General features: G+C 53.0%; 1 protein-coding gene across 2 annotated transcripts; it reads right to left on the bottom strand.

Moving 5' to 3' along the window:
- Window positions 1–1046: 1046 nt before the first annotated feature.
- Window positions 1047–92587, bottom strand: ZMAT4 (zinc finger matrin-type 4). 2 transcript variants are annotated; one of them, XR_015705953.1, is made up of 8 exons: window positions 92309–92587; window positions 64817–64918; window positions 50060–50149; window positions 41996–42152; window positions 33338–33565; window positions 23549–23645; window positions 14350–15383; window positions 1047–4183 (listed from the first exon to the last, which is right to left on the bottom strand). XR_015705953.1 is itself a non-coding variant. In XM_009468840.2 (7 exons), exons 2-7 carry the CDS (start codon window positions 64916–64918, stop codon window positions 15368–15370), a joined length of 690 nt encoding a protein of 229 aa, XP_009467115.1. In that variant the 5' UTR covers window positions 84002–84136; the 3' UTR covers window positions 14936–15367. The 2 variants fall into 2 exon arrangements, 1 of the variants encoding a protein (XP_009467115.1); XM_009468840.2 differs by lacking the exons at window positions 1047–4183; window positions 92309–92587 and adding an exon at window positions 84002–84136 and having other exon boundaries at window positions 14936–15383.
- Between the last annotated feature and the right edge of the window lie 32900 nt (window positions 92588–125487).

The following is a 125487-nucleotide window of genomic DNA, read 5'->3' on the forward strand; positions in this document are numbered from 1 at the left end:
AGGAACAACAGGTACTCGCTAGGGTCGATGCTGCAGGAGTTGGTGAGCTGGCCAGACCATCGCGCTGCGCAAACCAGCGGCGTGGTCCTGGCACTGACGGTGCCCCGCGGCAGTGCCTCAGTAAGGCAGCCCACGCGGGAAGCACCCGGAGTAATCTAGTCACGGTTTTCATCTTCTAGCCCTCCAAACGACTGCTGGGTTCATTAAAATGGTGCCAGGGACCCTGTGACAAGGCCTGAATGTTTAATTCCCAGCAGGGTGTGCATGTCCAAATGAAGATGCTGTTGGCAGGAACGGGTTGTACTGGAGTCTGGGCTGGGTGTCCCCTATTAGTGGGTGAACCGGGGCTGAAAGATTAATGTGCTTTTCCAAATTCCTTTTCTTTTGGCCTGTGTTAGCATTGCATTGTTCAGAGGGAACAGCGCGGTTTTGTTTTGCTGTTCTGGCAGGAGGCGAGGAGCATTCAGAGAGTGGGCATCAATGCAAAACCGAACCGAGCGTGGGGGCGGCCAGGGAAGGGGTCTCAGCTGGTGAACGGACATGGAGCGGGTGGATGAAACCGTCTGGGCCAGTGAGGGGGGTGCCAGCCCCTGTTAGCACTGGTCCTTCCCCTGCCACCACCCACCACGCCTCCTGTCCTGGGCACTGCTCCCTGCGCGGAGCCCCCAGCCCTGCGCGGGGAACGCTGTGCGACATCGCCCGGAGCACGAGGGGTCCCCTCGGGTGTGACGGCACCCGACCGTACGCGGGACGCACCGTTCCTCTGCCAGATCTAAATCCCACGGGCAGGGCTCTTCTCCACTCTCCCATCGGGTGTTCCCTGCAGAGCTGGGAGGGATGCAGGTGATGCAAGTGGAGGTCCCATTTTAAGTGCGGAGGAAACGTCAGAGGCATGCGGGAGGGAGAGGGCAAGGCTGGTGGCTGTGTGAGCCCACCGGGCATCCCACCGCCCCGGAGCACCCCCGAGGCGAACGACGTTGGAGTGGCGGAAAAAAGGTGCAACGGAGATAAATCCTCAAAAAAAAAAAAAAAATCCAACGACATAGCACATTTCAAATGATTTATTTTTAACATTCCTTTTGAAGTACATGGCTGTGATTGTGCTCACTTTAGAAATGGTACATACACAAATATCCTGTTCTCAGAACAGAAATTACCGGGTTGGGCATTCTCACGTACAAAACGCACGACACTGAATGGCAACAGAGAGGATTGCACAAAAAACCCCTAAACCCAAACCACGACGTGTGCAATTCACATCTGTTGAGTGACAGGTCCGATCTTTTGTCCAATGCAAAACAATAAATTTATTTCAAATGCTGTGAAATTAGGTGATGGTCACAACACTATTTAAAGCTCCTAAATTTGAAGTGATACGTGAGGTTTATAATACTTAATTTTATGGGTGCTTACTACCTTTTTCCTCCAAACTAATTTGTTGCCCCAATTGTGTTAAACTGAAGCTGATTTTTTTTCCAGTCTGCATCTGCCTTGAAGCTTGTTGTTTCTATTTCAGACCCAAAGAAGAATCTGTGTGCCCTAAAGCTTGTCCGTTTTCTAACTATATTGGCTACTCTAATAAAAAAGCAGTACGTTTCACTACGAACTTTAATTAGCCTGTATCCTTAGAGCATCACTACAACACTGCTACTGAATTACACAGAACTGATAATGACGGTGAAAGTCAACAGGAACTCTGACAGGCATCGCTATTGCTATGATTATAGCTAGAAAGAAATTTTAAGTAGAAGCCTGTGTCCCAAAGGCAGCTGCACGTCCGCCCAGCCAGCGCGGACCCTCCTCGCCGCGTCGCAGGGACGGGCTGACGTCGGGCCGTGGCAAGGCTGGCGCTGGGTTTATTTCTGTGCTCTGCGGCAGAGGCCATTTGCTCTGCAGCTGGCACGGGGCATTGCTAGCCGGTTACCAGTGGAGCTAGCGCGAGAGCGCGGACAGATCTGACCTGGAGCTAGGAAGAGGCAGCTGGGTCTTTGGAAGCATCCCTGCCACAGAAGTGCAGGCAGCGTTTTTAATTAGCAGGAGGAGCAGCCTTGCTGCATAGCATCCTATTCCCAAGCCGAGCGCAGTGCCACAGGCATGAATAATCACCAGCTGGTGCCTTTGCCGCCGCTGGCTGTCAGCACCCCGCGCCCGGCCGAGCCCCGGGGTGCAGCGGCAGCACGCTGGGTGCCAGGCGGGTGGGGAGCGGGGGCTGCCCCCTCCCCACGGCAGGGCTGCCTGCGGGGACCCGGCCCCCTCCTGCCGATACCCAGCCCTTGCGTAGCCCAGGCTCTGCAGGCTTTGCATACGAGTCCCAGAAAGAAACACCCAGCATCTGTTGCTGTTATTATTTCACTTCTGCTGCGCTCACCACATCACATTTGATTATATCCCTGCCCTTCTCCACGAGCGGTACCGAAAACGCCTGGGGCAGTTCCTGCAGCCAAAGTCAAGTGTGAAATAACAGGGATCCTGTGGGCAACGTCTTTGGATCAAGCAGCATTTTATTAGCGTACTGTCCTCCTAAACGAGCCAAAAGAAACCACCACCCCCCAACAGAGAAGCCAGCAGGGCTTCCTCAACGCAGTCCCAGCCCTGCGGGGCTGCAGCCTGGTTGAGGTTGGAAGGGGCCTCTGGAGTCATCTTGTCCAAGCCCTGCTCAAGCAGGGCCGCCTGGGGCCGGCTGCCCAGGCGGCTTCGGAATATCTCCAAGGATGGAGACTCCCCCACCTCCCTGGGCAGCCTGTGTTATTGCTGAGCATGGTTTTTGTGGTGGGAGCGACGGCTCTTCTCTGAGACTAGGCTGGGACGCCTTCATTCACCAGCATCCTTCAAAAGAGAAGTATTATACAAGTGCGAAATATTACTCGTCGTTACTGTCCCGCAGGGCGTTCACAGCGCATGCAGATGTGCTGGGGAAGGGCTCTGGGCCCGTGCCCTGTCCCTGCCCTGGGGACCGGCGGTGGCTCTGAGTCAGCTCAGCATCTCGCCAGTGAGCACGGAGAGGCGCACGGGCCGGCCAGACCTCAAAAACATCAGCGGGGTCCTACCCAAGAGGTGCTGGGGAAAGGCTGACGCCGGGGCCTCTGGAGAAGGAAATAAACAGGCTTTTGGTCACAGCAGCAGAAAGCCTGAGATTTCGCCGCCTTGTTTTCAGAGCTTGTAGGCACTTACTGTTAAGTGGCCAGAGGTGTAATGTTCCAGACAACTTTCAAAATAAAGATGAGTTTTCCCAAAGTGCTGGTTCATGCTGGTAAAGCAGGGCTTGTCTGCATTTCTCATGCAAATGATTTAATAGCTTGGCTTCAGGAGCTTCCCAGGTCACACCCGTGCGTGCTGGGCTGTATCACAGACTTTGCTGATTTATACTGCCCTGCTTATCAACTCTGCTTCCCTGCCCACTGAGTAAAATCACTAGAAAAGAGCGTGCCATCTCGCCTTTTAGCTCTGTTCTGTAAGGTTTTAGCTCAGTGGTGATCTTGGTTTCCTCTCCAAGTTGCTTTGCTTTAGCTCTTGCCAGCCAAGAAAGCATACTTGTCCTCCCTTTTACTTTGCCTTTTCCTACGGGACTCGGTGGAGTAACATACCACGCACCACCGCCTCATTCCTCAGAGCTAACGCAAAACACGACAGTCGCTCAGCGCCTTTCGGTCTCGTTCCAGAGGATGGATCCTGAAGTCAGCGCGGCACCAGCGCACGTCCAGACCTCAGGGCTTTATGCAGGACCGCGGAGCGAGCACCAGCTGGCTGTACATGACGTAAGCAATCGCAGCCTAATGCAACGGACCTCCACCAGCGGGACTCCCTCCCGTCACCAGTCTGGGCAGGAGCCCCTGGGCTCGGGCTACAGAAGCCGTTTGGCCGCGCCAAGCTCCAACCGGGATCTGGATGCAATTTTGCAGAACATTGGCCCTTCCCTTTGCCCGAGTCAAGGCAAAAACGAACCTGAGAGTTTGGGGCAGGGGTGGAGGGTGGGAATTGTTGGTGGGTTTTTGTAGAATTAGCATTGCCTTTTTACTGAGATTCATTGTAATGCATCACCGCACTGATGAACTAAAAATCTGCATTTGGAAGTGACTCATATGGCGGGGGGGAAGCAATCGAGACAGCACTCCTGGTGATTTAAAGATGCATGATCTAAGCTGGACTCAGGCCAGGCCGCTCTAAAGGTCCACGCTGCTCCAACCTGCAGAAGAGCAGAAGGCATAGGCTTGAGCAGTCTGTGCCTCACGCCGCTTTCAAGGGCAGGCTGAAGGAAGAAGCCACAGTGGTACCTATTAAAACAAGAGCCTCCTCCTGGCAGCCTAAACCAAATTGCCCGGTGGCACAAGCGTCTCAAGTCTCCGTGCTCTGCAAGGCCAAACAGAAAGGACTCATCCTTGCAGAGTCCGTCTGGGGGCCCCACTCATCCCTGGTGCTGCACCATCATATTCCTGGCACTGGCAAAGTTGCTTTTTCATTATTGAACACTGTGCACCTGCTAGATTCCGCGTTCCCTAACAAAGATAATAATTTCCTCATTAGGAGAAGCTATTGAATCAATAGCAGAGAGCGTGAGTGAATTGAGGTCATTTGTCTGTTAAGACCAGCACTAGTCTCATTAAAAAGTATGTGCAAGTTGGGCTTTACAGACGATGCTCTTCTGAACTGGCTTTTCACTATGTCTTCCTTTCTGGATGGAAAGGCTTGTTCTGATCTATTCTGAATGCTGGTTATCTCCAGGCCTTTGAAAATCCCCCTCCAAGCCCACGGTGTTCATCTCACCTCACAGAGCGGCATGTTTCCACCACAGCCCACCTGCACACAGCCTGGAGAGGGTGGTGGGACGGGCATTTTGCTCCAGCAAAAGGAGCAGCCCCATCCCAGAAGAGCACAGGGCACAGCCAGGACAGACAGACAGCATGGGGTCTGTCGTACTCCGGCACCACGAGATGCTGCCGGGCCAGGCTTTGCAGATGTGGCGGGGCTGCTCTACCTCCCCGCTGCCTTGCGTGGTGAGGGTCCCGCTTCCAGCACCCACGAAGGCACAGAGTGGGAACCCAGCTGGAGAGCGAAGTCCCCGTCAGACTCGGACCCAAGGCAACCCTCCACCAGTAACCGTGCCGCACGATGCCACGCAGCCTCCTCCCCTGCGAGGGCAAGGGCCCGCCACCGGCGCTAACTGGGAAGGATGCTTCCCGAGCCAGGCGAGGCAGGTCGTGGCTCTGATGCCTCTCTCAGATGCCACTGAGGGCTGAGAGCTGTCACATCCTATGAAAAATAAATTAAGGTTAGCCTGGATATTTGTTGCTTTGGGCTGACAAGGTGCAAAACAGCTTTTTTCTATTTTCACCATAGCATTATTGCTATTATTACAGGCTGTAGCGATGCAGTAAGAGGCAAGCTGCCGAACTGCCACATTTTTTGATTCGAGCAATTTCTTAACACATGAACTTGTAGGAGGCTTTATGCTTTGGAGACTATAGCTCTCATTTCCAGGAGTGAGAAAAATCACAAAATATGGGCCTAACTAAATGCCTAAAGGAGTGTTTAAAATATAGTTAGATTGTCTGATGAAATAAAGGCTTTCCACAAGAATTCAGTATGTACTCACAAAGAGCCAGTGTTGTCATATGCTAAATTTGAACTCATTCAGTTATTTACATTTACTATGATAACAACTATGATTACATAAATGGATTGAAGCTCTGGAGTGAAACATCCATCCCACGCCTTTGCTTGGTCTCATTCCTCCAGCCACTTTCTTTACAGCAAATGCTCACGGGGTTTTTTTCTGCCTCGTACTGTTCCTTTTGTCCCGCGCAGTCTGAGTGGGCGGCTGCAGAAGCTGCAGACTGATTTCAGATCAGCAGCCGCGTTTCTTTTCTTCTGGAGCCGGCGTGATTGAAAACCCCTAATTCTGCGCTGCCTCCCTGCTCACAGATCGCTGAGAGGTTCCTCTTTCAAAATATTGTCACTCAATATTTATGTAGCGTTTACACGAGCGGTGCCTATTCTGGTCTCCAGTCATGCGCCTGCTGCTGTCATTTTGCACAGCAAACGGGGATGCTCCGGAGAGGACTGACAGTGGCTTTCCCCGTCTTTGCTCTCCTCCCTCCGGAGCAATAGGAGGTAGGAGCAGGGGGACCTTCTTTCCTGCTGCAGGAGCTTGGTGCTCCCCCCGTGCTCCTCATCAGGCTCAGAAGGGGCAGCTTTGCTGGCAGAGGAGAATGGAGAAAAAAAGTACATATATCCCCCGGTTCTCCCTTCCAAACGCCCTTTAGTGTCTGTGTCCTTTGGTCCCAGACTAGGAGAGCACGCTTAAAATTTAGTGATGCTAAACCTGAACTTGGCTTGAAGCTGCTCCTGTCTCCCCGGCAGCACTCAGCCCGCTCCCACCACCCGCACTCGCTGGCCCACAGGGTTTGCTTTTCCTCCAGCCCCCCGACCGCAATTAGTGGAGTCAGGCCGCTGGGGATGTGCTTTTTCCTCTGGATTATTTTTTTCCCCATTTCTTTAGTTTCTCTTTTCATCTCTCCCCGCTCAGTCTTGGCTTTTTGCCTCCAGGCCATTTTCCTGCTGAGCCAGGGGAAGGTGGAGCGCAAAACCAGAGCACAGAAAATCACCTCCCAAAGCTGAAAGCGGGGAGAGCCCCGGGAACTGGCTGCGCTAAGGTCTGGGCATCTGAAACAGCAGGGAAGAGTCAAGGAAGGGGATAGGAAAAGCGGAGAGAAAACAAGATAAACAACCTCCTTGTGCTGTGATCTGTGATCTGCAGAAAAGCCATGGGGATGATTTGGGATTAAGCCCTGACAGCAGGGGATGCGAGCTGGAAGCCCCCGGAGCTCAGCTCCCAAGTCACACGTCAGAACATTCCCTTTCCTCAGCCCGAGGACCTGGGACAAGAGCATTGCTGCTTCTGTCGGCTGCCAAAGCGAAGGTGTGGAAAACGCTGCCAGCACGAGGAATCGGTTCTCGGGGCTTGTTCTGAGCCATTCCACGAGCCCTGGCTTGCCGCGCTCCTCCCTGCAGGCAGCGCTCCGCGGTGCCGGGCTCCAGCCACCGCCCCGCTGTCCTGGGCACTGCCGCTGCTGTACGGACCGGCCGACCGTGAGAGACGGCTCCGCTGCCGCGTCCCAGCCAACGGCACCGGGCTGATGAAGCCAACGCCTACGGCAGCTGTGAAATGCCGAAACCTGGAGAGCGAGCAGTGCCGTTGGTCACTACTGGCATTTTAATCATTCTGCTGGGGTCAGCTGCAATGAACGCGCTCCCAGACTGTGTCAACCTTTGGCCATTTTACAAGTCAAAAACACCCAGTGAAAATGTGACGTTTAGCCTAGCTTGGAGCTGTCACAACAGGCACAAAATCCTGTCGTACTCTCCTGTTAAATGATCCTTGTTCTAAGGAAAAAAAAAAAGATTAATGAATGCATCCATATGAGCTATTAAGAGAAAAATAAAGGCAGAGAGAAAGAAAGATAGAGGCAGAGAATAGTAGATCCTAAAACATGTGTTTTCTGCAATTTCATTCTTTATACAATAGATGCAGTTTCTTTCTTTCCTCAGACTGGAAGGATAGGCTTGACAACCATCTCATCAATAGCAGCGTACAATAACATCTCCTTGCTATTAATATGCAAATTGAAATGCACACACTGATTAAAAACATATTAGACAAAGGCTATTGTCAAAGACCCACAAGCACGCCACGAGGCTCGATTAGCGAGCCGTGGCCCACGGAGGGGATGCTGCTTAAACTGCTCCCTTCCAAGCACCGGCATGGCAAACCAGCCCACGCCATCGAGGTGAGCGAGTTCTTCCCACCACCGCTGCACCAGCATAAGCAAAGCCTCCAGGAAAGGATCTGCAAATCGTCCTCCTGTCCGGGCTTCTTACAGAGACTGATAAAAATTCACCCAGCTCTGCACTGGAGCTCAGGTCCTGCTGGCAGGACCTGCTGCAGCCACCAGCCCCGCTCTGCTGGCGACGACGCCAGCCCCGCTGCGCAGCTGGGTACCCGCAGCTCCCTCCTCGTCTTTCCTGGGGAGCCCCATGGCTCTTGCATCTCCCAGCAGTGGGTCGAGCGAGGGCTGGGGGACAGACGGAGCTGAATGCAGCCCCAGGACCAACGGGCTGGGGATGCTCGGAGGCGGGGTGCAGGTGAGGCTGGCCAGGGCCATTAAGGACCCTGATGCAGCTGGGGCCCTCACAAGCATGTTGTACTGATGACATTAAGCACACTCCTTCACAAGACTGTGCGTGAAAACGGACAAGACCATCATGGAGAGATGTCCAGGATAACTGTTCAGCGTCAGCTGCTCATGTTCCGCCCCGGGCCCTTAGCAAACCCCAATCTGCAGCCCCTCTGTTGAAGGGTATGAATTCAGGTCCTGGCCAGAGTACAAGCCAGCTGCACTCGGAGATGATTTTTCATAGTACTGGCAGGATGATGAGATGCACAAAGGTGCTGGGAAAACGAGGATATGATATAGAGGAGGAATTTTACAGAGTTTGCTTTAGATCTCCTGTGACTTAGGGTACAAGTAATACGTAAGAAAGTGGTATAAAAGTGCAATACGTTGCTCTGGCTTGAGGAGTTCTGCAGCCATCACCTGACCCAGCTCCTTAAAGGCAGCAGAACACACTTAGCAAAGATAGACATCACGGGGTCAACAGGACCAGCTCCATCATCCCTAGTCTGACCCTGGAAACAGAAATTAGACTAGAAAATTTATCCTAAAGTCTTGCAGTCGAGCTCAGTGCAGTAATTTAAGTGGGGAACACTTTGCAATGTTAATGGTTATTTGCTTTCTCTCTCTTGAGATCCTGAATGTTTAGTCACCAAATCGGGTCCTCCCTGTCTCACAGATCTGGAACAGATCTGGAGGGCGCCCAGTACCCCCTCACTGGTGGGAGAGGACTTCCAGCGGGTCACACGCTTGAGGAGTTGAGATGAATCCAGACAAGTGCAGAAAGCTGCTAGCACAGCCAGAAGGAGGAATACAGACTTCCACGTAATTTGAAGATTACAGAAGGTGGTTTTAAAGGTCAGGACTTGCTAATTAAGTTGATGCAATAGGAACTTAACAAAGAAAGTACCACTTGCGTGCTAGGAGCGTTCTTCTCCCGTGATTAACTTCTTTGCGTTAAGTAGCGTGTCTCGGGGCAGGGCCGCTTTACACAGTTGCCATAGAGCGATATTGCCTCAGCACAAGCAGGCAGTTAAAAACCATGTATTGTTTGTGCTCTATTATGTCTGAGCATAAAACACTACAGAAAGTTAGCGTCTCGCCTCCCGAAACATAACCTGACGTATTTGCACCAGAGCCCGAAGAACTGTATTGGTATGTGCTACAAAACTCGCATGAAACATGTCTTAGAGTTTTGCTGTTAATAATCACACTTCAGCCGCCTCCCAGTGCCAGTGGCATTCCAGTTAGCACTGCTCCTTAGAAGTGTGTGTGTGGCAAGACACAACCAGACTGACACTTAATTATTGAGATTTACTTTCTTTACAGAATGTCTCGCACAGAATTTTAAGCCAGGAAAACATTTCGCCAGAACAGACAAAATTAACTTCTGTAATGTATAGGTGTTCTGCATGTTTTTTTCTTTTTTAATGAAGGAAATATATGCAAATGTTTTCACCCTTCAATTTAAAGTAACCGTGGGGGATGCAGTGGTTGCACCGCATCCATTTTCAAAGATCTCTACTATCTGTACACAGATAGTTAAGCCCGGGCTGGTGTACCAGCCGCAACACCAGAGAAGAGCCTGCAATCTGGAGGCATTTCTGCAGGGATCACTGACTTCCCACTAGGAGATTTGTCCTTTTATGCCTTGCTTTGAAGGCCTAATGAACTTAGGAAAAACAGGAGATTAGAAGGATTTAAGGGACCAAAGCCTGATCGACTGGACCAGGACAATATTGGCAACAAATGCAAATGTCGCGCTGCTCGTTACTCCCGTTTGAGACGGGGCCGAGCCGGGGGACGTGACGGGGCATCTCGCTCTCGCTTCGCGTGCCTCTCGCTCACCGGGGCCGGGCGGCATGGGACACGGCCATCTCCTCCGCAGCGCCGACCCTCCTGCTCTTGCGGACGTACAGCTTTGCACCACCTCTGCAGCGCCACGGGACAAACCGTCTGAAAGCTGCCAGAGCGGCATAAAACCCTAGATTTTCTAAATTAGAGGCAGGTTCTCTGTCTTTGGTCGTTCTCTTAGACCAAGCAAGCCAGCAGCTCCAGGCCGAGCCGGGGAGCCAGGGGAGAAGGGCAGACTTGTGCGGGCTGGGTATCGGAGGCTGAGTTCAGCCCAGCTCGCTGCAGCAGCACCAGAGCTGTCGACACACCTGCCTAGGGAAAGAAATTGTGTTTGTGCTGTAATTAATTTGCTGCAATTAGCTTGTAGTGATTACTCGAACACACAAGTTAGAAGATTTTTTTTTTCACCCCTGCAGCACCCTGGGTGCAGCCTGGGGGAAGGCGCAAAGGCTGCAGGAAGGGAGGATTTGGGGGAAGGAGGCTCAAAAAAGCCGGGCTGCGCAGGCATGAATGATGTGCCCTATTTCCGTAAATCATTCTCTCTGCAAAGAGGCAGTTTAGCTTCAGAAACACTGGCGTCTTATGTTATTACCCAAAACACAATAAATGAAACAGCCCCACAGCTATGAAACCTAAGGAGATGCTTACTCATCTGTGAACAACCCCGTCTCCTCCACACATGAAAGGCATCGATGCAAGAGCACAAATTAATCATATAAAGCTTCTTCAGTATCTTTTACTGTCCCCAGAGAGCAAACAAGTAGATTCTGCAGTGGATCTGACCCTTCCCTTCGCAAGAGCAAAGGCCCAAGCACACGAGGCAGCCCAGCCGGGGCCGAGGCTCCCGAGGAGCAGAGCTCCAGCCAGCAGAGCCTCCGGCAGGCGGAAAAGCAAAAGATCTCTCTTCCAACTCGGTTCCTTCTCTGTTGAGATCCCCTTAGCGAGAAGGAGGAGAAGAGAAGCTGCTGGCTGGTGTGCTGCAAAGCCCAGACCTGGAGCACGGCGCAGGGGATAACTCCATTTTGCAGGCACCTCCCCTCTGCCATCAGCTTTCCAACGGGAGAAAGCTGTAGGCGCAGGAGCCTCTGAACGCTCCTGCAATGTAGTATGCATAAAAGCAACGCAAATATTGCATATGCAAAGAGAGGCACACAAGCTACCCCACCTGTATATAAAGTAGTTTTTAAACCCATAACATGAAATCAGCAAGAGTCAGCGAAGAGGCGAGAGCACTGAAGGGACAAGGTTTTGTGACGAGCTCCGGGGGTTCCCAGCTATATAAGGGAGCAAGGCGAGGGGAAAAATCACGTCCAGACAGACTGTATGCTAGAAGCACTCGTAACTTACTTAATTTGTCCCTTTTGTAAGCAGATGATAATCTTCAAGTATGTAACAGCATACCGTACGTTCACCCGAAACAAGCGGCAGCACCGGTCCGAGTCTGTGCCCGCTGCTCTCACGGGTTGCGTGGCCCAAGCCTGGCGAGCAGCCCCCGGCCACCGCCAGCCACCACGCACGAGAGTGGGCAGAGCCTCAAAACCACGAAATGCTAACTCTCCCTCTTGCCCTACACCACTTAGGCTAAACTAAACTAAGCACAAACAAAAGGCAGGATAGACCTTCAAAGCAGATACTAGAGAGAGTTAAGCACATTTTAAAATTCAGTGTGAATTTTGTGTCTGTTTTATGTCTCCTACCTGCCGCAGCCAACCCAAACGAGTTAGGGACTTTGCCCCGCGCTGTCTGTACCCCATCACCACACCGGAGGGTATCCGTACTCGTTTCACCAAACACGAAGATGACCAATAGGATCGCTCCGTGCTGTCAAGCCAATTCGCCCAGCTGTTATACAGATGTAGCCCGTCCCTTTGATTGCATGCCAAATGAAGATAAAGCACTGAACGTTGCCTATTACGTATTTCTGCCAACAGATTTCATATGTGATGGCAAAAAAAGAAAACCCAAACCCAAATCCCAGGAGTCTCATTTCTTCTTAGACTAGAAGGGGTCTATTCAAGTCTTCACTGCTGGCAGGCAACATAACATGGGCTTCCATGGAGCAGCATTTATTATTGATCTTCCTTCTTATTTAGGAGAATTATTTCTCTTCTCTCCTGAAGATTTGGAAAGAGTCTTCTAAAATAAATCTGTTCAGTTTGGGCTTTTAATTGCCTTTGCAAGGTAAAAGCAGCATTTCCACTAACAAAAAGAGGTTTGTTTTCATTAAAAGGGTGACCCTAGCAGCGAGGTAGCGAGGGGTTTCAGAGTCCCAGATGAGACGGGAATTAAGAAGGCAGTTACTCAATATTACCACTGTGAAGGAAAGCCAGAGCAGCTTGCCGTGGCACTGCTCCCTGGGGCCTGCGTCACCGAGCTGCAGCAGGAACGCCCCGCAGCGGCCTGCAGCCCGCGCTCCGCGCCAGCCGGCCACGGAAGATGAACTTCTTCCCACGGTAGGGAAAGATATGAAAAACAGGACCCTGTCAGCAGCAGATTAAGACTATTTTTCTTCCTCTGGCATCCCAAGGTCCTCTCCACGAAAAGCCTGCTCCTGCTTCATCCCACGGGCTCATTTACAAGTAGAATTGCTTGTAGTGACCGAGTCCTGCAGGTACCAGCACCGGCTTCAGGACAATTACTTCTTAGCATGTGCTGCCTTGTGACTTAATGACTTTAAATATTGCCTTTCCTCAAAATACAGTTCAGCATAGGTTTACAGTGAAGCTGCCTTGATTGCAAATGCACATCTGCCGCTCAAGGCTGCTCTGCTGTACAAACCCTTTGGGTGTTGCTTCCCTCAAAGCGGGATAGATCAAGGTTACTGAGCAGCACCTACAGCATCCTCTGCTACAGAGCTCGCTATCTTATGGGCTACCATATTATAAATATCCAATAATAGTAATAATTCTATGAATATATAAAATGACATTTGCATCACAACTGCAGTTTTCCAAGTGACGTGCCCAAACATCTCTCATCTGAAACATACAGCGCTACTCAACACCAAAATGCAGAGCAATACACTTTGCTTTGCTATGGTTTATTAGGGTGCAGAGAAGCGGACGGAGGACACAGATTAATCATCTATGTACGATTTGTTCACTTGGCAGAAAATTCACAAACCTGCAGGCCACGGGGGAGAGCTGTGGATTAAATTAAAAGTTTCCCTGATGCAGAGCCAGGAGCAGCAGGTCGCTGCTCTTCCTTGAGATGCTGGAGAAGTGGATTTGCACCTTGCTGGGATTCCTGGGAAATGAACTGATGGATCCGTACACATCACTGCTCGCTTCCAAAGACACAAGAGAGCCTCTAGCCGAGTGTGCGCAGAAAGAAAATGTCAAAGCCCGTTATTTCAGAGATGCAGAAGCAGGGAAATGGCCACAGCCTCAGAAGAACTGTGCTGCTACACATACATAAAACAAACAGATTGCTCTTTAAGAAGGGTGCTTCATCTCTAGCAGCATTCACAAGACGGGTTCTCTGCATGCAAAGTGCACTCACCGAGTTTGTGCAGCAGGGCACAGCGAGGTTTGTTTTGCATTGCTCGTTGTACCTGCGGGAAACTGGATCGTGTTTATTGCAGCTCTTTGCATTGCAGCGGGTTAGGTAAGAAACCCGGTCTCTTTGTGCTGACTGCAGGAGAAAAACTAAAATCCTCGTGAGCTCCCTCTTTCCAGTGGATAGAGCTATTTTTGTTTCCGCTCCCCTCAAAGCCAGGGAGGAATAAACACCTTCCCTACAGACGGGCACCAAACTGCTGCAGACTGGGACCCCGCTGGGGTCTGCACAAACAGCGTTCCTCTTAGTTAAGGCTGGTTTTCGGTCAATTTTTTCTCCCTGCAAATCCTTTTAGTTTTTTCCCTCCCTGTGAGCAAGGACCCCCCGAGCCGCAGTCCCTGCCACAGGACCCCTGGCTGCGGAGCCGTCGGACGGGGTCCTGCATGGGTGCTGGGACCCCGGCGGGAGGGGCTGCCAGGGACACCCAGCACCTGGAGGGTCTCTAACACACCCAGCGCCCAACGCTCCCTGCAGACCCGACCCTGCTGAGCGCTTTGCCTCTCACAGTGCAAACACGGCTGCGACACACAGGGTTTTCTGATGCAGGGAAAGCCTTCGGGTCCAAACCCTCTGCCCACGCCGCAGGGAAATGCCAGAGCTCGGCAGGAGACCCACAGCTCAGCAGCGCCGGGCTCTGGCGGTGAGCGGCTGGGGAGGCAGCACGGTGCCGGCCAGTGCCTCGGTGGAGGTCTGCCGTTGGCGCGGTGCCCAGAGTGCCGGACCCTCCATCCCCGGCTGCGGAGGATTTCTGCCCTAATGCAAAACTCACCAGTGCGGCAGCGCTGGTAATGCGGGCGTCGAGCCCAGACGCTGGCGAGGATCGCCCTGCCGCAGCCATGGCTCCCAGCCTAGCGCTTGCGGCACGGCAAGAGCAGCTCCGGGGACGCGCAACGGTCGGCCTCGGTGTCCTGAAACCAGCCTCTGCACGCCGCCTCTCCACCGTCCCCATCGCCGGTCCCCAATGCCTCTCCCCATGGGCGTGCAGGTAACGCGCTCGCAGCCGGTGCTACCTGTGCGGGACGGCCCGGCAAGCTCAGCTGCTGGCGCCGGTGCAGTCCCGCCGTCCGTCCTGCAGCTCTGCCGGCGGGCTGCCTGCTCCCGGGAACCGCAGGCGGGCAGAGCAACATCTGGCTTCGGGTTTGCATCAGCAAAGTCGATAAAGCGAACGGCTTCCATCTAGCCCGTAGGAATCCTACTGGCAGGAAAAGGATTTTACACTTTCATTTTAGTTTTCTTTGCTCAGTGAACCATTTGCTTCTCTGAAGACAAAGAGGAAAGGAAAAAAGTCATCCGTTATACAATCCCCATGATTCATTTTTTGCTGCTCTTTATGTGTTGACACAAACCATGCTGGAGAAGGTGAAGAAAGCATGTTTATTTCTGCTTGAAGCCTGATTACATCACTATCATGGATAATGTGATAGAATGATTTTATACTCTTGGGAGAAATCTAAGAATAAATATGAAAAAGTAAAATATTTTGTTTCCACTGTCTCTGAAGATGAGTGATGATTAAGTGCTGTATTTACAGGATAGTTATCATACTCTAGACTCTGTGCTGAATAAATATTATCTTGAAAGGGTAAAAAAATCCATTGAAATATTTTAACTCACCACAAAATTAAAAAAAAAAAAAAATCCATGTGTTTGTCCAAAGCGAAGGTTAGTTACATGTTAATTATCGAATCCACACAGGATCATTGTCCCAGAAAGCATCCTCTCCTTGCTGACCGGTTCTCCCCGCAGAAGAAGCCGCGGTGCTTTTCCTCGTCTCGACTGACGACCTACTACTGGTTCTTCAGGCTGCAAGACAGAAAGAAAGCAGAAGTCACTCTCCGCCGGCCGCTCCTGCTTCAGAGCTGGTCCCTCTGCTCCTCCTGAGCTCTGCCCGCGCGCCCGGGTTCCAGCCCTGCCCAGGCAGCCGCCGGAGCCCCTCGCTCCCCGCGGACGGCACCCGCTCCCCGCCGCCGCCTCCTGTCGCGGCCGAAGCTCCGGAGAGCTCCAGCGCTGAAAGCAGATCCCAGGCGAGCCAGCACGGCGGCAAACCTGCAAATTTTCTCGTAATGACCAAAGAAATCGTTTATGTGAGCAATGAGGAAACGTTCGTTCTAAAAAATACACAAACTCTTTCTCCCCAAAACATACTTGCAATTTTAAGGGTAGGTTTGTATTATACGAAAGAAAACCGATGTAACAATTTTAAAAAAATTGTACTTTCTTTAGGTCTTCAATTTAAATTTGTTTAAGAGCCTAGCAAACCCTGCAAAACTTGCCTTGTTTTCAACCCAAAGCACTTTTGGCTGATGAGGGATTTCTCATTCAGCCAGCACTGGTGATCTCAGGTTTATGCTTTGAGAAATCAGTCCAATGTTTATGCTTTACATTAAAATAATTAATCCGTACACCCAACACCACGCAACAAAGTTGCACCAGCCATGCTAGGGCTTTCAAATTATGGTCAAAACAGAAGATATCAGAGATATCTTTATTTTCCCTTACGTTAAAAGAGAAGGGAGACAATTTAATCCTATAATGAGAGAGAGTATTACATGCTCTCTCTTCATAGGCAGTATAATTATTCAGCTGCTCTCTGGAACTGAAATAATGACAAATTAAAATACCTTTCAATTCCATCTACCTTTTATAACTATTCATCTTCTGGAGTTATTATCACTCTAAAGGCTTCTTTATATTTTAGGCATCAGCCACTATATGTTACAGAAAGCACAGGGAAATTGCTGCTGCTACCAATAAAAGTTGCAGTCATCAAGGTAAGAACAAAATCATTTGGCTTTGTGGTAAAGTATATGGTACAACTCAAGGATTTAATATAATTCCCTGAAATTTATGGGAAATCTTATCTCAAAGAGTGCATTCGTTCTGGGTGAGGATGCACAGGAGGAGCTCAACCTCCAAGCACTGGGGACGGAGGCTGGAAAAGCCCAGGGGAAAGAGAAATAACTTTTTGCATAAAATCCAACCCAAATGAGGTCAGGCCAGGAACTGCCAAAGCCTTCCTCTAGTCCTGTCTGCTGCTTGCTAAACCTCCAAAGCCCGCAGAGCAGGGGCAGCCACACACGGCGCCCGGGGAGGACAGACAGACGCCCAGCGAGCGCCCGGGACCTGCCTGCGCCGCTCCTGCTGCGCGCCCCTTTGCTATGGCAGATCCCGCAACCAGGAACGTGCTTCAGCCACGACGGGCTGTAAATATTTGTTTACGCTTTCTTAAATAGATTGAAAAAAATATGGAAATGCAATCGTGGGGAAGGGCGACATTTCCCCAGGCACGAGATTTACAATATTTTGATGAGCTCCCATTTCTGAATAGCCAAGCAGCTTATGTTAATAAATACTCTCTTCCAATTAGACATCTGTGTTCTCAATCAGAAAAAAAAACCAAAAACCCCTCATAGGCACCAAGCCTGCTGTCATTTGCTCCCCGGCAGGCCGTTAATCATCTGGGCTTTCACGGGGTGCAACCCAATGACCAGGAAGATCTTCAGAGCAGCCTTCCAAACTAGAAGCGACCATCCTCCACCCCCAGGCGCTCCTTTGGCCGATACCGCACCCCGTAGGCACCTTTAGACTCCTACAGAATCAATTTTACCCCAACGATAGCTGCAGGGTTGGGTCCCCTCTCTGCAAAAATCCTAACATTAATCAGAAAGCATGAGTTTGAAAGGGAAACCTTGACGTGTATTAGCATCTATGAATGTGTAAATGAGTGGTTATAAAACCCCAGAATACGTTTGCGAGCTCTAGATGTGGCAGAGAGGTCTGGCTGATCAAAGAGACAAAATAAAGGCGAGAAGATAAAATTCTCCTTTATGGAAGTGGGAATCATTATCCTCATATAGTCAGACTCTTAATTACTAGGGCTGGATCTCAGCCTCCGATCGCTGACAGCCAGACCGGCGGAGGATAGCTCACAGCTCTCGCTATCCGGCACATTATTACAGCGTTTGATATATTTGCAGCCGGCCCAGAGGTGGCACTTACATCAAATGTGGGTCTGGGCTCTGGTGCTCTGCCAACAGCATCTTTGGTCCTTTCATCCGCAAGCCCCTGAGGAGCTACTTCAGGCCTGGACCCGGGCCCTCCGGTGCATCCTTCCCCAGCAGCGATTTTCTCCTGGACACGGCGATGAACGCAGCACCCTGTCCCCAGTCCCACTGCCCGCGCGGGCTGATTAAAGGAGGGAAGCGCTTTTTGCAAAGCCCTCAGTTAATATTCCACACCAGCATTTCTTTGACCCAGAATCTGATTCTCCTCTGGCTTCTTTCGCAGCTTCCCCGGACTTTAATTCTCTGTTATTTGTTGCAAATCACTTTTAGCAGTGATTCTTCATCTTTCCAGTTTACACAAACCAGAAGAGAGGGAAGTTTTGTTTCTTTCAGCCTTCGGTAAGCAGTAAGGACCAAGGCTGGCATGTGATCCTCTCCCAATATTTCAGAGAGAACGTGCCCTCATTCCTGCAGCTCCTCGCGAGCCGGTGTTTCGGCTGCCACCGGTCCCCATAGAAACGGAGTTGCTGGTGCTGACCGCGGTCCAGCCGAAGCGGGCGCCAGCACCGCCGCCTGCCTCGCGCCTTGCCCGTCATCCTGCTGCTCTTCTGCTCGTTGCGGGGAGGAGGAAGGCAGAAGGGGAGATTAAAAAAAAACCCCACTTCTGGAAAGCAAGTCAAACAATGACTCAATCATCTCTACACAGTTCATAAATCCCTAATTAAAGGTTTAGTGCTCCTCCCCGCTGCAGATGTTCCAGAGTCCAGCCACATTTCAAAACCCGCTTCTGTGCCGGCGTGCGTGCACGCAGCCGCCAGCGTTGCTTATCCGAGCCCCGAACTGGAGCTCTTGCTTTCCTAAGACGTTTAAAAAGCAGCCCTTGCACAGCTGCTCCGTGTGAACGCACGTTCCCGTCAGAGCTACGATGAACACTGCCTGACCCCTGCCGCAAACAGCCTGGATGCCGGACTTGCGATGCCTTGAAGGAAATATTCTCCCCTCTCTGACTCTCGCCCCAATTCCTGACTTTACAACAGGATAAAGAAAGGATGCATTTTTCCTTTATTTTCAAATATACAGCTTAAAGTGCCTGCACCCTGCAGAAAAAACTGGGAGCTAGTAGATATTATCTTGCTTTGCATATTCATGGGCCAGAGGGATAAGGACTAGCTCAGTATTAGCTACCTCCTCCTGCATCTTTTATTCAACACCAAAATACCAGGCAAGACACTTTCAGCTTCCCCCCCCCCATTTTGCCCACCTTCTGGTCAAACAAAGTCAGTCGGAAGCGTTGCGGGGAGCCCCTGAAGCTCCTGTAAATACCCAGCTACGCGCTCCCCACCAGGCACCCCCAAAGGAGGAACGGGTCGGCGGCAGGGTACGCAGCCTTCGGCTCCTGCCGTGCTAACGGAGCTCCAGCACCACCAGCGCCCGCGCTGAGAAGCGGCGGAGGTCCAAATAACGTGGCCTGCTAAGCAGTAGTTCAAGGGCTGCTATACAGCGGGTTATTTAAAGCAACTCCAGCAGTGGCTCGGTTGTGTGTTGCTCTCTGGAGAGCTCTCAAGAACTATAATAAATATCCACAACTTGACTCATTCCTCATAAAAGTTCTCCTCTCCTAAAGCAGCTTTTCCGAAGACTGATCTGCCCGGTATTTTTTGGGTGCTATCAGCTTCCAGCCTGCAATCACCTTCCCTGCTAACCTGTCCCAGAGCAAAATCCCTTTCCTTTACAAACTGCTCCCCCTTTCTTTTTTTTTTTTTTTTAATTATATGAAGCATGACAGCTACATAAAATGTTTTGTTGCCTTGGCAACTGCAATCCACTGGCTTCAGACTGAGTTATAGGGAAGAGAACAGTCTTGACACTAACCAGCAATAATGAGAACAGCAAAAACCAGCAGGCAAAACACTAGCCAAGGGCTGCAGGAGGGCTGCAGGAGGGACGGGTTCCTCCCCTCGCAGCCCACCCCACAGCACCTTGCTTCACCCCGTACTCGAGAGCCGAGCCGCTGCGATGGCCCAGCCTCGCTCCGGGACAAAGCAGCGCTGGAAACTCGGCAGAAGTACCGGGTCCGGATTTCCAAATTGGCTTTCTTTGTATAGAAGAGGTAATCGCTTGTGGAAAGCTACAAAAATATAGATGCAGCCCTGTCAAAATCTGTTGTGTTTCTACTGCCCTGCACATCCCTTTGCCTTGGAAGCAGGGCTGAGCTGAGGGCACGTGTACCTTCAGTCACTCGTACGATAGTCAAGCCACGGTGTAGAATAACTTCTCACAATGCATTCATTTACAGCAATAGAAATGAAGATTTCTTCATCTTTGCACTATAGACAATTTCCGTAGTCAGGAACATGAGCTGTACAAACTGTTTTACCTTCTATTATCACAAGCGCACAAGCTGTGCAGCCGGCTCTGGACAAACACCGCGTACAAGGTCATCTCCGTGTACGCGGCAAAGAACCACAGTCGTGAGCCATCGTCGTCCCCCGACTCATTCTGGGGCTGTATCTCTGGGTCCGGCCACATTTAGCGGCGCACATGGCTGCTACAGACCCCTTCGACTGGGGGGGATAACTGATTCGGGATAAAAGACATGGGTAACTCATTCCCTCAGTCCCATATAGAGGACAAGGAAGCTGCAAACCCAGCTTTAAACAAGGAGAGTAAAATCTGGTTACATACTAATTAGAGGGTGGGAAGAGCTTTTGTTGTGCACAAACCCAAGCTGCCAATCTATTGTCTCCCATGCTTCTGCGCTTTCCTATAGGCGCCGGAGAGATCTCTGCTGCGCTCGGATGCTTAGCCTCAAAGAAAATTGTATAAGAATGAACAATGGATGGAGGAAATAGAATAATCGGAGCAATTTCCCATAGAAATTGGGCAGACGAATGTTTCTAATTGGCATTCCATTATTACATTTGTAACATACTTTCTTTTGAATTTATTACTTTCTTTCCTCTTGTACTGAATGCCCGTGAAAATCTCTCGGGACCAGATTTAAGCCATTATGAATAAATGATAAGAAACTAAATTTAGAAAGACTGATAAGAATATTAATTTGCAAAAGAGGAAGGTCCTTAAAAAAAAAAAGCAGGAGTCCTGCAGGCTTCTGCACCACCCTGGTGTTCCCGGCACAGGCTGCCTCGATCCGCGCCGAGATGAAGGGGAAATGGGCCTTCCTATCGATAATTGACGTGTTTTAGAGCTCCGGAAAGCTCTAGGAACGCCTGCGAGTGCCACTGAGCCTTGACGCTAACACAGTGCAATGCTGTTTGGGCTGCTGGCGTCCCAGTGAGACGGGCTGGGACCCCGGGAGCCTCTGCAAACCAAGCGCAGCCCTCCCCGCACCGCCTGCTCCTTCCCCACCGCCCCGTGTCTTCAGGACAGTGTTTGTATATGTGTGCCCTGCTGCTTTATCATCACCCCCCCGGTTCCCTGGCGTTTCTGCTCTGGAGGAGTCGCTCTCGAGAGTGAGCAACGGCGGGAGGTTCTGCCGAACAGCAGCAATCCCCCCCCGGAATGGGGATTCCTCCATTTCCCCATCCTACAGCCTGGCCTCCAGCCATGCACACTCAGTCGGGGAGCTGGGGGTCTTCTCCCCAATGGGCAGCAATACAGGGATGTGAATTATTGTCTCAGCTCTTGCCGATTCTTTACCCAGGTATTCCCTTCAATCCCGAGCTCTGCAGTGCATGCGATCCCTGTTAGGCTCCTGCTCCAGCTACAGAAAGAGATGAAGCAGAAAGATGCTTAGTCTTTTTGTCAGAGTATGTCAGAAGAAAACATTTGGGAAAGCAAGAGATGCAGAAGGAATTCTCTGTCTGCAGAATCACCTAAGTGCGGAGATGACACTCTGCTAATCGCAGGTGACGGAAAAACAAAAGCAGAAGGTGTGGGTATGAACCAGAGGATGCGAGGCACTCTCCCGACACTGCAAAGAAGTAGCGCATCTTTTCTGCACATCTCTATTTCCCGTCCATAAGGCTGCTCTGATTTGAAATGAACTCTTTATCCTTTGCAATAATACCAGCAGCAACAAAAGCAATAATACAAACTCAGAAGGACTGGCAGGGGAAGGAAAAATTACAACTCTGTGCCCGGGCAGCACACCACAGCTGCTCTCATTCCAGGTTTCTGACGGGAAGAGCTCTCAGCAATATTTTCCAGCAGTGGAAGTTTGTTGCACCGGGTAGGGGCATGGACCCCATCCGCACTGTCCTGCACGCTGCGCACCTAACACGGAGAGCGGGGATGCCCCGTCAGTTAGATGAAAAAGAGAGAGAGAGAGATGGAGGCAGTAAAGGACTCCCTGAAGGTCCCAGATTGCTCGTGGTACAGCCCAAAACCACGTCTCGCTTGCCTGATGCCAGCCCTCTTCTCCACCAGCCCTCTAAACTGGAGGTGTGTTGGATCACCACGGCCACTCCGCAACCGTCCACTTCACCCATCCTTTGCACGCAGGGGGAGGGAGGACACCACCTCATTAGGAAGCCTCACACCATCAGTTCCTTCTGCTAATTGAGATCTGGAACATGACTACACGCTCAGGCCCAGGAAGGGTAGCATTTGGAAGACATTCAAATGCTCCATGAATAAATAGAATAGAGCTAATGTGAATAATACCGTGAATCTTTGAAGGTCTGACATCAGCTGGGGAAGATCTGCACTTATCCTTTGGTAGCTTAAGCAAAATTAGACATTAGTACTTACTGCTGGTTCTGATCATCCTGCCTCCTCTGTCAGACTGCCCGTAAAGCTACCTGAAGTATTTCAGTAACTAATGACACCTTTTATATCCCTCTTCCAATCTGGGCAGTCCTGAGTCCTTCAGCCAGAAGCAGTTCCCAAAGCTCACATCTAAGTGTATTAAGAGAGATTAGTTCATTCATCTACTCTCTGGTACCATGTATCTTTATCACTTCATTTTAATAATTTGTACTAATTGACAGAGCAGACTCCCTCCAAGTCTCAGAGTTGGGTAATACAGAATTGCTCTAAATCACAGCATAAACATTTTCACTTGGAAACACCTAATCCCATTACACTCCCAGCGTCTCTTCGGAGGTTTAACACATGAAAGAAGCCGCAAACTCGGTCTCATTAAGCACGAATGCTTGTGGCATCAGGACCAGACATCGTTAACGTCTTGGGTCACTGCTGCCCACTCCTTCTTTATCTGTCCCAAACCAGCAGGCACCGCTCAGTCTGAGGAGAGGACGGGCAGATGTTGGGGTTCCCCGCCATCCTCTGCCATGGTTCAGTGGGGAGGGACAGCAAACCTATAACCCGGCTGACGACACAGGGAGGAGATGTGCAAAGCTGTAAGGTACTTTGTGCTGCGAACGCATACGGCGCTGTCGCGAGTAAGGAGTGCTCCTGCCCAAAAGCCGACAACCTAAGAAGGACAAGCTGAGGCCGAGGGGCGTCCCTGAGGACGTGCAGAACGACAGCCATGTCTCGAGGTTTCCTGAGAAGGGGGGCTAGAGGAGGGGCCTGCGGGAGAGAAGGAAGATGTTCAGGAAAGCAGGACATCCCCTTAACACGCTTCACCTCTCCAGGCAGGAGCCCCTGTCCCCGGGACATCAGCAGGCTCACGACTCCCCGGCCCCAGCCGAGCCTGCAGGATTATCCAGGCAAAACCCAGGAAACCAGGACAAACGTCCAGCAGCGAGACGCAGCAGGCTGCGCGGAAAGCGGGATGAGCTGACAGCAGGATTCCGCCGGGGCATGCTGTGACTGGCAGGAAGCTCAGAGCAAACAGCCCGCTCCGCTTCGGTGGGACGCCGGGAAGCCCATCTGGGCTGTCTCAAGCCGGAGCTGCCTCCGATATCTGTGTTTGCAAAACACCCAAAGCTCCTCAGATGACAGGGTTATCGGAGTGTAAAGCATTATAATATATATATTCATCTAGGCAGACACAGACAGACAGGAGGCCACCGGGAAAAGCACAAAGATACCCACTTGGTCTGATGTTTGGAGCCCTTCAGGTGCGCGTGGTACTGCTCTATCGAGTTCAGGGTGACGTTGCAGATGTTGCACGTGTAGCTGCGCTTCAGGCCTGCGAAGAAAACCCAGAGTCATCAGTTGTGCAGCGCCCTCAGCGCCCTTCGCTGTAGGCTGAGGGCAAGCTCAGGGCTGCAGCGGAAGGAAAAACCCCTTCGTGCCTGGGCTACAGACTGTTCAGAATCAAAATGGCAGCTGGAAAGCACAAATGAGTGAAAATGCCTGAAGAAAGGGGGGGGGGAAAAGAGGAAAAAAAAAAAAAAAAGCATTAGCCCTTGCCCCCAAGCAAACTTCTAATTAATTAGAAGGTACTCAGATCTCAAATTCCATTTCCAGTTTCCTAGACATTTCTCTTTACAGTAACCCATCTATTTACTTTTCCAGGCCAGGTATCCAAGCATTAGTGAAGCCTAAAGGAATATTTTTAAGAGGCACAGAGCGAGCAGAACCAAGCAGGGTTCAAAGGCAAATCCCTCCGGGAGCCCACGGTCCCCGCAGTTCGTCAACACTGGCATCCCTCTCCCGCGGCTTTCTACAAAGCATCACTGCACTCCGACTAACGAGCACACGAGGCCCTGTTTATTCCTCTGTTTTTTTGGTAGCGAGCACAATTCAGGGCATTTCTGTGTTAGCGTATTTAAGGAGCCAGATCCCTTAGGGACCTTCTTTTTTTTCTCCGGAGGGATCAACTCTGATTTATCCACCGAAGTGGACGGCCTTTGCTGAACACCACCGCTGATCTCCGAGAGCCAGTGACTCGGCAGCCTTCGTCTGAAGGTCAAAGCTGGAAGCCTGGGGCGGGTACCAGGTGCCCATCCAAAAGGTGGAAGCCAGGAGCTCATTCGCCCGACGGATTTACTCTTGGCCACAATACCTGCCTGCAGCCCCTGACCGCAAAGCAGCCCTCGCTTTGCTAATTTTAGCCCTTCCCGGATACAATAACAAACAACTATTTATAAAGCTGTTGCTCTTGCTGCTGGCCAACTGAGTACCACTGAACTAGAAATAACGTCTCAGTGGGCTCACAGCAGAGATGTTATTAGCAACTTTTGTTGTTGGTTTTGTTTTGGGGGGGGTTGGGGGCTTTTGTTTGTTTTTTTTTTTCCTTACCTTCTAATCAATCTCTTAGCTGCCTCTGCTACTTTCCACTTCATTGGCTATTTGATTGCCACAGTTAACAGGTGATTTTCCAAGTAAATCTACTGCGTTTTATTTTATTGCTCTGTAAATTGCAGAGAAGGTGACCCTAAGTGCAGCAGTGCAGCTGGCTGGGCAAGTCGATGCGAGAGCAGACAGCGCAGGCAACTGCGCCGGACTCCGGAGAAGCGCACAGGTCGTACGCGCGCAAGGTTTAGCTCCTGCTAGCAAAAAGGAGATGCGTGGTGCCAGCGGCGCTCAACCAAACCACACAGACACCCCCAGAGCAACAGAAGTGGGGACTACGGCCCGTCCCGCTCTCTGGGAGACGAAAAGGCAAAAGCTGCACCCTCGGAAGGGGCGGCCGGCCCGTGGGAAAGACCCCGCGCCCCGCGCGGAGCAGCACCCGCGGCTCCCTGCGCAGGAAAAGCGCGTGGGTTAAGCGGCCTTTCTCTCCTAATTCACTGCTCTGCCTCTGGGCACAGATTGCAGGGAAGAAAAAAAAACCACCAGGCAATTAAGCAGAGTCATGCACATCTCAAACAGATGCTGCAAAGCGATTTATAAGCAAAGTCGCAGAAACAGTCTCCCGGCGCATTCAGTGGAAAACATCTGAGCTGAAGAACGAAACCCAACCAAATCTGCCTGGGCTCTGCCCGTTCAGCTGAGATCAAAGCGCACATCTCCGGGACATCCACTGCAGACACGACGTTCACTCACCCCAGGAGCGTGCATGCACAGAACGTGAAGAGGCGACTGTGGGATTATAATGGCAGGCGCTGCCGACAAGAGGACGATAATAAGAGAAGAGCCACCTTTGTATGCAACTCAGAAATGTCTCCAAACTGTATTCCACTGACTCATGTAAGGTAAAAAAAGCACGAGACAGGAGATGATTTATGGATATAATAAAAATTGCTCATTTAAAAATTGTAATAGCTTTTACATTGCTACCAAAGTTCAGTTTTTTACTGGAGATTGATACTCGGGCTGGGACAGTTATTACGGCTTTTCTTCCGATACCATCCTTTCCACTCCGTGTTATTTCAGACCTTGTCATACAGTGAATTGCCCTGGGTGGGTCTCGGGGAAGGGGGAGGAAGGTCAGGGTTAAAGGAGCCGTCCAGGGTTACGGATGCAATCTCTGCGCCGCGCAGCCTGAGAAGAACAGTCGCCTGAGGTGCCCAGAGAGATACCAGAAAGGCTATTCTTGACACTATTTATTGTACCAAATCGGAAAATTATTTCTTTGTCGTTTAACAGTTTAACATCTCAGAATTATAACGTAATGACTTAAGGCTGAGAGTATTTTCAGTTCTCAGCAGGACAAGGAAATCAAGACTTTGCCGCCTCTGAAAAGCTGAAAATCTAAAAATAGGAACCCAGCAGACAGGCAGCAATCAGAATGGGAGGTGAAGGAGAAAAGGCCTTTTCCCAAGACAGTGTGCTGCCCGGTGGCTGCTGCAAATGCCTGGTATTATTTTTGATTCGTGTCAGTTTAGATTTCCTGGGAAAACACAGGGCTTGGTCCATTTCGGAGGCATCTATTCTTAGTGCCCTGGCGCAGCCCTCCCTCCCTCCGGAGGGGATATTAGCCTGCTTGGCACATGAGAGACCGAGTAATTATTTACACACTAATGTTCTAGTTTGCCCTTCTAGACGGGTTTTCACCCAAAACGTTCCTCAATGACTTTTGCAATCACAGAAGAACACGATGCTGCCGGGGAAGTTCCTCCACACCTGCAAAAGCCGATTTTTTTTTTTTTTTTAATTTCTTTCTCCTTCCAGAAGGAAGTGACCTGGGCCAAGAGACAGCCGCTAGCTGGGTTCAACATCTATTATTTTGTGGGAGAAATGAGAAGCCTTTCTTACAAACTCCGACAACAACGAAACCAGTTCCTTGCCCTTCTGCATCACGGGATGTTTCCAGTCCCTGGGCCGGGGCAGCGTCCCGGCCGCTGGCGTGCCCTCAGCAGGACCCTCGCCGGGCCCGGAGGACCGGGGTGGCATCACAGCCCCGAGGGGTGAAAACCCAGACCCCAAACCGCCCGCCCTGGCAGCAGTCGCTGGCGGCAGCCCGGGGCGGAGGAGCAGCCTGCCCCGTGCCGCGGCGTCACCCCGACGGCACAGGGTAAGGGAAGGGCTGCGTCGCCCCGCGGCACCCATGCGCTTTGCGAGCACGGAGGGCAGGAAAACAACGCACTTTCTGGTTTCTACAAATGGGGCAAACCCGGCACCAAGGACAGGGAGGGTCCAAACCCAAGCGCGGCAGAGTCCCCGGGACAGGACGGGGCTCTCTTCTCCCTGCAGCGTAACTACAATTTAACTCCATTCTTCTTCTGCCTTGGGGAAAGAGTACAGCCATTTCAGAGCAGATTTACAGAAACAGTCACTTCTCTGCCTCATCTAACATGTTTGCACCGAAAAGCCAGAGTGCAGCTGAACATACATTAAACGCCTGCTTCCCTTCTGGACGTCCCTGAGAGGGACGGCAACCTGAGGGCTCTTACTCCTGGTACGTAGGGCAAAACCTGACGTGAATTAAGCATATAAATGCAGACTAAGTGTTTCCAGACCCTGATTCTGTTGTCTTCCTTACTATGCTGAGTGCCAGAGAGTGGTTTCTTCTCTCCTCCTCCCTTTTGTATTTTAACATCCCGATAGCTCCCTCGGCATCACGGACTGCATTAGCATCACTGACATTACCCGTACCTTGGCACTACAGTAAACCACTGATGCTAAAGTAATTTCTGTCCTGTCCTCCTAGAAAAAAGGGAATTGCAAATTTTAGAGTCTCTGTGGTCGGGTTTCTGCTTTGCACTGATTCACTTCCATGAAGATCTGAGCCGAGCGTTTCTAGCTTAATTGAAGGGCTCGGCTTAATAACACCAGAGTTGTGGAATTCGTACCATGGGCCGCTGTGCTCTTGAGGAACAGTTTTAATGTACCATGTAATAGTCTCTTTTGAGTTTCCACAGCATTATTTCTTTGCAGAAATTGTTAAAACAATTCATTTAGAACAAGTAATGTACAGTATTCTCAAATTCGATCAGTTTATGCCTACCGTAATTAACTGCATAGGCTATATACTCACCGTTCCCCAGCTGTATCTACAGACTCCCAAAAAATCTCTTTTCCTTTCTTGAACTTCAGACGCTAGCTACACGAACAGTCCCACTTTTCTCAAACACCTCATGCATCGCTCACTTAGGAATTTGGTCCAACATAAAGTTCAACATCTTCTTTAAAAAAATGTTTCAAAAATGTTCAGATGAGCACTTGAAAAAAGCAAGCAAGCAATAACACAGAAGTATTTAAATAGTCACCTATATTTTTGTGCGTCATGATGCGGCATGGAACAAAACTCAAATTGCAAATACGCTTACAGATGCTCTCCTAACTGAATTTATTCTTGATACAGATGGTTTTATAGTCGAACCCTCTCTCCATAGCTGGCAGCTCCTGTTTCCTTTATTGAGCCAGGAGGAGTCAGAAATCACGTACATTCGTGCCACAATGCAGGGAAAAGGACGGAAAAGGCAGCGCGCGGCGGACACGGAGGGCGCGTTGGCACCTCGCCGCAGACTGAGCCCTCGGACCACGCCGTGACCGCCGCATGGCAGAGATCGGGACTGGGGAAGTAAGAAACTGGTAATACTTTAAATTAAGGTAATAAGGTTCCAATGCTCAGCAGCTGATTTAACAGCATACATTAACAGCAGCCTTATTGAATCTTAATTACTTGTGTAGGTGGAAACGCCATCAGCGATTACAGTTCCTAACTGGGGACGCTGATTTTTTTCCACCAGCATGTTAAGGCTGCTCATGACGATGAACAAGGGGGAATCCTGTCCCTCCTCCCCGCGTCCGGCACGGGAGGACTTGATGCTGCTCCGCTGCAGGGGCTCTTCCCGCTGCCTGGAAAACATGGCTGCAGAACAGGCCGGTCCTGTGAACTCATGCTCAGCAGAATCACACATCTGCTAGTGCACACGGGTACGTTTTAGGTGGACGGAAACGTTGTCGGGGCTGGACCGGCCAGTCGGGAAGACACCAGAAGCCGCACCGCACTCCCCAATGCCGCGCTGCCCCGGGGCGGCCACGCTCCCGCTCGCCTCGTGCCCGGGATCGCCGTTCCTGCGGCGGGACAATGGCTTGCAGGACCTCGCAGCTGAAATCCGGCATCCTGAGACCAACTTGTATGGGAAAAGTCTGGAGTGTGACGTGACCTCCACCAAAACAACAAGACACGGAGAAAGGAAACTAGCCTCAGATCAACTGCAGGCTGAAAGCACAGGCAACAATCACCTCCAGAATATCAAAATTAACAGTATCTGATCTCACTGGAGCTTACCAAAGCTGCCAACTTGGCTGAAACTGGGGTTTCATAAAATGCACCCCACCAAAGCGTGTTGGAGCCGAGTGTTAGCTCAGCGGGCAATGGGAAGGTGGTCCCAGCCAGAGCAGCCTGCGTTAGGAAACGCTGGGCTCTGTGTTCGCATCTACTTTTGCGGCCTCACGACACATCAGCATTCCCTACCCTGCATCATGACATGCACTCATGTAAAATTGAATGTGCTCCTATAGCCATTAAATAAAATATTAACAACTCAAGTCATTAATGTCATTCTGCATAAAATGCATTAAAACACATTCCAGGGGAGTGCTTGTTAAATCGCCTTTTACTAACCAAGAGTGACAGCACAGAATGAAAAGTATTTATAAGGCATACAAAGAAATTATGAGCTGAGAAGGAAAGTGAAACTCAGCTCTTTGCCTGATTTTTTCAAGATAGCGTCTGCAACTATGACAATTTACCTGAAAATACAAAGGCTTCGGGTGACAACATCCCTGTGCAGCCGTCCCGATTCTGCTTTACTGCAGAGGCTGCTGTATTTTATTTTAGGGATTCACAGTGTCATCCCCTTCAGAGGCACCAGTTTTCCTGCTCACCAGGGACCAAGTGCCCTGGGAAGAAGACCCACGTTCCTGCGGTTTACAGGATCCCATCTAACCAGCTCCAGGTACACAAGGCTGGCCCTGAATCTGTCTCCATCGCTACGTAAAAGCCAAGTTTTGCTGGCAGGCATCAAAGAGAGCCCAAGGTGCCTCGGTAAGTCGTTTGTTGTCACGCAAAAGGCACTGAAGCGCAGGTTATGAAGGCTGACGAGATGAAGGAGGGTCTGCCTGTACGTGAAGTCTTCTGCTCATGTTGTTCATTCAAAGGTGTACATATAGGAAAGGAAAGGACATACCGAACCCACTTAACGAAGCCCAGACTTTCAAACACTGCACCAGCCTTCAAAGAGAGAGCATTTTGCTGTGGGGTTTTGGCTCAGCACCAGCAATAAGCAGAGTCCATGATTAATTAAATCCCCCATGAACGAGACCTGCCAGGCTCTGTTGCGAGGCCTTTGCCCCCGCAGAGCCCACCTGCGTTAGAGGAGGAAGGACAGAGAGCTCGGCGATGGATAATGCCAGGCGTGAAGTAAAACTGGTGAAATGTGACCTGATGGAGCAAAAACGCAATTCGCTCTCTGCCTGGCGCAGGCTGTGGGAAGGCGAGAGCTGCCAGACGGAGCCGCGCCGGTGCCTCCGACGGAGCAGCTTCTGCTCCGTGTTGCTGAACAGGCGCAAGCTGTTGGGGGAAGAGCCCAGGATGCAGGGTTTGGTACCATACCCACCGGTTTTTGTCTTTTTACGATCTGCTCCAGGATGGGCTGGGGCACAGCGGCAGCTAGAGGAGGCAGCTCCGCAGGAAGAAAACTCTTCATTTCTCCCTCTTTCGGGGTATGTCCATGCACTCTCCCAAGGAGTAAGAGCAGAGGGCTTTCCCGACCAGCCCTCGGAGCAGGGAGTCCTGGACTGGTTGTGCTGGCAAGGCTGGAAAGCCGCACGAAGCCGCTTGGAGAGACGGGGCTGGACTCTGCCCAGAGCAGCGGTGGGCACTGCCGAATAACCCCCAAAGTGCCCTCCGCTCGGCCAAAGCATGGGGACCGTGTGGCCGTGCACCCGCATGCAGTGCGGCTTTAATTCAGTACAGACTAGAGAAACGGTGCTGTTAGTGAAACGGTGCTGCTAGCGAGGTTTCTTTTTCCTTTCCCCCCCACCCCCCCATCTTTCTCATTTCTGAGAAGAAAATAAGACTTCAAAATTGCAGGATGAGCACTTGGCAAGAAGAATCAATGCTTTTGTTTCCTATAAATATCAGTTGTCCAAAAATATATCTCTATTCTTATTTCTCCAAATACGCATTCATATTTATCAATAAATATTTTATTATAGCCATTATCAAAACATCAAAGGCTGCTGGAATGCTTTACTTCAGCCGACATTGCTTGTTCCAGGCTCACACAATGCATCAAATGTTCATCTCCCACAGTAGTCAAAATAGAATTAATATTTAAGTTGCGACGGAAGAAGCCACCAGGGGTGGGAAGGAAAGGAGTTTGCATTCTAGGAGTACCGAGGCAGCCAAACAAGCGGGGAGCGAGGAGAGCGTGCGGCTGTGATCCCCACCGCGCGCTGCCCAACGCCAAACCCGCCGGACGTCGAAAGCAACGGTCAGGCAAGGCTTCGGACAGAAGTCCGAACCTGGGACAGACCGCCCCTGGGTATCTCTGAACTGCCACTGTCATCGCTTCTCTTGAATTCAGATATGACTTTGTCTGCCAAGGGAAGGCTGTTTTCTCGGACAGAAGGCAGAGCTCATTCTGTGCTGGCTGTTGCGGAGATCTGCCTTCTGCATCTGTAGAGATCTTCTCTAGCCTCACAGCTAAAGGCATACAGCAGAGCTTATCACACCCCCTAGTTAAGAAAAACTGTGAAAAAGAGGATTTCCCAGCCGCACCGCTACTCCGGCAGCAGAGGCAAGCTTTGCGGGACACCACCAGCAGGCTCAAGGACACCCTCCTTGGCTCGCCGCGGCTGGCTGCGCAGCTTGGCGGCACCAGAAAGCACTGGACACCCGTGAACTGCAGGCTCCAAAACGACAGCCCGGCAGGGACCAAAGCTGGCTTCCCCCCGTACCGGGGGACGCGTACGGCCACCGCACAGCTCCGCCGTCCCCCTCTCCTGCTATCCACGGGCACTGGCAGGACCACGCTAGATTCAGCTGCAAATCCCAGCCACGCACAGAGCCACCGCAAAGTTAAAAACCAACACGGGCTGCTGAGCACATAACGCCCTCCAATTTCAACTCTCCTAGGCACAAGCTAAATGTATAAAACACTTCACAATTGATTTATTTACAGTTAATGACATCCTCAGCCACTCTTGAGCTTGGCACAGTGCAAAGCACTAAGCACTTCCATGTTATTGTCCCAGGTTTTATTTCCCTGCATATTTTCAACAGCGGGCAGTGACTCAGCCCCATGAATCATTTATGGCATTGTGAGTCACACTAGGTAGCACACGAAGGATCTGGATAACCATTACAAGGTTTATCCGAGATCAAGAAATGCACAATATGCTGCATAGTCATTAGTATTTAAAGGAAAGTTATTTCATTTAGCAAGGGGGAAAAAAAAAAAAAAGGTATTTTAAAATGTTAATGCAATGTCTTGCTGGCAAACCAGACGCGTAGTTTTGAAAATCAAACCTGCACTTTTTCCTCAGCCTACTTCAGTCAAACACTTTGTGTGCACAGAGGATTATAATCAAGACCACAGAGAAAACTTTCAACAGGAGGCTCGTACCTCTCCTCCTGCAATTCCACCTCTCCATTAAAAAGGCGCTTTGCTCAGAATTCAGTCTTAGCCGCATCCTCGGCCGGTAAAAATTAGCACATCTCCATCAACAGGCACAGCGTGATGGAGCCGGTCCCGCATCAGCGCCAGGCGGCGGGGAGGGATGGGATGGACCGTGAGGGACCGGGGACGCTCGGGGGCTCTGGCAGCCATGGCCACCGGCCAGGCTGGGGCTGCGGTGGCGGCTCCACCCAAGGGGGCTCCCAGAGGGGTCCAAGGCCCAAATCCGGGCAACCTCAGGGCGCAGCCCCCGCAGGGACCCCGTGGGTGCCAGAGCCCCTCCCGGCGGGGCCGGGATAGACGGATGGATGGACAGACAGGCGGATGATGGCTGCTCTCCCTTCAGCGGGAACACAGACAACTTGTGTTTTCTGCTCTTTGCTGCTGCTGACCCAGGGCCGTTGCAGTGTTTTATAAGCACTAATTAAATCTCAAAAGACAGCTAACGCCCTGCTCTCCAGCAGGGAGATGCAGGGAGTGCTCTGCCTCCAGCAACAAACAGCCCCGTCCCCATTTCCCGGCAGGGCTGAGCGCTCGAACATCGTCTCCTCTCTCAGCTCCCAGTCCCCATTTGCTGGAGGACAGAAGCGTGTGCTAATGGAAGGGACTATTTTAGGAAGAGGCAAAAGAAACACCTAGGAAACAACTTTTAAAGGATGCTGCTAAAACTGCAGACTGTCATCTTAGAGGAGGGGATTTTTTTTACGGGAACGGGAACCTCATAAAGCAGTAAGAGCACCACAGGCTCCGCTGCACCACTTGACCAGAGGACCAGTGACCGCGGCAGGTGAGGGCGGTGTCGCTGCGGCCACTGGATCCCACGGGGAGCCGGTCCTTGCTCTCCGCGTACCGGTGCTCTCACCTCTCAGCTCTCCCAGGTCCAGGGTCTTCCCCAGCTGCTCCAGGAGGTCAGCCCTGGCTGCGTTCTTCTTGTGCTTTTTGCCATCATAGTGCTGCTGTGCCATCATGGGGTTGTTGAACCAGGCTGCGCAGAGCTGGCAGTATCTGTCCGAGTCTCTCCGCTGATGCGGTGACGGTACCACCGGGGGACTATCCGTGTGCGGCTGCTTTAGGGAGCTCAGAGCGGTTTCTGTAAAAAGGAAACGTTCAGACATGAGCTTTTCCAGGCTAGCGTTGCTGTCTGAATAACAGCGGACCCCGAGGCAGAGCCCACATTAGACATGGGGAATAATTAGTAGCAGTTACAGGGTCCCACTGGATATTTTGGATGGTACTGCTTGGAAATCTACCATTTCTCATAAAAAAAGCAGCACGAAAGGACAGCACAGGATTATTCCTCAACTAGCTGCATTTCACTAGCTGGGAAAGGAGGATGCTCTCATTGCAGTTACACCTCTTACCACTGTTGTGACTAAACCCGCTAAACTTATCCTGCTTAAATTGCTACCTCCAGGAAAAATCGCCAGTGGAGAATAAACAAAACATGCAAAGCCATCTACTTCTCAAGATAGAGAGACAGATTTATCGTTATCTCTGGATTCTTATTTTTCAATTTATTTGCTCTCGGAAAGAACAGGGAAAGCTGTAGTCACTGCAAATTGTCACGGATGGAAAAAAAAACATTCAATAATCAGTCCCCTCATTCAAATACCTTCACATTGCGAAGGGACAGGTACCAGCAACCCACGACCTTAATTTAATCCCATTTCCCTTCAGATTCACCAAGAGGCCATCTGGGAACACAGACATGATCCCCAAATAATTTCAAAGAAAAATGGGTGATTGGTCTTGACATAATGGAGCTGCACCTTGTTTGCCAGAGTTTTCCTACTTTGTACAACATAAGTCACAAAGCTGTGGAAAAACAGTTTAAAGTTCAGATAACATCGGGATACAAAAATATACAATGACGAGCACTTAGTTATCACACCTCATTCAAAAATTCCCTTTATGTGGTTTTCCTTTTCTTTTCTTATCCAGATGAAATGCCTGCTATCTAAATAATTAACAAACCACTCTCTCTGTGACACAAGAATAGGCAGATTTTAAGGTGCTGAAGAGGAGCTCGATCGCTCTCCTTTGATCAAGAGGCCCTGCGCTATTCCAGCTGAGCCCTGACGAGAGCACGGGCTGGCAAGTGACGGACCCACCTCGGCATCCGATACTGGGAACGGCAGCAGTGAGCAAACAGGGAGATATTTAGACGTCTGATTACAACTGAAGCCCACCGGGATTGACTCCACGGCTCAAGAAAATTAATATCATTATAAATCTTCTGCTGACCTGCTCGGGAAGGGATGCCTATTAACTTTCCTCAAGGAAATTGTATCTTACATATAACGTTACTTACAACCTTATCAATTTCCAGGCGTTTATAAGCTTCTATTGTTTTGGATGACAACTGCCAAGGTATCGGAGTTTCACAGCCTGGCCGGCTGGTTGAGGCACCATCACCCTCCTCGCCAGGCCGCCGCTGGAGGCACGCCTGGGGAAGGGTTTCCTCGCTCCTGCTGCTGCCGCCAGCGCTCTGCGCAGCGCCAGCGAAACGAGCTCTTGCGGGGATTAGTTAATAAAGCCATTACACAATGGGCTCCCGCGGAAGATATTTCTTCTCCTCGTTCTGCTGCCTCGCGAACCGCCCGCTCATTTGGATTCATTTTACCCCGCTAGAGGATTCCACTGCCTAATCTCTGCCCGCCTTCCATTTAACTAGCCTAGTTAGAAACCAAGCACGATGCCGACAAAGAAAACCTCCTTGCTTTGCGCTGGGCCCCTGATGCCCCTTGTAGCGCGCCGGGGCCGGGGGCCGCGCTGGGACACGTCCCGGCTCTGCCGAGGCAGCCGAGCTCAGCAGCTGCTGTGCCGCCTCCCGAAAAACTGCTCCTGGCAGGGCTGGCGGGCAGCAGGCAGGGCTCAGGGAGGACCCGGCTCTATTTTGCTCCTAAAAATAACATCTTCTCTAACACCTATGGTTCCAGTACGAGACATGCACCCCCAGCCCCTCCGAGACGCCTGCAACATAAACAAAAGCACAAGTACACCAAGGAGCAGAGCCAGGGCCAACACATGGTGGTTAAGAAGAAAATTAGGAAATAACAACACTGCCTGTCCAAACTGAGATTATGCACATTTCGCATGTGCTTGATGCCTGAAAATCAAGCGTAGCTTGCCTATTCCTCACGTATTTTTGCGACTACCCGCAGGCGCTCCCCAAGGAGCCTCCCTGCAGGAAAGAGCGGGTGCCAAGAGCTGCCCCGCGCGGCGACCGGCACAGCCCGGCGATGCCGCGGGACCCAGCCCTCTGCCGCTCCCCGGGGCCAGGGCTGAGCAGCTCCAGAGCACGGGCGAGATGTTTGGGCATCTGGACCAGTATAAATAACCAGTTATTATGGCAGCCCGGGAGCTCTGTGATATATTTGACTTGCTGCTCTCCAGGCCCCAGGCTATGAAGTTAAATCTATCAGATCTTTTGGTCAGCTTTCTCCTTGTTTATATGTTATCTGCTGCCAGAGGGGAACCAGGGAGGCTGAAGTTCACAGAGCTGGTGGTGTCCGTGGGAGTTATATCTCCTGCTCACTAAAGAAATACGACTGAAGCATCCTCTGCTGCTCAGCCATCAGCCGGGCCGGCGGCCCCGGGGCTGCGCGTCCGAGCCCCTCTCGATGAGGCTGGGGGGCTTGTGCTCGTCCAAACGCGGTGCAGGAGGGAGGCTGTCGGTGGGACTGGCACTCCTGCTTCGGGGGGTGGCACCGCAGCCCCCCCGTGCCCACCCCAGCCCCGCTCCGAGCCCACCGCAACACCTGGCTCCCCCCGACCCCGTGGGCTGCAGGCACCCTGCACAGAGCCAGCGCCGGACCCTCGGCCCACGTCGCACGGGTGCTCCCCCATGGCAGGGATTTCCTCTTAGCACACGCAACACAAAATATTTTCTTGTAAAGCCGCATTCCTCAGGTTCCTTTCACAGCTACCACCCGTCCTAAGGCGTGCTGAACCCAGCCTGGCACTTAATGAAAACATCCCGTGTCTTCCCAATCCTCCTGAAGAAAAATAGATGAAAGTTGACTTCTCCACAAATGTGGGTTTATCATTTTGATATGCACTACAGAAATACTACAGAACAGAAAATATCATCATTCCCTGAGCAGCAACATGAAAATTAATAATAAACACTCACAAAACGTCAAATGTTAAAAATGTTTCTCCATCTAAAACACAAACATAAAAGCTGCTACTTTGACTATTTCAAGTATTTCAAAATGCTAAATAGCTCATGACAGTCTGCCTTACGTTCCCTTTTGCTGTGGGAGGGAAGTGAGAAAGTCTTACTTTGCTGCAAGAAGCAAAATATAAAGTTAGAAACACTTTAGCACTCTGGCAATGAACTAATGTTTGACTTATTTCTTGCGTGCAAAGCTTTTTATTCATAGCTGTATTTAAATGGCACCCAACTTTTTATCATCGCCACTCTCCAGGAACTGAGCACGAGAAAGTGAGCCACGACAACGGGGCACTGGAGAAATGCCGTTTTCTTCAGGAGACAAACCTGGACTCGGGCAGACTCCAGCTGCCGCTGGACGGATCCTCGCACCCCAACCTGAAAGCCATTTACTCTGTCTCCTTCAGCGCATCTGAAATGCAAACCCCACGCTAGGAACTAGAGAACAAAAAGGTAAAAAAGCCACGGTAACTTTTCCCACTGGCAAAATCACGCCCTTATTCCTCAGCCCGAACGCAGGGAACCCCGGTGCCGGCATCGCCCCTCCCGGGAGCTGGCGCCCACCGGCCCAGCAGCTCCCGCAGCCGTGGCCCTCGGCGGCACTGCCGGCGCCGAAGGGCTGGTCTCCACCTTCCAGAAACGATGCCTGCGGGTACCCGCGCTTCGATCAGTGAAGGCAGCAGCTATTCCCCCCCAGTCCTTTGTTTTATAACTCCTGCTGAGGACTGGATGCAACCTGACAGAAGATGTGGGCAATGACTAGAGAAATTCATCAGCAACAGCAGTGACATAAAGCCTCTGAGGGCTACAACCTTGTACAGCAGGAGCAGCAGAAAAGATCACAAATATTTCGCTGTAATGATGAGACATCGCTTTCCTATTGTGAAAAACCCGACTGTTACGGCACTTCTCCCTCTCCTGTAAGCACCAGCAGAGAAATGAGAGATCCGTATTTCATTAAGACGATGAAATTGAAAGGGAAGGTGTAACTCCATAAGGGAACTGAGAATAGATGTAATTTTCTATGGGACTGGCGAGACAGAAAACCCAGAATATCAAGCAGCGGTCTGTTGGGAGGCAGAACGCAGTCACCAGCGCATCCCCGTGCATCTGCAAAATGGATCCGAGCCCTCCCGAAGGCAGGTGATGGATGCTGCAGCTTAAGGTGACCAGAAAGCGTGCCTGGATTATCTGGTAGGAATGGGGGGGAACAGAACCGTCAGGGCACAGAGCAGGGTGTAGGTTAACGTCTTGCACCACTTCATGCGGAGCACAGGTTGCTCAGAGTTCAGGACGGATGTAACCGCCACGGTGACGAGGGGGAATTCTGTTCTTTACTGACTCAGCGGAGCTGAGATAAACATCTTACCTTGCGGCATGAAACTCATCGGGAAGCCCCCGAGCTGCTCGCAGGTGTGATATTAAGCAGTGCCCTGCCACTACGCTGCGTGCAGGGAAGAACGCTCGGCACTGGGGCACGCGTTGGATGCCAGCAGCAGAGGAGGCACCTGCAGAAACCTTCCCCTCTGCCGCTTTCTGGCTGGAAAGGGATGCGAGTCCAGGGTGAAGGCTCGGTATTTGGAGAGGAGCTGCTCTGCAGAGGTGAAGCCTCAGGGAATTTCTGGCCACCGGCAGTGGCTCCAGGTCCCACGGCAGCCTTGCAGCACAGCGCGTTTCAGAGCCGATGCCTCCGGGAACCATGACCAGGAGCAGAATTCCAGTCGCAGACATTTTTCAAATTTTTGCCTTCACTGAGAGTATTACATATTTTTCGATGCATTTCTTTTTTTACTGGAAAACGCTGCTCTTCAAACAGCTGAAGAATTCTTCCTAAATTTCCCCTGCAGTTTCAACTTCTTAGTCTTCGTTTTGTCCCCTAAATTCATTTTGTTACCGTGCGATTTAAAGAGATGCTATGCTCCAGAGGCACCCGCACACCTGTGTGAACGAAATGACTCCTGCCAAGACAGCTGCGCAAAGAATTTCACAAACTCTTTCCTCCCTTTACACACAGACCCACTAATTAAGCAAATGGTCAACACAGAACTTCACAACAATTTCGGGGAGCAAAATAAATTCTTGGGCAAGGCTGAAAATCAGACATTGCAATCTGGAGGCTATTACCTATTTTCCTTGCCTGTGGCCACTAAAATACCTTTTCAGATTAACTGTATATGTTTAATCTCAGCCACAATAAGAGCACTTGGGGAATTCTGAAAGCATTTTAAGCTTTTTTTTTTTTTTTAATTAAAAGATTAGGAGAGTTCAAATATTTGTACAGAGTCTTTCGCACTTTTTTTTTGATCACACACGAAAGGTAAAAAAAATACATCACTCTTAAGAGCTTAGGCAAACACCAAGTAGTACATTCAACGCATTTAACCCTCTGAAGGATTACTGTGTTATGATCAGAATAGCAGCTTGACCTCTTTTAAAGGTACCAACCAATTGTACTGCGGCCGTGAGCTCGTGGCCCCCGAACCGCCAGCACCCGCTCCGCAGTCACTGGGCTCAGCTCCCCCGTCCCCAGGACAGCAGAAGGGGTTGGATCCCTCGGCAGCGACACATTGCTGATTATCAATACTTCTTAACTGCTGCAAGGTAGAAGCTTACGTCTGAGTAGATTAAGCCTATATTAAATGTTATTTATCTCCTTTAAGAAAACCAAAGGGAAAACAAACCATGACTCATCCCACCACAAGGCGATGCAGAAGGCGCCATGTCCCTGTCCCACAGCTCCAGGGCTCTGGGACCGAGCGTGCCCAATGGCCATGCAATTACAGGGAACCATCGCAAGGAGCAGCTCCGCCACCAGCACTTCCAACCTCCATCGCAGGGGTCTCAAAGCTGACGCTGAAACGTTCATAGGCCTTCTGGCAATCAGGGCTTTATGGATGACATACAAGAGCCTCTGGAGTGCCCTTCCATGGAGCTGGGGAAGAAAAACGGCTGGATAATCTCAGTGATGAATTCCTATGGAAAACAGCAGAGCCACCACTCAAATCCTGCACAGCCACCTGCCGCACCGCAGCCAGGCCACGCTGTTGTCACAGACACGCGTGAAGCCTCCCGGTGTGAAGCCCTCCCAGGATGGCAGCTTCTGAAGCTCTGTCTGAGAGACCAAAGGCTCCCCGGTGCCAGCCATGACGGACTGGGAGAAAAATCCTGGGTGACTCCATAGGAAGCCCAGAAAAATGCTGCGTCCAAAGGGCACGTTTCTGAGAACTACTGGTGAGCAAGGAGGTGCTTATTAACGTATTCCTGCAGCTCAGCTTCATCAGATCAAGTGTCTGGAAGAGTTGATGAGTCCTTGAGTTACTCTTTCCTAGTGATTACAGCTGAAGAGCCCATTACTCTCGGAGCACGCGGTGCACACCTCACTTCAAGCCTCTGCGAGGCTGATCCAGATGATTAAAAAATTAGACAGAAACACAATGCAAAGCTCTTGGAAAGCCCTAGCACAGATCCCACGGTACGTCAGCCTTGGCACCGCTTCAGAGAGGTCTCTAACAAAGGAGAGGGTACAACTGCTTCTCATCTACCTATTGCCAGTCCACGCACATCTCCGATTGCATTAACAGAAATGTTGGTTCACCGGAGTCCGAGATCTCCACCGGCACCTGCTGTGCCGAGATCAATTCCCTCCTGCCATCGATTGAGAACCACTGCCCACCGTTTGTCCGTCTGCCTTCACGTGGCTCCGGCTCCGCAGACAGACCCTGAGCTCCCACCTGCTGCCTCTGACCTGCCCAAACAGCACCAGACCCGCAGGGTCCTGCCCAGGGCAACGGTCCTGGAGGTGAAAACACCGACTCCTTCCCCGCTGGCGGGTGAATCCCAATCATCGACGTACGTGGGAATCGGTCCACGCACTATTCCCTGAAGTCCATCACCCCTGTGATGCTCAGAAACTCACCTGGCTTTGACCAGAAACACGAGGTTTTGAGGTAGGTCCTTTGGTGCTGGAGAATAAATCGCTAGAAGGCTGCACCTGAGGGATGGGGTTCTGAGTGCTAACGCAAGCACTGGACAATTAAATACCATAAGCGAGTACACTACTTCTCTCGGTGCCCTTGTAATTATTTGCCAGCTGCAGGGAAGAGCCTGAGGAGTCCTCAAGCGAGCCAGCTGCAAATTATCACGTTAGTTCACGTTAGATCCGTCCCGCTGGCTCGCTGCGGGGACGGGCAGGAGCTGTACCCGCGGGATTCACAGCCCGTACCCAAAGCACCGGGCTGCTTCCAGACGCACCTCGGTGACTCGGGAACTCTGCCGCACCTTCGCTTAACCAGCCTTCTGGGAGCGCGCTCATTAGTTAAAATGAGTAAGCCACCATCTAAAGCGATTCCCCGTGCTCCCTCAAGGGCGGTAACATTTCCCAAGCCAATCCTGGTAAAGGACAAGTGATATTCTATGGAGTGGCATCTACAGTCTGTAAAGTTAAAAAAGCAACAAAACCGCACGCAGCGAGCCAACCCCCCCTTATTTAATCACATCTAGGATTTATGCACATCATGTTAGGCAGGAGGTAAAATGCACAGCTAAATTTACGTTCTGTTCTGACAGAAGTGCTGCTGGTAGTAATACTGAAATACATCTGTCTGCAGGACCACAGCCCCGTTATCCTGTCTGCTTAGCACGGAGAATATTTTGCTCGAGTATCCTCTGGCCCGAGGAGCACGGAGGAAGTTTTGTTTCACAGTTTATTAGCGGTTTGCAGGGACTTTATGGTTAAGCAAACAATAAGATGGTTAAATTATCCAATTCCAACATTTGACTTTTTAAATGTGAAAGTTAATAGGCTTGCATTATCGGAATCACCGTGGAGGCAAGCATGAATACCCATCTGGGCAAAAATCAAAAGACAATCAATCCAACAGTTTGCAAAGACTAGATTTCCCTCTAAGGTAAAAGCAAATGATATTCTGTTGTGTACAGTAACACGAAAGGTTTATTAAACATATTAGCTGAGCTGTCGAATAACTTCTGATAATTAAAGTGAGGCTTGGCTATCGGTGCCCAGAGGAGAGACTGTCTTCCACCGAACAAAACATTTCAGAAGCATGGAGCCAGAGATAGGACTCTCGTACAAAGGCCAGCCCTGGCTGATAAACCACTGACACGTGTGAACAAAGCAGGCAATAATGAGCATCAGCAATTTTTAAAGGTTGTTATGACAGCAACACAAATGAATAGCTGCTTCTGCCGGCCTTCATCACTCAGCTATCCATTTTCTGCCGTGAAGGCACCGAGCCGGCGCCTCGGCCGTGCCGCCTCGGCACAGCGAGCCCGCTCCACCCCGCGCCGGACCCTCCTGCTCCGGCTCGCTGGCTCTGGACCTACCTGTGGCCTTTAATGCTGGTTGTTCACCTAGCAACAGTTTTAACCTTTTGGCATGGATTTTCCCTTGGTAATGCGATTCGGCCACCACTGCCGAGGTAAAGGACATGTTACATAGTGTGCAGCATTTGTTCTTATCCACTGAGTCACCATCACTGCCCTGGGTGGAGACAAAAACACAGACAAAAAAAAGAGGTGTATAAGCCCACCAAGCACAGTCACGGAGAAAGAAGAGAGGGGAATCCAAGTTGTTACGCCAAGGCCAAGGTATCCAAGGGGCTTCCCTTCCTGGTCTCCCCCAGACTCACTCCTGCCCGGTCCCAGCCCTGCTCGGCCTGGGGATGCCTCCGACCTCCCAGCACCTCCGCTTTCACTCGCACACTGGGAGCTCATCCCATTGCTTCGTGTTCCCCATGGCCGAGAGGCTCATCCTTCACATCCACCAGCCTGCCTTTCTTTAGTCTTTATTCCTATTCCCTGACTGAGGGAGTCACACAAATCTGGGGCTTTCCCTGCCATCAGACACCGGCGCTTCGTCCTGCCACACTTCTGTAAGAGACCCCAAAGCAGCGGCGGGGGACGAGGAGCAGCCCTCTCTGCAGGTGGGAGAAGCGAATGAACCAGTGGGACTCACGGGGGTCCCCAAGAAGGATCGCACGCCAGCCCCAGACGCCTCCTGCCTTTGCTCTGCCATTCTCGAGCCCTTGGAGGAGACGCCTTTATCCCCCGCCTCGTGCAGAGACCAAGATGGAGGGGGGAGATCGGCCGGAGGAGCGGGGAGCCCCGGCTGCGCCCCCTCTGCAGCCTGGGCGCCTGCTCCCGCGGGCAGGAGCTCGGCGAGGCGCCTGGCTGTCCCGCGCTGCCCAGCTGCTGGCCCTCGCGGAGGAACCCGGCTCAGACCTCGCGGCGATAACCTCCTACCCGCTGCTGCCCAGAGAACCCTGAAGGCAAGGGCAGCCTCATGGCACACACTAAAGACAGGAATAACCGCTTGCTGCAGGGTTTGCATAAAAGGAAAAAAAGAGCAAAACACGTAAAGAACACATCTATGTTCTGCTGCTTTCCTAGAGGTGGATTTTGAGCTCTTGAACACTGCCAGATGAAGAAGGGCAATCATAAAAAGTCCAAGACGCTTTGCAGACAATGGCAAAAAACACATCCTAGAAACCAACGCTGCCCGAGCCAAACTCGGAGCTGTGGCCCGCGGCCCTGTTTGAGGATCTGCGCCACGCGGCACCTTGGTGCACAGGCGATACTCCCTTGTGAGATCCTAGGCGGCAGCTAACAGGTGACTGGAAATTTTAAGAAGTTATGAACGTCACCATTCAGTATTTCAGCATCAGCAAGAGGCTCTCGTGGCTGCAGTGATACAAGTAGGGGCCGTTCTTCGCAGTTACTAATCGCTGCATCTTTATTTTTACAAGTAAATCCCAATTTAATGAGAATATTGTCTCCAACCTTCATCATGGTTATTGTTGTAGGAATAAAAGCCAGCGTGCCTCTGCCCAGCTGTGTAGCTGAGCTTAGACCTTCTACTCTAAGCAAACCCCATGAGGAGGAGCGGTTGCAGCCGAAGGCTGCCTGTTCCCACGCTGCGGCAGGAGCCGCGTTGCTGCCCACGGCACCGTACATCCTGGATCCCGCAGCAGCTCCGGCACTGCCCCGTGTCTCACCCGGGCACCCCCGTGTCTCACCCCGAGGGGGCACCGAGCATCCCGGCATTACCCCCCGACGCCTCCCAGCACCTGGGCTGGAGGCACCACTGCTTCCCGGGCGCAGACACGTCCGCCGGGATTTCTCCCCGCTCCGACGGGGTGTTCGGCCCCTGCGCTGGGGGAAGCGGAGGCACGGAGGCATCCCTGCGCGGCAGGGAGGAGCTGAGCAGCCAGGGAGGCTTTGGGAGAAGAGCTCACAAACAGCCCCTGGGCTGAACGGCTGTCAGCAAAACATGACTGCTGCTGCCGGCAAGTGTTTACAAACGGCTTCCACAGATACAGGGGTAAGCGTACAAACAACAAGCAAGCAGGGGAAAAAGCACGCTTGCACCATTAGTCACAATTAATTATTCTAATCTGTTCCACAAAGGAAATGAGAATCACATTTAGGGCCATACATACATGGCCTCGCTTTTCCAAAGGTCTCAGTATGTCGTGTTGGCCCCTGAGCACAATTTATCAATGATCTCTTTTGAAGATACTCCTCTGTGCAGAGCAAGACCTTTCCAAAGCCGGGAGATGACCTGCTGCGTGCAGGTAGTTAGCATCCCGGTCCATTCCCTGGACAAGATGGTCAGATCTGGCCCCTGTGCCAGGGTGAAACTCCCTCTGGTGACAAGCCATCTGGAGACGGTCGTGCACTTTTTCTTTTTTTTTAAAGCAAGTATTCCAACTGCTGGTATACAGTCAAAACAGAAAATAGTCTGCTTTAGAAGCTGCAATCTTCATTTCACAACAACTTCACAACAAGCTGCAAACGCATTCTGCAATTCATCCCCGTGCAAAGGTTCGGGCGCTCGCGGGGGCAGAGGAGCGGTCTCGCACTGGCTGCCCCCGCGGGACCGCGTCCCCGCGCACCCAAAGCACGTCGCACGGCTGGAAACCACGGCGCTGCTGCAGGGACAGCAGAGGCCAAGGGAAAGTCAGATGCAGTCCAAAAGCCAGGTCCCCTTTTGCAAACGTCACGCTTACGTTCACCCACAGAACGAAGGGCCCGGCTCTTCAACTCCCCCACGTACATGGGTGAAACAGCTCCAGCCGAGCACCCACGCCTGCTGCCCTTCCACCGAAGCCCAGCCTGAGCCCAGGCTAACACTTGGGAGAGCGAACCGACCACACAGTCAACGCCCAACCCGCTATTTAAGGTCATTTTCTCTCCCAAAATAAGCACAATCGGGAAGAAAAGGACCCATTGTCATCCCTTTTTTCTGTTGTTGTTAACTATAAATCAACTTAAACCTTAGGGAGAAATCTCAAGAGGTGAGAAGTACTGTTCTGAGTGTAATTTGCACTTCTTTTAAATACGTTTCTCTCAAGATATTTTATGTCTTCAAAGGGAAATCACTTGAAAGTTAAGAGCAGAGTCAAAAATTCCCGGACTCTATTGATCATCAGCGGTGGTAACATATAAAGAGCCTCCAACAGAGCTCATTTGAAAAGCTGATACACTTCGGTGTTTACGCACCAGGGTCTCTTCCTCTGCCCTGTCTGCTCCTCAGTGACATTTTTTCCTTCCAACCTACTTTCACAGATAGACTGCAGTTAAAAAAAGAACTTTAAAAAATGTAAACCCCCTCAAACATCCCTCGGACACTTCATTTAGAGCCCAAGGTCCCATTTACACTGATCCACGGTTCGCTGCGCAGCTTATCCGAGTTCACCCAAGCCTCTGGGCGAGCGCCTCGGAGCCTGGATGGGCATTTGGCCACCAGACTGGCACTCGCCTGCAGGAGAGGGGTGTCCCCAATTTTCTGGTCAGTCTGAGAGTCCCAGCCTCTGCACAAACCACAACAGACCTTCGCTCTGTAACGGCCAGCCGTTTTCCATACACTAAATGCTGCTTGTTGCTAGCGGGATGCCGATGTTGGGGCTCAAGTGGTCTTAAGCGTTTACCCAAGCCTGTAGCGTTCGTCAGCAGAATTGCCCCCCTTCCCTCCTCCGCCACCCGAAGTCCTGCAGCGAGCCGCCGTCCAGCCCTGAAGGGTAATTATGCCTTCTCCTTTGTCAGCGGCTGTTTTACCTGTAACCAGATGGGCTGGGGGAACCCGAGCCGGGTGTCTTTTGTCACCCGTTGAATGGCACCGCGTTGACAGGATTGTGCAGCCAGCTGGTAAAATAACATCGCTTCTCTATCAGGCTGCCCGGGGGAGATGGCTGGGTGAGCCCAGCCTGAGCCAGGGCACAGGGCTCGGTCAACCCCCAGCCTGCTCGGGGCAGGCCCCCGCTCTCCAGGGATGCTCTGCACCCACGTGTGCACTCACCCATCTCCAGGGATGCTCTGCACCTACGTGTGCACTCATCCCTCTCCAGGGATGCTCTGCACCCACGTGTGCACTCATCCCTCTCCAGGGATGCTCTGCACCTACGTGTGCACTCACCCATCTCCAGGGATGCTCTGCACCTACGTGTGCACTCACCCATCTCCAGGGATGCTCTGCACCTACACGTGCACTCATCCATCTCCAGGGATGCTCTGCACCCACATGTGCACTCATCCTTCTCTCCTCACCACTTCTCTTGCTCCCGCGCCCAGCTCAGTCAAAAGAGGCAGTAACATCTCAATTTAGTTTCCATAAAACCCACACAAGCAACTCTCTAACCCTATGCTGCATAAAGCCAGACAATGTGCAAGGAATATTTCTACCATCTGTTTTTGCAGTCTCCTCCAGACGATCCCTTCTCGCTAACCTTTGCGGAGATGCAGCGCTGACAGGAGCAAACGGCCTCGCGTAACCTGAAGCACAACAAAGACACCGCGGCCTCAGAGAGAAAGCATCCGTTTCCCAACGCTGACATCGCTCATCTTCCCCCACTCCATAGCCGTGCCGAGCCAGCCTAATTCATACGGCTGCTTCTTGTAATATTATACACTTCTAAGCAAATCTCGTACATCCAACAGAATTAACTTCAGTTATTCAGATGCCTGTTAACAAGCTGCTAAAAGGCGTAATCCTCACACAGGGCCAGGCAGTTGCGGTCCTTTGCTGGATGTTCCTTAAGCAATCCTCAGGAAAAGTAAGGATTTTTATCCCACAGATACAAATCTGCTGTCTTCATTTCCTGGGTTTTACTAAGAAGAAAAGATTATACAAACCCTTGAAATATAGCAATATAAACCACAGCACTCAAGGCACTGCAAAGGATCTTTTAAATTTGAGTTAATTTTCTGCGTGTGAAGAAGGTGTTGCTGCTGAAGAGCTATTTTCCGTAACGCTCTGTGTGAAGTTTAGACCACTTCCATTTTGGAGCCTGTTTTTCTTGTGGTAGAAGCAAAGAGCCAGTATCAGTTTATGGCTATCTAAATCTGAAACGCTCGTTAATTCTCGGAGGATCCTAGGACCTATACGTTCTCCGAAGAAAAGCCAGCCCAAAGTTAAGGAAGGGGGGTGCTTGCCAAGGGCAGCATGCATCCCACGGTCCCGCTCTGGCAGGGACAGAGCCACGGGCAGCTCAGCAAGGACAGGGGCGACTCCTCGGCCGGAGACCCCGGCTCCCACCGCTCAGCTGCGGCTCGGTGGGTATTTAAAACTGTCGGAGAATAAATTCAGCCTTCCACTGAAACCGCTACCTGACCTTTTGGTTGAAAACCTCTGATCAGGTACAAAACACACAGTAAGAACGTTGGCTCTAAACCCAGACATTTCATCTTAGTTTCAGTGTAATCGCTGAAGGTTTAAGTTATAGCATGCGGTAAATTTTGCACCAGAAGTTATAAAAACTGTGATTTCCTTGCTGATTGGGAACTGAAGCCAAGCCTCCCAAGGCAGCCGCCGGCACCATTTGTGCCTCGGAGAGGCACCGCTCTTGGCTTACCCGGCTCCAGCGCCTCCTGGCAGGACACGCGTTACCCTCAGCAACAAAATCTAATACCCTGCTATCTTCCCCCAAGCAATTTCTCCTTGCTATTATGACCCCTTTCTTTTTTAAGGAAGATGATGCTGGTTAAAGCAATTTACTATCTTATAGGACACAAATAGGGCTAGAAAGAATTTGAAGGCTTTTCTCCCGTCCCCAAAATGCGTTTCATAGCAGATCAGAACTTTTCATCACGTCTGTCCTGATCATCAGTCGGGGTCCTATTTTTTAAAGGTAGTGAGAAAAGGCTGATTAAAACTGATTCACCAATCCTGGGACCTGAGGATACGACTCCTCATTTCAGAGGGGCCCTGACACAGGCAGCAACCTCCTCTGACTGCTTTCAGCTGAAATGTTAAGCAGAAATTTAAAATGAAAGGTCAACGATCCCTCAGTACACCAAAGGCATGAGGTTGTTCCCCTCCTCCACAAAAAAATTAAACCAATAATGAACAGCCCAACAACTAAGTCGTTAATCCAGCGCAAGACTAATTGTATAAGCCTCGTACTTCTTACTAGGAAAGGATAATGGGTGTTTGGGGAATGCAGAATATTTTTATAGTCCTGAAACAACAGCAAATACTACCCTTCGCCTCACTGAAAGGTCAGGTAGCAAATGCTCTCTCCAAGCCTATTGCACCGAGTACCTACAACCGCGGCAGCTTCTCCTCCCTCGTGCCAGATGGAAGACAGAGAAGGTGTTCAGTTTTGTGGTCGAAAGCATACAAACCAAATGGCATGCAGTCATGTAACAGCGCAGTTTTTGATGAAAAAAAGGCTAATATTCCCTTTTTAGTTGCAGATGCTTCCAGACAGAAATTTAATTGCTTTTCACGGATTGTTTTTAATATTCGTCAAAGTTGGTGTGCCACGGATTGCCTAACGCCGCTGCACCCCTGCACTGGGCCGTGCAGCGGCACAGGCTGCAGCACGGCAATGGGTAGCATGCAGCATTAGAGATGTCCTAAATATTTCTGTTCTCTTTCAATGCAAAGGTTTGGCTAATATCTGATCAGCAACAGGCCTACTTTGAGCTGTAAATGTTGGCAGATTTTCCCTGTTATCATTTTATAACATAAATAATTTTAGAATTTAGGTCTTGCGTAGCCTATCATCCACCTTCTGCATAAGGAGCTGTTAGTTCATCCCCCACTAAGGGCTGCCCCGGCACAATCAAGCACCAGCAACCACAGAACTACATTCCTTCTCACTGTTGCCATTCCCAAAAGAAATGGGAAGTCGTTCAGCCTTGACTTATTGGAGGTCTCTTTGGTTCTCTCTCCACCATATCCTTACCCTAAGGAGTACGTGCAGCTATGTGGTTTCTTGTTGGATGCAATGAAGCTCATCAGAGGACCGCGTTCCAAGTCTCTATGTGCATGTCCGCTGTACCTTTCACATTCTGTAATTAACAACTCAATAAAAATACTATAAGATTCTGTTGTTAAGGGGTAGCTTGCATCTGCAATTACCCTGTGTGCAACATAAAAGTTCCACTAAAATTTTAATTACTGTGTGAAGGAGCTTTCAGATTCCTTTGGCAAAACTTGCATGCTTCTCCCTTTAATTAGAAGATACCGCACTAAATATTGATAGCATTAATCCACAGCCACACTCCCATAGATCTGAAATGGTTTGGATGCTGTCTGCTGGGAACCTCATCAACAGCTCTCACGCTGGCCCCAGAACATGGGAAAGAGCTGAATGAATAATTCACTGTGAATCAGTCCCTTATAAATTTAGTCTCCTTTTATTGCCTGACAAATGCCTGTGAGCTGGTCCAATTTCCTCAGGTTTGTTTGTTTATTTGAATGCAATTGAAGAACCCGATTGCAATTTCTTAAAACTGCAGACTGACCACAAAACTTTGCGAGGAGCCTTTCAGATCCAGCACTCCGTTTTCATCAACTCTCTGAAAAAATGGGGTTGGAAGAGCCCTCCGGAGGTGACTCTGCTCACTGGTGACCTCTCCGCTCACCCCGGGGGCTCTCAGGGGTTCCAGCCACGATGTGGCGATGCCACCGCAGGCAGGAGGGCACGGCACCGCCGCGCCGGGCGTAGCCAACAGCTCCGTACGCGGCACCGCCACGCCGGGCGTAGCCAACAGCTCCGTACGCGGCACCCTCGCGATTACCCCGGCCGCCCGCGGGCACAAGCCTCCTGCGGCCATTGCCCTGCCTCACCTGCGCGCAGGAGCTCGCCAGCAAAACCCTGGCTATTGCACTTAAACTGAATAAACGCTGGATATTTGCTCTCAGCATATTTTTTCCCGATGAAAGAACATTCGAATAACTAAAAATGCAATTACTGTTGCTGAAACACATAATATTTCTTGTATAGCTTATTGAAAATTATTCCCAGTTACTTAGCATTTCAGCTAATCTAAATGTTACCTCTGGGTACCTGGTCATCTGTGGCTGGAACAGAAAAAATGTTGTAGCCCAGAGTCAATGATTCACAGAGCAGCTGAGTAAACAGGGACTTAAATTATACCCACGTTTTCTGACCGGAGCTTTTTAGCTGGACAGCCTCCATCTATGGGATGAAGCATATAATAGAGACGAACTTTGCTGGCATGTTTCCGACTCTGGAAAGAAAAAACAAAAAAGAAAAGAAAATGCAAGAAATGAAGTTACAAAAAGCAAGAGGCTCTGTTACTGTGCATACAACACCAATCTGCAATAAGACTTCACATCCCCTTGACATACGTGTCCAACACGGGAGGAGAAAAGGGGGAAGGACCCAGGGGAGGAACATCTGCGTTTCACAGAGGCTTTACAGAGCTGTCCACCGAGCCGCAATGAACTGTGGAATGACTGTGACACCTGCCATTAGCAGGAGAAACGGGCCACCCTCCTCGCTCCGCGCCGAGTCCTGCTGCCTGCAGCCCCTTGCAGATACAGCGGGAATAAAGGCGGCGAGACAAGAGCAACATTTGCTATCAGACTGTTTCCATAGCGGGAGAGCTTGGAAACATCAGGGTTATTTAGCTTCAGGCGGAGACAAGATGGCATTGGGAGGGATCAGATGCACACACACAAACTGAAATCCACAGCTCCTACACTTACAGGAGAATAAAATACGTAAGGGGTATAAAACCTCACTCTCTAGGAAATAAGCCAACTGATACCTGCCAAAGGTTTGAAAGAAATTTCTCCCACGGGTAAATTATCCGGTAATTGTGTGTTATGGAATCTAACGCTTTCCTCGTACACAGCTGGCGCTGGCCCTGCAGAGAGGGGATAAGAACTACGTGGATGCTGAGCCTGAGCCCCTCCTCCTCTCCCAAGCATTTCCAAGGGGAGTCGAAGAGTAAAACCCCCCAGGCGGCCAGGAAAACGGGAGGGTTTGCGCTCCGGGTTAAGCAGTGCCAGCAGAGGAAAGCCCAGGCTTGACCTGACGTTGGCTGCTGCAGAAAGCAGCCCCAGGAGCCCAGGCACCGCTGCGAGGTCCTTCTGCTTTCCCGAGTCCTGCCTGGCAGAGTCCTCGCCCTCCACCACCACAGAGGACAGATGCAGAGCGCGCTTTCCAGCATCGGCAGTGGCCACCGGTCCCCAAACCCGCTCTGCTCCTTCACACCAAGCTCCAGTAAGCAGCCAGAGGGCTGGCTTCCCGCGGCAAAGCAGACCCGGTACTTCTGGTGCTTTCTCCCAAGAAAGGCACCGAGTGGGCACGTACTTTTCAAACGTTATTTATACCGCAGGAAAGTTTTCAGGGAACCTGTATTTTTGTAGAGGAATCGGGGAGAGCTGAGAGATGCCTGGAGGAGACCCTTCCCACGTGGGACACAGCGGGCAGCAAGGGCAGGTTTCGTGCCTTCGGGTACCACCGGAGCTTACCAGCAGGGGAGGATGAGGAGAGACAGGGAGATGTCCTGGTCATGCCAGCATCAACAGACAAAGCAATCCTTGTGATTTGCAAAACGTAAAGGAAGATTTAAAAGCTTCTACAGCAGGAGCACAGACATAAACCTCCAAAACCCTCCCTTACAGTCAGCTCTTGTCTTTCAGTAGATGTAAGGGGGGGGAAAGACTGCAACGACGGACTACCTGCACCCAGAGCCCAGGCATGCACGGCAGCTATTATTATGCAAATGTTGTCTCTGAATCTCCATTTCTGATTGCCTCATAGAACAACGGCACCGTAATATTATAATTTCAGATCCCAGATTTGCAATTTTAAAATATTAAATTAGCATGTTCTGGAACATTCTTTTTCCTGTGGTGGGAACTCGGAGCTACATTTGCAGAGAGCTATATTTGTATGCATAAATGTGACTATGCAATAATTTTTTTTAATAGAGCAAATCAGTCAGGGTAAACAATGTCAAATATCTTTCCCTAACTCGTCTTCCTGCACGCATTTAGAAAATGTGACCTGCTGTAGTCAGAGCTAAGCGCAGGAAACCCCAAAAGCTCCAGCTCTCAGCAATTAGCAGTCCAGACAGCGATGGCGTCATTAAGAAATGACAAGATAAACGCTTGAAGCGCAAAGGACAGATGTGCGAAGTCAGCCTCGGAGTCTGGCGGCGCTCCTACTTCTCTGCCTGAAGGCTGCTCGGCTGGTTTCACCTCGGGGAGGTTTGCACGCCCTGGGCAGGGCACAGGGGGACAGGCGACCGCTGGCCCCTTCGCACAGGGCAGGGGACAGGACAAGCCACTGCGGTCCCTCTTTGGATGGAGGAGAGCCAAGCGCACCATAAAGGTGACGTGGCCACAGCTTTTCAGCTGAATTCCTTCCCCGAATTTACACCCCTGGGAGCAGCCAGCCAGCCTCGAGTCATCCCACAGTCACGAGGCTCTTCCCTCGGGTGAGTTAATCCAGCATGTCATGATGCTTACTCGCACACAAGCATAGCCTGCTGAATTTAAAGGTTGAAAAGTTAGTGGGTTTTTTGGTGTTTTTTTGTAAGATGAAAAGGCGAGATTTTAACAGTAGTCATTTTTAGTGTTCCTTTCCGTGGCACTCAGCTGTGCCATAAATGATGTCCAAATGTCAGCATTAAAAGGCAGCGAAGCTTCAACCTCCTGTAAAACACCTCTCACCTTTACTTATGCGCTTGTTTGCATTTGTGAAAGCTAAGGTAAAAGAAATAACTTATGTTTGGCAAAATTTAAAACTACATGGCTCCTTATGCAGCCTTATTATCCTACGGTTATAAAAGCGGAGCTTAAAATCATCCCTGGCCTTTGCAAGTATGCAGTGAGCATCTCATTCCCTCTCAGGGAGCGGAGGTAGCACAGCCCATTTGTCACCCATTTTATCTCTGGTATTTTCTACATTTACATGTGTATTTATCATCCTAACACCAAGGCAGGAGCAAAGTGATTATTCTTAGCGTGCTGCTTGCAAACAGCCCTGCGGGTTATCTTTTCCCCTCCACAAAGCAACTTGAAATCTGCAGCTCCGAGGCGCGAGAAGGGCAAGTGCCAGGGAGGGGGTGGCACAGCCCCCATCGGCAGCACCGCCGCCGCCACGCAGGAGGGACTCGCCGCGCTCCTGAGCGCCAGCCGGGCTCCGCCATCCTGTTCCGAGCCCCTGCGTGTTTGAAGGAGCTCTGGAGGACACAGCACCAGGAGGACGTCTGAGAACAGCGGGGACAACGGCAACGAGCGCTGCCAGGGCATCGCTGCCTCCCCGCCGGCCGCCCAGCCCTCCGGCCCCAGGCAGAGACCCGCCGGCAGGTCCCTGCAGGACAGCTCGCGGCAGGGGCTGGCTTGGCCAGCTGAGCATCTGCTAGCCACCGCCATCCAAGTTATTACAGATACACGGGGGAAAAGGGGCCAAAGGAAGAAATACGTACAGGAGTCGGGAAGCCAGGATAAAGTGGGCTCAGAGCACATCCAGCGCCCATTTTGATCCATCTCACCGCACGTACAAGCCTTAGAAAAAGACAAAACCTTGACACATCTGTAAATCCATGGCCTGGAACAAGAACGCTGCCTTTGGAGATACCTGCCTGTTCGTCAGTAGCCACCACAACTTTACCTTAGGGTGCACAAAGAGAGTATCTTTGTGCGCGTGAATATTTCTTTTGTAGCTTTACAAAGTGTTACGCCAAAGGCATTTTCACTTAAATTCTCTGTCTCTAGGGTCTGCAAACAACTCCTTGAGAAGGCAAGAGTCTAACTTAATACTACATGCTTTAAAAACAACCCTCTCTATGCAGGGAGGGGGGTGCAGCTTAGAAAGAGCCTGTTTTCACATAGCAACTGCAGGCTTCTGCATTGCAAGCTCATGTGCTATTGTAAGAAGGCTCATCAATAAAAGTAAATAAATGGATCATTTCTGTCTATATCAAATCTACTTTAATACAGAGGACTGTGGCAGAGGCAGCAGAGTTCTGGCAATTCAACCCTAAAACATAAAAGGGCAAAGCAGAGCTAAATTGTGCTATGAAATGCAGTTTGATTTCGCATAAATCAAGTTTTGCAGCACACTTACGCCCAGAGCGAGCAGCAGTGCGGCGAGAGCAGACAATTACGGCTCTGTGGGAGCGGCGGCAGCTGGCAGGACCCCGGGAGCCAGGGCCGAGCTGGCCTCAGATGCAGCAGCCCTGCTCGCCCTGGCTCATGGAGGGTTCGCTCGCTGCCATCACAACTTCACAGCTTCTCTGCAAATGTACCAACAGCAGCACTGTCCCTGGGGAGGGCTGAGACACGTCTCCCTTTCCAAGGCCAGAAATCCCCGCTGGAGGCTTTAGCCCGGGCTTTGCCGGGCTGCACGGAGACTGAGATCCCTCCTTCCCACGATCTGCCCAGAGGATGCGGGGAGCCCTCCCGTCAGCAGCCTGCAGCGGCCCCAGGATCTGCTCCCACTTTGCACCGCTGATTTAAGCTGACCTGACAGGCTAAAACATTTCACCATCTTGTGAGGGACTTCTTCCCGTACCCCCAGCCACCTCGCCAGGTTCAAATCAACCGTTCCTGCTGCTCTCCTCACGCCGCGCTTGCATCTGATCTAATTTCTCTATTCCCCATAGCTCACTTTATCATCTGCTTGTTCGCTCCTCTGCTGGCAGCATCAGGTTTTCGGTCGGTCTGCCTTTCCTCTCTTGCCCTCCCTCCTCTGTGCCCTGTTCTCCAGCCGAAGACCAGAGCCCCACGGCACCGGGGCACACACGGCCGTGCCGAGCGCCGGCAGGGACACCCAGCTGGGAGATGAAGAAAGGAGCCGTAATGGCAGCCCGAATGGCTGTGGCTTCCCCTAGTTCGTAATAAATTCTTTTTCAGAAGCCTGTTGGTTGGATTTTAATCCTTTTAGTGTGTACTGTGTTGATTTTTTGGTATGCTGGCAGTTTCTTAATTAAATTGCCATGAAACATGCAGTCATATGATTACACCAACTTTATTATCTGTATTGGCCCTACTTGTAATCTCATCAAAAGAGAGAAAGTTATTTCGGCCAGACCCAGTTCTCTAAACCTCACGCAGAATACCAATTCCATCGTCCCCCTGGAGCTACCTACTCCAGTCCCTCTCCGGGGCCTGCTTCGCTCAGGAGCCGTGCCGAGCTGGGGGGGCCCCGCTCCCCGCGGTCGTCCCCCGGTGCTGCCGTGCCTGGCTCCGCGCTCGCCCTTCTCCTAGAAACTTCCTCCACTTTCCAAGTCCCGTGCCGGATCAGCAGTGACGACGCAGAGCGCCCGGCCAGCTCTATTCAAGCACTCGCTTGCAAATTACTGGACCCGCTGACTCAAAAAACCAACGTGCTAGATTTCATCATTGCTGCCTAACAAACTTCCAAATTTCTACTGGAAGAGAACCAATTTATTCCTCATTCTGTGATATAACAACATCCTCTGCTTTTTTTTAAATAGAGGACAGAAGTATTTTCAGCAAACGCCTTCCCTTTTCTGCCTCTTCTACCCACATGACCAGCAAACACTATTGTCAAGATCCCCGTTGTTCACCACAGAGACAAACTCCCGTCTGTTATTCCAGACGCTGCTGGGTGCCAATGTCCTTTTTCTCCCTTTGTAATTTTTGCAAAGCCTCATTTATAATTTATGGTCATTTCTATCCACTTCCCCTTTTTCCTCCTTGACTTAATTTTTTAAAAAGCGCCTACTCATGCTTTGACTTTCTGGGCACACAGATACATGTCCGGAATTCCCAATTGCACGCAGCTGAATTTTCACCCCATGAAACTGGCTTCTTCAAAGCAACAGGTAGACATATTACCAGTTTGGACATTGATTTGCTTACACGTAAAGGCAATTACTGATGATCTATTCAACTACTAGCTCATTTCATTTTCTCTGAATCTGTGATCATTTCTCTCCGCTCGCCAAGCCGACCCTGAACGTGGATCCCCTCCCCAGGGACACCGACAGCCTCCTGAGATGGGTGCCCAAGGCTGGGAGCAGTTCACAGGCCCCAGCAGCTTCTCCCAAATCTCGATGACTGCAATTTTAAGAATACAAAAACAAGACTACAGAAGCTCCCAGTAAAACGAATAGCAGCGACCTGCTGCAGCCAAAGGCAGCGACTCGCAGGGGGCGAGGGGGCTGCCGTGTCTGCCGCTCTGCCATCGCACGGGGTCAAAGCGTCCAGTCCAAGCCTGACAACTTTCATTATAATCAACATTGTCGTTGCTTCACTCACCTTCCTAAGAGAAAACTCTCACCCGCTAGATCCGCCTTTCCAGCGTGAGCTGGGAGCCCCTGTGGCCGCATGAAATGCCGTTCCTCCAGGAGAGCTCAGAAAGGCCCCTTCCCGTCCTGCTGCGCTCGGAGCGTTAACGCTGCACAGAGGCGGAGGGGGCTGACGCCGCCAGCCCAGGAGGCCCCCCGAGACAAGGGTTTCTAACTGCACTTGTTCAATGGAAAAGAAAATGCCACCTTTGGTTTTTTCCCCTTGGTGCAGTCCCCATCGCACAGGCAGACCAGGTGGATGGCGCTGGTACCCTGCATGGGTGGGTACCGCGGGTACCGACAGGGTATCGCCCATGGCTGGAGCATCGCCCCGGGACCCAGCCCTGCCCTCTCACGGCTGCCTGATCCAGACGGATCCAGGCTCAGCTCTGCAGCTCCCTGCATGATAAATACCTGCAGACCTCCAGAACAGCAAGGCATGAATTTTGTGTCTCAGGAGTCACCGTTTCAGCTTATCTGATCTTTAATTTTACAGCTTCCTATATTGATTTTGACTGTAGTCAAAGTATCTCTTGTCCTACGCGCCGCAGCGTACCCTGCAGAGAGGAAAATAACTCTTTACGGCCTGTTGCCGGAGCAGCGTGGCACCAGCAGCAGGGCTCAGCACCCGGCTCGCAGGCTGCCGGTGCCCCGCAGACCTGCCTCCCAGCGCCCGGGATCTCCCGGGATCGCCCGCAGGCTTCTGGTCCTCCCCAAAGGCACTCAAAGTCCCTTCTCACTTCACGTCCTCACATTTCTTCTGCAGATGGATATTACACCTAAGCTAATGCAACCATGAATTTACTTTTCCATTGGTTTTTAGGGTTTTTTTCCAGGCGGTGCGCCTCCCTGTGAACAAGCCAAGGGAAAAGGGATGCAGGGAATGGAGCGAACCTCCGAAACGTGCTTCGCTCAGCAAGCTAAACCCTTGCTGTTTGCCTGCAGCTACTCGTGTCAAGCAGCTGCAGCTGAGGTTTCTCAGCTCAGGCCACTCCGCCGTTGGGTACTGATGCTCGAGGTGCGGATGAATTTCAGTGCTGGTACAGAACTCTCATCCTGCCATCAGGTGGGAAGCAGAAGAGTTAACACAACCACACCGTCTCCTCCCCGCACAAGCCGCCCGGCACCGCGCTCTGCAGAGCGGCACGCACCGGCAGCGCCGCCGTTGTTCCCGTTCTATCTTTACGTGTCGGAAACAAATCATTTTTAAAGCGCATCAGTGCGAGTCACTCCTGAGAGCCCGCTCAGCCCAGCGCGGCGCGGGGGCGCGTTTTGTCACAACACACGACGATAACTAAAGACTCTGCTTTCAAACACCTGGAACCCAAATCCAAACGCGGGTTGCGAGTTTAAAATATTAAAGAAAAGCAAGGGTGAATACCCGGAACAAACAGGTGCCCTCCCGTGCATCGGGAGCAGAAAGGGGCTGCCGCGGGGAAGCGAGAGCTGCAGGGACTTCTCCTGGGGACGGCTTGGCCAGGGCGCGCCTGGCTTGGGTAACAGCAACGTTTCACGGCTTTTGTTCCGCGTAAGCTTAATGTGACATCCCTCGTGCCTCTCCATTACTGCTGGCCTCAGGGTCTCGTTCCTGGTGGATTTTACCACTGCTCTGGAAGTACCTTTGAACTTCAGCTATTTTTAGCCAGCAACGAGACTCTGCACCTTGGAGGGGAGCTGTACGAGCGGGCTTCGTCTGCTCTGCTGTTGCTGCTATTTAGCAATAGATGTTGATGCTGGGAGTGCATTAAAAATAATGTTTAGCCATTAATGTTGACAACAGCGTAGTAACACGGAACCTTGTGAAGTGCCATTTAATCTACCTTGGTTTCCTGAAGCGCACTGCGATCCAGCAGCTAACCCTGCCCTGGTGGGTACGTACTTACTGCACGCAGAAAAGGGAAGAGGAGGCACGAACACCTCGCCAGAAAACACTGACATCCACGGATCTCTTTCCTATACGATGTGTGGCCATGCTTACTGCAGCACGTTTTAACTGCCGTTGTCAGACGGCGCTACACGGACTGGGTACCACGGCAATCTGCAGAAGGTCTGCATGGGCACGTACAAAAACCAGAACAGTACCTTCAGCATCTTTGCAACCAAGCCACAGAAAAGCTTTCTTTAGCCTGATTTTTTTTTTTTCTCCGCAAGACAAGGTTCTCCTACCAGCACAATCTGCAGAATGACAGTAATGGCTGAGCAGCCTCTAAAAACTATATAGCACGCGTACACCACGGCAGAGCAGATTTGCAGCAGTTCTGGGGAAGGACGTAGGAACAGCAGATAGGACGTCCCCTCCTCCTCCATCCTCTGAAGTATTTACAGGTTTCTCTCAATAAAGCAAGCCAACACTTGGCAGGTAAGCAGCGGCAGAACATACGAGAGAGGGCATTGCTAGCCAACGTTAGCATTCCCTTCAATAATAGACGACCAACATCAGCGGACTCCCTGGCGCACGAGAGCCCCGCACAGCCCTTACGTCCAGCTGAAGCGCGGCCTTTCCACTCCTCCGTCCTGGGAACGCCTGCAGCACCTCGCGCGGGGAGCTGGCACCAGACACGGAGCATTCCGGCTCCTTGTGTTCCAGCACAGCATTTATTTTGTTCAATAGAGTACGTGCTCTGCCACCGCATTAATATTTCAGACACAGGATTGCCTTTCTGAGCACACGCATCTTGATCCTTAAGGCACGAATGTGCCAGTAGTAAACAATGTTTTTTATTCCTTCAGACAAGCCATCATTTTATGCAGTTTCCCAGAGAAGGACGGCCCAACTGGAAGCAGATTAACCCGAGCACCGCTCCAGCCCCGCGCAGACAAGGAGTATTGATGAGGCTGTCGATACCGCTCGCCCGCCTCGCTCCGGAGACAGGGTGAGAAATTCCAGAGAGCACTTGGCTCCGGAGACGAGCCAAAGGGCACGGCGCTTTATTTGTTCTCCCCAGTTCCCTCCGCATTTAAATTTTAATACACTTTGCCTCTGCCCTCCCCCAGCCTCTCAGGCTCCACCACAAGCATTTAAGCATCATTCCTTCATCTCACAAGGTGAGCCAACATTCGCACGACGCCTTCCCGGGCTTCTCTTCCTACAGACCCGGCGTATTTCTTCAATCTAAAATGAAAAAGCAAAGTACCATCTGAACACCTGAAGCAATAAAGATTACAATGGCAAAAAGTGTTATAGCAGCTTAAGAAGCAAATGTGGTGATGAATATGCAGCTCAGGGTGGAATCTGAGAGCAACTTTGCATATTTGGTAACTTTCCTGCAGGATTTTCAAGGAGAAACTTGAAAATAAATGGTAACATCTTCCTAATGGCTGTGAACGCTTCTATATAGAGATGAGGACTTGGAGCTAACTAAAAAAGCTTAGCTTTTTAAATTTATGGAGCAGCTCACCAAGGGGACTGATACAACCTCTCTCAAAGACAGAGCTGGAAGGAACTGTTAAATGACGGACGATCTAGAGAGTATCCAGCGGCAAAGAGGCTTCCCGCTCCAGAGGAAGGTGAGATGCAGAAATACAGAAACACTCCTCTCTGGGGCCCAGGCTTTCAATGGCATTGCAGCAAGCAGAGTACGTTCTATATTTCTTCTCCTCCTGTTCAGCAAGCTCTGCAGCACCGGCCGTTTCCCAAATCACTGCTGCCCTCTGACCCCCTGATTCCTCCTACGCTCTTCCCCTTGCAGAGGGCAGCGGGTGTTGCTGAGCGCATTAAGCAGCTGGTAAAGCACCCACACAACTGCAAGAGCTTCTGACCGCAGGGCAGCGGCCTCAGTTATTTCTTTGCAATACCTTTGAGGGGTGAAGGGCATTTGAATAGCGATGCTTTGCTGATAACGGTCACAGGAGCCCGATGCGAGAAAGAACTTCTGTAGCACAAACCGTGCGCTCCAAATCCCAGCCTTTCGACAGGCTCTCCCGTCTCCCCAGAATGAGCTCTGTGCGAAGGTACACATGCTGGGTAGCTGCCTTCTGGTTTTCCCGCCCACAAATGTCATTTAAAAACAACAACAACAACAACAAAAAATCAATCCCTTCATTTCAAAGTTGTGCTTGAAAGACACACACGGTCTGTGCCATCAAAGCCGAGCAAAAAGGTCGATGGCTGTGAGACACTCCCGGTCTCTGTGGCCGGCACAGAAGGTGCCCCAGGAGGAGGGTGCTGGCAGAGGTGCCCATTGCTACGCACCCACCTTCCCCGCCACCCAGGGCACCGGCACCAGGAGGAGGTGGCCGAGCCTGACACAGCCCAGACATCCCTCTGCCCAACGTACGCCGCAGGAGCCGGCCGCTGCCGGCGACAATTAAAGAGCATCAGGAGGAGGCTGGGCCCAACCTCGCGCGGATCAAGCGTCCCGTCTGGAAGGGGTCTGCCAGTCGTCCCCCCACACCTGAGAGCAGGCGAGCGAGCAAGAGAGGAGGCTTGAAATACCCTCCCTCCGCCAGACAGCACCACACATTTGGCCACCACCTGCCTGATGCAGCCAGCGCTCGCCCGGAGCGTATTGCATCCTTCTGCCTTTTCCTGCGATTCCTGATCTTATCAGCCATCCCGCCTCAGCTCTGCTCCTCCGGCGGGGGGAAAGGGAGAGCCGATGCACGAGGAACGCTTGGCACATCACGGCAGCACAGCGAGCTATTACCTAGCAGGGCTTTTATCAGGCATCCACATTTGGATGCTTTATTCCAGCAGCAGAAACAGGAAGGGAGTTTTCTAATACTTCAGGGGACAAATTAAGATATTAATTTGCTTTAAGAATTCAAATATTCAAACGCACGATCTTTTGGGCATTGGCAACAACCAGTAAGACCCGTCTCATCTCCCACTTAACGCTGCGTGGAAGCTAACCGATCTCTTTAAAGCAGCCTCCCGCGATACCCAGCACCACAGTATGCCGAGAGCTTGTTAAGGCATTTCTCATTTGGGCACCTGAACTTCATTACGAGTCGATACCCCAAGGCCAGCTGCTCAGCTCAGCTCTGCCCTACGGTGAATCCTGGAGAGGAGAGCAGCACCTGGCAGCTTCACAGGGACGGAAAGGAGAGCAAAGGCGCAGCAGACGTATCAGACAAAGCCACAGAGGCAGTTGCACAAAGCACATAAAATAAGGGCAGTATTTTGCTGTATGTCAAGTTGGAAGCAAAAATGCGCTGCAAATACTCTGATTCTTTTGTCATGTTTCCACTACACTTGCCCTTGGAAATAATACTGCTTAATATTGCACGACTGACATCAAATTATTTTTTTATTCCTGGCAAAGCAGCGCAGAAGAAAAGAAGAGTTATTGGTTGATGATTTGGAGAAGGAGACGAGACAGCGATTGGAACTGACTATTCCCGTTTGGCAAGATAAAAACACCCCCTTTCATACACTGCTTCCCTCTATTTTCTTACAGAGAAATGTCTTATTTTGCATGCGCAAAGGAGCCAAGATTTCAGTGCCTGGCACAAAGGCTGCAGATCTTACCCGCCTGCGCTGGAGAGGCAGCAGATAAATTCCCTTTCTCTCTAAGCTCTGGCTCGGCAAGGGTAAGGGCATTGCTGACCAAAACAAACCGAGCCCCGGAGGAAGACGCATCACCAGCACAGTCCGGGAGCTTGAGATTGCTGGTTTCCAGTCGGGTCTTCTGCAGGCACCTTCCCCAGCTCCGAGCGGGAGGCTCCGTGCAGCGCGCTGCTCCCCACACCCCCATGCGCTGCCCCGTGGCGCAGGCAGAGCCCCAAAGCCCCAGCAGCCGCCCAGGCTGCGCCAACGCCGAGGCGCGGCCAACGCCGAGGCGCCCGGGCCTGCCTTCGGGAACCCAAAGGGAACGAATGCTCGGGGTCGTGCCAGAGGCTTCCCCACGCAGCAATCCCGACACAGCGAGCACGCTGAGCTGGGTGGAGATGCTGAACTCTTCCGATGACGCTGCGTGCACCACACCAGCACGGAGTTTCTATGTTGCAGTGTTTCACTTTTCCCCATAAAGTTCAAGTCCATTCAAAATGAAAAGTTTTGCTCTGTGCAAAAAGTTCATTTACGTTGTGTTTTTCTTGTCTGCTTTGATATTGACCATATTTTTTTTCCTATCAAAAAGCTGAAACAAAGCAACTTTAGAAAATTAAATGAAAATTTATTTGCAGAAAATTTCGTCTTCTGAAGTTGATCTTTTCCCTATGAAAAGAATCTGTTTTGACCATAGAGTGCTTTTTAAAGGGGGGGGGGGGGGGGGGGGAAGTGAAACATGTGACCAGCTACTTTTTCATTAGGAAGAAACAGTGAATTTTACATTCCTGCTATTAACTAACTGGCTTGCAGCGAGGGCTGGCGGTCTCGGGCAGGACGGAGCTCAGGTACATTCAACACCACAGTTTTGTACAAGAACAGTCACGTTGTGAATCCTGATGTTATAAAAGCGAATATTCTGACCACAGACTTGATCTGCTCCTCGGACCGGGGAAGAGAAACACCTTCTGAGCAGGGGCCTGGCAGAAAGACCAGCCTTCTCCGTTTGCGGGGCAGAGGCTCCGACCAAACTCCTTATGAAACAGCATCAGAGCAAGAATGGTTTGCAGAAATTATTCCCCAATAATTTTCCATGATTAATGTACCCAGGGAAATCGTGTACTGCTTGTCCCGTGTCTAACCAGAAAAAGAGGCCAAGTTCACCTAACAAGTGACTCACTACAAATTATCTGCTCGGGTCTCTCAAAACCCCGTCCAACTCGCATCGGGAAGGAGCTGGGAGCGCTGCAGAGCTGTTCTCTGCTCCCATTTGCAGTCAAAGCACACGGACTCGGGAACGTCCCCCGCGAGGCTCGATGCTGCACCGAGCTCCGGCAGCCCGAAGGCTTCGTGCATCGGCTGCACGGAGGAAAACACCCAGGGTACAGCTCCGTGGCGGCCCGCGAGAGCTCCCTGTGGGCACGCCTGTCACCCAGCACCACCTGCCCCATAAAACCTCGGGGCAGATTTTCAGCCCCCTCACTGCACCCACGGGTTTCTCGGGACCGGGGTACAGGGAGAATTTGTGTCACACTCCAGAGCGGCGACCAGAACAGACGCTGCAAAGCACCGAGGCTCCCTGTCGAGAGCAGAGGCTGCTGCGGGGCTACGGCAAAGTGCGGCAGAGCTGCAGGGCAGGGGCACCGTCAGCCCCTGGGGCCACCGGAGGAGCCCCCGGCCACGGCCGGGCCCCCCGCCCGCCTCGCTCTCTCCATCCCTCTGCTTTGCATGGTGCAACCCAGCAGGCAAGGTCAGGGAATGACGTTATCGTGCCGAACGTCTACAGCGTCTGCTGGGATTTCACAGGGGATGACAAATGAGCACAACACCTCGCGCTAGAAATACACAACAGAAAACCGCGTTGTTTTCCACGTTTCAAAAACATCTGCTATGAATTAATGATTCAGCTCATACCTACGATTACAGGCACAGAAGAAAAGAGACTGGCTGAGCACCCCGTTGCTCACCAGTCACTACTCCTGTTTCTGCGGCAAGGCTTCTGCCTCCTGTAGACAAAATCTGGCATCCACGCCACCCATTCGCAGGCTCTGGAAGGTGTCCCCAAAACTGCAGCCTCAGACTTCCCCGTGGCTGCCAGGGACCTCTGCTGCACACCGAGGGCAGCCAGAGGAGTGTTTACAGGAGATGGCTTAAGAAATTCCCCAAAACAGACATGTAAAGTGTCTGACAAGGAAACGTGCAGTATCGGTCGCATTGTTTATTAATGCGGCACAGCATCCTTGCATACCATACGTTGATTAAGCTTCTTGCATGTCTCCCCTGGCCACGCTGAGACAAACGTCTCCCCTGCAGATCCACTGCTAAACACCCGAATCAGAGCAAAAGTTTGAGGAAACTTCATCTTCCAGGCCTCTTAGCACAGATTCCGATTTTGCTGAAACACCGCAGCCACTGACAGTGTATTCAAAAGCAGGGGCGAAACGCAGCCAGGCCATGCAGCCCCTCTGGCGCACGCTCCCCGCGCCCCGGGGAGCAGATGCCGAGACACGGACAGGCAGCGGGTTTCCTTTCTTGAGGGATTTCACAGCAGCAGATCCCTCTGTAATTTCCTCCCTTGTTTAATAGGAATTTATTTAATTTTGTTTTGAAGATATGCAGCCCTGTTAATTGCTGTTCTAACGTGTCTCTAATAATATATCCTTTCTAATTGTTTATTGCTTGCCTACCTCTTAAGTGCTTAAATACATGCACAAATACTAATCTGTTCTCTGCACAATCCATGATTCCTACTCAGCAAAGCACAGTGCAGCACATTTAATATAAAAACTTGAGCTCGTTTTGCTGATCGCTGAATTGATCTCCTTACTAACTATGTTTCTTTGAAAACTAGCGTTCAGTCACGTTCAAATTGCAGCCTGGCTTTGCAAACGTAGACAGGAGAAAAAAGCAGCCGCGCAGCAGACAACATTGCAGTGACATTATTTACAGAATAGGAGGCCACCGGTAAAAATAGGCTTTTGAATCTTGAGTTTTCAGAGAGGAACTTTACATGCTGGTGTAGCTACTTGCTGGGCAGGCGGTAGCTGACACCGCCCCGTAAAGCCCGCAGCTGGAAGAGGCAGCGGCGGAGGAGCGGCAAACCGATGAAGCAGAGTTACCAAAGAGCATCCTACCTCGTAATGGGCCACGCGCTGGGACTCGGATATCAGCTGAGCGCTGCACACTTTGCAGTAACTTTCCGTGAATAGTTCCTGGTCGATGTCGGACGATTTCATCTGTTCATGGCAGAGAGAAGAGACAACAAACAGAATCAGTTACAAAAGGCAGGCAGAACAGGACAGGTTTGACGGGGGTCCCTACAGAGACACGGGCAAAGCAACGCTTGAGTCGAGCGGTTCTTGTCACCACGAGGGAACGAAACCAACTTGATAAACCTGGAAATGTGAAACACGTGTGGTCCTCATCCCATCCCCAACATTTACAATTCGGAGTCCGCGGGCTGACGCACCATCGGCCTGTGCCGAGCGTTCGGTCCTCACCTGCAGCAGCTCCCGGGCACGGCTGGAGACCGGCGGTGTTTCCCCGGCCCCGCTGCGCCCCAGGAGCACCCGGCCCGCGGAGCGCCCTCGGCCACAGACACGGGCTCCGCAATGATCTCTCACGTGCGAGCTTCAGCTGTAAATGGCTGTTCTTCTCCATTACCTTTCGTATCTAGAAATACCACGTACACAAGCAGCTACAGCGTATATCACCCAGGGCTCGAAACACGCTTAACCATTTGTTATACAGTATGAAAGAGCTGATAAAGAGTCTTCTATAAAACGCAAACATGATTACAACCTGGAGGAAGGGTTTTGAAACTGGAAGGGTGCTCTGCTATATTTCTCAATTTAGACATGGAAGGAAATTGCTTGGGTGATTTACTGGGCTGGGCTGTTCTCAAGCAGCTGTTTAAATATTTGTGCATTCCCCGCAACTTCCAACGAGGTCGCTTGCACTTAGAAAAGCAAACCAGAGCGATCTGGTTGACAGCAATACTTCAGTCCCCCATTCACACCTTCCTCGTCGTGCAAGCGATTGCAGGTATCCAACTCGGGACTGATCTCCAAGGTGCGCATCAGGAAGGTCGAGGCTTATAAAAGACTGAGCCCAGGCAGAGGCAGAAACCCCAGGAGCAGCTTCACAGAGAGGATATTTTAAAACAAAAAGCCCCAGTGCAATTCAAGAGGGAAATAGAGGCCAATGCCTTCTGACGAATGCCAAGATAAAGTCTATTAATTCACAATCATAACAAACCTGGGCATAATGAAGACTAATAATACAGTTTTTATAGAGTTTGTTCTACTGATTGGGAAGAAAAACAATAAGGAAAGGAACAAGTTATGAGATCTCATTAGCAGAAAAACAATCAGCTGGTGGAAGACCCGTCGCTGCTGGGCTGTGCAGCGGAGCTCGGGCAGCGCTGGCTCTGCCTCGGGGCTGGGGACGTCCCAGGCCCCCGACACCGTCCTGGGCCAACCGTGCCTGGTCCCGTGGGCTCGGGGAACGAGGCTTTCTGTGCGCGCCCGCCTGTCAGCCCCCAGCAAGAGCTGCCGTGGTGGTTGCCCCGAACCCCCAAACGTATTGCGGTCTCACAACTATCAAGATCCCTGCACGTTTTATAAAAACAAGCAGTTGAGTCGCCACCAGAGGCACCCAGCCTGGAGCGACCGACTCGCCCCCAGCTCCAGCAAAAGGTTTATTCGGGTGTTCGTGTTCTACCAGACAAAAGACAGAGCTCTCAGAGCTCCTCTGCTGGTGCCCTTGCTCTCTGACTCTGCAAAGACACTTGCTGCTGTTCTCTTGCCATCTGCCCAGGTGTAATCTTCATTTACTCTAACTAGAGAAACGCTGCATCGAGAAACTTTCAAAGACACCAAAAGGCCCTTTTAGGAGTACAAGAAGTGTTGCAAAATTGCATCAAAGGCAAAATAAAGTGGAGGGAAGAAATCTCACTTAAACACAACAGATTGACACAAGGCAAAACAAAGAATCTCATTAAACCTCAATCCAGCGACCAAGACCGAGGCAGGTAAGATTGCCCTCATTCGCATGCAGTCTGCAATGCTCACAGTACAAACTCTCATTGCAAAAATCAGAGTCAATCAAAGGCTGCTCGGTATTAGCTTAGCCCTTCATGCTCTGATAACAGATCCCAAGTCCAGTCTGCCTCTAATGCGTGCATCCGAATGGAGCTGTCTGTTCCCCCTTTATAGCAGCAGGGGCTAAACAGGCTTGTCCAGGAACAGGATTTAATGTCTTTTCTCTAAGCAGTAACTTCTGATACAGGGATAGGATTTGTTAGCCTCAATATTGCCGGTTAGGTTTTATATGCCATTGTTACTCCACAAGGATGTAACGCATCGCAACAGGTGAATACAGTTATTATGCTGACAACATGAGCGTTATGCAGCATGATTCATGTACAACTATTCGAGGTACCTAATAAAGTCGCTCTGGAATGGCAGACCCTCAAGCGATGCGTTAAGAGCACAGTTCCAGACGACACACGCCAGGAGCGTCCCCGGTGTGCTGTCCCTGCCGGTGACTCGAGTACCGGTGGGTCCCACCCCGCTGTACCAGGCCACCACAACACAGCTCGTCCCCTTCGGCTGCAGCACCCGAGCTCGGCCGCTGCCCCGCTTGGGGTGGCCACGGGCCCTTGGCTAAGGTCACTTGGCAGCTCTCGGCCAGCGCTGGCACCTGGCAACGACTCTGCTTGACTCGGGAGCACAAGCGGCACTCGCCAAAACGCCAGCACCCGCAGGGTCCCACCAAGGGCTGCCTCAGTCCCTCGCTCTTTTTTACTGCAACTGCCTTTTCCTACCGCCGCACGCAGCCTGACCCAGTCCACACCTCTCAGACAGGACCAGCGTTCAGCCACGCGTGCCCGGTGTCCCCAGCACATCTCCCGAAGGAAGAGCTGTCTCTCCCCGCATCCCTTCCCTCACCCCCGCAGCAAACCCCGTAGCTGTGGCTTGGGGCAAGAGCTGCTTCACTCCCGTTCTCCTGCCCCGCTCCCAGGACCGGGTGCATCCTCCCCACCGGCAGGACCATGCTGCTCTGCCTGGCCGTCACTGGAGCATCTCAGCAAGGAGCAGCTCTTGGCTGCCTGCGCCCCGCTCTCCGCAGCGGGACAGCCAGGCACCAGGTCGCTCTGACTGTCTCAAGCAGCTTGTCGGGTCCCACTGCTGTCTCTGAGTTGCTGCACCCTCGCTGAACCGCTGGCAGAAGGACGGGGCAACCCTTCTCCCCCCGGTGCTGTTCGGGGACCAGGTCTTTTTGCTTGGCTTCAACCACTGGATGCACAAGCGAGCAGCGATGCCACAGGAGATCGTGGTTCCCTGAAAGCTCTCCGTGCCCCTGGGAAGCGCAGCAAGCCCAGGCTCACTAAAGCTTGCAGGATGGCCGAGTCCCCTTGTCAGGGAGCAGAAACGTAACTGAGTGTCCTCCCATACCTAGGATCCTGGCAGGGGCTTTCACTGCTTGTTTTTGCATGCATTGCTTTGTAATAGCGATGAAAAGCACAGCAAGGCAGAGAAGTGAGGGATAGGGATCAGGAGGAAGAGGAGAATAAATGGAAGCAGAGCCTCCTTCATGCTTTTGCATGAATATATTAGGCTACACTGTAAAGAAGATTCAAGCATACGTAAGCGTGGCTACCTAAAATAATTAGAAAGCTCTGGTAATAACTGCTTTGGGCAAAATTTATTACGGAGGGTTTGACAAAAAATAATAGATTCACCTTAGCAAGGAAGATTTCCACACAAGCAATCCACTACCAGCACCCATTTGTACAAATCACCCTTGCAAAGCTGCCACTAAAACCTAGACAGCCTGAGAACAAGTTTAAACTCAAGTACCAGCTATTGACTTACGAAAACAAACTTTTACCTGTCCCCCATAAATGCAACAGAAGAGCAAAAGTCTCTCCCCCTCCGCAGTGGCCTCCTAACTGTCCCTCCGCCGCTGGAGAGCCCCCGCACAGCCGTACTTCCCGGGGGCCTTTCCTGAGCACCGACGCTTGAAACCCGGCTGGTGCAACCTGCTGGCTCCAAATAAAGCTTTTCTGTCTGGTGGCTGTTAGCTGGTTCCTTTGCTTGTCTTAAAATATGGTTTTTTTTCTGTACTCTTCTATTTCCCTTTCTAAGATGACATGTTAGAGCAGTACATCAAAAGGACGTCAAGGTAATATGCAGTGAAATGAATGCATGAACACGCATCTCTCCGCACCATGTGTTTTAAAGCGCTCACTGCCAGGACTGGTCTTGCACGCAGACCATAGGAAAGGTCCCGGGCTAATATTTCCCTGGGGATCCGTGCAGGGACCCCGTTATAGCACACAAGCCGAACAAGGGACCTGTCTGCTTCCCACAGAGGGACTGGTACAGAGATGCTGTAACCGCAGCGAGGCCGGCGGATGGCATCTGTGCACAACTGCAAGGGCTCCCCTCTGCAGCAAGAGGCAGGCTCTAGATGTGAAACCCTGGGAAAAAGAAAACAGCTCTGTTGTGTGGGTACCTGACCTAAAAACAGTGCCTTCTGCTCCAGAAAAGCTCCCTTCCCCCCCTCCTTTTGTCTTGTCTCCAATACACTATGCATTATCGTTTTGTGGGTCAGTCCTAGCAGTGATTTATTAACTTCTTCCGCCTGCAAGTGTCATAAAAGGAGTTCATAAGCAATTAATATTTATATATTTCTAATCACTTAATTCCACTCTGACTCTCCCTGCCTACAAGTGCCGAAGTGCTCCTACAATTGACTGGCCTTTGGCTGATCCTCGCTACGCAGCCCATCGCTGTCAAAAAGCAGAGTGGAAGGGGGGTTTTGTCCACCACCACCACCAGCCGCCTTCGGCATCTCGTGGCTGCAACGCACCGCGTGCCTCCGAAACGCTCGAGGAGAACCGCAGATGCCGAGCAAGGAGGAACATGTTCCCTGCACGCTCTCGGAGACTTTTCTTGCCGAGAGTTGAAGGATTAATGTGCGATTCACAGCCTTGCCAGCTGGACTCAAACCGTTCGGCTGAGCAGAAGCCCTTGGTCTGCACACCAAGGTCTAAGTATCTAAAACTCTTGGTCTCCTCCTCCTCAGGTGGGGACGGGAACGGCGGGGCCTCCGCCACAAACACCGACCGCTTGGTCTCCTTCCAGTGGGGTTTATTGTCGCCTCTTGTGCTGGCACTCAGGCGTTGGCGTCCCCCCGCCCCGCTGCGGATCAGTAACCTCTGCACATGTCAGCTCAGCATCGCCAGGAACGGCAAACTGTGTCATAAGAGACTTCATTTTAAATACCTTGTGCCATATGGCTACGATTCTTCTCAGCAGTTTCAGTGACTGTAACAGCTTAATGAAAATCCATTTGATGGGGCTGACTCCAGTTTTTGGCAACTGCTAGAAAGATGCGAACTAAGTTGCATTAAATTTTAGAGGACAGCAATCCACATATTGACATCAGAGACATATTCAAAGCCAAATTCCTTTTTAAGGATATGCTTTGCACCAGCCGAATCCCACCGGCCACGGACACATGCTGAACGTCTACCTGTCACAAAGGAGAGCGATGGAAGTGCCCCTGCAATAAATGCTTTTGCAATCCAGTCCCAGCCAGGACAGTAACGCGGCTGCAGGCCCTCATTTGGGTTGGAGCAGCAGCTGGGTGGGTGCGAGCTGCAGCAGCCCTTGGCCCTTGCGACCGCCCCCGGGGTCCTCACCCCCAAGGCAGGAGCAGAAGCACGATCTGCAGTCACTGCTAGCAAATACTTCCCGTCATGTTTCTGATAAATGCTGTTGTAATCTCCTTTCCGGCAATCTTCCCTCCACAAGCCGCTTCTAGGTTTATTGTTGTATACCCCGTTATCGAGTTCATCGCCCCCTTTTAGTGAGCAATGAGCTCAGTGAATAGGAAAAGAAGTTCTTTTAATAACGGGAAACGCACGACTGGTGACAAAAGTTCCAGAGTACATGACAAACATGAACAAGACAGTTTTTCTAATTCCAAGTTTTGCCTTTTATATCACTGCGCAGGCTACCCTTGGTATTTTTCACTGTCAATTATTTCTGTATTTCGAAAACGATAAGCAGAAAACCATGAAAACCCTGAGTAGCTGCAGACGACTTCACGTCATTTCAGGGTAGGGAGTCTGAAAAGGCAGCCCCATCCCTCACCTAACCAGCCTGTTGTCAGAAGCAGACGGCTTGCAGCTTTTCCAAACGCGCCTCCTGCGCTGCTCGCAAGCGCCCGCGCCGGCAGATCCCACGGCACTTGGAGCAACGGCTCAGGAGGAGACCTGTTAAATAGAGACAGCAAATGAAGGAGCTAAATCCGAGATAAGAGCCAAGTCCCTGGGTAACCGTTGTCTAAACTTTACAACGCATGTCTCAGGTAGACGGATAAAAGTTACAGGCAGACACCCCAGATTTGCTGACTCAGCTGCTGTGACCGCAGACCCACACCCAACCTCTTCCTCACCCAGCCGAGGCCCTGCAGACCCAGAGGACTCGGAGCAGGAGGTGGCAATGACCTGTGCAACACATCCAGACGCGAGCAGGAGAGGCGAGCCCGTCCGCCCCGCTCTGGGCACTGCCTCGCTGTGCTCCGCCAACAGCACCGGCACCTGCGGGAAGGAAACTGCTTCCTCCCATCCCCGCTGGCCATGCCTCCAACTGGTTGCTTCCAGCTACATTTCTGCCTTTCTGACCGAACTTTTTAAAAAGATTTTTAAAATCACTGCTTCTCAGTCCCAGATTTCCCCCCCAGCCCACCTCCAAACACCGCTACCAGGTTTAGGGGAGCATCCCGCAAGCGACCCTCTGCGCAGGGCTCCGCTCCCCAAGACGGCTCGGCCCCGCTTCCCTGCCTGCAACAACTCCAGGACAAATTCGCTTCCACGTGTGCGTGGACCCAGAGCAGCCACACCGAGATCATCAGCTGATACCAGAAAACTGCCTTTGCACCATCACTTAAGCAGCAGGTATCAGAGACCTTGGGGCACAGCAGCCCCTCGGCCTGCCCACCCCCGGTGCTGGGCAGATGCCGGCGTGCTTTGCCCTGCGCCAGGGCTGCCCCGTGCAGGGACCTGAATGCCTCGTCCTGAGCCTTGCCATGGAGATGCTCATTCGATCACCTGCTTGCGGTGACGCACCAGGAATTTCTGCACAGGTTCATTTTTCCTGTTGTACAATCAAGGACACGGAGCGCTACGCGATAAAGCACTGAATTCAGCAACTTGGTTTCTCCCAGTCAAGAGAAAACGAAAAAAACTGTGGTCCCTTATCCAATTTACTCTCAAGGGCCTTAATCACCTTGCCCAGAATTAACAGCTTCCGAAACCTCTGTACTGGAGCACCAGAGAAGTGGCAACTAAGCATGCGCGTGAATGCCAAACGCAAACAACAAGCCAAAAATTAAATGTCCTGATTTTCACGTTATGAATTATTTGTGGCTTTTGCTGCTGTCACTCTCCCATGGATTAACATCTCGTGTAACACCTCTTGGTTTCTTCTGTTGTTTAATTTGTCTTGCAATAAAAAGAAAAAAAGCCTTTACTAATAATTAATGTGCTTTCAGCAACTCTGTCACTGCACTTACAACAAGGCATCTGAAGAAATGCAAAATACTGCCTTTTGAAGTGCCTTATTTCCCAGCACTATCAGCGTGATGGATGGCTGAGCCTGGTCCACGAGTTCAATTCTCCTTCTGCTTTTATCGTCCTGAGAAAGGAGTGCTCTGGACGCTGCGACCACAGCAGGCTCCCAGCGCAGACAGCACCGCCGGCTCCCAAGAGGAAAGGGCAGGGGACGGGGCAGCTCATCAGAGCAGCACTGCCGGCTTTCCCCAGGGAAGAACACCCAGCAGCGGACAGGACGGGATGACCCGTCCCACGGGGATGACGGGACCCCGCGCAGCCCACCCTCAGCCTGGTGCAAGAGGCTGATTTCGCAGCCGTGGGATCTGTACCAGCACCTGAATTCACTTGCTCTCCTCTGCAGCCCCAGCGGAGGTGGGACAGGGCCCTCGCCGGCGAGTGACATGATGGAGCCCAGATAATCCTGCGTCCCGGAGGTGATGCTGGCGAGGTCCCTACCCACGAGGAGCTCGCTGCGAACCACATCCTCGCAAGACGTGCATGCTATTTTCAGTTTTTCTTGTTCTCCTGCCAAACCAAAGATGCTCCGTGTCCCTCCAGCTGTGCTGCACATCTGCCGCCTCTGCCATGCTTTGCATTCCCTGCAGTTCGTGTTTGGTTTGGGGTTTATCTGCCATCTCCCTACTCCCTCCATTCCTGAAATCCTCTCCAGAGTCAACTTGCTTCACTTCTGCATTCAGCCTTTGATGCATTTTGACACGCTTTATTGGAGCCTTGAAAATCAGAACAAGATTGTGTGTGGCATGAGCTGGGGAGCAGGAGAAATCCTGCACGTGTCTGCTCCATGTGTCAAAACTCCGAGGAGAGGCTGCGGAGAGCAACACAGAGGAGACGGAGCCTCAGCGCAGACGAGAAGCTCAACCCGAGCACCCCAAACGCCCAACCTCACACAGCTTCCCCCAGCATAAGCAGCCAAATTGCTCCTTTGCTGGGACCTACTTCGTGATGCTTGCCAGGATTAGGAAAAGGACACTTAAGACAGCAACAGTCTCTCCTCAATGGATGGAGATGATGTTTTTTGAAAGGAGCCTTGCAGCTCCCACGCCATGGTGGGGAGAGCACCTGCCTCGGTGCTCCTCGCCCCGCGTTGGGCGAGCGCTGCCCTGCTCCCGGCAGAGGGGGAGAAACGCCCCAGGGCGCCACGAGAGCAGCCCCAGGGCAGGAGGGACCGGCCCCACGCTCCTCTACGCAGGATTCAGCTGCGGCAGCAGGATCTCGCCAGGGATGGCTTGCTGAATTCCCCTGAGGCTCCTAAGCGGGGGGAGCTGCAAGATGTTCCCACCTCCTCACCTCATCACAGGCGTCACCGAGGTACCGTTTATAAATAGCAGAACCAAGCAAGAAAAACCTAATGACCACGTCAGGAAAAGCAGTGCCCTTCGGCCAGAGGGAAGGCACGAGGCGCGGAGGGTACCTTCCAGGCAGCAAAGCAGCAAAGCCAAGGCTCACGGTGCGCGCGGTGCTCTGCATCCCCTAACCAACACCGCGCCATGCGCTTGGCACAGGAGCAAACGGCAGAGACGCGAGCTTATGCGTGGCAGTGAAATCCAGCCCGTGCCTTTTTGACCTACGGCCTGCCTGAGGTGGGAACAAAGGGCGAGCCAAGGAAATTACAGGCACGGAGATTTAGAGAGCAAAGGCAAGACCTGTGCGTGCAGCAGACAGCAAGCCCTCTGTGCCACAAATTGCCTCAGGGGGTGACGGAGGAAGGATGCTGCCAAGTTTAAAGGCAGCTACACTGCAATTTTGAGAGTGGCACCATCCCTTCCCTACAAATATGTGTAGCCGGTTATACGCATGAATTGTTCTAATTATTCACACTACATCGTGTGGCAGGATTTAATTGCAAACATGTGCTGACTTGAATAAAAATGTATTTTAAAAAGGTGATTGATATATTGTGACTGCTTTAATGAAATTCATGGGAAATGAACGAAGAGCAATCGCATTTCGTGCCTCAGGGCATCAATTCTGCACCCTGCACGCTTCAAGGACGGGGGCCTGGCACTCCCTCCAGCACGGCCGGGTGGCACAGCTCGGCCCCGGAGCAGCAGCAACAGCCCAGAAACGCTCCTGAAAGAAGGGGTTAAACCAGACCTGTGCTGGCTTCGGCAGAGGCTGCGCTCTGAGATGGAGGGCTTGATGTAGTCAGATGGCAGAGAGGAGGGACTCGCTTGTACTGGGATGAGTGGAGAGCTGGTGTGGGCAAGAAACCAGGTACCCTGGCCTGGGACATCTCTGCTGCTGGCAGAAACAGATTCCCCGCGACCAAGCCCTGGCCAAGCCCCACCCTGGGAAGGAAGCCTGGTCCGACACAGCCTGGCACGCAGCCCTGGCGCCCGCTCCTTTCCCTCCTGCTCGCCTCCCCTTTAAAACCCTCCCACCGCTGCCCCCTCCATGCTTTGCCCCCAGCCCCACGCTGCCCCAGCCCCTCCAGCACCCGCGCTCCCCAAGGACCCCACACCCCTCTGGGGACCCGCATCCCCCCAGGGACCCCGCGAGGCATCGGGGCAGCGCGGGGCGTCGCGGGGCCGGGGGCGCGGGGTGCAGCGAGGCGCCTTGCGGGCTCGCACGCTGCGGAGCCAGGGTTACCATGTGATGCTCGTGGTTGCTATGGAAATGGTGGTTTCTCACAAAAAGAGGCATAAATAGTCTCCGAGCCTCCCCGGAGTGCGGTCTGCACTGCCGGGCTGTGGGCACCCCGAAAGTCAGGGGGTTGCTGCTGCCCTGCCCTGGCCCCTGCCCCGCGGGTCGGTGCCAGGGCCGCACCGCAGCAGGAGCCGAGATGGGGGGAGAAGCCGGAGAGCGGCTCCGGCGCAGCCTTTCTCTGCAATTACAATCAGGACGCCACATTTATTTTTGGATAAGCAGGACCTACTTTTCCTATGGCTCCCTAATAACGTACAAAACAGTAGGAAGCGAGTCAAGCCGAATCCCGTGCCTGCAGCTCGTAGCCGCCAGCACTTAGCATAATCAGGGCTTGTCATTCCCCATCAGCTTCAGCTCAGAAACCCAAGAGGCAAAGCCATGTAAGGTGGCAACAAGCTCAGAAGAAGCCTTTGGAGAACAAATCTGTCCATCACTGATGGGGGATTATTTTAATACTGAATTCCTTGATAAAAGTCCGCACATGGGTCTAGCCAGCCGAGCTAAAGCACCTCTTACCAGAACCAGCTTCAGCCTCAACAACATTAACCCCAAATCAGTTTAACGTCACTGCTTGCTTGCTGACAGCACTAAAAGCTCCCTGCCCGGCAAAGGTTAACGAAGTTAGCGACAGCAGAAGCAGAGATGCTCCCGGTATCCTCGCTGTCATCCCAGCTCCCGCGGGTGGGCTGAGCTCCTCTCCCCTCCCGTCCCGACACATCCGATATTCGCCAGCCGGAGCTGCCTCACCGAGTGCCACCCGTGAGGATTTATAGGAGCCCAGGTCTCCCCGAGGCAGCCAAGCAGCGCTGGCCAGGAACCCTCCCTACTTGTAATGATTGATGGACTCTGCTCCCTTCAGCTACAGCTCCCCTGCTACAGCAGAGCTTTTTGTAATCAATGAAATGATTTAGAAACAAGACACCGGGAATGCAAATGGTTTGTATCTAAGTCCCCTAGTTAGCATGGCGCAGCCAAACCCCCGGCCTCATTTAATTGCACATCCAAATTCCGCATCTTCTAAAGGGTATCAGCAGATTTCATTAAACTTCTGCACATTATCGTGTAATCTGTCAATTAGCTTTGTGTGCCGCAGCAAACAACAAGGAGCTTTATCTTAAGTAAAACATAAAACAGTTACATCCCTCCTACAGCCTTTTCTTTTTCTTTGCCCATCGATGATTTAAAAACTGAAAACCACAACCCTTTCCTTTTGTTCGCATTTGTGTTCCTCTAAGAAGCAGGAGCGTCTCCCATGCTCATCCACACGGAGCAGAAGCATGCTGGACTTTATGTCAGAGCTGCCTCGTAGTGGGGAGCATTTCAGCAAGCCATTCGGATAATTCATGCTTCATTTTCCCCTCCGGAAGAAAAGCACAACTCTCCTCTCTCCCTTAACAACAGCTGAGCAATGAGAAATGGTTCACCGATGCCCATTGTAGACCGCCAGCTCTGTGTGGGAAAGGGTCTCCAGCAATGCAAATTATCGATTTTTGGCAGTGAGAAATTAAACTGCTGTTTCAGAACGGCCGGAGCTGGGCGCGCTCCAGGCTGGGCAGCGGCTGCTCCTTTCGGAGACCGGCTCTGACTCCAGGATTTGGAAAGATCTCCCTCTCTCTGCAGAGTCTGGGGATTCCTATTCCTACAGGATTTATTAGGCATTCCCTGTGGTACCGAGAAGCAACAGAAAGGCATTAAAACAAGTTAATGTGTTTCATACAACACCAGTTTTCAGAGTGGGGTTTGTAAGTTATCCTTCAGTCATGGCCATCAGCCTTCCTTTCTGGCTAGAGAGGAAAAAAGGCTGGAAAATGATTTTTATATATTCTGCAAAACCAAAAAACCCTCTGTGCTCTGGTAGGGGAGGGAAAACACCCTTGCATCGCGTGCACACAGATCCAAAGCTTCTAAAAAGGTGCAGACTCCTCCAAAAAAGCAGACTGAAGAGACATCTCGGCTATACCACCCACCAGAAGCAAAGGGGTCAAGACCTGGCGGTACAGGATTTCTAGAAACAGGAAAGCATCCATCGGGTAACACCAAATTCCCAAAGCAAAGCATCAGCTGGCACAATCAGAGCCAGATGAGAAAGAAACGCTCATTAGGGCATGACTTATTCCTGAGAAGACTGAACGTAATGGGGTTCACCATGATCTGCGTCCACTGGCAGAGGTGAGAGGAACCAGCCCTATGACCTCCTCAGCACGAACAGCTCTGAAACCGTACCAGAGCTTGGCGATTTGAAAAGGCCTGAAACCGCCTGCATTGCAGAAAGGGACTGGGAAACTCCTGAAGAGTTTCATACCTACGAATTCGCGAAGATAACCAGAGATGGCACTGAGAACTCGGCTCCTTTCTGCTTTGCGATATCATTTCTTGCCCGGTTTCGGAGCTGTGCGCTGCAAAGCAGCTCCTCGCCTCCCTCTGCCTTCATGCCCCGTCCAAGCGCTACCCCGTCCCCGCACGCGGGGGGTCCCTGTGAGCCCCCAGCCCGCGCCGCGAAGAGCCAGCACCCCCGGCAGCGGGCGAAGGCAGCGCCGCAGAGCGCGGGGGGGCCGCAGCCAGCGCCTCTTCACGGCAGCATGGCATGTGGAAATCACAGCAAAAACATCTGACAGTTCAAGGGGGAAAATAACAGGTCCCCACACTCTGCGTGGCTCCCATCCCTGCCAGACTCCTGTGAACGACAGTCATGTGCTTGAAAATCAGACAGATTAATTATTGCTACAATTAGTAGTATCGTGAAGCATCTCTGGTGGCAGGAAATAATATTGTCATAAACTTGTATAATTGCTCAATATTTTCAAATGAGCAGTTGGATCCACAGTTATCATCTTGATGCTTTCACCAGTGACATTGTAGGGTGGAAAACAGAAAATTGATTAATTAGTTTCCATTTTAAGTCAAGCTAAACTCTGGCGCTCTCTGCCACGTGCCGTCGTCACTGAAGCCGAGGCTGTAGAGCTCAAAGAAGGGGTAAGCGTGGATGTGGAAAGCACCGGCGTCCCGCGATGCCCCGGCCAGCCCCTCCACGCACCCGGCGTGGCACGGGAGGAGCCCGGGCTGCGCAGACCCGTGCCGGCTCTGCGGCCACCCCGCTGCTGCGAGACCCGGCCACGGAGCCTGCGCAGCCATCCAATGCGCCGGGGCGCGCGTGTGCACACCAACATTCCAGCTTATTTTTTGCACAGTGGGAAGGAAAAATCCTGCTGATCATTCCAGTCTCCTGCTGGTTCACCAAGAGCGCACGGGCATATCCACGGACCCCAGAGCATTTCAAGGCACGGGTGCGCCGGGCAGCACCTCCATGCTGCGATCTGGATCAAAGCCGCGTTGCACCCGCACCGGGCCAGCCTGAACACCTTACCCGTGCACAGATGCCACTCGAGTTTCTGCCTCTCTTACTAATACCGTCAGCTCACACGTGCTTATTCTATTCCAAACAATAGAGGAGCTTGCACAGCACCGCATACAACAGGGGGTTTCACCGGTTCATTTACAGCTTGAGAAGCAGGGGGGGTTCAATTCCATCCCGTTCCTGGGGTTTCTGACAAGCCCCTCTGGGTGCCGTGGATTCAGCGCTCAGAGCCTTTCCCATTTTCTTTATGGAATTTTGAAACCAGTGTGTGGCTCATATTCGTGGCTAGCTGCTGGGTGTCATGTCTGCGGCTGTAGCCTTCAAGACAGCTTTAAATACCAGTGTCTCACTTTGCCACCAAGTCCACCCACTGTTTGTAAGCGGCGGGATCAAATTTGGGAGCAGTTTGAAGTTCACAGTGCAGTTCCCTGCGTCTCCGAGCATTGATACCGCTTTTTGAGAGCCACATGTGCAGCTCCATCACACCCAGCTCATGGGCAGCCAGGGTCTTGTTCAGGTACCCTGTGTGACACACAAGCAATATGGATGCGATATATAAGCAAGTGGATCAAAGGGGGAGGCAGGTGACACTTCTTGGGCCTCAAGTGCAGAGGCTGATATACTGAAAAGGTTTATTTATACTGTCCCACCTTGAGGATTTGTTTCACCAACAAACATGCATTGGCAAGAAGCAGGTCCAAGCTTAACTACATCTTCTACCCCATTTCCCCTTTAACAAGACAAAATAAATATACTGCTGCTTTGGAATTAAGAGGAGTGATATTCTTCTCCCCTATCGCTTTCCAAATGAAGCTCCTGAAAGCCCTTTTTAAAGCTTGCCGGTTGCATTTCCAGACCTGCTCCCGCTCCGTGCTCCGGAGAAATGGATTAAATGAGCCCTTTGAAGTGCTGCTGCTCGTGAGCCGCTCTGGGGCAAGCTCGGCTCGGCTTTTTGTCGCGTCCTAGGAGGAGGACAGCAACCACCACTTGCCTTCCGATTTCCCTCTCATCCCGCAGAGGCCGAGGGGCGATGGCGCTGGAGCCATGCACACCCCCAGGTGGGACACGGCGCTCCCCCATGGAGCCCTCGCCGCCCCCCGGGCACTATCTGCAGCCACCACCTCCCTCCGAAAGCGATGCCCAGCTCAAGAGCAAGCCCCTCGCAACCGGCACGAGCCCTCTCCCTCCTGCTGCGTCCCCCATCCCCTGCTCGGCATGAGGGCAGCACCCTGCAAACCATCCCGGCCGCCCAGGACCCTGCAGCGGTCCACGGCCAGCGACCACCTGCGCAAGCGTCTGCAGTAGCACAGCCTGGGGGCACCGACCCTGCCTTGCTCACAGGCCAACCGGCCCTTGACTTGGTGCCACCAGATCTGCAAAGTCTTGCAAAAACTCCCAGGACCGAACCTCGCGCCTACGGGCAAAATGCTGTCACGGGACAAACGCTGCGCGGCACGCGTGAATTCCCCTGCGCGGGGAGCCTGACAGCCGACGCAGGCCAAGCCGCCGGCGGCCCCTGCCAGCACATTAAAGGCCTAAGAGCTGTCAAGCGTTGCACAACAGGCAAGTTTTAATATTGAGAATATTCATCTCCAGCCATTTCTACTTAATGGAACAAAGCAAACTGTCGAGAAAAATGGGAACATTACAGTAAAAACAACAACAAATTAAACTCTAATGCAATTAGAGAGCAATTAGGGATCTATCCTCTGGGAGCATTTTGGAACTCTGGGTCTTTCTCAAAATCTGATCTCTCTGTAACTTTATTTCTTTCTAATTAATAAACGAAGAAGCGAATGGCATGGCTCCCCCCGGTCCCCTGCAAAATGCCATCTCCCTGCTCTGCAGGAGCAGAAGGTGGTGGCAGGTAGAAGCGTTCACACCTCCGGTCTGAGGAGAAATGCAGCTGTCAGCAGAACCAGGCGCAAAGGCAGGGAGAACAGAAATCACCGCCTGTGGTTGTTCCAAGGTGACCAGAAACACAAAGACCCAAATGCTCTTGTGCAAGAGCCAGGCCGAGCAGGCACGAGCAGGCAGCGGAGCACAAGTGACCCTGGAAACCCTTTTCTTTTCCCAGACACAGCTCCCACAAAAGCCACAGCCCAGAAAAATACGTATTTAATTCCTCTTGACTTGTTACACTTACCCACATATATGGCTATAGATAAGCGCACCCACTTAACCAAATCGCCCAAGTACCTGCAGAAAGGGGCAGGATGCCCTCTGGGCATCGGTCTCTGCTGCGTCCTGGCCAGGGCACGAGGAGCTTCAGCAGCCCACGGTGGCACGGGTGGCCCACGACCTACACGCTGCCTGGGCTCGCCTCTCCACCACCCCAGCAAATCTGGAAAGGAGCATTTGGCATGTCCTTCCCTGGAGGGCAGGGGACATCGAGCACGGTGCCAACAAAGCACCCAAGAAATTACAGAAGAACTGAAACGAAGCGGCAAAGCTGCACCGTCCCATTCAGCCACCGCCTCTCCAGTCTCACCCACAAGATGCCTGAAGGTCACAGCTGGAAAACCGATACAGCAGAGCCTGGCTCTGTTAAACCCTCCTTCAGTGGATGCAAACACAGCAAACGCTCTCTGCAGGGGAGAGGATGGCATGGTGGGGAGGAAAGCCTTCCCCCTCGTTCCCCGCTGCTGCTATTCCTGGGGGCAGCCCTGTCTGCACTACGCAACTCCGGTCCTCTTCAGCACAGGGCTGTTTTTCACACTTTGTAAGGAATAATAAAGCTTCCGTATGTCCTGCTACCTGCCTGGCAGCCGTCAGGGAGATGACTCCCTCAGCGTTCAGGGGAGGAAGGCACCTGCGCCATGAAGGGAGGTGGGAGCCTTGACCTTCATCGGTTTCTGTACCCAAATCAGCCCTTGGGAACACCAGCAGCCCCGTTTTGGCCTAGAAATTGGCCCAGTTCTGATCTCTCAAACCAGTTCTGGGTCTCAAGTCACACCTCTTTCCTTGGGAGCTTAACCCAGATAAAGCGAGACACCCAGATCTGACAGTGCCCGGGCCACCCGGTGCAAGGATCCGCCAGGACCAGCCCCAGGAGCCCAGCTTTGCCTGGCTGTCTCAGACCCTGCAGCGATTTCTGAGGGGCTTCTGGGAGCCCTCCCGACTCGGGAGAACACCTTGCAATGAAAAAGGGTCTGATTAGAGACTCACGGGTCTCAAAAAGATGCCGACTTCTGGTCAAAAGTTGCTTCCCGCAAAGGAATAATCCTCAAAAAATCCCCACTATTATTGTCTACATTTGGTCGCTGATGTGGGGAAGAACTGTTTGTCGGTGGGTTTGGGGACTTTTCCTCCCCTCAACAGCAAAACTCCTGCAGGGAGGGGTGATAAATCCGTAGCTGGACCAAACTGGCCATCAGCATTCCTGGGTAAATCTCCAGGCACGAAGAGGGTGGTGCGGTGCCAGACACCAAGCCATAAAGCCCCCAGGGAGAGAAAGCCAGGCTGCTCCCTGGGAGCAAGGTGCTAAGTCAGCAAGGATCGACTGGCTGCAAACTGGAAGCAGCAACTAAACCAGATCCAGGCAAACATCAGCAGAACATCTCCCTACATAGACAACACCTTTTCAAGGAGGGTTAGCCAGCACTGCTGTGAACAGGCGGGGAGGCCCGTCGGGTGTAGTGTGTGCTCTACAGCACACCTGGGGAAGTGGAAATGCGGCAGCGCTCCACCTCCTCTGGGCTTTTCAGCACAGGAGAGGGCAGAGCAGGGCGGAAAAGTCGGAGGGAGGAAGGCTGGACGCAGAAGGAAAGTTAAGACAGCGCAACTCGGGGCCAAGGGAAGTGACCTCTGAAACCTGCGCACCAAGTTGGGTACGCACGCAGAAACGCAGTGCACACCGCTACCTAGGGACAAGGATTAATGATGTAGAGTGACTCAGAAGTGACTAAGAATGACCAGATAAAATCAACTGGGGGGCTGGGGGGGTGCAATCAATCCAAATTTTGGAACAGTCCCATCCCCAGGATCCTCCTCAGGGAAAGGGGTGCGGGAGGTGCCAGAGCAGGCGCAGGGGGCACCGGGATTAGGAGGTTTATAATCGACAGGTCTCCACTGCTCTGGGAGTAATGAAGGACTCCTGCCCTTCCATTTCTGATAAAATTGGGGGGAAAGACCCAGTTTTACTCTAGAAAGCTCCTCTGCTGCCCCTCCCTCCTGTCCCTTCCTACAGGAGATGAGTCACTGTCTAGCAACCTTTGTCAAAATACCTCTTCCAAAATTGTTTATCAAGTCCCTGCCGTTCCCCGCCCCACAGCGCAGTGCAAGGAGAAGTGGCAGGAGATGCTCCAGGTCACTGTCCCTTTCCTGTGGCACGGCGAGAGCCCCGAAGCCAAAACTCCTCTGCCCGGTGCCCCCTTCCCACGCCGCCCCTCTCCAGCAGCATCCCCCTGCTCCCCTCTTACATTCCAGAGCCGGTTGTTTGTGTTTTGCAGATGGACTGCACGTGCTCACGCCAGAGCCAACAGCACAATCTCATACAGAAAATGCAAACCGGTGATTTTTAACTGTCTCCTCAAAGCTTCGCAAACCTTCTTCTTCACCCGATACCGCACGCTAAGGTCATTCCAACATCAGAGGAAGGCAAAAGGAGCGTGCGGCTGCCCGAAGGGCAGCAATCGGAGCATGTTTGACATCAGGAACTGAGGGGGCACTGCCCAGGTCTGGTATCACTAACCAACAGATACAGATCGCCAGTAATTCAGACAGCTCAAGGGTCAGTTACTAGAGATCCTTCACGCAGCCCAAAACAGCAGTCACCTCGCTCGTGCTGCATAAGGGACAGCTTTTGCTCAGGCTCTCAGACCTACAGACGACTCCAGTGCAACACACGGGGTCAGCCAGCCCCACGGACAGGCACAGACCGATCCCCCTTGGCCGGTGACGAGCAGCCGCGCAGGCCGGCGGCTGCTTTCCCCACGGGTGCTGCAGTGAGTCGGATCAGGGTGCCCCCAGGGACAGCAGCCCCAGCCCCCTGCGCTCAGCTGCCTCCCTGGAAATGTGCTTTTGCTCTCTAAGCAGTGCTGACTTGGGAAGTTCTCCAAACTTCCCAAACAACAGAGAGAATAGCCTTGTTTTCCTACATCTGCAGACATCCATGCTCGCATCCCGCAGCCCTAGGAGCGCCCGTTCCCACGCTGGACTGTGGGGATGCCTGCACAGAGTCCATTCGGTAAAAGCACCCCGAGTTTCCACCGACCGTCCGGCACAGGGGCTGCCCCTCGGGGGATGCCCGCACCGAGAGGCCTGCCCGGCTGTGGCCGCCAGCTCACAGGTGGATGCAGCGTTCGCTACAAAATCCACCGGGAAAATATTCCACCGCCTGGCACGGGGCTGGACCACCCGCACAGCGTACGCTGGTCGCCTCTGACCTCCCGCCACGGGCCCGGGGGTGGCACAGCCAGCGCGGGCAGAGGGTCAGACCCCGGCCATGGGCTGCCCCTCCGCAGCAGCGCTTGCGGTACCAACACCGCTCCGACAGCCTCGCCGCACCTGGCAGCTGGTCCCAGCGAGCGTAACAGCTCCCCTCCCACTGCTCTCCCACAAACGCTGCTATCAAACAGCTCTGATTCCCCAGTAAACTTTCCTCCAACTCTAATCAACAGATTCAAGCAACAAGCAACGCGCAAGCCGGCAGGGACGGGTCGGTACCTTGGCGTCGCTGGCTGGGCTGCCGCGCCGAGGACAGCAGAGCTGCTCCAGCGATGCCGCTCCAGCGATGATGCCGCTCCAGCGATGCCGCTCCAGCGATGCCGGCAGGGAAGGCGCCCAGTGGAGCTGCGAGCACGGCTCTCCTCTCCCCCGACCAGCTCTCCCAGCAGCCCAGGCCAAGTGTGCTGGGAAGGCGCTGGGCGAGCCTCCGCGGGCGCTCCAGCTCCACCCCTGGCAGCAGCGATTGGCTCCGCCGCGCTCCGCAAGGCTGCACTGGTCCCAGCAGCCTCCCTCCGCATCCAGCTCCTGCTCCCGGCGAGAGCTTCCCCGGGACCGATTCCCACGGCCCCAGCCAGGCCCTGGCCTTGGGCAGGCTTGGCAGGGCAGGGACAGGCAGAGCTGCCCGGCGCAGCCTAAATCAGAGCCCCCGAGAGGGATTTTCCTGACTGGGAAAATATAAGGATGTGCAAATCTGATTTGCAGGGCAGAGGCCGTGAAGGATATCACGGGCTCCAGGGGGGACGTATTTACTTCCAGATTCATACTTTTGCAGATGACGCACTTCTTTTAATACCCTGGATTTACGGAGCGAGCGCGCCTCGCGCTGCAGGCACCCGCCGCGCTGGGCGACAGTGGGAGGCAAGCCCCCCGCGCGGGGATGAAGGGCAGGAACGGCTCTCTCAAAGCAGTGGCCCGAGGAGAGCAGGGAGCAAAGGGAACGGGACGGGTCTGTCTCCATCCCAAGGGCAGTCACGGCCTCCCTTAGCAGGACCGCTGGGACGCAGAAGCCAATGAACAAGTGCCCAAGGCCAGGGGCAGAGCAGAGGAGGGCAATGCAATAAACAGGGGAAGGAGAAATCAGGGGGATGCAGAGCCCTGCAAACCATATGCGATGAGAGACAGTCCCTAATACAGCACCACGCACACATGCCCAGGAGCCTGCAATGCACAGCCAGGCTTAAACCAAACCCATCTCCCCGCTCTGAAATCCGGTAACAGCTGAATCGAGAAAGACAGTGGACTTTCCTTATTTTTTGTGCACAATATCCTCCAGGCAAAGCCACTTCAGACTGAAAGTCCTGAAAACCAGGGTGTAGGCGAGCACAATCCCGTACACCTTCCCTCTGCCCACGCAACAATTCAGAGGCAATGTCATCTCACTGCCCTCCTTTCTGCTTATAACGAAATAAGGAGGGCGAGGACCGGCTTAGTACCGCGGAGGGTTTCTGTCCCTGCGTTGCTGAATTGGCAGGCACCTCATTTGCCAGCCCATGAACCTTACGACTTACAGGTTAGGTAAGAAATGGGGACACGATGGAGCAGAGAGCGGTTGTGCTCCAAGCCTCGCAAGGTGACATTTCCAGCCTGCGATGCATATGCAGACACCCAGGAGAAAGGCAGTTAATCGGGCTCCGCTCTGCCTCCCTCTGTTCCCGTAACGTCTCTCAGCAGGGATGAGGGTGCTGGGTCTCTGCAGGGGAGGGAAGATGTCTCAAAGGCCTTTGCAGCTCAAGGCAACAGGGGGTTGCGCCCTGGAGGAACGGGGGGATACTCGGCTTGCCTACCGAGATGTGGAAAGGCTCCTTGATGCCTTCACTTCCAAAGCCAGGCAAAACCAAGCATTCCCGTTCTGAACATTTGGCTAATCAAAGCGATGACAGGCCTCCCTCTTTTCTCACAAAAGAGCTCTGCTGCCTAGGCATCACCTTTGCCAGAGCCTGGTAAAAATGCTGCATCTTAAGCAAGATGCCTTACTGGCAAGCATATGCCGCATACCTAACAGAGAACTAGCCAAATCTGACCGGTGCCCTGGGCGAGAGCTCCCCGGCACGGACAGATCAGCTGTGGCTGATGGGCACTAACGGGCTGTGTCGGCAGCACCTTTAACAAGCGACTCTATTTAGTTGGATTTCTTTCTATTAAATATACTTTGCAGACAGTCTCAGGGGTTTTGTTTGTGCAAAGTAGCTGGCTGAGCCAAGCTGCCGCACTTTTGCTACCGGGTATCTGGAGCCGCACCTGGGTGGTGAAATGGACTTTAAATCACCCTCTATCAGACAAATGTTAGAAAGGAGAGAAAAGACCACCAGCAATTTTTCCATTTCCAGCTTAATCTGCTTGACAGTGGTTTTACAAACTATCTGAGCTGTGGTGCTTCACGATCCTGCTTGGCTCTTTAGCTGTAAAAAAATAACTGCTAAGGAGCATATAAGCCATACATCTAAGCCTCCAGAATTGACACAGACTCCTTAGAGCTGCCACCTGGAGCCTCAGATACTTCAGTGCTAAGAAGGGCAGATCAGACAATATTTGCAATGATGCAGCTGCCATCCAGGGAACAGATATTTCTTAAATCTCTTCCTCGCTTCTTTTTTTAGGATTATATAATTGCCCGGAGCATCCCATGCTCCCTTGTAATGGCAGCATCAGCACAAGAAATGCTGGAAATAACTTACAGGTTAATAAATCCTTTAAAATGTTTCAAGGTGCAGCCTCTCACCATCTAGCGTGCTCACCCCGTCTGTCGCGGAGCACTAGCTGCCTCTCTTCGTGTTCGCCTGTGGCTCCTTGACCCCGCGAGCATTTTGGGATGCTGCCCGTTCCCCAGCCACCAGAAAGGGACACGGGGCCACTCAGCTGCCTTGCTGATACGGCTGCGCGGCCAAACCGCCCTGTCACCCCAAACGCAGGCGGCTGGGGAAACCCGGGCCAGTCCAGAGACCGAGCTCCGCACTCTGGGCAGAGAAAGGAACGGAGATAACCGAACCCCGGAGGAGCAGGCTGTACGGCTCCCCGCCGCCCACGAGAAAGCATGCCTGCCGCACGGAGCCTGCTCTTACTGCGCCGGCACCAGGAACCTTTCCTGCAAAGCCCCAAATGCTCCCCGAGAGCCTGGCAGCATCCCCGCGGCACTGGCTCGGCGTGCCAGCACGGCACGGCTCCAGGGGGCTCACGGAAGGCTCCCTGGACAAAAACGCCCCCGAGCAGAACTTTCTTTTGCAGAAAATAACGGCAAGAATGAGTAATTCGTTACTGCCCTCCTTTGTGCCGAACAAACAGGCTGCCCCACGGCTCTCCCCGATAGACTTGGGCAGCCTTGGCTTTCAACAAAGCGCAGGACTGGAAAATTCAGCTTTTGCTCCATCCCAGCACCCTGCCAGGGCTCAGGAACGTGTTTACTGGCCCTGAGCTGGGCTAACTTTGGAACAACTTGAAACGCATCAAAACGTGGAGCTGTAAAAGCAGCAGCTGTGATTGATTAATCACAGTAGAGAAGCTGAAGGGTTTGATCATTTTCAAAAGCTCTTTAACATCTTATTCTCCAAAGAAGGAGAGGTTACCGCAGCCACGGAACAAAGCAGAGCACAACCCGGGGCCATTTCCTCCCGGGAGAGGCTCCGGACAGGCGGCGCTGCCTCGGCCAGTGCCGCTGGGAAGCGGGGATCAAGACAGATGAGCGGAGCTGCCAAGCTGCCACCGGCTGGGAAGGAAACGCTCCGACATCTTGGGCCGGGTTCTCGAGATGCGCACGGCCACCTGCACAGGGAGGCCGCTTGCCAGCACACACGGCCCGATCCTGCACAGGCTGCAAGCCCTCAGCGGCTGTTTGCATACCCTGAGCCAGCAAGGCTGTTTTTGCCCTTGGAATAGCCTGGTCAGGCAGGTCCAGCCCGTTTCCATCGGCGGGCACTGCCTGGGAGACCTCTCCCCTCTCATCACCGCGCAGCCTCGCTGCTGGAGGGCTGCCCGGCACAGGAGCGTGCGCAGCCCCCGCTAAAAACCCCAACCCGCAAAGGGCATCGGTTACTCTCTGCCTCGAGGGGGAGGCACAAACCTTCCTTCGCTTGCAGGTAGGTGCCGACAGCCCTGCAGCCAAGTGAATAATTGAATTTCCCATCTAACCTCCTCGCCCAGAGGAAGCTTACCCTTCCTCTCACACACATTACAGCTATGAAATATTTCAGATTCCTTGTATTTTTATGGGAACATTACATTTTTCCCTTCCAGAAAGAAAAAAAAAAATCTATTTCTCTCTAATTTGAGTCTGGTGGGCAGTCACATTGATTAATTTGCCTCTTCCACCAGCCCTGCTTCCTCCCAAAGGCTGAGCTAAGCACTGTCCATAGCAAGCACATGGTCCAGTAACCCACAGGGCTGTTCAGCAAAATCTTTTTCAACCACCAATTAAATACAGAACTGTTATCTGGTCAGCAATTAATTAGCATAAACATCAGGGTGCGCAGGGTACCAAGCCCCCCGCGGCAGTGCTGAAGGCACAGCCCTCGTGCAGCACGCAGCTGCAGCGGGGCCGGCTGTGCCGGGAGCCCCCAGCCCCGGGGCAGCAAAGAGACTGATGCACCCGCTGAATCGGGGCCCTGCTGCCAATCCCAGGTGGATTCCTCTCCACCTCAGTGCACCCAAGATACAAGAACCAGCCACTCGACTCTTGAATGGTCTCACTTGCTTAGACATGTGCAACGTGGTCATGCTGGTCCAGCCTAAGGCATACTTAATGAACGTTCAGCATTTACATGGCATTTCATGCTTCCAGAGCGGTGTAATTACCTGGAGTCCTGCAGCAATCTTTGCAGAGCTGAAGCAGGCTAAAGAGATGGACAACACAAAGGCAAAAGCCCCAGAGAAGGGAGAGGTACAGCCTCGAGGTGTCCGAATAAACCCCGCACCCTTCACCTTCCTTCTCACCAGAGAAGAGGAGCCCCGTGCTCTTTCTAGCACCTCCCGGCAGCTCCCACTCACGCAGCCGGGGACGAGGGCAGTCCCCGTGCGGGAGGGTGTCCCCAAAGCCCAGCACCACGAAGCAGGGCGCCTTCTGCACCGAGGCGGGCACGCGCAGCTGGCGGGCTGGGCGCCTGGGGTGCTCTGCTCCCAGGCTTGTGACCTGCCGTGGAAACCAGCTTTTCCCCAATGAAACCCCGCGTCTGACCGTCTGCTACTAATCTACTGTTCCTGAGGCGCTACATAGCTCGGTGGATAATTATAAAAATCTCCAGGAATAAACAAGATTTTAGTCACAGCGGTAAGCACAGCTCCATGTTGCTTTGCTGCCCGGGAGAACCCACCATCGCTTTGGCTCTCCTTTGTGCTAAGACCACGTGGTAGCTCTATGGCAAGCGGGGAAGCGTAACTTGTGGCACGATGCGGCCAGAGGATAAATGAGAAGCAGGCCCTGCAGGACCATCGATCTGCCCTTGGTGTAAAAGCTCAGTTCACCCCCCTTTCCCCAAGGGAGGAAAAAAAGAAACCTGCTCTCTTCAAGGCCATTTTCTTAATTAGCTGTCACGGCACGGGTCAAGGGGCATGGCAAAGGCCCTGGGTGGAAGGGAATTAAGCAAAGCAAAATTAGTACCTTGGGTTTTTCACAAGGCACAGGCAGGCCCAGCTCCTGTGTGCATTCACAGCTCCGTGCCTGCCCATCAGAGCATGTCAAAGGACACAGCAAAAACTGCCCAAGCGCATGTAACCAGGACTAGCTAGGTGTGGGTCGCCTTGTGGGATGGAGGGGGGACTGCTGGAAGTAGCTGCGTTTTGCACTTCAAAAATCTACTTTCTATCTCATGCCAGTAAAACAATTGACACGTGGCAAATGCCACACTTTCCAGGGGCCAGCAAAGGGCATCGTTCCAGGCCTTCCCCTGAAACGCCACTGATCGGACATCAGCCTGTGGATTCAGAGCGAATGCTGGAGACAGGGTAGATGATGCTCTACTGATGATAGATACGGGATACTGATAGATACGGGATACTGATAGATACGGGATACTGATAGATACGGGATACTGATAGATACGGGATAGATGCCGCTCTGCTGCGCAATGCAGCAACATCTGGTGTTCCTCTCGGCGTTTGCTGTTCCCCTTCCCTCGGGCTACGCTGTGCTATCCACCTTCCATTTTCTGCACTGGCAGGCATGGGGGAGCGAAGAGGAGAGGAAACCGCAGGCAAAGGCACAGGCACCTGCGCGTCATTTATGAGGCATCCTTGCAGCACACGGCCTGAACTGGGACATCATTCCCAATGGGACACGGGACAAAGCCAGCTGCTGGCGCTGCCCACTCCCTGGTGTGCCACCGGCACAGGCGGCTGCAGGCAGGTGAAAGCTGCCGCGCTCGCCAGAGCAGCCTCCAGCTCGGCTGCCACTCCTCTCCCAAATGTAATTCCCATTGCCGATCAGAGCAGAGATCGCGGATTGATGCAGAGCACAAAGCAGCGCTGGCTCAGGGAGCGGCAGCCGCTCAGCACATCTGGAGCAAGGAGGCACGGGCTTGAGCAAAGCTTCGTAGCAGAGTCCACAAACCCTGTGGCCACGTGCATGCAGCACGAGGCCATTCTTTCAGCAACACGAGCGTGCAAAGCTAAAGCAGGGCAAAACGTTACCCTAATTGTGCTGCCCCTATTGTCCATCTCCTTCAGCCCTGGGAGCAAACGCTATTTGGCATGCCAGTAAGAGGCTCGGGCTCCAAGACCAGGACATTCAGGCTCTCCAGACAAGCCTCTGCAGTTCCCATCAGAAGGGCTGTACCTTGACCAGACGCTTTACGCTTGGCCCCCACAAGGCTCGCTCTGCTCCGCCGCCCCACAGCCGCCTGCGGATGCTCCCCGGCTTTTGCCCGGCCGAGCAGTGCCGCGGCAGCCTGTGGCGCACCCTCCGTGCACCCAGAGCGCAGCAAGCGACCCTCCTGGGACCTGGGCAGTCCCTATTCCTTTGAGACGGTAACAACTCAGATTCTCTTCTGAGGCATGATGCCCTTTAGACTTCTCCTTCCCTGACATTCAGCAGCGAAATTAGAGCAGGCAGCGGCAGGTTTTTTGCAAAACAAAGTTTGCTGAGCGTGTTGGATGTACTACGTGCTTCTTCAGTGAGGTTTGTGGGCCCTTCTGCCAGCTCGTGCTGTTTGAAACAACCTGAACTAGTGGTTGACCCTGGCTCCATCACACTGTTAAACATGCCTGCAGGATGTCCCTAGATAGGTTCCTTTGATTTCCTTAGCTCATCCTCAACTGCAGTTTTTAATCCTCCGGATAACAAAAGGCTGAACTGCAGCCGCCTTCCAGGATCTCAGACTCTGGCAGAGCATCTTTAGCTCTGTGCATAAGAATTGCAGCACCCAGGGAGCTTAAACAAAGAGCCCCAGGCAGTCCCAGCCCGAAACACTGGGAACAATGCCATCGTTCACAGATAGGGGAAGGTATTTGGAAATGCAATTTCCGAGGTCACCTTTTATCATCCAGGCAAACCACAGGCACGGTGAAGAGCCTGAGCTCTGCTTTTGTCAGCCAAAGCCAGCACCGGGGACTTCCCGCAATTCCCAAACAGCGGTCACCATGTCTTCAACAGGTCCTCTCCCACCTCCCCAGCGCGCCCCAGCCGCTGAACCCCGGCCCAGGCAGAGGGGAGCCAGCTGCCCGCCAGCACGCTGTGCGAGGGGTTTCAGTCCCGTCCCTGCGGACGGGAAGGCTTCGGTCACTAATCTCAGAGGCTAGAATAATTTTACGCTTTCTTCTGCGAAACCCTCACAGCAAAGCCTGGAAGATGCAGCGAGCCCAGACAGAAACATATTTCCCCTGTGGTTACCCTGATGCCTGACTGCCAGCACACAGACATGCAATTTGTGCCTCACTAGGCAAAACCCAGTGAAGTGTTTAACTTGACAACAGGAGCATTTCTCCGAACGCTGCCACCTCAACTGACCCCAGCACAACATCGCAGGCTCCCCCAGCGCCTCGCCAACACCCACTCCCGCACCCGCCTGCAACACTCCACTTCCAGCAACTGCTGCCTCCGTGCCAGTTCTGCAGGCTCCTCATGCACTATTTAACACCCAGCAGTCCTTCGTTGCACCCTCTTTTTGCTGCTACAGAAAGCTCGGAGTCTCTCCCACCCCCCTCTTACAGCAGACTAGCACAAAAGCTGCCCTTGTGCGGGGAGCCGTCGAGCGGGCAGCCGAGGTCTGGCAAAGCCCAGGCGCTGGGAGAGCGTGCGGAGACGGACCCCCTCAAGCGGAAAGCCTGGCAGAAAGATTGGCTCTTGCACAGGGAAAACGTGGACCTTAGCCCAGGCTGAGCTGCATCTCGGAGGCTTGTAAACAACAGCCTTGCTTGGCCTGTAGCTCACTAAGCATTGCTAACGCCCCAGTTTTTCCTCTGGCTTAGAGACATGGGGACCAATTTCTCTGCCCACACCACTAGCATTAATCTAGAGTTAGAGAGCGATAACACACAGAGCGGAACAGATACGGCTGTCGCAGGAGTCCCCGAGTGGGAAGAGAGTGAGTAACAAACCCTTACCTGCCAAAGCATCCTGAAAGCTCCCTGATGGCTGAGACCAGCACGAGGAGACGACGGGCAGAAGCTGGGCACAAGCTACCAGCCCCGAGCACAAGCGCAGATGCAGAGGTGCGCTCCCTACTCTGTTCTCCGCTGCTGCAGCGCTGCTGGCACAAGGAGCAGCTGGGGCTGGGGGAAATCAGGCCAGTGGCTACCAGTGGTCTGCCAGGACAGCCCACTGCGATGGGAGATACAGACCAGCTGGGCAGGCACCCACGTCAGCCGTCCTCCCGAGCAAGCCCAGCAGACAGCACGCCTGTGCTGGTCATCCTGGTTGCACCTGGGTGCTCAGGACTGCACAGGAGAGGGAAGCCTGGGTGCTAATTGCTTAAATGGAAGAGCTGGCTCAGCAGGGAGGTGGGGCAACCTGGGTAGGAAGGGAGCACGTCGCAACACAGCTCCTTCTGTGCAAAACCCGACATCAGCTCCGCATGCGCTGCGCTGCTGCAAAGGCCCCTTCTGTCACTGGATTATCCATATCACTGTTTTCCCAGCACCGAACAAGGCTTGCCGGACCTCCGTCGCTGTGGCACAGCACGTTCGGCTTGCTTTGCAAGCTGCCATGCAAACACTTGCTCCATTATTCTCCCCAGGCAGGCTCCAGCGTTTACCAAGTTTGCCTTCTGCGTATCAGTTGCTAAGCGTGCTTGCTGCTAACGCTATTTAACCCAGCGGACCAGGGCTCTCCAGCTCCATGGACGAGAGATGAACACATATAAGCAAACGGCCAGCCCAGTCCCAAGGCGTAAGTATGAACAGCAGGCTGTCAGATACTGTTTGTCCCTGCTAATTTATCAGAAGGGCCATTTTGATTGGTTTCAGTGCCTTTCCCCAGGGACACCGACGAAAAGGAGAGCTGAGTCGATTCATTACTGTGCCTTGACTGAGACCTGCTCCAGCCCCGTGCTCTGCACTGGGTGCTGGTGGGTCCTGGTGGCAGAAGGACACAGGCAGGACAGGATTCCCACCGGGACCTCAAAGCCTAGGATGGTGCCAGCCTCCCAGGGATGTCCAAAGCGATGCCCTGTAGCCAGTCCAGAGGGTGATACCTTGGTCATAGACAGGTTGCATCTGCCTATGGCCAGAATAGGAATTCCCCTCCCAGAAGCAAATTACCGTCTCTGATTTGGGCCCCACAGTACCACCAGGAGTAATTTCCATACCCACCCTAGCCCAATATGCAGGGTACTCTCTTTGTCTGCCTTGCTATAAATAGTTTTTAGCACTGCTGAGCAAGGATTAATGACTTTTCTAATTATACCACCATCAGTTGGTGACAGGGGAATGATACTGTGCAGATGTCTGAGCCCACTCACCCAGTGCATGGCTGGATTGCTCTGTGCAGAACATACCCGTACGTCATCTCTTAATTCCAAGGAATATCAAGTCACGAGTGCAGTAAAGCAAAAAAAAAAGAGGTATTCATATTAAAAGAGACATATCTAGAAACCACATCTACTCCAAGTTACTAAAAGGAAATCTATCGGTTTTGGGTGGCATCTCAGAGAGCTGCATTTCCACGTAAACATTATCTGTGATTTGTACCACCTCAAATACCACTCCTCCTGAGTACACAGGAGACCTGTTTCATACCAGCTTCCCAATTAAGCCTTGATTTTAAATCGGCTTGCCTTATTTACTAGCCAACTGCTTGCTTTGTGCTACTGAAAAGGAGCATTTTTCACATGCCTGCACTACCCAGGCTGCAGCAAGGCTGATCCCTGCACCGTTACACAGCTGCTCGCGGTTCACAGACCCCAGCTGTGAAACCGCTCGCCCTTTCTCCAGACATTCCTCTGCCACAGGACTTGCGAACAGCGCACACAAGAATTTCCGCAGAAGGGCTCTTACTTCAAAAAAATGCTAAGAGTAGGGAAGCACATCTTGCAACACCTGATGGAAATTTCAGTCCACCTTCTGCGTTTTAAGTTTTCTTATTTTATGACAGCACGAACAAGATGCAGTTTCAGAGGGGAGTATAGGATTTTGGTGCCAAAATAACTCTCCCTTTTCTGAACGGTTGATGGCTGTGGCAAAAAAATGTTTTCACCTGAGGCCATGGCAGGTGCATAATTTGCCTGGGAAAATTACTGGAAAACTTAAGAGCCAAGGAGCACTTTGTTCAGCAACTGCAGCGCCGGAGGTTGCAGCCTGCAGGCCCCCGGCAATGTGGCCGGGGCAGACGAGCCCGGCTTCCCTCTGCTGCCGGGCGCCACGGGTGACGTTTTCTGTCCGCTGTACTAGAGGCTAAGCACCGCTCAGCAGACACCGCCAGGCCTCTGAAATAGCATTTCTTTGCCAGAGCTATCAGAAGGGAGGGGATCGGGGAAGTTATTTTGCCCAGTCATTTGGAACCAATACAAGTCACTCCTCGCAGCAGAGATCCTGCCCTTTGTCGGGTCTAATTTAAGGCGATAACAATTCCATCAGTTCCACAAGGTAATACCTTAGGTCCTGCAGCTCGGGTTAAAGGAATTGCTGTGGGTTTCTGTGTCGGCAGAGGGAAGCGGCTCCCGCGGGGCATTGCGCTGCCAGGTCAGGGCAGCCCGGCGTGACGCCGGGGAGGGCCAACGCAGCCCGGGAGAGCCACGCTGCTCGGAGCAAGCGCGAGGACCAGGCACCCCGCAGCCTCGCACCACCGCGATTCTCGTGCCTCCCCCGGAGAGCTGCGACGCGCGGCTGCCGCTGAGAGGGGCTCGGCCCCCGTCACCATATGGCAGCTCCCGTCCTCCCGCCCCGAAGCGCCGCTTTGTTCCACCGCCGACCTTGTCAGGGTGCCCCAGAAACCACTGCCGCTATTTTTAGAGGGTTAACAAGTACCTCTAGGAAAAAATAATCCACCGGTACGTGACTCCCTTTTGGTCCAACACTCGACAAATGGCCACAGCATCAGTCTAGTAGCCATAAAGACGAAATGCCAACTGATGAACGCCGTCTCCCCTCACCCACCTGCCCGTAGTGAATGAACATGAGAAAACAACTAACCTTCTATTTGGTTGCCAAGGTTTCTCATTTTTATGTATAACTATGTATATTTATAGTGCCCCTTGCTATCAAAAATCAGGAAAGGGAACAGCAGATAAGACAGCCCGGCAGAATTGTTTCTCAACAGAATGTTTTTCAGTTTTCCACGAGGCATCAGCAGCTCTTTAAAGTCTTTTTATTGCATTCAGCGTTAGATGCAAAATCGTATTTCAAAGACACTTCAACTTTGAAAAAACAAAATGCAGATTCTGTACTGTGCCACCTGCAAACAGCGGAGGCATGACCCACATTAGAGAGGACCTTGTAACGGAGGGAGGGAGCTTTGCAGACGAGACCGGGCCATCTAAAACACTTCAAAAGTAAAAGGTCACAGGGAAATCACTGCCTCCCTAATTATAGCATTCGCTCTAGTGTTACCATGCCACAATTCAGGTTCCTAATTTAAATTGTCATTAAGCCTTGCTGCAGGCTCCGTAACTTAACAGCTTTTGGTATGATAGCCTGTTCTCCATCAAGGAGATGGAGAGCATATTCGTACAGAGACAGGGGGAGGAGAAACAACACGCGGAGCTAAATAAGGATTAAAATCACAACACGTCTCAGGGGCTGCCCTCCCGTTTTCACAGGGTCTTAATTCAATGTACTATACCCACACGACAAGCTTTTTTTTCTTGTCTGCGCTCACGGCCTCCGCAGGGATGTCGGAAGAGCACGGGTGTTCAGGCACGTTACCCCCACTACGCGTCAAGCTTCACGGGGATGGAAGGCCTGATCCTGCCGGGCTTTGGCGAGGTGCTGGAGGCCGCTCCAAAGAGGTGGTCCGCAGCCGGACAACAGCCGCGGTGCTGCGGCGGCCTTAGGCACGGACCGCATTTCCCCTCGTGCCACGGGAAAAGGCAAGGGGCTGCGGGGGAGCCGGCTGCGCGACTCGCCTGCGGCAGACGGGCGCAGCAGCGGGTGCTCGCCGCCCGCTTCCCGGCGCGGCGGTGGCGGGACCACCACCCGTCCCAGGCCTGCCCCGATGGGCCGGGTGCTCGCAGGCACAACCCGCTGGGATGCCAGCCCCATTCCCAGCTCACGGCTCCACCGCAGCTCCTTTCGTAACGGCACGGAGCAGAAACCCACAGACTCGGACAGACGGCACCAGCCCTTGCTCGGACTTCGAGGGGAAACCGCAACGTAAACCAGCGTATCGCTTGCAGCTCCTTCATGCCGTTCCCAGCGAACACCCAAGTCGCTGCCCCGAGCCGCTCCTGGGCACGGCCAGGCTGCCCCTGGCTGCAGCATTCCCCGTTTCCCAAGGGACCGGCTGTCCCTGCTGAGCACCCTGCCCTTGCCGGGGAGGGACACCCCGCTGCGGGCACCAGGCCTTGTCCTTGGGGTGGGGAGGGCTGCGGTTACCGCGCAACTAGCACGTAAAGCCGCGTAGCAAAAATTAACCAACTTGGATTTTCCGTTAGATGTTAAATAAAACCAGCAAAGCTTCCGTTATTTTTTGTTCCTTCCAGTTTATTAGGCCACAAATTACAAATCGAAAGTTTTCTCATCTCTGTTCCTTCCAGCATAGAGACTGTTATCAATTTCTGCATTTTCTGGGGATTGACTTCTACCTTTTTTTTTTTTTTAAGTATGAAAAGCTTTAACAGCCGCAAGCAATTAGTGAAATGAATAAAGCAGCAACTCGTATGTCCAGATCGGTTATGCCATAAAGAGGCACCGTCCTAACCGGACGGGAACGGAACCTTCTGACCGCTGCACCCGATACTGCAAAACCGGAGATGTGCAAAATCCAGACGCAATTTCTCACCAGCATCGCGACGCTCTCGGCATAAATCGTTTTACACATTATTATCTGGGCAGAGGACATGCAAAGAGCTGCTTCCAGTCTTTTTATATTCTTTATTCTTTAAAAACCGCAGTATTTAGGGCAAGTGCGTCTCCTTAAGATTCTCCCAGGAGCTGCAATTAAAAATAACGCCTGAGAACGGCCCCAGGCGGGGCAGAGGAGGGCTTCGGCGGCCCCGGAGCCCCGCCAGGCCGGGGCAGGACGCCCCTCGCCCCCGGCCGGGGCAGAGCCGCCCCGGCAGCACCCGAAAAACGACGGGGTGCAACCGGGCAGCGGGGGGGGGGGGGGGGGGGGGGGGCGCGGCCCGCCCCCGCCGCCCCCATGCCCCCCCCCCCGCCGCGCGCTGCCGAGACGACGGCGCCACCCCGCGGCGCGCGGGGGCGGCTTTTGGGGCGAAAAACCCCGTTTCCAGCAGCCCGGGGGGGGGGGGGGGGGGGCGCAGGCTCCCGGGCAGCGCCGGCAGCGGCCGGGGGGCGGCTGCAGGCCCCCCCAGCGGTGCCCTGTCCGCAGGAGGCACCCCAGCCCCTTTGCACAGCACGGTGCAGACCCGGACGCCTGCGCTGCAGTTTGCAGGCCGCCTTCGCCCTCCGGACCCTCACCGACTCCCACCGCAGCGGCTTCGTAAATAAGCAGCCTGGCATCAGCCGCAGGTGGCTTGGTGAGGGCCGAGCGCAGTCTTGCAGCGGGGTACGGCAAACGAACAGCAGTGACGAACCCGGTTCCCAAGCCCTTAAGCGGATCCCTCCCGCGGGATCGGCGAGTCGGGGGCGCTGGCCCGAGGTGTGAGCATCAGCGTCCCGGCTGCACAAGGGTCCGAGTCTAAAGCTGCAGTGTAATTAAGGGCAAACCACGTTTGACAGCTCATATGCTTTCCTGCTATTAAAGAATTCCTCCTCCTCCACGCCTTAAACAGGGAAAATTGCGCTTTGGAGGGTGAAGCGTCAACCAGAGAGTTTGGGTTCTGCTTTAGTGCGGTTTACCAGCTGCGTGCTGCCCATGCCCCTGGCAGCTCGCCCACGGCCCGGCATCTGCTCCCGGGCAGGCAGCACGCTGCCGGGCTGGGAAAAGCCTCTCCAAGCTCCAGGATCGCCCTGGGTCCCGGTGTGCAGCTCCAGCCGCGTTCCCACCTGGTTTTTCTCAGCACAGGTACTGCAGGAGGAGCTGCTCTCAGTCATAAAGTAAGGTGATTTGCAGGGAATTAGTTTTGGACTCCATCCCAAAGCTGAAAGCAGGAGCAGATCAAATTTTGTACCACTCTGGAAGACACAGCAGTGCTTTTCTGAGACTGAACTGAAGAAATTTGAATATCTGCAGGCAAACAATGAACCTCGTTCATATTTTACGTGCTGCTGTCTGTCTTCCCTTTAATTCAGTCATGTAATTGCAGACAATGTGGTTTCTAGACTGTAATCTGATATTTGCACAAAAGCGATACCAGTATCCTCCCATTGAGTCCCTTTTACTTTGAGGAAACAGTTCAGGTATGAGGAGGTGCTTCTCAAAGAGCAGGACCTCGGGGGTCCCGGCTAGAGCTAAGCTGTTCTGCCCGAAGGAGCGAGGACCTCGTTCAGGTGGGGAAGGGCGTTCGTGTGCCCGCCTGGACAAGCGGAGGACGCCCTCCTCCTTTCCAGAAGTATCTCAGCCTGCACCAAGCACACACCACAGGAGCCGAAACAGCGGTACAAGGGCACGTAGGAGAAGCCCCGGGTAAGCCAGGATGACTACTGACAACGGAGAGGGCGTAATCACAGAGAATGAGTTGCTTCAAGGATCAGATGTGGCTTGGGAAATATACCATCGGGATTTTGGAAGCGACTCAAGTTCTCACTTGGAGCAATCTGTCTGCTCCTGCCGTGTATCTGTTATCAGACTTACTATTTCATCACCGAGTGGAACAGAAGGAAGAGAAGAAAAACAGGGTGGAAAAATGAAACTGGGTTTCAGTTCTCCCACTGTACACCCTGCTCGACCTTGCAAATTTTCTGAGAAGGCGAGCACCAGTTTCACAAGAGTGGAAAAGTATTTTGAGCACAGAGGTCAGCAGAAACAATGCAAAACTTTACAGTCATAAACAGAACAAGCAAATCCATAGCCCATGCTGTGCTGGGACTTGCACAGCCATTCTGTCAAGGAGAGAAACAATAGCTTATAACTTGCCAGCAGAGTACGAATTCCAGACTGCCACCTGGGAACGGTCACTGTGCCGCCGACTGTAAACAGCCACAGCGCGAGGCTTATCCGCCGCAAACTTTCACCGGCCATCTGGGAGAACGAGCACGACGCACAGCTTCTCGCCGCGTGAGGGAAGGAGCAAAGATAACGCCTGGTTTTATCGGGTTTTATTCAGTCATCTCCAGTCATATGTTCCAGGTTGCGGGAACTGTACCGGGATAAAATGGGAATTCCTCCTCGGCTAAAGCGAGGAGGGTGTGCTCCGCGCTGGGGTAGCACCTTGTGTACTTCTCTCTGCCACTCTTACCTCAGCGGACACTGCTATCCGAGTAAACGAGGCATGGTTTCGTTGTCCTGGCCAAGTACAGCAATACCCCTGACCCGGGGACCCTGCGTGCTATACGGACGTGTCAAGGGGCGTGAGAAAGAGGCATTCCCAGCAGGATTAGGTTCTGGCTCCGCGCTGGACAGGAAGGAAGCGCTTAGCAGGAGCGGAGTTGAGCACAGCTCCCGGTCACATCCAAGACAAAAGGCAGAGCCAGCGCTGAAGGTTTAGAGGTGATGCTGCACCGTGCTTTCAGGCACGAGACAATCCTGTCCCAAAGCGCCCAGGATCTGGGGAACTTAACCGAGCGCCGACTCGCAGCATTGCTGCCCCAGCTTTGCACAGGCCGTGCTTGTCAGGGCCCCGGTGAGCTGCAGGAAAGCCACGGGCACACACCCCGGCCATTGCTTCTACCCAGAAAAGCACACTGCCTCCTCCTCCAGCCCCTCCTGTTGCTTGCCCCCAATTTTACCACCAGTTCGAAGCCTGTCATCCCAGCCTTGCAGGGTGGGGATTTCACACCTCAGCATAAGGTGATAAATAGAGTTCTGCTCAGGGCACGTTGGGTTGGGTTATGGATGATGCACATTCCAGCTTTGGGAAGTCCTTGGAAGCCTGGCGTTCATATTTCAGTTGAGATTTATATCCAGGAGAACAATGCTCTGTTACAGGAGGGCTTTGCTCTCCCAGCCACGCCAGTAATTCTCAGCAGCTTTTTCCCGAGCTCTTTTCTGGCTCCAAACTTTGACTCATTGTCTATTGTTGCACATCTGTCAAGCGTAACAAGGAAAGCTGCGTACACGCCTCGTCCACTGCAAGGGAGTTTCTTCGTGCACTGAAATGTCAGTGCTCTGCTCTCTTAACCCCTACAGGGCTATGCACATGCAGAGGAAGATCGTGGTAAGAACTAAGTAGGGCACGTAGATGTTTCTATCTCCTTTCTGCAGTCCTTGCTTAAAGGTAAAATCCCTTAAAAGGCATTAATGCGCTCCTACACCGCAGCACTAGCGTAACCAGAACAACGTGACAGAGCGCAGCGCATCCACGGGGACAGATCCCCGCCGGTGTCCCTGAGCGGAGCGCTCTGTCCGCTCTGACCCCCTACGCTGAACTCGCCGAGCGCAGCATCTGCTGCGCCTTGCCACACCGTTTACTAATCCCGGCCAGAGCTTTGTTTGACGTTTGATTAAACACCAACTTGCTTCCATAGTTTTAGAAACGAGCTAGGGACCTCAGCGGATTTATTAGTATAATTTATGGGCATGGTTCATATAATTATTATAGCAGACTTCTCACATGATCATTTCTTTGTACCTCTCAGAAAAAGCTTGTCACTGCTTCTAGGCAGTTCCCTTTAACGTACGTGCTGTCGATTGCTGCGTATTTCCCCGCTGCCCTGTGCTTGCTGTCCTGCCTGGGAAGGACCACACGGTGCGAGCTGTACCGCCGTAGTGCCTGGCTTCAGACCAGCCTCCCTGGGCACAGGGCTCCGTGCTGGAGCTGCACCTTTGGGACCCTCTGCCCCCGGGCTTGCTCCAGAAACGGGTCTCTCTCAGGGGCGTCGGGGCCCTGCTGAGCTCTACAGAGGGCTTCTAGTCTCAGTCTAGGCAGGCAAAGCGGGCTCTTTCCACTGTGGTACGGGGAAACTGCAGCACAGAAAGAGCCTTGGCATTCCCCTCCTTCAGCAAGCAGTTCTTTCCCATGGGCATGAACAAATCAGGAATTAAGCTAGAATAACCAAGGCCCAGTCCCACAGGACCATCCTCCCTCCTTAGCTAGTTCATATCTCGATCACTGTGTTCGTACAAGGTTTTACACCATGAACTGGTAACTGCAGCATTTCCCAACAGCACTCCAGGAGATTCTCATGCAGTACCTACGTTTTCTGACAACTACCAAGTATAATTTCACCGCTGCTGACTTTTCTCCCACTTGCACCATGAGAATTAGGAGCCCCCTCCTCTCCAACGCACGCTGGGTTCCCAGACCTCGCTCGCAGACGGTGAGCTCTCATTGCACGGATCCACCCCCAAAAGATGGGCATTTGGCTGCTCGTCTGCAGAGAGGCGATGCTAGGCTTAGAGCCCAAAGCATTTATTTGGCTGTGGAAGGGTATGACAAACATTGCAGCTCCACAACCCAAAAATGTATTTCCAGGCCTTTCTGAAGATGCTATATTTCAGCAGCTGAAAATAGGCTCAGCAAGTACTTTCTCCTGCAGAAACACGCTGGCTGCAACGTAGCTGCTGACGTTAGTGCATGGAAGGTGACCGTCCTTCAGAGAGCAGTTTGTCCCCCATCTTTGCACAGGATCAGTCTGAACTTTGTCCAGAGCATTCACCTTGTCACAAATGGTGCTCCAAAACCAATTGCTTCTCCTTTTCAAAATGTTCGTTTTCTTCTCCCGTTTACCTTGTCAGAAAGAAAGCAGTTCCACAAGAAGGAGTTCAGTCATTATGGCTCTCTTATTTATGTTGTGTGTTCAGAGTTTTTTCCTCTTCCAGAGCCCAGCTCCCTGCCCTGCTTGTGCTGCCCGACAGGGTGGGGACCTTCGGTGCTCAAAAAAAGTCTGCAGGACCCCAGTCCGCAAGGAGAGCCAGTAAGCTGCTTGCCAGGAAACATCAGCTGCTTTTGGAGAGCAGAGGACAGGCGAGCGGGCTTTTGACAGGTTTCCCACTGCAGAGAGTTCCCGCAGGTCAGCCCCAGGCTCAGCCTGGGGTTTAGCCGCCGTGTCCCCAGGCCCCTGCAAATCGCCGCGATGCCAGAGATGAACTTGTGCCATCGGCTGCTCCGGCTCGGAAGGAGCCAGGGGGATCTGTCTCATCTATAATAAGCGGTTTTCAAGGAGGGAATTATGTACAAGCCATAAGACATCAACATTAAGTGAAGCCCTAACAGAAGTTAAGAAGAGCCACGACAAGAGCCAAGCTATTTCAAAGCAGGCCAACGCTGCTTTCCAAAGGGCACCGTCAGTTTTCCTAATTCGAGCAGGGCCTTTGCATCCAGCTCCTTACAACAAGGAGGCGCAAAGCCGTCACCAGCAGTACTTCAGCAGCCAGGACACTTTCACCATCCCTGCCTCGCAGCTGGACCCCGGCTACACCTCACGTCCCCGTGACGGGCGCTAACGGAGCAGGGGAGCACGCAGGTCCCCGGCCCCGCGCCAGCAGCGGGAGCCCACGCCACCTTTACTGCTAAAAGACCACGAGAGAGAGTTTAATTACTCCAACGCTGACTGTTTTACAGCAAGCGAAAGGGATCCAGGAAAACGTTTTGCTGTGAGTAAAGGATTGCGAGAAGCTGGCTGTAAACACGGCGCTTGGAGTCCAGCCAAGAGAGAGCCGAGTGTTACCTGTCACGAGAAATTGCCAGCCTCAGCCTGCGTGTTCTGCCGGGAGCTGGCCGGGGGCAGCGGGCACCTGGCCTGCTCTTGTTTGGGCAACGCAACCCCCTTAAGTCTCCGAAGGAGGGGAGAGACTGCAGCCCTCTGCTATTTGGAAAGAATAACATGCAGACAAATCACAGAGCTTTTCTTAATGCTGCCATGATATACAAATAAGAGGCTTAAGTATAATTATAGGTTGTATAATCAGTGTGAATAAAGAAATATGTAGTAATTGATGCCATATTTTATAAATATCCTAACTGTTTAAGAAACTGAAAATGTTTTCAAAAGAAATACTTTAGCATAATGATTATAAAGCCCTTTAATGTGAGTGAGCTGCTTTCTGAAGCCAGTTTTAGATTCAGCCTCATGAACATAAATAGAGTTAATTGCCCTTCTGCGCGAGCTGGATGTTAGCACATTCCAGCAGAGTGTGCATTTTCCAAAGTGCCAATTCCAACACATTCCGCCCCGTGCAATTTCTGCCTTTTTATGCACAGCACATAAAATGCACGGCACATCTGGGCAAGGGTAAAGTTAAGTGCTTATAGTAGTGGATTGAGACATCGACTGCTTGCCCATATGTTATTTGGATATTCAAGTGCAAATGGGGCTTTTCTGGTTTCACCCCAGAAGGAAGAGCACGTTGATGTGCAAATCGGGACAGTGGGGAGAAGGGATGAGGGATGCAGGGGGCTCGGAGGGTGCAAGCGGCTCCTTCCCTCCTCCTTTTCGAAAACAGGCAGCTGCACCATGGAGGCAGAGCAAGGGGACGATGCTCAGCGGGCAACAAGGGGAAAACCTTTACCAGAGGCAACTCCTCAGCCGAAGGACTCCCCGGGGCAGCGTGCCTGCAGGTGCGGGATGCTGGCACTGCTAGCAGAGGATGCCTAGGGAAAACTGCCCGGTGCGTGCTCTGCCTCTTCCCTGCTGCATCCCTCCTGCCCCAGCAGGACCGGGCCCCGCGGGCACGGCCTGCACCAGCCACCCCGTCTGTTCCCTCTGCCAGGCCGTGGAGCCGCCGGTCCCGCTCTGATCCCACCCAGGCCACAGCAACGGCGGTGCGGGACATTCCTCCCCGCAGGCCATGCACGCTCTCAAACACAAAGCTCATTTGCTCTATATGACTCACATACCGAGTTATACCTGAAAAATGCAAATGAAAATACAGCACAACTCTAGCAAGAGACTTTCCAGAAACAAAGCATTTACATCTCCAAAAGTAAATACCACCTCAGCTTTGGTCCTACAAGGTGAAAATACAGGATACTTTGTAAGTAATGCTAAAAATAATAAAAGCATCCCGATTTGGACATGGCTGCGGGGCACAGCACAACGCGCATTCAGTCGCAGCTGCAGAGGAGTTTGTGCAGATGACCCGTTGCAGAGGGCTGTCTCGGAGCACGGCGCTCCCCGGCGTTTTGGGTTTCTGCCTTTAATGAGCTGGTGACGAGTGACCCCTCCCTCAGCCCTCCTTCACTCCTGAGCCTTCTCCTGGGAGTCAGGCAGAACGATTTTAAATCCAATTTCCTCTTACAGATTTTCTGAGACTGGGGGCGAAGCACGCTGCTGAGCAAGCACAACTCCTGGCTCGGCGCTGCAGCCTCACCGCCCAATCCAAGTGCCGTCACCAGGCAGGACGGCCGCGCGCAGCGGCGGGGTGGCATTTCTGCCCCCATTTCAAACCCCAACCCCACGGCCACCCAGGGGCTGGGGAAGGTCGCGTTTTCCCAGAGCACACGGGCTCAGGGCTCTTTCTGGCGTCAGGCTCTTTAGCAGAGAGCAGGCATGGCCACCACTACTGGGCTCTCGGCACAGGGCAAGGTGCAGCCTCTGCTGCTGGCCGATGCAGAGGGAAAGGCAAGAGCCCTGCACCTCCGCGGAGACGGAGCGATGCACCAGGGGCTGGCTCTGCCAACAGCCTGCAAACAGGGACCGGGGAAGCTCCCGGGGCAAACGGGGCGTGCTGTCCTCTGCTTGCCTAGGTTCGGTCCGCCTCTGCTTCCCTGCAGCTCCGTTTCAGCCCCAGGCTTCCGCCACCGTAACCGCCAGACCGATTACAACCTGCTGCAATTCTCTTTGCTCTTGCAAAGGAGCTATGCCCGCCATTCAGGCATCTGCCTCCCAGTCAACATCGCATGTCTCTCACGTGCTCCGCCACAGTCAGGGACGCGCTGAAAACAGCCCTGTACCCACTAATTGCTTTGGCACGTGGGCAGTGGGAAAACAGCCAGGCTCTGCGTTGAATTAAACCATTACTCTTCTCTCCTTGAAATCACTCTGTCTCTGGGTCTTCCCAGTAGCCTTTCTGCAGCAATGCACGAAGGATTCATCGCTGCATGGTATATCCCAAGCACAGCGTCTGGCGTTCACCAAAACGGAGCCAGTTTCCCTGTTCCTAAAGGCCACAGTATAAGCCAGGGCCTTGGTGCGGCAATACGGCTGCTGATCAGCAGCCTGGGCCCGAAAGGGTCTGGCTGGTCGGAGTGCATATTTGCATCTTTGAGCACCTTTCTCAGCCTTTTTAAATAGGCATGACACAGTCAGCCTTTTCCTTGGCCCACAAAAGCCTGCAATGCCTGTGTGCAGGCTGCTGAAACCACACCGTCCCTCCTGCTCCCTTCAGTTTGCGTAGTCCGCAAGAGGCTTTGAACTCCGATGCTTGTAAATACAGGAGGCTGCATCTGGACAGCAAGGTCGTGGCAGCCTCCAGAAAGCCACAGCTCAGCTCCCAGCTCAAGTTTTGCTAGCCCCCCAAAACTAAACGGCAGGAACACATCCCATCCCGAGAGGTGACAGGCCTCCTTCTAGAGACACGTTGGTCCTTCTGACCACAGGAGTCAGTAACGCTAGTGCTGGAGGCACAGCCCGAGTTCCAGGGAGACTACGGTACTCAGGGATGAAGTTCATCCACTCTTGGCTCTGCTGCCAAGGAGGACACTTTGCCGGCGGCTGGGGCTGCAGTGGGATCGGACTAAAGGAAATAAAAATGAGGAACTATCTCCGCTGCCATCAGACTGCCCAATGCTGCCACCGAGAGCTCATCACGGACCAAAACCAGCCTTTTTTTTTTTTTTTTGAGGGGGTAGCAGAGTGTAGCAGCCTACAGAGAGTCATGGTGCCGTAACTGGGCAGCTACGACCACCCTCAACTGGGCCAGCACCAGCGGCTACCGCTTGACTGCAACATAAACATACATTATGAGTCTATGCCGTGCAACGATGCTGCAGCAGAGCCGAAATGCAAAGGCGCAACACGCACTCCAGCTAGGTCACGCTGTGTTTATAGCCAGGCTCTTCTGGACCTGAACAAGGGTTTGTTCTCGGTCATCAGCAGCACTACAGTTTGGGAAGGACAACATTGCATTTGGCTCCACGCCTGAGCTAAACACTGCCCCATCCATCAGCAGTTTGGCTTCTCATTCATATGATGGGCTTGATCTTGAAACCATCTGGTTTTCCTCAGCTTGCATCCAGCTTTCACTTGGACAGCAAAGCCCTTTCCAGCTACAGCCCCTGGGCATGGGAGCAGGAAAGCCGCTTCACTTGCTGCTCTCTGCGGCTAAAAATCCAAGTTTGACTGGAGACACACACCAAGGACCCTTCTTTTGTAGGAAGAGGCGAGACTGGCAGGACTTGCTAGTGAGGAAGCCCAGAGCTGGGACAGAGCTCAGAGGATGCAGCTGGGGCTGCTCAGGCCAGATCCTTGCAGCAGGGCAGATCCCATGCAGCTTGGAAACACTTGGCCCATGCAGACCTCGCAGCGCTCAGAAAAGGTCTCCAGGAAAGGGGTGCTTGGTCCAGCCGAGGACTCCAGGAAAGAAAGATGCTCTCAGCAGTGGGAAGAAACCTTCAGCAGTCTGAGAGCCTGTGATGAGTAGTTTCCTTCTTGTAATATTTGTTTTAACCTGTCAGTGTGTTTTCTGCTCCCAAACAAATGCGGTCTGGATTCTGTCACTGAGCAACTTCAAGTGCGCTGGTTGTGGCTCGGGGCTTTGTTTCTTTTCCAGGGAGCGGAACCAGCATGAACTTCACCGAATTGGTCCTTCCCTTCCTCTCCTTGGGATGCTTTTGCTTTATTTCAAGGCTGTTATTAACTGACAGCGTAACCACACATTTTGAAAGGCGCTAGCAGGCAGCAGTGCCTCTCTGCACTGCACACGCAGCGCTTGCGCGCCTCTGCAGCAGGGATCACGGTGATGGTTCCTCGTGTGCCCCGGCCAGCAGCTCGCGGCTCCAGCATCCAGGCAGGGAGGAAGGAGCAGGGCTCTGGACTGCACCTCTCACGTGGGCTCGCCTGGGAAACAAGTGGCCTCTGGGCCAGCAAAATGAGCCGGGGCAGCTTTGCCTTCTGACCACTGCCCTGTGGACCCCACCTCCCCAGCCAGGTCCGACCTTGGTGGTGGCTACAGCACCGCATCGTCACAGGAAAGGCTTCTGGCACCATGGAAAAGGCTGATCCGCCGGTCCTGGGGAAAGCCCACGAGCAGGGGACCTGGTACGCCTGGCACTGCTCAGTTAAGAGCCCTCTCCTCCAGACTGGAGCTTATTTTGAGCCCAGTTCCCGAAAGCCATGCGGCAGAGCAGGGCAGAGGGAAGGAGCTGTGCGCGTCCAGCCAGTCTCCTTGCTTCGGACCAAGCCGAGTCTTGCCAGCTGAGCTGCACAAGCCAGCTCTAAAATCCACAAAAATGAACTGCACAGGGCTGCAGGAGAGGAAAAAAAGAGCATTTCCTGCAGATGTTTCCCCTTCACTGGGCCAAATCTAGACCTGGCATAAGCCGGAGCAATGCACAGAGGAGCTGTATTACAAAGAGCCTCCCATGCTGACACCCAGTGCAATAACTCCTGTCCAGCCTGGTGGGGACACTGTGCGATACTCCTTCAGTCTCTCAGGAGCTTATGGTGCCAAGTTTGCAAGAGCAGGTGAGGTACCACATAGCGACGGTAATGAAAACCAGCTGCCGAGGAAGTGTCTGGAGACAGCGGCAAACTGTCAGGCTCGGGATAAGTACTGTCTCCTAGAGCATGGAGACAAGATAGCTACATCTCTGGGAGGGCCCTGCAGAGGTCATTTCGCAGGAATGGATACGGAGGAGATTTTCGTATTAACCCTTTGGTTGACTTGAAATTGCATGGTTACAATCCTGATGGCTGCTGCTGAGCCGTTTAGAAGTTCGGCTGCTAAACAGCGCTGTCCACCCGCGCCCTCTCCTCACCGAAAGCCCTGCTGGGGCCGGCACCTGCAGGCATCCCCTGGTGCACCGTAGGGTGCATCGCCGTCCTCCAGGGACGGAGCAGCCGCAACCGCAGAGCCTGGGGCTCAGGGCAGCGCTTTCTGTGCTTGTGCTCAGAGCAGCCACTCTAGTGCTCTGTCTGCTAGAGAAAGTGCCCTTTCCAACCAAGATGGTCCCAGCGGCAGGGGACAGAGAGAGCAGCAGTCCTGGCCCTGCAGCGGGACACCAGCAGAGGAGGTGCAGGCGGGACCATCTGCTTCTCTTGAGAAGCCGGCGCATCGCCGTTCCCAGCGCCACCGGCATGGTGGCCTCGCCGATGGCCCTGGCAAAGCACAAACTGCTTTTCTGCAGTTTGCCAGTGCTGTCAGAGCCGAAATGGCTCCAACTGCCTCCAACTGCACGGCACCCCAGGGAACGCAGAGCCTGACACGCTGTCCCCACACAGGGCCGCTTAATCCCCTTGTTTATTGTTCCGCTGGTTAAAGCTAGCGGGAATTTGCGTGTTCTGGCTCCTGAATCTGATCATAATGAGAGCAACTGCACAAAACTCCGCTCAAAAGCTCCTCTCTCCTCTGCTTGAGTTACCTTTGGGGGGGCTCCTGTGAATCTCCTGGAACTCAAAAGAAAACAAAAAAAGGCACATGCTTTCAATCCCAGGCATAGTCCACTGGCAGCAGGCACCCAAGCCATCAAACTGCATTTCTGGGAGCCAAGAAACGCCTTAGGGAAAGCGGGAGCATCTCTGCTCCTGCTTAGTCACGTATTTTGAATCCAGGTGCTTGGAGAACACAAACCAGGACATCCAGACTCAAAAAACTGACTTAAAATCCTGGATCCTCTGTATTTTAAATTCATCTTTTGACTTTTAACCTTTGAGTGACTTTGTTCAGCTTTCCTAGCCCTCCTGCTGGAGGAGAAGTTTCCTCCTTTAGGAAGCAGAGAAAATGGGGAGTTTCTGCACCAGATGCCTGCAACAGCTGGGGCACTGGGAGTTTCCTGACCAAACCGGGGAGGGTGACAACAGGACAGCCGCAGCCATTCTCGGGGGAGGGCTGCCAGCGTGCCACCCGCTGCCCAGTCGAGGGGATTTCCAGCCACCTGGCATCTCTCTCTGCATCTTCCCCTGCAGCACGTCTCTGCCCCGAGCACGGCCACCGGCGACGGAGCATCCCACAAGGGCTGACTTCGGGAGGGCGCGTCCGCAGAGAGCACGCAGGCATCTCAGCTGGCAGCCCTGGCACCAGCAGCAAGCACGTCGGTTTAACATCTCCAGTGCATTAGCAAAGCAAGCATAGCTCAGACATTTACCAAGGAAAACCTAGGGGATGAAAAGTCTCTTCCTTGGGCCAACCGAAGCCAGCCTGTGAGCTGAGACGCCAGGACAGCAGCCTGGCGAGCCAGGCGTGCTCTGCAGGCCGAGGTGCCGACTTGGGAACGACATGTTGTCTGCTCAACACACCAGCCCAGACAGCCACAGCGAAATACATTAAACCCGTTCTTTTGTGCTTAACCTCCCGTCGAGACAAACGATGACATTTGCATCCACTACAAGCCAAGCAAAGCCAGAGAGTCTGCTGGGAAAGCAAAAAAATTGGAAGGGCTGGGATGTATTTTGGGTTGGGGCTGGATCCCTCCTGACTTTCCCTTCAGCCTGTACAAACCTGCGCGTGTTCCTGAGGGACTGGGAAAGGGCTGCTCACGAGGACACGCTTGATGCGCGGTGCCTGAAGGGAAGCCTTGCTGACTGTGCTAATGGCAGAGAGCTTGTAGGAATCTGCATGAAACTTGCCTGTACAGAGGGACTGAGATGCTTAAGCCCAGAAGGCAATTTACAGGGAAACATAAACCGGACGTTTTGGAAAGACACCATGTGTTTCCAAGAGGAGGATAACATGCTGTCTAGGTCCAGCCCTGAGGCTGTTCAATGATCTGTGCAAACAGCACGTCAGGCTCTCCCAGCAATGGCACGCGACGGGTCTCCAGGCTGCTGCGCTACACAAGCTGTATGCCCAGCTCAGAGCTGGGGCTTCGGCTGCTCCCGAGACACATCAGCGCCCAGGAGCCCAATTGCCCATTTAATGCCTCCCCGTTCCTCCTAACGTTCCCACGCTGCTGCAGGAAGGCAGAGGAAGCACTCCATCCTCTTCAGCGGGTTTTGCCCTATGCAGCCAAAAAACCCTTGTAGTTCAGGAGGAACAAGATGTTGCCTTGTGCGTGTACCTGAGCACCCAGCACTAAATACCCAATTTCGAGAGCTGACAGGCAGCCAGAGGGCAGGCAGAAAGAAGTGCTGGCCGAGCAGGCTGGCATCTCATCCATCCGCCAGCACCGTCCTCTGAGCCCAGTTACACACGACATGGGGCACAGATCTCCCGTTGCACAGAGCCCGCCCTGCAAGGCTGAGGCTCAGTGCTTTACGCTGCCCTCTAAGTTACTGCACACATTTGTTGCTGAGAGGCACTTTCAGTCCTCAGCACTGTCCCCATTCAACGAGCCAGGACAGCTTTCAGCTTAGATGTGCTTATTTCTGCTGGCAGGACCGTTTGCTTTGCCCCAGACACCCTGCCGGGCTCCCCACCACATCCCTCGTGGCCCCACGTCTCTGCGGCAGCCCCAGCACCGAGCCCCCGGGAGCCGGCATTCAGCAGGATGCCCCAGGCCAGGCAGTTTCCGAGCAGATGAAGAATGAGGGAATTAAAAACCGGGAAATATTTCTAATGGGCATGAATAGGCTCATTGAGAGAAGGCAGGCACGCGCTGCCCCCGAGCTGGCAGCACTCGGCACATCCCGATCCCGCCTGCCCTCCCAGCTGGGCTCTGCAGCAACTCGTTTGGGTTTGTCAGGGCTTTCAGCCCCTGTCCCCTCTGCATTTGACTTGGCACCATCTCATCGACACTTCTCAGCCTGATCTTGCCCATCTGTCCCCGGACCAGCCAGGCCTTGTCGGCCACGTTTCCAGCTCCCCAATCCTGCACCTTTTCCTTCTCCAGCCTGCAGCTCCCCCGGAACAGTGTCCGCTCCATCGATCCCCGGACACTGCCAGGGGCCGTGCAGCTCCTTCGCCTTTCTGCTGCTCCCCAGGGCACCCAAAACACCCCAAAATTGCTGCAAGAACCTGGGGCAAACTGCAGGGAGCACCACCCTCCCTCCCCAAAACCTGACAGTCATCAGAAACACTCAACACGTGAGCAGAAGGCAGTGCAGATGATATAAGGAAAAAAAAAAAATCAAGTGTGAAGCACAGAGTTATTGCATTTTAGAAATGACTACAGGATTGTTTGTTCCGTGTGTAGTAGGAAATGTTGTCATTAGAGTAGCTGTTTCTAACTGTAACCTGCTAGGAGTAAAAGCAATTTATGCCACTGATCCTTGACTTCAGGGGCCAAAGTTGGGCAAGATCAAACCATGGAGAAAGAAAACATTGAACACACGCTGCTTAGTGCCAACACCAGGAGGAGAACTACCAGTCCCCAGCTATTATTGCAGAAAATTTGGTGTGAAATTACCAACGAAAAGATCAATATGAACCAACCAGATTTGTTGGGTTTGGGCACTGTAGGAAGCTGGTTTGCCGAAACTCACGCATGCTCTCCATCTTCTCCCTTTGTATCTTGCTTTAAAAAAGCATTAAAATATTTTTTTTGTAAACAGGTCAGTGATGCTGAACAGAAATAATTATGGCCAGTGAATCACAAATCAATGCAGTTCAGTTATTATACACAAGACGGCCCAGAATCCTAACGCTTCTGCTCTCTTCTGAGTCCTGGGGGATTTTCGACTCCGACAACAAAACCAACCTACTCCTTCAGGAGCTCAGGCGAGAGTTGTCAGCGCTGCTGCTGGTAAGTCTCCTCGCTGGCTTATTACCACATCGTCTACGACCTGGGCAATTTGAAAAGGTCAAAGACAGGCGGTGAAGAGCAGAGCCTGCCTCCGATCCCTTCCTGTACACAGAGCGGGTCTCGTGCCCACAGGACGTCGTCTGCAGAGCCTTCTCCAGGCTCACGAGAACTTGCCAACATGGTCCGGTAATGCTGGTCCCTGCTCGCGGTTAGCGAGGGCAGAGCCGCTCCGTGCGGCCGTGCTGATGCCTGGCCAGACGGGTACCCAGGAGCAAGCTGGCTCAGGCGGCCCCGCTGGCTGCAAGGCGGGATTTTGGCCACAGACTGTGTTTCCGTGGACAGGGGAAAGGACAGGGAGACCACACAGGCTCCGAGTTCCACTTCAGAAGCTTTTATAGAAAGGCTCCACCACAAATATCCTTCTTAGAAAACCATCTTTGTCTTAATACAGAAGTGCCACGTACATGCTGCCAAGCCGTCCCCTCCTCCCGAGAGGAAGACCTGCCACATGGCTGCTTCCCACCCCTTCCTCCTGCTCATTTGAGCGCAAGTGCTCTCTACCGACAGGTTCCATCACCATTCCTGTCCAATACGGCAGCAGGGCAGCGCTCGCTGGGACTCAGGCAGCCAGGACAAGCTCTAAGCCTGCACACCCCCCCAGACCTCACTCCCTGCAGTCCAGACCCATCCATGGTGCCGGGCGGGGTGACAGCCCTCTCCCCACCCTCCTCTTCTGCAGCACCTTGCTCTGCAGGGAGCAGGTTCCTCCACGGGACCCAAATCTGCAGGCGGTGCCAGCGGTGTCCGGGGAAAGCTCGGGGGCCTCCAGGTGGGCAGGGAGAGGGTCCCACCACGACGGCTGCGGTCGGTCTGCAGGGATAATCCCAGCATCTGCAGGGAGGAGCTTGGGATGCTGCGGGGCATAAGGGCCACAGGAGGACAACATGACGTAAGGGACGGGGCCTGGCAGGAATTAGCCCCTCCTCATTCATCGCCTCTAATAAGAGCAACCCTTGGTCAGCACAAATTCTTTCATGTTCACTTACAACATCTATTTATAATATCAACAAAACCGCAGGACATAACAGCCTCAGACACGCTCAAGAGCTTCCAAGAGCTTCAGACAGAAGAGGGTTTCCACCAGCAGCAATTCCCCGGCAGAGGCGAGAGGGTTTTGTGGTTCGGGCTGCGGACGGAGGCGCAGGAGACCTGGCTCAGCTCAGACGCCGCAGTGGCCCCAGCTGTGCTGCGCGGGCCACGGCCCCCGTCGCGGGGACACGGTTCAGGCGGCCGCAGGCGGTGGCTGCATCGCTGGGGCACTGCCCAGCCAAAGCCACCGCCTCCACCTGCCCAGGCAGAGCACAGCCCCAGCTCGGTCCTCACCCAAGCATCGCCTCATGCCCACCTCCCTCCCCTGCTCTGTTTCCACTGGGTCCTGCACCAACAGCTTTTCCCTGTCTCCCTTTCTTCTTTACAAATCCAGTAGTAATAATTTTAAAACGTCTCCTCCTGCTTGGAGCCAGAGGTCTCTGACTGATGGCGGGGTTTAAAGCAACTCCTGGATCTGCCAGACCCTATGGAGCACCCACACCTTTTCAAGAGTCCTACCAAAGCTAGGGCACATAAAAGTGACTTAGTCACAGAAATAAATGTTTCCTTGCGATCCCTGAGCCCAGACACAACCAAGTTCCTTGAGGGTTTTAGGCCTGGCAGGATTCCTCCCTGCATTTCACATTTTTGAATCTCATCCCATTGCTTTGATATATCAGTGGATTTCCAGTGTCTGCTGGAGCCACGAGCGTTCACAGAAAGGCACTGCCATTATCCCCTCTAGTTCTGCAGCAGTCACTGCCTTTCCAAACCAGCAGCCTGCACCCGCATCACGAAGCCCTCGAGTTCGGTCTTTTCCTCCATCGGCTTCGTCTCCGCACAGCGGCGCCGGCAGAGCGACGGAGGGAAGGGACGACCCTCCTCGCCGAGGGGTGCGAGGGGAGCGCGGTGCTGGGTCTGGCCCAGCTCTTGCTGTTTCAGCCAGACAGCCTGCAAGGTGGCGCGCGTTTTCGGGCTGCTGGAAACCCTGCCCCGCGTCTGAAGCCCCTTCTCCTTGTTTCTCTTTGGTACCTGCACCCCAGAGCTGGCAGCAGTTGCCCTCCGCCGTCGGGTGAGCACGAACAGCCCCCGGGGCACCTCGAGGGCGGTATCGCAAGGCAGCGATGCTGCACTTCCCCAGAAACACACTTTTTAACCCCCCCAATGCATTTGGGATCATCCGAGGGGCTGCTGTTGGCAGAGAGCCAGGCGGTTTGGCAGATACAGCTCTAAAGAAAAAGAGGGGGGGGGGGAAACTGGTGGAAAAATGTCCCCTCCAGCCCTCTTGTTGAATTAAACCACATGTATATTTTTAAAATACAGCGGAAAGGAACGACTCTCCAGCACATGTTCAAGAGCAGAGTCTTATTTCAGAGATTTCAAAAAATTAGTGGCTGAATGTTGAAACAATATAGCCTTTAGACGAGGGCATTTGGAAGTGATTAACGAGCCTGAACTCATGCGTTCAAAATAAAAAGTTAGTACCTCACGCTGGTAACAACTGTCAGCTACTAAAAATCCGAGGAGGGGGGAAGAAATCAAACTCAATCCTGCATAATCTAATGCTCCAAATCAGCAGGAGATCAGTAGCAAGGCTGCCAGCCCGCGCCTTCCCCAGGCACATCGCCTCCAGACCTCACGCTCGTCCGCGCTGGACAGACGGACGCCCTGGGAGGGCTCAGGGGGCCGTGCACCCCAGACCGCGCAGCCCCACGGCCCCGTTTTGCTGCCTTTCCAGGGCGAACAGCGCGAGTCTGGCAGCCATGTCCCACAGGAGCTGCCGGCCGGCTCCTGCACCGGGCACGGCCCCGGCAAACCACCGTGGGAGCAGGCGAGGGGCTGAGCCACGAGGGCTGGGGTTTGCAAGGAACTGTCTCTTCTGCTTCCAGTCTTCCTGTCTTTTAAATGATAAAAAATTAAAATCTGTCCAAACCCGGCTACTCTGTTCCCTGAAAGAAGCCCTGCCAGCTGCGCACTTGGGCGTAAGCGGCGCAGGAGAGAGCTCGCAGTCCCTTTGAACATTAAACCTGCTCTGCTTTTCAGGGAGTTTTCAGCTTAACAGCAAGAAACTCAAGTGACCCAGCGCTGTGCTGGTGGTATCAACATCAAACAGCTCAGGAAGCCTTAGGTAAGCAAAAATCACACCTCACGCTATCATGGAGAGGCTGCTTCTCGTGCCCCCAAATCTGAAGTGGCAGAGAAGGAGTCCGTCCTCTGCGGCGGCCAGCCCCAGCAGCGACGGCCAGCCCCAGCAGCGACGGCCAGCCCCAGCAGCGACGGCCAGCCCGGGGCAGAGGCAGCTGCTGCGGGGGTGCTCCGAAAGCTTCGCCGACACCGCTCTTCCGCACCTGTGCGACCAGCAACGTCCCCAGCATTGCAAAAAAAACGCAAAGCCCAGAGCTCTCGGCACGTTTTCCCTCTCTGTATAACTGAGGCCAGGGTGAGTTCCCCACCGGAGCAGCGCTGCAGGTGGCAGTGGACATCGACAGTGCCCCAGTGCCACTGCACAGCGCACCTCACCCTGCTCCTGGTGCTGCCGGGAGGGTGGCTGGAGGACGGGGACAAGGGGGAGACCCTGCAGTGTGGGAACACCCCCAGGTACAGCCAGTCCCCCACTTGCAAGCCAAGCTCCAAGCTGTAGGGCCAGGCAACCTGGTTCCCAGCCACAGGGGGATTTGGAGAGCTGCAGTCAGAGGGGACTGCTGGGGGCACGTCTGTCTGTCCTCCACAGACAGGCTGCAGAGGTAAGAGCCAGCCATTCTGCCAGAGCTCACTGTCCAAGCAGAGATGTCTGTGTGCAGCGCGGGCTGCCCACCCCACCCCGGAGGCACCCGGACCTGCAGACCCCGCGGCCGAGCCCAGGGGACAGTGTCTGCCCCGGAGCATCCCCGCCAGGCCAGGGCCGCTCTGCGCTGTGGGTTGGGAGCTGTACAGAAATTAACTTCTCCATGTCTGAGAACTTAAAGAAGAATAGATGTTTTGAATTTGCTTCAGTAAAAAGAAATGTTGGTAACACGACCAACATCTGGGAGCTTAAAATTAAACCAGACTGTTCCTCCTCTGCAAGGAGCAAATGCATCCTCACCCCGGGGGGCCTGGCAGCCCCCCGTCACACACGGCTGGGCCCGGTGGGTGCACCAGTGACGGGAGCCCCGGGCTCAGCGGCTGCTGTCCTCTGTCGTGGGACAAGGTCCGGGACTCTGCCTGCAGCTGACGCGGGCTGCGTCCCCTGCCATACGTTTTCTCCCTGCCTTAGTGAAGATTTGGCCATTTCAGCAGCACCCAGAAATTCATGGCATTTTAGAAATTAGCCCAGCACCTTTCTCATTTCCTTGCTTTGTTCTCAAATCTGTCTGAATCGCATGCTGCTTTGCTGGTTTTTCCTGGGCTGGGCAATAGTCAGGAGCTAGCGACAGCACGTGCACGCTTTCACACACACGTGCATGGGTAGTGCCATTCGCTGAAGAGCCCAGGTTACGTTTCACACCCCCAGAGCAGACCAGGTGCTCTGGCAGAACAATCCCAAACCCCTGTTAGCTCAGCCAGACCCAGCTCCCTGAAGCCCCAACCTGCCCCCGTCCCGAGAGCTTTCCCAGGGCATCTCTCGGCACCGCGCGGCAGGCAGACCCCGCCGTGCTAAGCGGCCGCCCCTGCCGCCCAGGGGTTCCTCACGGTCCCTTCTCTCTCACTCTCCAAGCCTGACAGTCGGTTCCCTCCAGCCCACACTTGCAGACACAGCATCTGGTGGCCTTCCCATCAAGGGGAACGTGCTGGAAACGCAGCCCACGGGCCAAGCTGCAGGCCCCTGCCAGCCCCGCAACCGGGGAAGCAGGGGACCAGAAGCACAGGACGGCAGGAGGGACGCTCTTCCACGCTGCGGGGGACGGGCACAACAGGTCTCTGCAGCACGCTCAAAGAAACGACTGCCTGCAGAAGAGCAGCCAGCTTTTCCAAGCTTTTAAACCCAGCTGGACCATGCTTATGCCCAGCGCTGCGGAGCTGCAGCACATTTGTCTGCACAGGGCACTCAAAGGTTTCCACAGTCAGGCTCCCACTGGAGTCCTTGTTTTGGATATAGAAAAATGCAACCTGACAGCAGCACACAGTACCCACTGCTGCTAGCTAAGAGCTGCTCATATAATCCTTGCAGGCTGCAGCACACCTTTTGTTACGCCAGCCCACACATTGCGGAGCTAGGCTTCGGCACCAGCCAGGTAGGAGAGGAGACATTTCCAGCAACAAGACACAGAGCAACAGCAGCCATGCACAGCACGCTTCACGTCCACACTATGGCGTGGTTGCATCCCCTGTGCGCTAGATCTGCCCTGGACTGCTACCTCTTGCACTTGCCCCAGTGCTTCCCACTGAAAAGTCTCATCCTTTGGGCACAAAAGGGGGAAGGGTCTCAGCCCCATGTTCGTTATCTCACTGGGAACACGGAGAGCATCTCCGTATCAGCGAGCAGACCGGCTGCCAGGACCTGGACCTCACGACCTCTCTCCCCCACATTCACAGAAAAGACCCACCGCACCCCTCCGCCTCTCCCCAGAGATGAAGACCCCCGTCCAAGCAGAGGGTGTCCAGTGGGGAACCGGCGTTGGTGCTGGGAGGAGGAGAAAGCACAGAAAGCTCTCAGAGCCAGGGGATGCGGCCCCTGTTAATCCGCTAAGGCTGAGGCGTGAATAGCTTTCTTAGCCGAAAGGCATTGAATGCAATGCTGACTCCGCTTGGGAGCATTCCTGAGCACAGATCGTTATTATTATTATCATCTTGTTTCTTTAATGATGTTGAACACGCTCTGAGACCCTTAATCACAGAGGAGATTACAGCAGACTCCCGGAGGGCTGACGAATGGGCTGAGGAAGGCCAAGAATAGCTGTGTTGACAGCACGCCCTGCCAGGAGCAGCCTTCGAGGGGAGACGGCAGGGATCGGGAGGGGAGCAGCCCCTTCCCCGCGCCCCAGCCAGGAAGCTCCCACCCGGCTCCCTCTGTGCCACGGAAAGGATGGAAGGAGCCAGGCGCGGGGGGAGCCCCTCCAGCCGGCTGGGTACCCTGTGCTGGGACCACAAGCCTGTCCCAGCGTGTCTGGAGTCCCCCGAGCTCCCCTCCCCGGGCACACGCACCGCGCGGGCAGGCTGGGAGACCCTCGCCCCGCTGCCGCCCCAGGCAGGCATCCATCGCTTCCACCAGCACCACTTACTCTGGGGTTGCAGAAAGCGAGAACGGAGCATTTTGGTCCCAGGGCTGTTCCCGCAGCCACTGGGGACGTGCCGGGGTGCCACCGGGGCTGCCTCGCCAGCTCGGGAGAGGTTCTGGTCCACAGCAGCTCATCTGCAGCCACTTGTCTAAGAGATTTCAGTGCTTTGAGCACTGTGTTGGGGACAATTTTCATGTTTCGGAGCACGCTGTAAAGCCAGCAGCGAGTCCTTTCCAAAAGGATTTGCCTCTCTGGGCACGTCGTGGAAGGCAGCGAGCGAACAGCTTCAGAGCCCTCCTGCTCCCCAGACCGGCCCTCGCCCGCTCGGAGGCTTTCGTGTGGGAAACCCTGGCCTCGCTCTGCACAGAGCACAAGGCACTGATATCCATCTCAGGGTTTATCCTTTAATTTTGTAAAATAAAAAAAAAGAAAAAATTTAAATGAAACATATTCCTTTGTATGACACAAGGAATTATGAATTGATAAAGATTTCCTCTTATCTTATAACATCTACCACGCCAATCCTTCAGCGAGGCCGTGCCCGTAATTGCAAGCAGATGTCTTTCTCTGCTGACACGTTAAATAGAAGCAGAAAGACCCGCTGCTATCTCCCATCAACAATTTGCACTAAAGCAGAGAACAGATTTTCACAGAACAGGACTGCTGGAGGGGAAGGGGGATTAAGTTCCTGCAGACCAGGCGTCTAAGCATTACAGCAAAACAAGGCAGCTCGGGAAAACAATGAACTCCAAACAGTCCCTAATCCCAAAGTAACCAAAAGCTTTTGTGGAGGAAAATGAATTTGCTGAAACTAATACTGCCAGAGCCCAAGGAGAGCTCGGAGACTGAGGTAATGCGCCGCGAAGGCAAGATTATCCTGCTGACAAGTCCTCACGTTAGCTCTCCGCGTACGCTGTCCGTGCAGTCTTGGCTTTTGGATGTCTATATTAGCACATGTAAAACCAGGCGGGAAAGCGATGTGACCCCGAGGATGGCACAGCCGCCCGCCCTGTGCGGCCGAGGCTCCTCCTGCCCCGGGACGCCCGCCGCATCCCCTCGGGATCCGCTGTCACAGGCGGCCGCGCTCCCCGCCGAGCCTGGGCCCCGGCAGCGCGACTCCCAGCCGCTAATCCCGGGTGGGTCTGGCTGCTCCAAGCCTCCCTCTTAGTTCTGTTCCTGGTGAACGATCCAGCTCCCGGGCCCCAGGGGATGGAGACGTGCGGCCGGAGGCTGCCCCGTCCTGCGGCACAGCTTTCGGGCAGAGCACAGAGCCCAGCTCTTCTGCAGCAGCCCAGGAATGATCAATAAAAGTGGAAGCGACAGGGTGTTTAGCAAACATTAAACCCAGGAAGCTTAAAAGTTCTTCCAGGATTATTAAATAAACATTTAGGGTGAGCGAGAGGAAAGAATACGAAATGGTGAAGAAATTATAAACACTCCGGAGCAGGCGGTTAGAGGCTCCACTAATTCAGCTGGGCAGCACAGTGTTTAATAATTAAAGTAGTATCACCCATAATTATGCCTCAGCTCTTCGGCAGGCATTAATTCAAGGGGAAGGACTTTTATAAACATTTAGCCCAATATTAACATTTTAAGACCATTTAACATCCGACTTTAAACACGCCATCCCAGCCTGCCTGCAGCCGCGGCGTGCCAGCTCGGCGGCGCAGGGTCACCAGCAGCCCCTCGAGGGCCCCGGCCTCTCCCCGCCGTCCTGGGCCGGGAGCGCGGTCATTGAACCCACGCTCGGCTCCGGCAGCCCACACGTGCGGGGTCGGCGGTTCCCGGCCCGGCCGCTCACCCTCCCACAGCAGCCTCGGGAGGGCACGGGAGATCCCATCCTTTGCGGGAAGAAGCGGGGTGCTCGGCTCACAGCCTGACGACCGGCCAGGATCCCCTGCCAGCCTCGGCAAGGACAGCACAGCCAGCGCACAAACCCCGTGAGAAGGCACACGGCCACACACAACCGCATTAAGTTACCTTGGAGCTTCCACAAACGAGCTCAGCCTTCTCCAAATCAGCTATTGACCCTTGCCGTACCATAACTAGGGAGACTGTCAGGGTGTGAGCACCTCCCTGGAGGATGACCAGTTTAAAGGCCTCCCAGTTGCATTTGCCTAAAGGGGTTGCAGTTGATTATTGGTGGGGTTTAACACAGTTCTGAGCACCGTACATGGGTGTGCACATGCTCGCTAGCCTGCCAAAGACAAATGCCCTAAGCTCTCCATTTCTTTTCAAGTAACAGCAGAGATACTCACTCTCCACCATCCTTCTGGGGCTATAATTTATTTATACACAACACTACACCGCCTAGTAAATGAATCTCTCAGCCACATTAATAACTCAAGAGTTTGGAGAAAGTCAGATTGAGGCAGGGAACTGCAAAAGCAGAGGTTGCTGATCGCGTAGGGTGCCCCAAGCTGAACTAAGCAAAAGCAGAACAGTTTTAGTAACTGTGCCGAGGTACCTTCACATTTAGGGTTCCTGGACATGGCTTCGGAGCGGCACTGGACCCAAACACACGCACAGGCACCCAGGCAATCACCTCTGGTTTTATCTGCTCTCCTATTACTGCCTGCGAAACACCCCACGTTGTGGCACAGAGTGCAGCATCTGCTCTGTGGCACATGCCCCTGCCCGGAACGTGGGCTGCAGTCTTAGAACAGCCCATCCTGGCCATAGGAATCCATAAACTGGGATTTGTACGGATCAGAGCCCAGAGAAGAGGTCAGCAGTTCAGTCCTCCAAAGCACAGGGCAGGGCTGGCACTGAGAATAGCTGTGGGAGGGACATTATCTTGGCAGGTGATGCCTGCCTGCAATCAGAGATGCATTGCCTGCCTCAACCGAGGATCAGGGTACAGATTATCATTTAGGAGGCGGGTCACGATATGGCCGCTTCACTTTTTGCCCATGTTGCAGGGAATGATATCCTCGAACAGTCACGAGATCTCACAGATGCAGTCGGGACAGGCAAGTCAGAACATCTTTCCCAGGCACAGGCTGGATCGAGGGGGAGCACACCCACAAACGTCACTTGTGCGACGTGCCATCCACCATATCATCAAATGCTACTTTCTATTCCCCCCAACAGCCCTTTCTTCTGTAAATTGGGTCTAACGTGCGCAAAGCAGCTGCCCGGGGTCTCAAACAGAGCCCTTCCCTGCGCCTCCAGGGTGGGAGCGGAGAGCTGATCCCAAAGACGGCAAGCAGCCCCGGCCTGCGCTGGCTGCTACCAGGTACGGCTCCTTCCAGCCACATCCTGGCTTTCCTCCTCCTCCTTTCTAGAGCGATGGCTTGGCAAACATCTCCTGTTTGTCTCTAAAGGAAAAATGTTACAGACTGCAGTGCATTTCCAGGCTGTGCACATTTCTGCAGAAAAGCGGGACTGTTTGCTGACTGCCGGCGGCTCTTGGGATCTTGACAGGCTGCGAGTGAAGCCCGCTGTGTGGCAGAGCCCCGGTGCCCCCGCGCTGGCGAGCGGAGACAGATCCATCACTCCGATGTGCGGAGAGGAGACGGGGCCAGGCCTCCCCCGGCGCTCGCGGTCCCTGGCACGTCCTGCGCCCGATGGCAGGGGCGCAGCAGACCCCGCTCCCGCCACGCAGACAGCATTCTTGTGGCGGGCTGCCGGTCCAGAGGAGATTCCAGCCTCCGCTGGGAAGGTCTTGAAACAAAGCCCTCCTTTTCCAAAGGCTGGGAGGCTTCTACGGAGCAGCTGGCCACCCTGACAGGTTGACCTGCTCTCCCTCCCTTGCGGCTCTCTGGGATGTGGCTTTGCTTAGAGAAGCCACACGCTGCAGAGCCCCTGGACCCCGCACGTGGGTCTGCCTGCAGCACGGGCACGAAGCCTTGCAAGAGCAGGGGAGCCGGCCAGCTCGCCCCGCTCCCCTTCCAAGAAGGCCATTCGAGCATGACTTGGACACCTACGGACTATCAAAAGGGAGCAGCTTAGCCAACGGGTAGCATGCTCAGAGGTTCAGATGGGATTAGCTGGAGAAGAAATATTAATAATAAAAGGTCTGTTCCTTTGCAAAACGGAGATTTTAAAAGCACTTGCTAAAGATGCTGGAAGATGTTTTTCCCCGCTTGATCTAATGGAGGCCTTTCTCTGCGGTGGTGCCGCTGCAGCATGCGCAGGCGTTGGCTGGAAGGGAGAAAAAGAGCCTCTGCATCAGGGAACAAGGGTTTCCAAACACAGCTCTGGCCTTGGGGTGGAGGTCGGCTTTAATTACGCATGTGCACATGTCCTTTTTAAGGGTCATCCGTCATAATTCAGTGAGAAAGCAGGAGCAGGCACTGAAACACAGCAGAGCATTTTCTCTGCGATGCTGCTGGGGTTGGGGGGGGAGCGTTTCACTGTGGCTTTGGAGAACGTTGCAGAAGAGACCCAAAACTCCCCTCAGAAGAGATCTCCCCTGCTCCCCCGGCAGCCGCTTGCTGCCTGGCCCATCTCTTTATCCACAGGGGGCTCCGGAGCGTTGTCCCCCCCAGGCACTGCACCCCACACAGAGCAGCAAGCATGGTAAATGCAGCTCCATCTGCCAGCGAAAGGAAGGAACCTGTTATTTCTGTTATTACTGCTATTTTTCTGTTATTTCTGCTATTATTACTACAGGGTCCGGTTTACCCATTTGCAGAAAAGCTGATGAAACAGGGAACTTGCACGGAATGGTGGATGTCTGGCTGATGAGCCCAGATCTGCCTACAAGCCAGCTCCAGTCCCAGGCTTACCTGGAGGACCCCAGGGTGCCCGTGCTCCCAGCTCCTGCTGTTTCCAGCCCTCGCTGGGGCTCAGCTGATGCTGCCCGCAGATTTACCCACAGATTCACTCACAACCCACAAATCCTCCGCTATCCAAGTGCGGCGTAGCTGCCGCGCAGCTGCTACCCCCAAGGCAGCGCATTCCTCCTGGCTTCTCAGAGGGATGAGCGATGGCCACGACACAGGTAAGGCCGGCTGCTCGGGCTGGGATGGAGGCCCCTCGTCCACCTCCTGGCCCCAGCCGTGCAGCAGGGACAGCAGGGGAGGGAGCAGAGCGAGCACAGAGCGGCACTTCCCACGGCTCACGGGCTCACTTAGCCAGAGCTGGGACCTTTGCATCCATCTATTCTGGGTGGATCTTTTTTCCACAAAAGTGTCTGGAAGGAACGGAGCCATTGCGCTCCCGCCTCCTGCTCTGTTCATCATCTCGGCACATTACAAGCTCCCTGCTCATGCTCTGTACGTCTCTCCTGGTCTATGCTTGCGTGGCTGCACACAGAAAGACCCCCCTGCTTTGTAGGGGTTTATCTCTGTATTAGAGCATAAACGTCTTTGCTGTTTGTTAAAATGATCTACAGAGCTCTCTGCCACTCCTGGAGGTGATTCGATCCTCAGTCAGGAGCGTGAGAAGGGAGAGCTGGCATTTTGCAGCACCAGGCTGCAAGACCGACATGTGTCCTAGCAGAGGCTGAGGACCTCCGAAAGGGAGGAGAGCTTGGATGTGAATTAAAGCCCTGCTGCGAGGGCAGCAGCTCCGCTCCGGGACCAGCCTGCTGCTCCCAGAGGAGCAGGCGAACGCATTTTCCCTTCCAGACACCGTCACCAGGCTGCCCGGAGCAGCTGGGGTGCATCACCCTCTCGTCCTGCACAATATCAATAGAGCTCCACATCAGACACACCAGGCTGGTGTCTGCTCTTCTCCAGGAGAAGAAATCCTCCCTAATTGCTCAACTGTTCTTTCTAGCCTTGCATTTCCCAGCAGGGGTCAAAGCGGAACGCAGACTGCCAGCAACGTAAAAAATCGACGGATGGAAGATGGCTTTTGTACAGCATGAAAGAAAACTGTATCTGTTTATACCTTAACTACAAACTAGAGGCCAGAAACTCAATTAACAGGCGATACTCAACAGAAGGAATGCTGGAGCAAACAAGGTAAACATTATTGGGAGGATAAATTGAGTCACAAAAGGAAGCTATTTTATTTTATGCAAGATTTGTACTTCAGACAAGCCCAGGCTGCTAGCAAGCCTGAGCATCCTTGCCCTCCCAGGATAGCTGCTGCAACCCTCGCACAAGTCAGCAGCAGTTTTCCACGGGGGACAGCCCAGGGACACGACACACGCAATGCCGGGCGTCCCAGGAACCTGCAAAGTGGCCCAGCGGGACCCAGGCATCGCCGTCTCGCTCTCAGCCTCCTCGAATACTGAAGCTTGTTCCAGAGTCAGGCCTTGCTCCCGCTGACCACGGGATGAAGCGTGCTCAGGGTTCAGCTGCAGATCGGCAAAGAGCTGAAGCTCTTCCCTAACTTTAGGCATTTCTTTGCACCCTCAAGAGTTCAGCAGGATCCAAGCACACACCGTGCTTTGCACAGTCATAACGTCCCTGCAAGTATTCACAGATGGGGGTACGTAATACATGCATTAAATTCAGCCCCATTTATTATACAGCAGAGCTCCAAAAAGCGGCAGGGACATCCAAGCCGACAGAATGGGAGCATTGCATCCCAGAGCCAGCACGTTCCCATCTCTCAGAACGCCCTACAGCCCCCAGCGAGGCAAAACTGGAGGTTGTCTCCCAGCAAAACAAGGCAGGTCTTAGTTTAGACTGAGCATTTACACAAATGCTTGCAACTTAAGCTACAGCTCATTATAACAATCAGTATTTGAACTATTTATAGTGTGAAATGTACCGTGAACTGCACAAACACCCGTCTTTCTGCTCCCGGGGAATGCTAAGTCAGCAGACACCCAGTTTCTGATTTAAGCAGCCTCTCCTACTTTCATATTTCAGTAAACGCCCGTTTGCTCCTCCACACAACCCTGCAGAAGCATGACTCCAACCTCTCAGGTGCTTTCCCCAGAGTTCACACTTACATTTCAGCTTTCAGTAGGCTTTTCTTGTCAGAGAGCAAAACAACAAATACGAGGACAGCAAATGCACCCACGTGCAAGGGTTAACTGCGAGCCTCGCTTTTGACCTAAAAATACTTCAAGAATTGCCAGTTCCCTTTTCTGGGCAGATGCTGCTAGAAGCTAGCGAAGGAACCGAGCGTGTAAATTTTCAGCGAACACCCCGACTAG

The sequence above is a fragment of the Nipponia nippon genome, unplaced genomic scaffold (genome assembly GCF_047370975.1).
Source record: "Nipponia nippon isolate SJK-2023a ecotype South Korea unplaced genomic scaffold, ASM4737097v1 scaffold_27, whole genome shotgun sequence".
In the NCBI taxonomy this organism is placed as follows: domain Eukaryota; kingdom Metazoa; phylum Chordata; class Aves; order Pelecaniformes; family Threskiornithidae; genus Nipponia; species Nipponia nippon.

What these genes read in the sequence shown, in the direction of transcription:
- ZMAT4 (XM_009468840.2), bottom strand. Translation starts at nt 64,918, where the DNA reads ATGAAATCGTCCGACATCGACCAGGAACTATTCACGGAAAGTTACTGC. An exon ending in AGCGCGTGGCCCATTACGAG is followed by an intron (nt 50,150 to 64,816) that starts GTAGGATGCTCT and finishes TTTTCTTTCCAG; the next exon opens with AGTCGGAAACATGCCAGCAA. An exon ending in GGACCTGGGAGAGCTGAGAG is followed by an intron (nt 23,646 to 33,337) that starts GTGAGAGCACCG and finishes TTTTCTTCGCAG; the next exon opens with GCCTGAAGCGCAGCTACACG.